Source organism: Electrona antarctica, assembly GCF_951216825.1.
Source record: "Electrona antarctica genome assembly, chromosome: 18".
Taxonomy (NCBI): domain Eukaryota; kingdom Metazoa; phylum Chordata; class Actinopteri; order Myctophiformes; family Myctophidae; genus Electrona; species Electrona antarctica.
Genome location: NC_136799.1, coordinates 45,050,447 through 45,194,625, shown reverse-complemented (window position 1 = coordinate 45,194,625; position 144,179 = coordinate 45,050,447). Strand labels below are relative to the sequence as shown.

The following is a 144,179-nucleotide window of genomic DNA, read 5'->3' as shown; positions in this document are numbered from 1 at the left end:
AGGGGTTGAGGTAGGTTGTCGGTCTAATGACAGTCGGACCAATAGGGGTTGAGGTAGGTTGTCGGTCTAATGCCGGTCGGACCAATAGGGGTTGAGGTAGGTTGTCGGTCTAATGGCGGTCGGACCAATAGGGTTCGAGGTAGGTTGTCGGTCTAATGACGGTCGGACCAATAGGGGTTGAGGTAGGTTGTCGGTCTAATGGCGGTCGGACCAATAGGGGTTGAGGTAGGTTGTCGGTCTAATGGCGGTCGGACCAATATGTCTAAACTAAAGCCTGTACTAGAGGGCAGCGCTGAAAATAGCCGATCTACAAGCGTTGCATGGTTAAGTACAGTTTGCACAGCACAATGCAGATTCAGAACAGAACTACATTTTCACGGACTTTCGTCTTATTATACTTATGTATGCTTATTTTCACCGTGACTGTGAAACACTGAAGATTTTCCCGTCTTCTGCATGTCGTAAGTAAGCAGTGAGTCACACTCACACTAGCAGCACCAACATTGTTACCGTCTGCGTCGACAATGACAACAAAACTGTCCCAGACATCTGACTTCCCTTTAGGAGATTGCGTGCTGTAATCGTTTGCTTGTAGTTTGCGTTTCACCGGTTTCACCTCGCTCAAGAAGGGGGCCGCCATGATGATGTTCGTGTTAGTGTTTGTGTTGTTACTGTGACTGCGCGCACACACTGTGGGCAAGTTCGAAAATAGCGCATTGAGCGCACTGTGCAATGCAAACTAATAGGCGAGTGTGCTCCGGTGCAGTATTTCCGAACGCGCCCTGTGACACAACCACCACCAGTGGATACGTTCCATTTCCAAATCCTCGAGGCGTGTATTTTAGAACATAATCATTACAACGCAGTTGAACGCACGCATAACCATAATATGTCTATTTTCAAAACCTATTTTTAAAGTTGAAAGGTTTAATATATAATAAAGCTCGGGTCCTGCACGGGCATTTCGGGTATTCTGCATTTCAGATGCCCGGAACGAGGCCCGCAGTTCCCGCCAGATCCCGCCGTTCCCCCGACGGCATGTCAATATTTTGCACCCGAACCGGCTCGGATCTCGGGTATTCGGGTCCGGGTGGACCCGTGCTGCCCTCTAGCCTGTACCCAATAGTCACACAACCAATAGTCAGACAACCAATAGTCTGACACCCCAACAGCACCACTCAGTTCAGACGGGTCTGATTTCCTTTTCTTTTTTATCATATCGTTGCTGTCGAACTCCATTTTTGAGGTTTTTGATTTATGAGGCATAAATCAGTGCTATTGAACACCCTTTACGTCTGTGTGTTGTTTCGAAAATATTGAACCAATGGAACGTAGTAAAAAGTGCTTTGGACAAAACCTCTTAACTCCATTGGACCCTCAAAATGTCCGCTAAAGCAACTAACTCCACCACCTCTCCCCCTCTCATGTAAGTAATTGACAATATATAAAGTTACAACACCAACTGTGATGAGGCTGTATTGCTTTGCTTTAAAAATATAAGGTTTTCTTAATTTCCTGAAATTTTTTTTTTTTTAATTTCCTGAAAAATAAACATTTTGGAGTTATGAGGTTTCCTTTTTAGACAAATTATAGGTTCTTGGTTTTCCTATGATCCTAGATAATTATGTCTCTGCATTTGATGTATTACTTGCACCTTGCTGACTCTACTCTGGATTGATGCCAAATGCCTAAATTGTAAATTGTAGACTGCAATCCACATTGCCGGTTGTTTTGTTGTTGTTGTTGTTGTTGTTATTGAACGTTGAACAGCATCCCTTCAAAAAATACACGTCTGTAATTTGGGAAATCGATTGGCCTGCATGCCCGCCACAGAGGAGACCGAATAAGCTTTAAAATCTCAATATGATCTAACAACACTTCAACGTTGTTGAAGATGAGTGTCAGGACAGCTTCTCCACTTAGGGCCCATTTTCTGAGCGGCTGCTGAATCTGTAACGTCGATTGCACTTATAACGGCTTACGTTATGGCTGAGGAAGCGTGCAACAAAGATGGAGAACACCAACGGGGGGGCCGATGATGGTCGACGAGGAGCTGATACGTTGCAGAGACTTTGAATTGTGCTCCTTGATGTGCGATAACGCAAGGTTTCAAATCAAATCAAAACGGAACTGCAATTTGCATGAAGACACAGATCAAAGGGTTATCTCTCCCTCAGACAGAGAGACTGCCTACTGTTCAGGAGTGGAGTCAAGAGTATACCCACCCCCCAAATATTTGAACTGCCTGGGGACCCCCCAATTGCCCTGACAAGCACTTGGAATTGTAGGAATTGTATAGACATTACGTTTAGTTTGACTCAGTTCCACACATAGGCTATACATGTTGTGAAAATAGCTGAACTACAAGCTCACAACGGCATTGTGAGCTAGCTGGTTTAATAGTTTACTGTTGAGTGAGAACACAATGTGTTGCACATTTAGCTAATTATCTGGGGGCCCGCCCCCCAAACCTTTCCGTGTCAAGGAACCCCAAATACACACTGAGGCCCCTTTTCCACCCGTTGGTTCCCAGTGGGAACCGGTTCAGTTCTTTTTGGTTCTTAGTCCATGAGCCAGAGCTCCAAAATTGGAACGTTAATTACGAATTGAGTGGGCAAAACCATATCTATATTAGATTGTTATCACCATGAAACTTCCCCAATTGAGTACTTACACAAAGACAATGATTTATTGTATTACAAATTTTACATTTTTAAATATGTAAATGAGGAAAATACACTCACCCCAGAGGGCCACTATAGTTCCACACTCACTCCAGAGGGCCACTATAGTTCCACACTCACCCCAGAGGGCCACTATAGTTCCACACTCACTCCAGAGGGCCACTATAGTTCCACACTCACTCCAGAGGGCCACTATAGTTCCACACTCACTCCAGAGGGCCACTATAGTTCCACACTCACCCCAGAGGGCCACTATAGTTCCACACTCACCCCAGAGGGCCACTATAGTTCCACACTCACTCCAGAGGGCCACTATAGTTCCACACTCACTCCAGAGGGCCACTATAGTTCCACACTCACCCCAGAGGGCCACTATAGTTCCACACTCACTCCAGAGGGCCACTATAGTTCCACACTCACTCCAGAGGGCCACTATAGTTCCACACTCACCCCAGAGGGCCACTATAGTTCCACACTCACCCCAGAGGGCCACTATAGTTCCACACTCACCCCAGAGGGCCACTATAGTTCCACACTCACTCCAGAGGGCCGCTATAGTTCCACACTCACCCCAGAGGGCCACTATAGTTCCACACTCACCCCAGAGGGCCACTATAGTTCCACACTCACTCCAGAGGGCCGCTATAGTTCCACACTCACCCCAGAGGGCCACTATAGTTCCACACTCACTCCAGAGGGCCACTATAGTTCCACACTCACCCCAGAGGGCCACTATAGTTCCACACTCACTCCAGAGGGCCACATTGCATATACTGTCGTATCAAAAATAGCAGCTCTACAAGCTCAAAACGCATTGCACTGCAACACGTTTTGAGCTTGTACTGTAGGGATCTGCTATGTTTGCTTTATTATTTGAATTGAAATCCTGTTTTGTTTTTATATATTTTTTTGTATATTGGAATCCTGAAAAACACTTTTATTTAATTTCAAATGCATTTAGTTATACTTACGTTAACATTGTGAACTTAATATATAAAAGCAAATACATTTGACATAAAAAATACATTTTAATACTAGTCAATAAGCTTCTAATGTAGACTGACATAATTAAATGAATCAGTGTTCCGATATTAACCTGAATCCAACATATTTATAGAAAAGACAAACAAACAAACAAACAAACAAACAAAACATGAATTTAACACCGACAACAGTGCTGTCAAATAAGTCGATGAAGCTATGACGATGTTTCATCCGCCACACAGTTGTATAGAATATGTAGTGGATGGGGCACGGTGGCACAGTCGGTAGTGCTGTCGCCTCACAGCTAGAAGGTCCTGGGTTCGATTCCCGCTCGGGACGCTGTGGGCGTTGGCGCCGTGTCCTCTCCTCCGCGTCATCAGTGCCCATACCAGAGGCGGGGTTGGCGAAAGTGTCCCCTAGGGTAGGTACCCTCACAAAAACATGCAGTAATCCTGGTCTCTAAACTGCCTCCCCCTGGTCAGCCGGGGCGCCTGATGGAGGGGAAAGGAACTGGTTGGAATAACGTGTTCCTTCCACGCGCTACGTCCAACCAGGGAAACTCCCCCCTGTCAGGTGTAAAGGAGCAACTTGGACACTCAGGCATGAAGGAAGCACGAGTTCAAGTCCGTTGCTCTCCCCATGTCCCCCCATATATGGGACTAGGTTGGCGGAGGGTGTGTAGAGCCCAGGATCACATTAGATAATTGACACAGGGGTGAAAAATGGGTTACAAAATCGTGGGATAAAATGTATAAAGGGAAAAAAAATAAGAATATGTAGTGGAGGTCACGTCTCCCTCAGCTAAGACCACTGCTCCATGGGGCAAAGAGACTAATGAATTACATTTACAACATGGTCCGCTCTCGGCTATAATGTTCCACCTCTCATCTTTCTATTTATACATACTAGACTTGTATGTACGTGCCCGTCGGCCACCGGCCTACTTGAGAACGATGCAACTTGGGAACCTAATAATACCCGTTGTCAACTTGTCATAGCACCCGTTTTAACTGTCTGTCTGTGTCCCACATGGAGATCTCTGTATCTGCCGTTCTGCCTGTGTCTGAAGAGTCCAAACTGACTGTGAAAAGTGGAGTGGTTAAGTAATCAATTTGCAGGTGTGGGGTTGCCATGGCAATCAATTGGCTGAGGCTGGAAATTGCACTGGTAATGGGACTTTGGCTCATTAGGCCCACTGGCAGAGCCTGACCAGAGACTTTTGTGGTGGTTCTGGAGAACCGTGGGTCCGACCGACTCGATACCTGGCACTGCACTCCCTGCGGGGGTGTGGAACGCGTGTGTCAAATGTGAAGTCAGTGGGGCGAACGGTTCTCGAGTTATGTACATTTCAACCGTACACGCACGCAGACAGAGACGTGGCGCATTTATAGTTAGACTAGACCTGTACGTGCCCGTCGCAGTCGCCCACCGGCCTACTTGGGAACGATGCAACTTGGGAACCTAATGATATACATTGTCATAGCACCCGTTTTAACTGTCAGCCGGTGTCCCACATGGAGATCTGTGTATGTGCCTGTCTGTGAGGACTGCAAACTGAAAAGAGTACTTGGCAATCAATTTGGCCCACTGTCATAGCCTGATTGGTTGAGCCTCAATTGGCTGAGGCAGAGGCTGGAAATTGCACAGGTGAAAGGAGTTGGCCTCATTAGGCCCACTGGCAGAGCCTGGCCCAGGTGAAAGGAGTTGGCCTCATTAGGCCCACTGGCAGAGCCTGGCCCAGGTGAAAGGAGTTGGCCTCATTAGGCCCACTGGCAGAGCCTGGCCCAGGTGAAAGGAGTTGGCCTCATTAGGCCCACTGGCAGAGCCTGGCCCAGGTGAAAGGAGTTGGCCTCATTAGGCCCACTGGCAGAGCCTGGCCCAGGTGAAAGGAGTTGGCCTCATTAGGCCCACTGCCAGAGCCTGACCAGAGCCTTTTGTGGTGGTTCTGGAGAACCGTGGGTCCGACCGACTCGATACCGGGCACTGCACTCCCTGTGGGGGGGGGGGGGGGGGGTGGAACGCGTGTGTCGAATGTGCAGTCGGTGGGTCAAACGGTTCTCGATTTATGTGCATTACAATCGTACACGCGCACGCGCACACACACACACACACACACACACACACACACACACACACACACACACACACTGAGACGTGGCACATTTATAGTAGGATTTGGAAAAACAACATGAAGTCCAATTGTCCGCGGCCAAACGTGTAGTCCTCTGCCTTCCTCACCTCAGCTCTGCACAGAAACAAGCCAAAGGCTGGATATAGCGTAACTAATTAAACACTCTAAAGTCACAACCTTAGGGAGCAGAAGTTTGCCACCCACCTACTGTACCCGCAGGTTCTATTCAAGGCTTTGTCTCGTTCAAGAATAGTTGTTCCTTATCACCGTTGCTAAGTGCTAGCAGATGTTGGTGTGTCTGGTCTTTCTTATAACCCATTCTGGGCGGGAACGCCTTTTGGTGTTGTAAGGCATTATGTTCTGTGTACAGATCTATGTACAGATCTACGTACAGATCTATGTACAGATCTACAAGCTTGTAGATCTGCTATTTTTGAAATATCGTGAAAATGTGGCGCAAATCTTTGAATATATTTTCTTTCAGAGCGAACGTTTTTAACTCAAATGGTTGCTTCTGGGTGGGGGGGGGGGGGTCGCTGCAGGAACTACATATTGTCAGATGGGGGTCGGCGGCCAATTACATATTATTTTTGGGGGTCCTTGACATGAAATAGTAGGGCTGACATAGAAACATAGGGTTTTTTCTGAAGACTGATTAAGAAGACATTTGTAGAATATCGTCCTCTGGTCTAAACGGCTTAACACCATCTTATATGAACTTTTCCCTGTGGGTTGATAAGTGGGCGGATGGTTGAGAGGGGCCTGCAAATCCACTATAAATAAAACATTGACTTGACTTGACAATGTGATCCTAAGCAACCAATTAGCCCATGTGGCCAGAAATAAGAAACAACTGTTATAATCAAACATTATATTTGATTATACGCAGGGTTGCCATGTCCGCGTATTATAAGCAACTTTGGGCTTCTTTTTCTGTAAAGTTGCTTGTAAATATTGCGCTTTTTTTTCCTCTTTTCTTCTTCTTTTTTTTAGTTGCTTACTTGGGCTTGCTTGCTATTTTAATTTAAACCGGTGGTTCTCAAATATCTTCATAATTATGAAAACCGTAATTATGAAAACCGTAATTATCCGTAATTATGAAAACCGTAATTATGAAAACCTGCTAAGCAGTGATAGAAGAAAGAAAGAAGGAACAGTACATGTGCTCAAGTACAGTATTTGAGCACATCATACTCGGGGAACATATTGATGACAGAGGTATAGCATTTCAAACCCTATAGCCAAGGCTAGTGGAACAGTATCTCACAAGGACCACAGAGCTGAATGTGAACCAGATAAGTGGGTAAGGATATGGATAAGGCCTTTTGCCTCAAGCAAGAGACTCTTCGCTGCTTTTATATTCAGGAGGCGTAGGACTCAAAGTATCCATCAACAGTGGATGGCTTTTCATTAATTTTTTAATCATGAATGCCCTGTCATTAAAAAGGGTATGCCGTCTACGCAGTCTATCGTATCCCCATAGTACTGTATCGTATCTGCATGCTCCATCCATTTCCCTACCCACAGACAAAATGCACTGTGCCCCATTTGCTCTATACCGTTAATTCCCAGAGAAAGCAACTTGACTTGGGGGCATATTCTGTATGTTCTTATCGATTTGTGCCGTTGTGTAATCGTGCCATGCATTAAGTAGGTTTGACGAGGTGTGTTCATATGAGGTCTTTACGTTGCGTATAGAATTATATAATTGACTCACTGTGTATCATGGTGTCATTTCAGAATTGTCAGTGGCAGTGTTACACTGTCTCTTTATCGTACTATGGAATTCATATCGTGTTTGTCGTCATAGTTATCTTTCACGGTAAATGGTAAATGGTGCATTTATATAGCGCCTTTATCCAAGGCGCTTTACATAGATTGTGCATTACATTCACCCATTCACACACACATTCATACACCGATTGTGGCGGAAGCCATGCAAGGTACCAACCAGCACATCGGGAGCAATTTGGGGTTCAGTGTCTTGCCCAAGGACACTTCGACATGTAGACAGGAGGAGCCGGGATTCAAACCGCCGACCCACGGATCTTTGGACGACCTGCTCTACCTCTTGAGCCACAGTCGCCATGCACAGCATACATACACACCTGTATTCATTTGAACTTGATCATGTAAGTATTCAAACGTAATGTCCTGTTGTCTTGACACAACGCTGAGGAAGAGACTAGGGACGTCCCGATCATGTTTTTTTGCTCCCGATCCGATTCCGATCATTTGATTTTGACCATCTGCCGATACCGATTTTTCCCGATCCGATATTTATATTTTTTAGAACACTTAATGCCATATCACAACAGTACAATATCCCATATAATATTGATACTAGGGATCACGTTTTTTTGGCTCCCGATCCGATTCCGATCATTTGAAAATGACGCGATCGGCCCCGATTTTCCGATCACCCGATCCGACCGCGACAACCCTAGTCAAAACCAGTCCGTTGCTTTTCTGAGTGAGGCAAATAAAATCAATGAAAAGGACACTTATGGCTGCTTCAACAGGGAGTCCAGGACTCCTAGGGGCTCCTCAGAGTTACTACAATAATCACTTGAACCCTAGCATCCCTATTTTAAGGAGAACTTAAGCCAAAAATAGCAGATCTACAAGCTCACAACGCCAAGCTCTGCGAGGTGTTGTGAGCTTGTAGATCGGCTATGTCTGGCAAAGAGGTTTGGTCTTTGGTGTAGCGTGGGAAAAAGAGGTGACCATGTCAAAGGTCATAAGTTTACTAAGTATCGTGGGTGCTGGTAAACAAGTCTATGAAGAGATCTATCTAGGGCGGCAGCGGCTTAGGGGTAGAGTGCCTGGATGGTAACCACAAGGTTGCCAGTTCGAACCCGGGCTCCCCCAGAGTTAGTGTCGAAGTGTCCTTGAGCAAGTCACTGAACCCCTAATTGCTCCTGATGTGCTGGTTGGTGCCTTGCATGGTTTCCGCTGCCATCGGTGTATGAATGTGTGTGTGAATGGGTGAATGTAATGCACAATCTCTGTAAAGCGCCTTGGATAAAGGCCATTTTTATGGAAAACGTTTTATCCGCAACTTAATTTCATACAATATGTCCCTGCTTCATCTCTCTCAGCTACAGCGTACATCCTTGGCCTGAAAAAAGGTTGAAGACCACGGCCTGATATAACGTTTAACCCATCTGCCGCCCCCTGCTGGACGCAGAGCCAACCGCAGACTGCCGAGCCGTTTGTAATGTAACACACGCTGGACTCGCATCCTGTTTGGGCGGCCATCTTAGATGCTATATAAATAGCGTCAATGCTAGCGAGCTAAAAATTAAGCCATCCTTGCTCTAGAAAGCGCCAATGTTCCCATCTAGACCACCGGATAATCAGCAAAGACCACTGAACATCGCATGTTTTATCCAAACCATGGAGAGCTCCGTAGATTTCGAGTTATAAAGGGAGGTGAACGGCAGCGTGGTTGCGCAATCCGGTCTAGGATCGCTAAAGAAGGAAAGGCCAAGCCAAAAACAAAAAATAAAAATAAATCAGCGATCCGGTTAAGCTTATCAGACGGAACGTTACGCCAGAAGCAGTTGCCGGTTGGATTCCAACTGGCGGAACCTTCCGTCAGAATTTGTTAACTATAGGCTCTCAGTGCGTTGTGTTGTGGTAATGCACAGATTTATAGAAAGCCGAAAGTTTTGCATCAATGACAGGTTATTATAACGCAGCAAATGAAAATATGAATGTTTAATAATAATGTTTACTCAGACTCAGAGTGAGCTGTGGCGTGGTAAAGCCAGTGGTCGGCGATTCATTCAACCTTGGTTGAATTGAATTGAGTATTTGTATTGGCATTTTTTTATCGAACGCCAAAATGGATATGAAAAACAGAAAAGACATAGCATTACTAAACACTCTCAACACTCACAACCTTAGCGGAGTAGAAAATGCCACCCACCTACTACAGCCAGTTTCAAGGTTTTGTCTTGACTGAAGAAGACAGTTTTTCCTCGTCATTGTGTTGCTAAGTGATCGCTCAGTTGTTTTGTATGTGGTCTTGACCTGCTCTCTGTGTTAAAGTGAGAGCAATGGTTCTAAACCTTTTAAATATCAGGGCCCAGTTCTTTCTGACAACAAGCACTAGGAAATTATGAATGTAGGTTTTGAGGCATTATCGTTATTTTGACTCGCGCACCACAGCTTAAAGGAGAGTTCCGCACTAGCCATATTTTACTGAATTATGTTGATAATGTGTATATTTAAAAAAAGAAAAAAATATATATACTGGATAATGGACCCTAACGGGTCCATTTGGTTCCATTTGTACACGCTCAGAGTTAAACTACAATGTGCACGTTTGCTGTGAATCCAAACCCCTTGTCAAGGACTTCTTAAACCTCACTGATTTCTTTAATCTAATTCAGTCTGTAACAAATCCCACCCATGAAAAGGGCCACATCCTGGACCTCATCCTATATCTAAAGGACTCGAAATAAGCATATCTGACATCTGTGCCCTCATGGGGGCCTTAGCTATGTTTCACCAGTTTCAATTATTGAAACGGGCCTCCACCCTCAGGGGGGCCTCCGAGCTACGACTGACCGCCAGACGTCATTCAAAACCCCCAACCACCCTTGGCCCTCTCTCTCTCTCGCTGCCTTGCTCTCTCCCACAATGTTAAAGTTACACCTATTTCCTGTTAGTAACCTGGGTAAAATGTGCAGCATCGGGAGGCAAATGGGAGACACTTTATTGTGAAGGGACGACAGGATGAGGAGAGGTGTTGTTGCTGCGTAATTGTCGAGAGTAATGGCTGCGAGCGATATTGAACGGTCAAAACTATGTGTCAATACGCCTGTATCAATTGTGACCAAATTTGACTGACGGACTGGATTTTTTTGAATTTTTGTTTTTTTCATGTCATATGAAAGCAGGGAATCATAGCTTCAAATTGACATATTGTTTGTTCAGTTTGATATGTCTTATAGAGTAATGTCTTGCAGAAAACAGCGAGTTGAGAAAACGGGCTTGAACGGTTCACTTCTGTGGACTCTAACATTACACCTAGCTACATGTTTAAGCATTTATTTCATATTTTCGTGTCGATTTCACCTCTGACACTTATTTCAGACATGCTCCAGTATGTGAAGAGTCTGCCTGTGCTATTAACTCATTTTGGAAAAAAGAAAAAAAGTTCTTGTCCTCGAAAAGCTGGAGCTTGCTCGATGGTAGGTTCTCAGTCAAATCTGGTCACAATTATGTCATAGGTATGCAGTATATGGGGGCCTCATTTGGTCATGAAACAGGCCTCCAGATTCCTAAGGCCGCCCCAATCTCCCTCTGATCATTTCCCCATTATATGCACTGCAACAATTCCTTGTCCATCACTATAAGACCCGGTGCGCCGCACGCGCACTATCAATCAGTCAACCGCATCTCAATTCTCCCATATATTCAGCGACACTGCCCCTAGCTCTGCCACAGATACTAATAACACTCCCACTTGCGGAGGCGCTCCTCGAGAATTTGAACTCAACATGCACTCACATTTTAGACGACATCGCTCCTCTCAGGCTAAAACGCACTTTCTGAGCCATGGCTGAACGACACCACTAGAGCTCTCAGGCGGCTCCTCCAGGCGCGCTGAGAGACGTTGAAATAACCTATAAGGACGATTCTACACATGTCTTCTTTGTCATGTCATGTTTTCTATGTCAGTGGTTCTCAAACTATTTCATGTCAAGGACCCCTGGAATTATATGTAATTGGCCGCCGACCCCCATCTGAAAATATGTTGTTCCAGGGACCCCCCTCAGAAGCAAAGATTTGAGTTAAAAAGATTTGCGCCACATTTTCACGATCTTTCAAAAATAGCAGACCTACAAGTTCGTAGCGCGCCACTCGGTGCCGCGCTATGAGCTTGTAGATCTGCTATTTTTCAACAGCTAAAGCATAACATAATGCTTAAAACACCAAAAGGGGTTCCCGCCCAGAATGGAATGAAGATAAACTCCATGTCAACCTGTAAATACTACGTGACTGCCTCGCCACATATTATCAAAGAGCCGTACAGGCTGCTAAATCAGCCTCTATATCCGCTACTGTCTCTAACAACAACAACAGCCACAAACCCCCAGGTGCTCTTTAACATTTTTAATTATCTTATTAATCCCCGTGATGTCTCTCCTCCCACCCCATCTCTCACCCTTTGCAATAATTTCCAAGCATTTTTTCTTTTGAGAGAGAAAATGTCTGATCTCAGGCAAAGTGCATATAGTGCATATCCCTTCACTGCCCCACCCCCTGCAGCTCTACCCTTCCCTGCTAACTCTCGACCATTTCACACAGGTATCTTTCTCCTCTCTCTCTGACATCATCTCTCATCTCCGGCCCACAAACTGACCCACAGACAGCAACGTTTAAAAGTTTTTAATTACCTAATTTTAACAGTTGATTCAGGTATATATATATATATATAACAGAAAAGTCCTATCTGATTGTATTAAACGTCAAACTCACCAACATTGCAGCTGTACGAAAATCCTCTTTCCACCTGCAAAGTGTTTGTTTCATATAAATCCACTGTATAGTAGACATGTTATGAGCTACTTTCCTTTATTGCAGTTGCAGTTTGCAGTTTGCAGTTTGGAAGTGCTCGTTAGATATCACTCAACTGCCCTTGAATTTTTGAATGTTAAGTATTTTCAAACAGGAAAAAAAAGTGCAATATTCACCGTTGAAATGAAGTGGTGTGTGAAAGTCATAAGCTTCCATAGGAAAACAAATACTCAAGTAAAGTACAGATATGCCACTACTGGGAAATCACACTAGTTCATACCTTATGTTCGGGAAAGTTTGCATCAATCATTTGTCCCGACTGATGTAGTAGACTGCTTTTTAAATGAAATCTGCCATCAGATAACGCGTCGTATGAAAGTTTTAAGCACTGCCTGTTTACAAAACATCACCCTTGCAGCCCTGCCGTCTTGTTATCTTCTGCGATTTAATGAGCATATCAGTGTGTGTACCTTGGCAGGGACACAGCCAGCTGAGGCTGTCCAGCAAACAGTACTACGTGATTAGGTTGTAAACCGCTTGTCCAAACGAAACATCTGTTCGGAGTCACCTCTTCTGTAATGAGTTTGCAAACTTTAATTGTGTACTAATTGTGAAAAAAACATTTGCCAATGCAAGTATAGTCTCAATGTATTTGCTTTGGGAGGCTGTCAGACGGTTTCTAAACTGCCCACAGCCGTCCTATGAGACACAGACTGAGTAGAAAAAAAACGTGCCATTTTATCATGAATTTTATATGAAGATAGGTTGAAAAGTGGTGAAGTGGTCCTTTAATAATTGATCAGACCGTTTTTTGCAATATTCATAGTGAAACAGAGCTATAGCATTGTTTCTGCAGTCATGAGGGGCCTGTCTTCACTCCGCTCCAGGTTTACTCCGCTCCAGGTTTACTCCGCTCCAGGTTTACTCCGCTCCGGGCCACTGACTAAGGCACCAAGCCAGAGATTAGTTGTCATCTGCGGGTAGACGAGTGAGGAGACTCGGTGGATGGATTATGGATCATGTCAAGGACCCCCGAAAATATATGTAATTGGCCGCCGACCCCCATCTGAAAACATGGTGTTCCAGTGACACCCTACAGAAGCAAAGATTTGAGTTAAAAACGTTCGCTCTGAAAGAATATATATTCAAAGATTTGCGCCACATTTTCACGATTTTTCAAAAATAGCAGATCTACAAGCTCGTAACGCGGCACTCGGTGTCGCGCTATGAACTTGTAGATCTGCTATTTTTCAATAGCTAAAGTATAACATGATGCTTTAGAACACCAAAAGAGGTTCCCGCCCAAAATGTTAACACTTTAATTGCCCGGAACTATTTAATCCATTACATTCATGCGCCCAGTCGATTTATAAACACGGACGCCTTTTCCGGACGGACCGGCCGGAAGTTCATGATGTTGTGTAGCAGCTAACAATAGCCACAGCACTTACCCTACCCCCCTTAGACAGCACTTCTTAGACTTATATAGCATTTGAAACAGACTTATAGCATGTCATGTAGACAGCACAATAAGTGCATTGTATGTAGTCATAGCACTTCATAGTATATAGTGTATAGTAGTCATAGCACTTCATAGTATATATGTACAGCATAGTATAGCATATATGTGTAGTTTATATGTATAGTGTCATTATATAGATATGTTCTAGTTATAGTTTATATGTATAGTGTCATTATATAGATATGTTCTAGTCACGTTCTTAGCTTACGCATGTTTCGCGATAAATGCTTTTTACATATGTGATGTATTCCCATGCTTTTGTTCTTGCTTATTGTAAGTCGCTCTGGATTAAGAGCGTCTGCTAAATGCCTAAATTGTAAATTGACAACAACGGGAGACAACAATAAATCTATCGAGACTAGCGACTGGACCGCGGAGCGCCGTCTAACACAGGATCTTTTTTCAGAAAAAGACGGGATGATTTAGATCGCGATTTATGAACGTTTTAAGATTTTCGTTTTCATCAGCTAAACAGAGGAGGGAGTTTTTTGATGACATCTCAGTCTTGCGCGTCACCGAGGAGAGCCCAGCAGGCGCGCCTGGGCTATACAGCCATGCGATCTGTTCTCGTATCAATAAACTTCGTCTTTAGGACAATACTTCGTCCTGAGCGTCGGGCGTTACTAATAGAAAGGACAAAGAACTTCGTCCTGGTCGATTAATCTGTTAATAGGGGACAGGAAGCATATTTGTGAAGGAAAGTTGATAATAATTGGAATAAAGAGTAAGACTTCATAAAACATTTAAACGAAAGTACTTTGGCCCCGAGGCTTTCGAGACATAAATGACACAGATTATGAGCAATTTTGAGTGTGCATAAATCCAGTAGGCTATTGTTGATTAATAAAGACATATCAGGGTTTCTGCTGGGCGTATTGGGCCCCAGGTCAAATAATATATTAATCAGACATACAGTATATTTAACGTGAATGTTAAGATACATGCGTTAATTACACCTCGTTACGTTAGCGCTGCACTTCTACTTTATTGGTTAAAGGACAACTTTAGTTTTTTTCAACCAAGGTTCATGTTTTAGGTTGTTGTTAGAGAAAGTAAAAGATGAGTGTTATTTCTTTTTCATTTGCTGCTTTCTTTCGTTTTACTGTATGCGCGTGACATCATCATCAAACCCGGAAGTTATGCAGGAACACCTAATGAGTGTCAAAAAGTACTTTCTGGCCTTGACAGCCCATACATCCAAACAGAAAAGTCCTATCTGATTCCATTAAACATTATTAAACAATGTTAAACTCACTTTGCCTGTTGCTTTGCCACTCGATTTGCCACTCGATGTGCCATTCACTTTAAGCATGCACATACCCTCTATTTTTGACAGGGGGGCTAAATATGTATTTGTTTTTTACACAATTTTATAGCGATTTTTTTATTATTATTTACTATAGTCCTAGACCCCAGGAAATTACATCTGGCCACAAAAGATCACAGGATCGACTGAACTGACATGTTGAGCCATACAACACAGTATGGCATCCCCCATTCACATTCATTAGATTAGAAATAACACTCATCTTTTACTTTCTCTAATAAAAACCTAAAACATGAACCTTGGTTGAAAAAAAACTAAAGTTGTCCTTTAAACCTGCTCCTGTTTTTATAGTTATTTGTGTCCAAAGTGGCCACTGATACCCCAAGCTATACATAGTGCTGCTTTGAGCCTTCTTTTCTCGTCAAAGCGCCCTGAGTTGCAACTGTAATTGGACTGCTATTTCCCCTGGACACCAAATCCCCCCCCCCCCCCCCCCCACAAGCTTGAAAGCTTGAAATGAGACATTCTGTACAACGAGCACTTTTACTTTTGGTATACTTTAAAACCCATTTTGGGCGGGAACCCCTTTTGGTGTTAGCATCATGTTATGCTTTAGCTATTGAAAAAATAGCAGATCTACAAGCTCATAGCGCGCCACCGAGTGGCGCGCTACGAGCTTGTAGGTCTGCTATTTTTGAAAAATCGTGGAAATATTTATTTCAGAAAACTGGAGGATTTTAGAAGATTTTTTTTAAATTTTTGAGGTCAGGCTTAAATGGGTTAAACCATTTTGATGCCAATACTTTTTTCACGTTTACTCAAGTATACATTTTGAACTCCAGACTTTTACCTGTAACGGAGTATAGTTCTACATGGCAATATTGATACGTTTTTCCCCACCACTGGTAGAAGACGACGTGGCTTGCATGTCAGGCGAAGGGAGATTGTGTACAGAGCTCATACTTCCCCCTGTCAGTCAGATGATCTTATTGCAAAGAACAGTGGGCAATATCCACTTCACAATCCACAGGTGTTATTTTCTTCTGAGCACAGCAGAACTGTGACTGACAAACAAACAAACAATGATAAACCCCACCTTTCGCACATACAGTAGAATGTATACTGTCTCAAAAGTGCTTTGGGTTATTCGAGTTCTCAAATTCTAGTCCAGTAGAGCCCAGTTATGGCCAGGCCTTAATAAAATAACTCTACTCCGGCTCAATGTAAAAAAAAAAAAAAACTCTTTTAAAAAAGAGAGAAGAAAGCTTAACTAACGACGTGTCACCAAGTAATATCAAAGGTAGTGTTTTGGCCTTCTGTACGCGTTGGCTTGGCCTTCTGTACGCGTCGGCTTGGCCTTCTGTACGCGTCGGCTTGGCCTTCTGTACGCGTCGGCTTGGCCTTCTGTACGCGTTGGCTTGGCCTTCTGTACGCATTGGCATGGCCTTCTGTACGCGTTGGCTTGGCCTTCTGTACGCGTTGGCTTGCCTTCTGTACGCGTTGGCTTGCCTTCTGTACGTGTTGGCTTGGCCTTCTGTACGCGTCGGCTTGGCCTTCTGTACGCGTTGGCTTGGCCTTCTGTACGCGTCGGCTTGGCCTTCTGTACGTGTTGGCTTGGCCTTCTGTACGCGTCGGCTTGGCCTTCTGTACGCGTTGGCATGGCCTTCTGTACGTGTCGGCTTGGCCTTCTGTATGCGTTGGCATGGCCTTATGTACGCGTTGGCATGGCCTTCTGTACGCGTTGGCATGGCCTTCTGTACGCGTTGGCATGGCCTTCTGTATGCGTTGGCTTGGCCTTCTGTACGCGTTGGCATGGCCTTCTGTACGCGTTGGCTTGGCCTTCTGTACGCGTTGGCTTGGCCTTCTGTACGCGTTGGCTTTGCCTTCTGTACGCGTTGGCTGGGCCTTCTGTACACGTTGGCATGGCCTTCTGTACGCGTTGGCATGGGCTTCTGTACGCGTTGGCTTGGCCTTCTGTACGCGTTGGCTTGGCCTTATGTACGTGTTGGCATGGGCTTCTGTACGCGTTGGCCAGACGGCTGATATGGATGGAAAAGCTCAAATAAATTATTAATAAGTCAGTGTGTGTCCAAAAAACATTGTTAATGCACTCTAGCTTTCTAGGGCAGTGCACACCTGTTGCTGAACCAGCTCACAAACCAGCAGCTCATTGCTTTAATCTGCGTCTACCGTAGCTAAACCCAGATCAGTATTCTACTCTGGGAAAAACATCTCCAGAACTAAGAAATAAATTGATTTATTATTTCCGCGCTACTAGTTAGGGGCTAGGTTTAAGTGATGCGTCTCTCTCTTTCCCCCCCACCCCACAACCGCCTCTTAGAAATGTACACAGAAGTCTGCCTCAAATATCTCTGGGCATGTTCCGTTTCATAGTTCCTGCACCGCATGAAGGCAAGAGTTCCCCCGGAGGGAATGTTCAGTAAACCCACGTACTGCGGAGGATTCCCTGATCACCCGAGTGCAACATTAAAAGGATTCCCAAAAGATAGGAGGATTTCTAGGAGGCCCATGCGATGATGCGATGCTTTAGAATTATTCTATTCTAAATTAAACTTGTTTATTAACGCATTTAGACCTGAGGACGATTCTACAAATGCCTTCTAAATCCAGTTCTCTGAATGTTTCTATGCCAGTGGTTCTCAAACATTTTCATGTCAAGGAAACCCCCAAAAATATATGAAATTGACCGCCGACCCCCCATCTGAAAATATGTTGTTGCACAGCGTGCGCGTGAAGCGCGGAAAGTTGTGGGTTCTCAAAATGCATTTTGTGCTCAAACACGAAGATGTATGTATATTTCTGCACAGTAATGAGCAGGATAATATGTCTATAGTACAGGTATGCTACCCCACACACACACACACACACACACACACACACACACACACACACACACACACACACACACACACACACACACACACACCCTCTGCAGCACTGCAGAGGGTGACTCTCCAAAAGCATTACAAGTATTACTGTCATTATGGTAATCTCACAATTCATATCGCACACACCATACCTGTAACTTTCATTACTTTTATTATTCCCAGAATTTTCAAATAATTCTTCCAGGGGCCACAAAGGGGCGCTTAGCAGAATTTAAAAAAATATATATTCCCAGGGCCACAAGGGGACGCTCCACAGGCCACACTTGGCCCTCGGGCTGCCAGTTGAATTCCACTGCCGTACAGAATGGGCTAAAGAGCTGGAAGCTGGAGAGACTGGATTCGAGCAGGGGTTCTCAACCCCCCTTGGGGGGGTGTCGCCAAATTATTTTGGGGGGTCCCCAAATTATTTTTTTAAAATGGAAATTAAGATTTTACATAGTACGTGTAAACCCCTGTATTAGAGGGTATGCGCATGCGCAAATCGAGTGGAAATTTGAGTAGCAAAGTCAGTTTAATGTCGTTTAACCCATTTTGGGCGGGAACCCCTTTTGGTGTTAGCATTATGTTATGCTTTAGCTATTGAAAAATAGCAGATATACAAGCTCATAGCGCGCGCTACAAGCTTGTAGGTCTGCTATTTTTGAAAAATCGAAGAACGACATAGAAACATAGCTTTTTCAGAAAACTGTCAGGATTTTTAGAATCTGATCTCAGGTAAAAATGGGTTAAGGGTAATTTAATGCAATCAGATAGGACTTTTCTGTCCGGATGTATGGGCTGTCGAGGACAGAAACGGAAAGTAGTTTTCTTTGCACACTCAGTAGGCGTTCCCGCATAACTTCCGGGTATGATGATGATGTCACATGCACACCCTTTACTGTATATACAGTAGGCATTCTTTGGAGGGGAAAAAAAGGATAGAACCTACGACAAATTGTAAGAGAAACTGTTTTAGTCTCATCGTCATCTCTCATGAAATAGGTGAGGTCTCAATGTCTCACCATTGATATTAGACCTGCAGGCCGCTTCTACAAATGTCTTCTAAGTCAGTAGTTTCACACTTAAAGGACCACTTCACCACTTTTCAACTTCTCTTCCTATAATTGGTCCTAACTAATGTTCACGATAAAATACCACAATTTTTTCCAACTCAGTCTGTGTCTCATAGGAGGGCTGTGGGCAGTTCAGAAACCCGTCCACCAGTGACATCATCGATGGTGAATCCAAGCTAATAGAAACGGCAGGCTTTCTTTTCCTGAAAAGTTGCAATGCAAAAGTTGAAGCCATCGTTCTCACGATAATACAAATCTAAATATATTTTAAAACAAATCTTGTTTAAAAAAATAACTGCCTAATGATGATGTCACTGGTGGACGGGTGTCCGAACTGCCCAAAGCCCTCCTATGAGACACAGACTGAGTAGGAAAAAATGGTGGGGTTTTATCATGAACATTAGTGAGGACCAATTATATGAAGAGATGTTGAAAAGTGGTGAAGTGGTCCTTTAAAAAAAGAAATCCCCAAAAAGCAGATGTATACGCACTCTGCACTCTGAGCTTGTACGTATATCTGCTACTTTTGAACAGGCAACGCACGGATGCTTTCCCGGTTTTAATGGCGCTTAAGCAATGATTTATGCACGTTTTCTTGTCTAATTTCCACACAGAAAGTTCAGTGCTGTCCACAATCAGACAGAAACTGTGTTGGATGCAATACAGCGCTTGTGCAAAAAAGCACCTTTCTATGTTATGTGATGTTATCTATCTTTTTATCTTATGCATTGCATGCACTGTTTTCATGTCTATTTGTATGTGACACGAAGACACGAAGATGTATGTATATTTCTGCACAGTAATGAGCAGGATAATATGTCTATAGTACAGGTATGCTACCCTACACACACACACACACACACACACACACACACACACACACACACACACACACACACACACACACACACACACACACACACACACACACACACACACACACACACACACACACACACACACAAAAAAGCATTACAAGTATTACTGTCATTATGGTAATCTCACAATTAATATCGCACACACCATACCTGTAACTTTAATTGCATGCACTGTTTTCATGTCTATTTGTATGTGACGCATGCCCTCTCTTTGATGCAAAGCACTTGGCATTTTCGGTTTGAATGTGAAATAGGTATTCCAAAAATATGGGAGGATGCTAAGAGGCCATTAAATGCTTTAGAAGCACATAGGAGGATTCAGTTGTAAATTACACTTAAAACCGGGGAACAGAGTAGCTAAAAACACTACTAGACTGGGTAATGGCAGCATTTTGGCAGTATTCGAGTCTGCTAGCGATAAAGACCTGGGCTAATTAGCCTTTACGCAACCTGCAGCATTATGAATACAGTGTTCTAAAATGCAATGTTCCTTTACATAAAAGAAACGTGATTTTTGTGCACATTAAAGGTTGAAGCAGCCGCAGCCGTTCAAAGGCGTTTCAGATCTGTGGCGACAAAAGCTCAAGGCTTTTTTGTTATTGTCATTCCATACAAGTATACAGAACGAAATGTGTTATCCAGGACCTGGTTGGGAAGAAATAAATAAAATAAAAATAAAAAAATAAACCAAAACATTTAATAAAGACTCTAAAATTCATAAAATTGAATATCACCGTTGCTGTACTAATTATCTTGACAGGAGTGAAATAAACATGTCAATGCTTCAACAGATTTACAAGAATACATTAGTTAATTTGAAGATGAAGTGTTTACAGATCATTAATAGCTTGGCATTCTGCCCATGCCACATTGAGAAGTGCTCTTTAGTGGGGTGTTAACGGCAATTTTGAGGTACTTTGACTTTACGTGACTTTTCACAATTTACTTTATTCTTCTACTCCAGTAGAAAAATACAGTGGGTACAAGTAGGTTTTTTCCCGAAGGTCAGACTGGTGCCTCTGGGTGGGCAATGCCTGTTTGTTTTACTCCACTACATTTATTGTGGCAGCTTTAGTTAGTAAATTAACCCATTTTGGACTGAGGTCGATTAAAAAAAAAGGCTTCTAAATCCTAACATTTTTCTGAAAAACCTATGATTCTATGTCAGTGGTGCTCAACCTTTATCATGTCAAGGATCCCCAGAATTATCTCTATTGGCCCACGGACCCCCATCTCAAAATATGTAGTTCCAGGGACCCCCCCAGAAGCAAATATTTTAGTTAAAAATGTTCGCTCTGAAATATATATTCAATGATTTGCGCCACATTTTAACGATTTTTCAAAAATAGCAGACCTACAAGCTCGTAGCGTGCCACTCGGTGGCGCGCTATGAGCTTGTAGATCTGCTATTTTTCAATAGCTAAAGCATAACATAATGCTAACACCAAAAGGGGTTCCCGCCCAAAATGGGTTAAGTTGCAGATAAGATTTAGATTATTAATAATTAATCAGATTATGAATCGATGCTCAAATGTTTCGATGTGACGCGTTGTGAGCTTGTGGATCAGCTATTTTCAGATAGATAAAGATATTAACGTTGAATATAGAGGAGAAGAAGCGCTGCCGTGGTCCTTGCGGGTGTGAACCGAAAACAGCTGCTCGTTGGCGAGGGTTCGACCACGAACAAATAAAAAGAGGTCCAAGGCCAGCGGATTCGTCCGTTATTATCACTGCATTAAATATACGAAATCAACCGTTATCAGGACAGTTGGAATATGGCCAATATGGCCATACTGGCATACTAGACATTGTGGTGTTTGGCTGTATTCCCCCCGACTGCACGCATGCAGGGTGGTGCAGACATAGCCTGGTCAAGGACTCCCCCTGCTGAACGTGTCATTTCCAACTCTATTGTCGGGGCATGGAAACTAGGGGCTACTAATATTTACTATTCGGCCTATAATATTTACTATATAGCCTATCGGGACGTAACTCGGACGGCGCTGAGTCGGCTCTGGTGGCCGTCGCAGCGCTCGGCACGGCGACTCGCTCGGCTAGCGCCTCGCTCGGCGGTGCCTCACGTGGCTCAAGGCCACCAGAGACGACGCTCCTCCGTCATGGACACAAAATGCAAACGTTCCCATATAGTTTCACTTCCGGATTTCCCAGTATGTTGATTTATCACATACTGGGGGTATTTCTAAGGTGATTATCACATACTGGGGGTATTTCTAAGGTGATTATCACATACTGGGGGTATTTCTAAGGTGATTATCACATACTGGGGGTATTTCTACGGTGATTATCACATACTGGGGGTATTTCTAAGGTGATTATCACATACTGGGGGTATTTCTAAGGTGCTGATCACGAACATTCTCTTGATTATCGGGTGATAACATCCGAGGCGGGTGCCAAGGCATGCTCCAGTCAAGTGAAAAAAAAGCCTTTATTATAACGGCATGGCAAAGATCATTAAAATACAGACCAACGCGTTTGGGCTCTACAAGCCTTCGTCAGGGACCCTAACGAACATGATACTGTACACCGTATATGATTTTGATATAGCAATATGCAATATGAGTCTTTTTTAGTCAAGGGGCAAAATAGCGCCCTTAATTAACCCATTTAAACCTGGGAATGATTCTATAAATGTCTTCTAAATCCTTCCAGTTTTCTGAAAAACCTCATGTTTCTATGTGAGTGGCTCTCAGGACTATTTCATGTCAAGGACCCCCAAATATATATGTGTAATTGGCCGCCGACCCCCATCTCAAAATATGTTGTTCCAGGGACTTCCTCCCCAGAAGCAAAGGTTTGAGTTAAAAACGTTGAAACGCTGAAAGAATATATATACAAAGATTTGCGCCACATTTCACGATTTTTCTAAAATAGCAGATCCACAAGCTCGTAGCGCGGCACTATGAGCTTGTAGATCTGCTATTTTTCATTAGCTCTTCAATCATCAAAAGAAGCAGATCCGCAAGCTCGAAACATTTTGAGCTTGTACAGTAGATCTGCTATTTTTTGCTGTTTTTGATAAGAAACGCGAAACAGGGAGTGAACAATACCGTCGATGTCGGTGTGGGGAAAACTTGTAGGTTAAAGCCATATCAGCTTTTCAGGAAATGGGGGGAAAAAATAACCGTAGTCACTTAACACAGCGAACGCTAACCGCGTATCCATACGTTATTAATTAATCAAACGTCCGGTGCTAACCACGTATCCATACGTTCTAATCACTTTTTTATAGCATACTTTCATTCATCTTTTTACCCACCCGGACAATGAAGAACCATCCCCCTGTCATTGCTGCTTAGTCCCGCTCACGTGATCAGAAAAAAAGAATACAACTGTTCTCTACAGTTGCACCGCGCAACTGTAGAGAACAGTTGCACCGCTCACTTCACAGGGGTGTGATTTTTATTATTACAGTAGAAGTTTACAGACCAAACTGTAAATAAAAGGTTTACATGTCTTTCTGCCTCAGTCCGTATATAGCGAGCTGTATTGAATAAGCAGAGAACAGAATATGGGACAGAGTTGCACCACTCACTTCACATGGGTGTGATTTTTATTATTACTACAGTAGAAGTTTTTTTCTTATGAAAGCAGAGAGTCTTCTGTTTCATACGGTATATAGCATTTATATGTCGCTATAGGCCTTATTTTGTGAATATTGAGGAGTTCACGTCCATGTCTTCTCTGAAGTTATCTGGTGGGCACAAGCTGCATTCAATAACCAATTACTGTCTAACTGTACATGGGATCAATGTTTACTCTTTTCCTCGTAAAAGTACACATTCAGGGCTTTCATTCGGTGTATAGGATGTATAGGATATTTATTGGGTTCAATTTTATATCTGCCTGTCAATGTCTCTGACTTTAAACCATCCATAACTCTGCTCGCTGTTCAAGATAACCACTTCCAGGCAAATGCAGGTGTTGCAAAAAGGTCAATATCTCCAGAATGGAACATGGTAAAATCAAAATGTATTTTTTAAATTGAAGTGGACAAGTTCAGCTTTCTTTTGATGTATGCGTGTGATTCTCACTATAAGAGAACATTTTGCTGTGGGCCCCCGAACAAGGCCTTTGTGCAATGTTAAACGGTAGCAACATCAAAATAGGCCTGCCGAGATCCTGTAGCAATCAAAGTGTTAAGAGCCACATTTCCCCCGCCGGCGGGGGCAGCGGCTGTCCACCTCTGAACAGCGCTCAGCGGGTCAATGGAGACCCAATTGGTCTCCGGTTCCAACTCCGATGTTGCCAATTTACCCCCTTCCAAATCACCCAAATCACTGAATGCTCCTTTTAAGCTCTTGTTAATCCTTTTCATTTGTTATTTTATTTTGTATCTTTTTAATAGGAAAAAGAATCCCAAATGCACAGTGCATTATGAGTTTCTAGAACGGGTGTTTTTTGCTGCTGTTGCTCTATTTTGTGTGACACTGTAGTAGGATGAAAAAATAAAATAAATAAATAAAACGTTATGGAGATACGAGGTGTCTGTCCGACAGCAACGTTAATGTTCTACACAGAGTTGAGTTTAAGCCAAAGGTGAGGTGTGTTCACTTAAACACTTGAAACCTTTTGTTGGAAGTGACATCGCCCGAGCACAATTCCGTGAGATAATCGCAGCTATTGTTCGAGCCGTTTCCATTCGTCTGTATAAAAAGCAAGGCTTTTGCACACCTACAGGCGACAGGTGCGTAGGAGAGGGTACGGTGCCCAAAAATGAAAAAGGAACAAACACCCGCACACTGTCTTCAAATGCAGTGACCAACTTTTATTTAGGGAAACAGCAACGTTTCGGCCTATGTGGCCTTCATCAGGCTATCTTAAAGATAAAAATCACACCCGTGTGAACTGAGTGGTGTAAGGTCTTATATAGCCTGTCTGACGTAATGAAATCATGTCTGACGTAATGAAATCACACCCGGGTGAACAGGGTGAACATAGCAACCATGCTCATTTTTTCTGCACAGACTAACAAAGCCAGGTAATGAAATCACACCCGGGTGAACAGGGTGAACATAGCAACCATGCTCGTTTTTTCTGCACTAACAAAGCCAGTTGTAGGAGTGGTTTACACCACTCAAAAATACAAATAAAAGGCTGGATGAAATGAGAATAAATGTCATTTTTTTCTCATCATTATGTCTATCATTGTCCTCTGGACGTGTGTAGACGTGCTGGGAATCAAAACCACGGGGTGCTAAGGACGTGTATCTACGCGTCCGTATAGGTCTTTTTCATTCATATAAAATATATTTTTTTATTTTTGGTTGGCCTTTCCTTCACCCGTCAACAGTGGTATGTGCAAAGTAACTAAGTACATTTACTCTTAAGTACTGTTGCTTGAGTACAGCTTTGAGGTGTTTTCTTTGACTTTACTGTAATATTTCCAATTTCCAGTACTTTTGCTTCTACTCCACTGCATCTCAGAGGCGAATACTGTCTACTTTTTACTCCACTACAATTATTCGTATAGGTATTATTACAAAACATACATTAACCACTTCAGCCCTATACATTTTAACACATTCTGCATAATGAGCATATACTGCCTATACTTTTTTTTATTTTTATACCAATAGTTTTGTAGTTTTATTCAAGTACATTTTGAATTCCGGACTTTTACTTGTAATAGAGTATCTTATTTCTACATTGCATTTCTACTATTGATACTTTTACTTAAGTAAAACAAAAATGAAGTACATTTTTTTCCCTCACCACTGGCACTTCATGCTATTGTTGCTCATGTGATTGAAGAATAATCCCAAACCGTCATGTTAACAGTAGAGATCCCATCACGTCCAGTCAGTCCCACATCTCAATGGCCTCGGCGAGCTATAATCTAGCATTTAGCATTAACCCATTTTTGGCGGGAACCCCATTTGGTGTTTTAAACGTTACGTTATACTTTAGCTATTGAAATATAGCAGACCTACAAGCTCGTAGCGCGGCACTCGGTGCCGCGCTACAAGCTTGTAGATCTGCTATTTTTTTTTAAACTCGAAAATGTGGCGCAAACCTTTGAACATATATTCTTTCAGCGCAAACGTTTTTAACTCAAATCGTTGCTTCTGGGGGGGGGGGGGGGGGGGGGGGTCCCTGGAACAACATATTTTCAGATGGGGGTCGGCGGCCAATTACATATAATTTTTGGGGTCCTTGACATGAAATATTGAGCACCACTGATACAGAAACATGAGGTATTTCAGAAAACTGTCAGGATTTAGAGGACATTTTTTTTTTTTCGATTTATTTCAGGTCAAAATGGGTTAATCTCCTTGGATTACAGACTGTACATATATAGATGAGTGATGTAAAGTGCTGCAAATCGCTTGCAAATCTTTCCCATGCGGACCGCTATCATGCGCTGTGTGTGTGTGTGTGTGTGTGTGTGTGTGTGTGTGTGTGTGTGTGTGTGTGTGTGTACTGTACATTGCATTTCCAACGAGACCAAAGTGGATGACATCATTGCTGTCAGGGGGGGGGGAAACCTCACATGTTGCTTTTTTACTAAACGTAGCAGATTTCACCCATTCTGGGTTTGTGCTTAAGCATTATGTTATACTTTAGCTATTAAAAAAATAGCAGATCTACAAGCTCGTAGCGCGGCACCGAGTGCCGCACTACGAGCTTGTAGGTCTGCTATTTTTGAAAAACCCGTCAAAATGTGGCGTAAATGTGGAATATATATATTCTTTCAGAGCGAACATTTTCAACTCAAATGTTTGCTTCTGGGGGCTCCCTGCCCCTGGAACAAGATATTTTCAGATGGGGGGTTGGCGGCCAATTACATATATTTTTGGGGGTCCTTGACATGAAAATGTTGGAGAACGACTGACATAGAAACATAGGGTTTTTCAGAAAACTGGCTCATTCATTCCAATGTAAATATCAGGGATTTTACACATTAAATACTGGTTCATTTTTGGAACCAGACCTTCAAAATCTCTTCCAAATCCGTCAACAAGGCCTGCCATATGCACTGGAAAAATATGCGCGTGGCATTTCTTTTTTAAAACAGTGTTTTATCATATAGGAAAACTATTGGTGGAGAGGTTTGTCTAACCCATGTTATGCTTAGCTGTGATTGGACCATAGCAGTTTGGGGAGGGGCTTAGCTATAGGTCAATTGGCAACGCAGTTTTATTTGATTAACACATTTCAACAACAAGGCAATTCAGTGTGCTTTACACAGAACATCAAGAAGCAAATAAGGAAACACAATTATGAAATTATAAAATGACAACAGCATGCATGAAACCAAATAAGTACATACAAAATATAGGTACAGTTACAACACAGAAGAGAAAATAAAAGGGATTTCTACAAATTCGAAGTTACTTAAATTTCCATACCCCAATATAAAGATCATGCACCAGTGTTGATTTCGTCGACTAAAACTAAGACGAAAAATGTTCGTCGACAACCTTTTTTCACTGAGGAAAACTAAATGGAAACTAAATGAAAACTAAGCTACGGGGACTAAAACTAAGACTAAATATATTGACAATTTCATCAACAAATTAAAACTAGACTAAAATGTTAGGAAGGGACTAGTGGACAAGAGATCCAGTATAAGTCATTTTACACATTGTTGCATGCTGAAAATAGCCGATCTACAAGTAGATCGGCTATTTTCAGCAAGTGTAAAATCAGTCTTTAAGACAGCATCAAGGCCCGCCAAAATGCATTTTAGTCGACTAAATCAACTGTAGATTCAGCCGACTAAAATCTTATTATATTTAGTCGACTAAAACTAGACTAACACTAAAACATTCCAGGTGACTAAAATGTGACTAAAACTAAATGAAAACTATTCAGGAGACTACGACTAAAACTAAAATCAAAATGTGCTGCCAAAAACAACACTGACATTGAGAGACTTGTCCACCAGGTCTGCCTACTGAAGAAGAATCAAACGAGTGATATATCAATTGATTTCCCTATAGGGAACGGCAGTAATATCACCAGCAGGCAGTCGTGGGAACGGGACTTACAAATTGCAATTACTGACCACCACTGGAAAAAAAAGAATATGCTAAATAGTACAAATATATGTTATAAGCCCCAGGAAATTCAATTCACAATTATTCATGAATTACAAACTACACCATATCAAAGGAGCAACTTATGATAAAGACTGTTCCGGTAAATGTCTAAAATGCAAGGTACGGTACAATAATGTGCATCTAATGTGGCTCTGTCCGGAACTTCAACAATTTTGGGTGGATTTTAAAAACCAAATATATCAATTATAACGGGGTGTAGGTTTGAACAGATCCCCTACAATGTATCCAGTGGTGGAAAGTAACTAAGTACTTTTACTTAAGTACAATTTTGAGGTATTTGTACTTTACTTGAGTATTTCCAATTTCCAGTACTTTTACTTCTACTCCGCTACATCTCAGAGCCAAAATTTGTACTTCTACTCCACTACATTTATTTGAAAACTTTAGTTACTAGTTACTTTGGTGATTTTAATTTTGATTAGAAAACATACATTAACCACGTCAACCCTATACATTTCGGCCATTTGAAAATAGCCGATCTACAAGCTCACAATGCGTCGGACTCGCAACGCGACGCATTGTGAGCTTGTAGATCTGCTATTTTCAATAGATTTTGTACACATTTCGAACTTGTGAAATGGCACATTCTGCACAATGAGTATACTTTTACTTGTAGTACTTTAAGTACATTTTGATGTCGATACTTTTTTTTTTTTTGGAAAATAATTTGGGGACCCCCTAAAATAATTTGGCGACCCCCCCGAGGGGTCGCGACCCACGGGTTGAGAACCCCTGGCTTAAAGTCCCTATTGTCCTGCACGGCTCACACATGTTTGGATGTTTCTTAGTTTGGGGAGCCCAGTTGTGGAAGGTATATGGGAGGAGAATACGAAGAAATACAAAAAATGTCTTATAAATCCTGTCAGTTTTCTGAAATACCTATATGTTTCTATATCAGTGGTGCTCAATATTTCATGTCAAGGAGCCCAGAAACCATATTTATTTGGCCACCGACCTAGCCTGGCTAATAAGCCAGACTAATATCACACAACACTGTCGCGGTATATCAGTCTGGGCTGGCTCCACTTGGATTTAATTTCCCGTCGAACATTTTCTCTTCGACGCAATTGGTCAGAGCTACTGTCAGTCAAAGGTCTCAAGCATTGAACGTCACTGTACCAAAGCCCGCCTATATTGCATACCGTGTCCCGATTGGTCCGACCTGTTCTCTGCTGTAGGAAAGAGGCGTGCTACTGAGCCTCGCCAGACCGTAATCCGCTGGTAGGCAACTTTTTTTTGCCAACGGCTGATTCGGTCTGGTTTATTAACCAGGCTACCACCGACCCCCATCTGAAAATATGTTGTTCCAGGGCATTACTGTCCGTATGTAGGGTTCAGAGGTCAGAGGGTCATTACTGTCCGTATGTAGGGGTCAGAGGGTCATTACTGTCCGTATGTAGGGGTCAGAGGTCAAGTATCACGTTTTAATAGCAGTGATGCTGAAGAGTGGCTTTTCTACAGATATAACAGGATTAACCCATTCAGGGTGGGAACCCCTTTTATTGGTGTTTTAAGCATTATGCTATATAGGCCTATACTACTTAAAATAGCAGATCTACAAGCTCGTAGCGAGGCACTATCTGCTATTTTTTTTAAATCGTGAAAATGTGGCGCGAATCTTTCAATATATTCTGTCACACATTTTGAGATTGGTGTCCATGGCCAAATACAGATCATTCTGGGGGTCCTTTACGTGAAAAAGGTTGCGCACCACATGACATAGAAACATGGGTTTTTCTGAGAACCTTTAGGATTTAGAATATATATATTTTTTAGAATCGGCCTGCAGTCCTAAATTGGTTAAAAGCAGCGACCGGACAAAGCCTACAGTTGGAGGCCATCGATATTGTCCTTTTCTTTTTGCTGAGGTTTGCGTGATCTGCGCAAAAGGACAGTTAACCCATTTTGGGCGGGAACCCCTTTTGGTGTTTTAAACATTATGTTATAATTTAGCTATTGAAAAATAGCAGATCTACAAGCTCATAGCGCGCCACCGAGTGGCGCGCTACGAGCTTGTAGGTCTGCTATTTTTGAAAAATCGTGAAAATATTTATTTCAGAAAACTGGAGGATTTAGAAGGATTTTTACAAATGTTGAGGTCAGGCCTAAATGGGTCAAATGATAAGGGACAATATCGGTGGCACCCAACTGTAGCTCCTCCGGTCGCTGTCGGTGGTCCGTGGCATTTGAGCCACGGACCACCGTTTGATGAGATTTAGCGGCCTCTCCGATCAAAAACTAAAGAATATGCTGTCAAAATAACAATTCTTCTACATGCTCTAATTGCGTAGACGTCTTGTAAATGAAGTAATGCAGGTGTTTAACAATAATTTAACTCTTGAGAGCGTAACATGGAACCAAATGGACCCGTATAAGGGTCCATTTGGTTTCAAGATCTACAAGGGTCCATTTGGTTACCAACTCTCCATCATTTAGGGGGGTTCCACCTGGAACCCCCTCAAGGACCACTGTTGGTCCCCGGACCACTGGTTGAAAACCACTGCTTAACCTTTTAACAGAAGAAACATTTTGTTATAACCACAAACTCACGACTATGTTCACATGGTCTGGAGCACAGATTTATAAATGGACTGTATTCAATACATACCAATATTCATACAGAAGTAGCAAAATGCATTATTTGAGGTATAAGTTTTTCCACAATATATCTGATTACAGTAATAAAATGTATTTCAACATAGATTGGTGACTTATACTGTATATAGTACTTTGGCAGATACGTTTGACCAACATTCATAATGCTATATGCTAATATTCTTGCACTCAAACAAAACGTAAAACTCGTTCCCAACTCGTTTGTCATTACATAAATCGCATGAACCTCCAGCCAGATATCTTTAAATCCATTCTGGGCGGGAACCCCTGTTGGTGTTTGAAGCATTATGTTATACTTTAGCTATTGAAAAACAAGCGAGGTTGCAGGTCTGCTATTTTTGAAAAATCGTGAAAATGTGGCGCAAATCTTCGAATAGATTATTTCAGAGCCAACGTTTTTAACTCAAATCTGTGCTTCTGGGGGGGGGGGGGGGGGGGGGTCCCTGGAACATCATATTTTGAGATGGGGGTCGGCGGCCAAATACATATAATTCTGGGAGTCCTTGAAAGGTTGAGTTCCACTGACAGAGAAACAGAGGTTTTTCAGAAAACCTTTAGGATTTAGAAGACATTTCTAGAATCGACCCTGTGGTCAAAATGGGTTAACCAAAAAAATAATAATAAAATAAAACACAACGTCTTTCTTTTTCTTTGTTCTAGGTCCAGCTATTCCCGTTGGAGTGGATGTCCAGGTGGAGAGCTTGGACAGCATTTCTGAAGTGGATATGGTACGTTCTCAGTCGCCATATGCCAACTAAATGACCACTACAGGCTAACAAGCAGTGTTGTTTTTGGCAGCAAATTTAGATTTTAGTTTTAGTCATAGTCTCTTGAATAGTTTTCACTTAGTTTTAGTCACATTTTAGTCACCTGGAATGTTTTAGTGTTTAGTGTGGTTTTAGTCGACTAAATGTCATACGATTTTAGTCCACTAAATCTACAGTTGATTTAGTCGACTAAAATGTATTTTGGCGGGCCTTGATGCTTTGGAGTTGCCCAAACTGCAAGTGCAGATTTGAGTGAGGAGTCTGCTATAAACACAACGCGAGACGTATAGCTAGATAGCTATAAACACTATTCCCAGTCGGTGGACTTCAAAATAAGATTTGTTTTCCTTTTTGTATTATAAATATTATTCTCTGCAGGTATTAGTATCGGCTAACACAGAAATTGTGAAAAAAAAGTGACATCCCTATAGTCAGAACTAAAGATATTGACAGTAACGGTGACAGACTATTCCAGAGACATATCACCAGGGTGTTGAGATGTCCCTGAGCTAGACACTTAGGTGACATTCACACCAGAAAGCTTTACTGCGATTAAAACGAATCCTGCTGCGCATTCTCCGAAAGTGCGCTTCGTTTGGCAGGTGTGAAGGCTCATTCGAATCCTAATGCGCATCAAAGAACCGCATTCTACTCCGACCAAAAACGGGGGTTTCGCTTCGCTTCCAATCACACTTGATTTCGATTCGGTGCAGGTGGGAATGCAATCCGCGGCAAATAAAGGAAATGAAGCAAACAATGTGGCGGGTGAGGAGCTGAACACGGTTGGAGACGGAGAAGGCATATTTTACGCAGCGCACAGATGTCCCGTTACCGTGGATAGATAGACTTGGTCGAATGAGAAGACCGAAGCCCTGGTCGAAATGAGGACGAGTACATTAATCAATTGCTTAAGAAAACACATAAAAACACTGCAGTGTAGCCTACAGAATATTCTGTCTGTCTGTCTGTGCGTGCCGTAAACATGGAGTGCTGTCACTGTGTGGGACTGGGGAGTAGGCCAGGGACTTTCTCTGTCAGTGCTCAGCGCTGTGCCTCTATGCCCAAAGGAACAGTGCGTGCGGAGAGAGAGAGAGAGAGAGAGAGAGAGAGAGAGAGAGAGAGAGAGATGTCCAGTCCCAGATGGTACGATACATGCATGTTATGAGTATAATTTTAACACCATAGATTTCACTGTGTAGGCTATAGTTTATGAATTGAACACATTGATAAAATTCCCTGCTGCGTTTCCTTGCTGCGCTTGACACAGCCAGTGTGAAGGCAAACCGCAGCAAATTAAATATGCAAGAATCCCAACTTGTCCGCCCATTCGCATCTCGAGTCTACCGAAGTATTAGGTGAGAATGTGACCTTAAACCATTTTGGGCAGGGAACCCCTTTTGGTGTTTTAAGCATTATGTAATACTTTAGCTATTAAATAATAGCAGATCTACAAGCTCATAGCGCGGCACCGAGTGCCGCGCTATGAGCTTGTAGGTCTGCTATTTTCTTTTAAATCGTGAAAATGTGGCGAAAATTTGGAATATATATTCTCTCAGAGCGAACATTTTTCACTCAAATATTTGCTTCTGGGGGGGTCCCTGGAACAACATATTTTCAGATTGGGGTGGAGGCCTATTTACATAATATATAATTTTTGGGGTCCTTGTTTGAGAACCACTGACATAGAAACGTGGGATTTTCTGAAAACTGTCAGGATTTAAAAGAAGACATTTTGTAGAATCGTCCTCAGGTCTAAATGGGTTAAACCATTAACACTTTGAGAGCTGCGCCCTCCAGTGGTCATAAACGGTACCTCTGCGCCATGCTTTCACATCAACATCAAGCCCTGATTCCGCGTGTGTCACACACGCTTCACAAAGACGAAACCCAAAAGCACATCGTAGTCTAGCAGCTGGCCATGTTGTTTAACTTTCGCTAGAAACGGTAATATGTCGGCCAGAATGGGATCAAAAATCCCTATTCTCATCTGAACGCCGGACGGATTTGACAAAAAGACGGATTTTGGAGTATTTTTCAGAGAAAACAGGCAGGAAAGAAATCATAATGAGTTGGATTCCAATGGGGTGCGCGTGCATTTGGCCTTGCGCCTGGAGGGACATAGCAACCTGCCTAGCAACCTGCGGGCGCAGTAGAGGTATGTGTTTGTGCTTCTGCTGGTGGATTTTGATATAAAGCGATGACCCACGTATTAATATGGCGACCGGGGTTCGGCTACTGCTTTAGCTTTTAACCACTTTTAACCATTATTTTAAACTTTTGCACGGTACCGAGTGCCGCGCTACAAGCTTGTAGATCTGCTATTTTTGAAAAATAGTGAAAACGTGTGCAAATATTGTTAAATGTGTCTATATACTGTACATACATTCATGAATCCACCTGTTGACCGGCTGTCAGCATCAATCTATTTTTTTTGTTATATGTGACCATCATACGTATACCTCTGTATTACAAAAATACACTTCTTAGGCTCAGAAATGTAGTTTTCTATAACTTTTATTATTGAACTGTAATCCATCCAGGCCTATTGTATGAAATATAAAATTGTGCAAAAAATATATATATATATGTTCATTTTCGTTTCGAGAAATGTGCATAATTATTGCCTATAAACGTTCAACGGGACAGAGTGGGATATCCGATTTCTGCATTTAGTTATTTATTATTTAGGGTATTTAGTTTTTGTAAAGGTGGTTGTGACGAAAAGAGAGTCACAACCGCAAAGCTCTCTGTCTACCGAGCAATCTTCGTTCCTACTCTCACCTATATGGTCATGAAGTGTGGGTCATGACAGAAAGAATAAGGTCGCAAATACAAGCGGCCAAAATGAGTTTTCTTCGACGGGTGGCTGGCATCTCCCTTAGAGATAGGGTGAGAAGTTCAGTCACACGAGAGAGACTCGGAGTAGAACCGCTGCTCCTTCGCCTGGAAAGGAGCCAGATTAGGTGGTTCGGGGCATCTGGTTAGGATGCCTCTCGGGCGTCTCCCTATAGGGAAGTCTTCGACGCACGTACCACTGGGAGGAGGCCCCGGGGCAGACCAAGGCGCAGTTGGAGGAAACACATCGACTCACTGGCCTTGGAACGTCTCGGGATCCCCCAGGAGGAAGTCACTAATGTTGCTCTGGAGAGGGAAGTCTGGAGCACTCTGGTGGAGCTGTTGCCCCCGCGACCCGACTACGGATAAGCGGTTGAAGATGGATGGATGGTTTTAGGTCTTTGAATATGCAATTGTAGTCCAACGTGCGTGACGGTTAGACATCAACGTCTGCCTCATCAGAAAGGCGTATCTATACTTTGCCTCAAGTAATGGGGTTTGAGTACCTTATCAACCACTTCTATATTCTATACTCACCCCTGCAAGTTGATCGCTGCTGCCATCTAGTCTGGAAAACGCTAGCAGAGCATTGGTTCTTGATCCAGCAGGTTCATAATAAAGTGTTTAACCCCATTTAGACCTGAGGACGATTCTACAAATGCCTTCTAAATCCTGACAGTTTTCTGACATCTGACATTTTCATGTCAAGGACCCCCGAATATGTATGTAATCGGCCGCCGACCCCCGTCTGAAAATATGTTGTTCCAGGGGACCTTCCAGAAGATATGAGATATGAGTTAAAAATGTTCGTTCTGAAAGAAAATATACTCAAAGGTCTGCGCCACATTTTCACGATTTTTCAAAAATAGCAGAACTACAAGCTCATAGCGCGGCACTCGGTGCCGCGCTATGAGCTTGTAGGTCTGCTATTTTTCAATAGCTGAAGTATAACATAGTGCTTAAAACACCAAATGGGTAAAATCCACGCTGCATAAACAGGCAGCATGAATAGAGTGTATTATTGTTAGAGAGCATTTCACTCAGATAACTTGGAATGAACATGGTTGACCTAGAGATCCATATATGATCATGGGGGGCTGACGCCTTATCAGGGGACAGGCGTCATGGACTGACTCATTTGAGACTGGCGTCATGAACCGACACCGATAGATACCCCATGTTTGGGCGTAGATATTGTGGAAACTCCATATACGTCCATATGAGGATCTGTCGATGATGTCGTAATGTCATCAGCAGCTCTTCGTCTCATCATCACGCGAGGCTATTTCTTAAATAATATCCATATATGTCCCGCCGAGATGTATACGATCAAAAGGACCGCAGACTTTGCTAAGTGTTAAAAGCATCTGAAAGGCGTTATTTTTTATGCACCAAAATAAGAATTGTGGGTTTTGCCGTTCTTCACGGTGCAGCCATCTAAAAAGAGTCAAAGCCTTGTCGTCATGGCCAAAGGAGATCAGGGAGAGGAGCGGAATTCCAACGTGAGTTCTTTGAACGCACACGCGCCGGTCGGCTCAAAAAATGAAGCCTGCGCGCCGGCTGGGAATAAGCGAGCTCCGCGGAGCGGCGGGCTGTCGGTCTGCGCCAAACTGTGCTACGCCGCCGGCGGGGCGCCTCGCCAGATGGCCGGCTGCGCCCTGGGCTTCTTCCTGCAGATCTACCTGCTGGACGTGGCGAGGCTGGACGCCCACCGCGCCTCCGTCGTCCTGTTCGCGGGCTGCCTGTGGGCCGCCGCGATGGACCCCGTCGTGGGCTTCCTGGTCTCCCGCAGCCCGCGGATGGGGCCGCGGGCGGGGCGCATGCTGCCCTGGATCGGGCTGGCCACTCCTCTCGCCGCGCTGTCGTACGTCCTGGTGTGGTACGTTCCCCCCTTCGTGCGCGGCGGCGGCGGCAGCCTCGCCTGGCACCTGGCCTCCTACTGCCTCTACCAGACGCTGCAGACCTGCGTCGACGTGCCCTACGCGGCCCTCACCATGTTCCTCAGCGCCGAGCAGGGGGAGAGAGACTCGGCCACCGCCTACAGGATGACCGTCGAGGTTCTGGCCGTCGTGGTCGGCGCGGCCGTCCAGGGGCAGATCGTGGGCATGGGCGACGCGCCGTGCCTCCTCCTCCCGGCGTCCGATAATAATAACGCCACCGAGGAACTCGGTTCTTTCTTCCCGCTCGCCGCCGCCAACGACACGCTCTCCTCGCCTTTCTCCTTGGATGGCACGGAAGCCGCCTACGTGATCGCCTCGGGCGCCATCTCCGCCGTCTACTTTCTCTGCGCCGCGGTTCTGTTCTTTGGAGTGAGAGAGGTGGAGGAATCCCGCCGCACCCGCTCAGCAGAGCCCAGGCGGCCTTCTTTCTTCCTGGGAATCAGGATGATCATGGGGCACGGACCCTACGTCAAACTGGTCGCGGGCTTCCTCTTCGCGTCGCTGGCGTACAAGCTCCTGAACGGGAACTTTGCGCTCTTTTGCAGCTACACGCTGGGCTTCGGAAAGGACTTCAAGAACATCGTGCTGGTCGTCATGCTCTCCGCCGCCCTGACCGTCCCCTTCTGGCAGTGGTTCCAGACTCGCTTCGGTAAGAAGACGGCGGTTTACGCCAGCGGCGCGTCCGTCGTTCCCTTCTTGGTCCTGGTGGCGTGCGCGGAGAGCAACCTGACGGTCACCTACGTCGTCTCCGTCGCCGCCGGAGCGAGCGTGGCGGCGGCCTACCTGTTGCCGTGGTCGATGCTTCCCGACGCGCTGGACGACTTCAAGGTGCACAACCCCGAGTCCAGTGGCCACGAGGCCATCTTCTACTCCTTCTACATCTTCTCTGCCAAGCTAGCCTCCGGGGTCGCCCAGGGCATTTCCACGCTGAGCTTAGATTTCGCGGGCTACGTTCCTCGTTGCTGCTCGCAACCGGAGGAGGTGAATTTAGCCCTGAAGCTTTTGGTCTCCGCCGCGCCTGTCGCCCTCATTCTACTCAGCTTTGCCGTGTTCTATACTTATCCGATCGACGAGGAAACGAGGCAAGCCAACCGCAAACGGCTCCAGCAGCTGCAGGACAATGAAGCACATATTTCGGAGGATTCTGTCTAATAGTAGCAACGCTGACTGATGTTTCGTCGACTAAAACTAAGACGAAAAATGTGCGTCGACTACCTTTTTCCACTGACGAAAACGAAATGTACTAACTACATGAAAATTAAATATACTGACGATTTCGTCAACAAACAAAAACTAGACTAAAATGTTAGGAAGGGACTAGTGGACAAGAGATCCAGAATAAGTCATTTTACACTAGGTTGCATGCTGAAAATAGCAGATCGGCTATTTTCAGCAAGTGAAAATACGACGGCATCAAGGCCCGCCAAAATCGACTAGATTTAGTCGACTAAAACCTCATGACATTACAACACTACACATTCCGGGTGACTAAAATGTGACTAAAACTAAATGAAAACTTTTCAAAAGACTAAAACGTGACTAAAACTAAAATCAAAATGTGCTGCCAAAAGCAACACTGTGGTCCAGTTACATTGGTGCTTGCCTTCAAATATCTGTGTAGTGATACAGTGTCATGATGGTGACAGCCTTTTTGTCTCCACCAGGCCGAAGGCATGGGGATAGAGTATGTTTTGCACTCCGTCCGTCCGTCCGTCTGTGTGTCCGTCCGTCCGTCCGTGTGTCCGTTGCACACACACTCCCTGGATGCCACCGATGAACCTCTGCCCCAAAATTTCCAGAACGGCCTGTTATAGCGCCACCAGGAGGCCGCTTTGTGCAAAACAAGTTTTTGGACAGTACACCTACAGATTTTGTCCAAACATCACGCAAATTGGTACACAGTCTCTCTAGAGCCATTCAACCAAACGGGTCTTTCAGATTTCCCAGACTCCATCCTGATTGGCTAAGATTGGCTTCCAAAGTTCGCAGGAGTGCTCAGTTTCAAACAAAATGCTGCAAATCATGAACACATCGTGTGATTTCCGTGAAATTGCGCACGCACATTCCCACTCGGCCGAGGAAGAAATGCCACGTGAACATTTTCAACTCAGCCTCATGGTGGCGCTATAACTGGCCGAAAAGTGTTTTTACCTCTAACTGCACGGATCTGTGGATAACTTTGTATGCCAACTCCCTAGAGGCCAAGGAAAAACCTTTGCCTGGAATTTTTCACATCTGCTCTTTATAGCGCCACCAGGAGACCGACATAATTATGTAAAACACATTTTCTAATATTACTCCTTCAAATTGCACGCAAATCGGTACACATGCTCTCCATAGTCATGTAATCCACCTTCATTGCCTACGATTGGCTTCTAAACTTTTCAGGAGTAGCCCGCTTGGTACCCGTTTTGTACAAATCGCCACAACTATTCAACGCAGCGTCCGATTTCGGTGAAACTGTGCATGCATATTCCCACTAGGCTGAGGAAAAAATGCCACTTGACAGTTTTCAAATCAGCCTCATGGTGGCGCTACAACAGGCCAAGCGGTGTCTCACACGCACACACACACACACACACACACACACACACACACACACACACACACACACACACACACACACACACACAAAACATGATTATATTACTCCTAAACATTTTGCCAAACATCACACACACTCCTATCCTCCTGGTAGAGACCTGTGCCAAGAAGGGCACTTTTTCTAGTTATAAATGATTTAAACAGTGGATCTATTGGGTTGGTAGTCTAAGCATTTCCATCTAATCTCATCTCATCCACAAGCTCTACTAACTTGTACATCTGCTATTTTTGCTTCTGGGGGGGTCACTGGAACAACATATTTTCAGATGGGGGTCGACGACCAATTACATATATTGTTGGGGGTCCTTGATATGAGATAGTTTGAGAACCACTGACATAGAAATGTCAGATTTAGAAGACATTTTGTAGACTATAGCACTGCCCTGGGAGACTCTGTTCAACAAAGTATAAAGATTTAACCCATTAAAGGACAACTAGTTTTTTTCAACCAAGGTTCATGTTTTAGGTTGTTATTAGATAAAGTAAAAGATGAGTGTTGTGTTTTCTTCATTTGCTGCTTTCTTTCATTTTAGGGACTTTAGCTGTTTTTGACAGGGGCATTCGAGCATGGGGCTAAATATGTATTTTTTTAATACAATTTTTTAGCGATTTCTTTTTTTTATTATTTACTATAGTCCTACTAGACCCCAATAAATTACACCTGGCCACAAAAGATCACGAGATCTACTGAATGTGTCAAACTGACATATTGAGCCTATGACACATAGTCATAGGCACGGTAGCTTCCCCCCAGTAGGCTACCTTCACATTCAATAGATCCTGTGATCCTCTGTGGCCAGATGTAATTTCCTGGGGTCTAGTAGGACCAAAAATTAGCCCCATGCTTGAATGCCCCCGCCCCCCTGTCAAAAACAGCTAAAATCTCTAAAACTAAAGAAAGCAGCAAATGAAAAAAAAAATGAACCCTCATCTTTTACTTTCTCTAATAACAACCTAAAACATGAACCTTGGTAGAAAAAAACTAAAGTTGTCCTTTGCCGGGAACCGGGAAACCATCAGTGTCATTTTAGATTTCAGCTACCATGTATATTAGGGGTGGGACGATATGGGTTCCTCACGATACGATATATATCGTGATATTAGGCCCTCGATAACGATAATATCACGATATTCGATATATTGCGATATATCGATATATTGTATGAAATTTCATCAACGATATATCACAATATCTGCAACTACAAAATACTTGGAACTGAAAAAATGCAGCATTTTGTATTCCCACAAAGCTGTTTGGAGACTTTGGACAAATCACCATCCAGTAATTCAGTACTTCTGGTTGCTGTGGAATCTGAGTGGGATTTGCTTTATTTTAGCTGTCATTTCCTCCTTTTCTTTTTTTCCCGATATCGATATTTTAATAATCAATATCGATTATTTATCGCGGGAGGACGTATCGATATATATCGCCATATCAATATTTCAGCACACCCCTAATGTATATATACAGTATATACTGTAGCAACATGGCAGATTGACAAGCTCACAGCGTGTCTCTTGGTGCCATGCTGCGTGCTTGTACAGCTGCCATTTAAATGGCATAAATGATCCCTGGCACTAAACATTTTCAGAGGGGAGGTCTGCGGCCAAATATAATGTACAGTTGGAGGCCATCGATATTGTCCTTTTCTTTTTGCTGAGGTTTGCGTGATCTGCGCAAAAGGACAGTTAACCCATTTTGGGCGGGAACCCCTTTTGGTGTTTTAAACATTATGTTATAATTTAGCTATTGAAAAATAGCAGATCTACAAGCTCATAGCGCGCCACCGAGTGGCGCGCTACGAGCTTGTAGGTCTGCTATTTTTGAAAAATCGTGAAAATATTTATTTCAGAAAACTGGAGGATTTAGAAGGATTTTTTAAAATTTTGAGGTCAGGCCTAAATGGGTCAAATGATAAGGGACAATATCGGTGGCACCCAACTGTATAGTTTTTGAGGTGCTTGGCATGAAAATGTGAGAACTTATGACTTACTAGAATCGGCATCAGGTCTTAAGAACAACAGGATCTGTCGAGGTGACTCTGTAACTGACAGTGTAGCCTTATAGTCTACTACAAATGGAACCAAAGGACCCTTTTATAACAATAAACTCCAATGGAAATACAAATGGACTGTTTGTATTTGTGACCGGGTCTGGCAAATAGGCCCTCATCTCGACCAGAGTAATTTTTCAGTTTTTTACAGATTATTAAAGTACAGAATGTAAGCTTTCATATGATGTATCATTCAATGAAATTGGAAAATATTTGAAGGAGATATGACAATTTTAAAATGATTGTGCCGTTTTACCCAAAGCTGAGAAAATCCCCTTTGAATGTTCACAACATTTCAACACCTAGAGCTGGCTAGCCTACTTTGACTTAATTTGCCCAAATCAATAATCTGTTGGAATGAAAACCTTCTTCAACATTCAAGCTGTGTTAATATGAAAAAAAACGAAAATCACAAAAAAAAAAAATCAAGTTTATTTTAGATTTTCTGCCTTTTCATTATAGGCGAGATGAGGACCATTTTGCTAGACCTGGTCACATTTGTGTTTGGTTGTGTTTGTGCACTCTCAGGTAGCATATTCTCCAAGCCATTATATGTCGCTCCTCACGCACAGCTGTCGGTGCTGTAGACATTGGCTTGGCAGGTACAGTACAAAGAACATCTCTCATGTGTCAAAATCGCGGGCGTCCGCGGAATCGGGGTTCCCCGCGGAGGCTGCGTGGGGGGTCCGACTGTGCTATACTGTTAAATCAGTGGGTGTGCTCCGGTGTGCTCTGCTCTGCTCGCGTTTCGACTTAAACGCGTCTGGTTGCGTCCCCCCCCTCTATGGGTTTCGTAGAAAGGCAGCCAATCAGAATTACGCGTCAGTAATGACGATATGTCAACTCTATGTCAAAGTTTTCATGGGTATTCATAGACCAGTGTTTTTCAAGCCACTGGTAAAATAATAATATAATAAAACTATTAAAGGGGCATTCCACTCATTTTCAACATTTTACTATGTCATTAATGTACCTTAGAGCTGTTGTGTGGAAATAATAAAAAAAGTTCCCCCATTCTGTGTTTCCTAGAACTAGAGGTCTGAAAAAAATCATTAACATGGTGAAACACATCTTGATGATGTCATCAAGATGCGTTTCACCATGTTAATGTTTTTTTTCATAATTACAGTTCTAGGAAACACAGAATGGGGGGACTTTTTTATTATTTCCACCCCAACAGCTCTAAGGTACATTAATGACATAGTAAAATGTTGAAAATGGGTGGTTTTCCCCTTTAAGGGCATTTTGTCTATAATTTCAGTTCGTTTTAATTAGTTTTGTAAATCAGTTTTTATTTCGTTTTCGTCATTTCGTCAGTTTTCGCCATTTTGTCAGTTTTCGTCATTTCGTCAGTTTTCGTCAACTCTAATAATAATAACCCTTTGCTCCGTACCCCCCCCCCCCCCCCCTTCAAGTTTCAAATGTACACACATATTTCGAAAACAGCCGATCTACAAGCTCACAATGCGTCGCATCGCGACGCATTGTGAGCTTGTAGATCGGCTGTTTTCAAATGGCCAAAATGTACGTCACCAGAGGCCCTCAAGGGGAAACGCTTAACCCTTTGCTCCGTACCGCCCCCTGGCTGCAGGACTTCACCATGACGCTGTACCTGAGACACTACTGGAAGGACGAGCGTCTGTCCTTCACCAGCTCCACCAACAAGAGCATGACGTTCGACGGCCGCTTGGTCAAGAAGATCTGGGTGCCCGACGTCTTCTTCGTCCACTCCAAGCGGAGCTTCATCCACGACACCACCACCGACAACATCATGATCCGCGTGTTCCCCGACGGCCACGTCCTCTACAGTCTGAGGTGAGTCGTCGGTTGGTGGAGAAAGTATACTCACATTTATGTTACTTAAAGTGTAAGACCACTTTTTTTTAGGTTTGGGTTCTAAAGTTACCTTGCCATATGATGTAACTCCAAATGTGGACAAGAAATTTAAAAAAAGAAATGTTCCAGTGATTAGAAATTGATAATTCAAAATATGCTCCTCATTGACTTCCATGAGGAAAAACAGCTCTCAAAGTCATTATTTTAGTACGCAAACAAACACAAACTAAGTTGATTCAGAGAATATAGAGCATCACCAAAACTCATGTGGTTTTATTTTTTGTGTCTATTTCTCGCTCAAATGTTTTCAAAACCTTTTTTGAGAGCAATGTTTAAATGTAAATGACATTGTGTGTCTCTTGTGTGTGTGTGTGTGTGTGCGTGCGTGCGCGTGCGTGTGTGTGTGTGTGCGTGCGTGCGTGCGTTTGTGTGTTTACACGGCTGTCATGTTGGAAACACCTGGTAAATCAAGCGGGGCGCAGCTGGTGCTCAGAGGGTTTGATTAGGCAGAGTTCTGTTATAGAGCGGAGCGGTCATTATCAAGACATAACTCACCGCTGAATTCAGCGATTGACCAATCAGAATCAAGCATTCAACCCAAGCCATGGAATAATTGTCGATACCGAATTGCAGCCAATGGGCAGTATTATGCGTGTCTTAAGTACCAGGTCTTAAAGGACCACTTCACCACTTTTCAACTTCTCTTCCTATAATTGGTCCTAACTAATGTTCATGATAAAATACCACCATTTTTTCCTACTCAGTCTGTGTCTCATAGGAAGGCTGTGGGCAGTCCAGAAACCCGTCCACCAGTGACATCATCGATGGTGAATCCAAGCTAATAGAAACGGCAGGCTTTCTTTTCCTGAAAAGTTGCAATGCAAAAGTTGAAGCCATCGTTCTCACGATGGCTGAATCTAAATATATTTAAAAACAAATCTTGTTTAAAAAAAAATCTGCCTAGTGATGATGTCACTGATGGACGGGTGTCCGAACTGCCCAAAGCCCTCCTATGAGACACAGACTGAGTAGGAAAGAATGGTGGTGTTTTATAATGAACATTAGTGAGGACCAATTATATGAGATGTTGAAAAGTGGTGAAGTGGTCCTTTAAGTTAAGTAATAAGACCTGGTACTTAAGACACGCATAATACTGCCCAGTGTCTCTAATAAGAAGGGTTTTCCATTTTGCCCTGTCAGGGGCTCGAGGGGTGTGGTACAGTATGTTGCCGTATACTGCTCTTTTTAATGCTCCCATCCTCTTCAATAAATTGTCTACACTTCACCCCGAGTGGAATATTAACCCATTTTGGGCGGGAACCCCTTTTGGTGTTAGCATTAAGTTATAGCTATTGAAAAATAGCAGATCTACAAGCTCATAGCGCGCCACCGAGTGGCGCGCTACGAGCTTGTAGGTCTGCTATTTTTGAAAAATCGTGAAAATATTCATTTCAGAAAACTGGAGGATTTAGGATTTTATTTCGAGGTCAGGCCTAAATGGGTTAATATTTCCCATTATACGGTAAACTAGAAAAAGTGTGCTTTACAGTCGGGCCGGGTTGCCTGCCCAGGGCCGACAAAGGTGGGTGGCAAATCAATTGGAATGGGATATGAAAAATCTGACTTGACAAAAATTAAATCAATACAACAGAGTTGCGTGGAGTGCAGTACTATTACACATACTGTATGTACTGTATGAGAGGCTGTTTGGGGCGTAGAGAACACAAATCTTGCTTTCCAACACATTAAAACCATTTGTTTTTTATAATACACAGCAAATATCCATAGAATCAATTTAACTAAGGGTCCATTTTTGCACACGCTCAGCAGTGTTTCCCCTAGCCAGAACGAGTGTGAGCTATTTGTTTTGTGCCCAGTATTTTTTGTGTCCAGCAACACTGCGCCAATAGCAGCACAAAAAAACGTAGTTCCATGTGACAGACGGGTCAAAGTTAAACAAAAGTTGCACTATATGGGAGAAATGGGTCAACAATACATATGACTTGTGGATTAATTTATGTTTAATGAGTGGCCCCCAGTGTCCCCCACCTAATGACCGGAACTATACTTAACACATTGTCTGCTGTTAACGTATATGTCTGTTTTCAGTGGCGTGCACAGATAGACACTAGGGGGTGCTAGAGCACCACCTGCCCTTGCACTCTGGACAGAAACTGTAGGCCTACAGTGTACAGTATGTGGACCATGGTGACATCAATCAATAAGGGCCTTTCTCTGCCCCACCTCTCTCCCTTTGTTTATATTGTGTTTTAGGATCCAAGATGGCCGCAGCACCAGGGGGGGGTGGGGCGGAGGTGAGCGGGCGGGGTCGACATATGCCCTTACTGGGCTGCGTTCACACATTCAAGACACTTGTCTTGTGTCTGTGTATAAATGGCCGCTCCAATGCATTTCCAATGGAAGCCCATATGGTTTGACCAAACATTTTGTTTGATGGGGGAGAGAGGGGGTAGAACACATCCATCAAAGCTGTGTTCAGACACAAGTCAGGTGTCAAACACAAGGCAAGTGTCTTGAATGCAGCCCATTAAGGTCATATGTCGACCCCGCCCGCTCACCTCCGCCCCACCCCCTCCTGGTGCTGCGGCCATCTTGGATCCTAAAACACAATATAAACAAAGGGAGAGAGGTGGGGCCGAGAAAGGCTTGATTTAAAAAAAAGCTTATAATATATTGTTTATGCCCCAAAATCTATAAATCTCCCACTATTAAGGCAACCGGCCGGTTCCACACGCTGCACAAGGTGCCCTTTTTTCACTTGAGCACCTGCCCCTCTAAATGTCTGTGCACGCCACTGTCTGTTTTATATTGCTTTATAGATCTGAAACGGCACGGTGAAAGACCAACTTTTAGCCCTGAGCCGGTTGCTTGGCAACACCTTGCGCACGGAACGTGCTCGCGCATGCATAGACTACTGTTAATGGTTAATGTGGTTAAACGCTAACGTGACATGGATGCGTTCCAGGTCTCAATGGGTGATCAGACGTCCGAGGTTCGGATCTGACTTCTGATTTTTCATCGCATCGCGATTGAAATATAAACATTTCTCGAGAACGATAGCTAGAGCTAACAAGTGTTAATATTGACCAAAACCAGAGCAGAACTCCCACCACGGGACTCATGCAGTCAATTAATACCATTGCAAACACTATATTAATGGCAAGTATTTCCAAAATTCTAAACTAACCCTTTAAGTGGAAAAACTGTCACGATAGGTTACAAAAAACACCCGCGATTAGTTGCAGATAAATAAAAAAAAAAGATAATATAATTTGTTGGCAACAAATTCATTACTGTGGCGGTCGGCAGGGCAGGTTTTTATGGCGGCCCGCCACAATGATGCATACAGGGGAAACAGAAGTAAAATTATATGTTTGATTTGCAAGCAGGGAGTGGGACCTTTAAATTCTAATGCTGGACGCCAAGCAGTTCAACTGCATTTTGCTTGTGCGCTTAATGACTGCAATCCTTCTCTCTGGAGTGGTTTGTTTGTGTGGAGCGGTCTCAGCATTATGGCTATAGATGTTGTGTTCTAATTAGAGGTGGTATATCGTTTCTATCGGGTGGAAACCTATTATGTCCCAAAACTGTTACTTGTCAGCGTTGAAATTCAAAAACAGCAAAAGTAAGCAGATCTGCAAGCTCAAAACGCAACGCTAAATGTGTTTTGATGCTTTTGTTTGACGCTGTAGTATGATCAAGTGGAGCGTTAATTTGCGACAAAAACAAAAACAAACGTGGTTTCTGCCCAACATCGATGATATGATCTTTGTCGTGGACTCGTGGGCAACACCAGCCGTGCTTTTCTGAATGCCGACCCTTTCCAAACTCAAAAGTATCGAGCCCTATAGCAGGTTTCATCCCACGAGGGAGTAATCAATCACGTATACAAAAGACTGCAAAAGACCAGTGGTGCAGGACAAAGTACTCAACTCCAGTACTTACAGTATATATGTAGTCAAATATTACTTCATGTGAAAGTTGCTTGGTCAAATTTGTGCTGGAGTTAAAGTACTGTCTGTAATAATACAAATGACAGATCTACAAGCTCACAACGTGGCTCATCTTACTGCATTGTGAGCTTGTAGATCTGCTATTTTCACTAGAGTGTATGTGAAATAGGGCCTAGAGTTAAAGGATTCTTACCGTAATATCTGATATATATTATTATCCAAAAACCAGTGGTAGAGGCCGTAGTCTGAAAACCCACCTTTTCAGACTCCATCATGGCCCGTAGCACTTACCCTACCCCCTTAGATAGCACTTTTTAGACTTAGATAGCATTTGAAACAGACTTATAGCATGTCATGTAGACAGCACAATGTAGACAGCACAATAATTGTGCTGTCTATCACTCCATTCTCATCTCACGCCTCAAATCCACCCTTGGAATCACTGACACTGCCCTCTCCTGGTTCCAATCATACCTCACTGACAGACACCATTTTATCACTCACATCACCTGTCACCCACGGCGTCCCCCAAGGCTCAGTACTTGGTCGCCTGCTCTTTATTCTCTACATGCTCCCCCTTGGTCAGATACTCCGCAGGCACGGCCTCCGCTTTCACTGTTATGCCGATGACACACAACTCTATCTCCTCTCCAAAACCATCGCCGCCATCACCCACTCCACCCTCACCTCCTGCCTGACTGACATTAAAACATGGATGCAAACAAACTTTCTAAAACTCAACTGCAATAAATCTGAAATCCTCATCATTGGCCCCGACTCACTCACCCGCTCCTCTCATGATTTCTCCCTCACTATTGATGGCTCCACTGTCACCCCCTCCACCCGAGTCCGTAACCTCGGTGTCATTCTTGACCCCACCCTCTCCTTCCAGCCCCATGTCAACCAGATCACCAAAACTGCCTTTTTTCACCTCCGCAACATTGCCGCCTTCGTCCCATGCTATCCCACACTGCCACTGAGACACTCATTCATTCCTTCATCACATCCAGACTCGACTACTGCAATAGCCTCCTGTACGGCGTCACCACCAAGGTTCTCAAAAAACGGCAGTATGTGCAAAACTCTGCCGCCCGCCTGCTCACCAGAACCCGATCTAGGGACCACATCACACCTGTCCTCCGTGAACTGCACTGGCTCCCAGTCAAATTCAGAATTGACTTCAAACTACTCACCATCACCTACAAAGCCCTCAACAACCAGGCCCCCCCCTCTACCTCTCTGAACTCATACAACGCCATGCCCCCACCCGCTCCCTCAGGTCAAGCACTGCCAACCTACTGGAACCCCACAAGTCCAACAAAATAACCTGGGGTGACAGGGCCTTCGCAGTGGCCGCCCCCTCACTGTGGAACTCACTCCCAGCCCACATCAGAGCTGCCCCCACCTTTGACATGTTCAAAAGCACACTCAAAACCCACCTTGTCAGACTGGCTTTCCTTTTTGATTTATTTTTCTAGTTTTAACCTTTTAACCTTTGAACTAGTTCTCTAATAAAATTGTTTTTACTTCTTTCTGTAAAGCGACTTTGGGTACCTTGAAAAGCGCTATATAAATCCTATATATTATTATTTATTATTAATTGCATTGTATGTAGTCATAGCACTTCATAGTACATATGTATAGAATAGTATAGGGGGTGCATACTTAGTTTAGACTAGTCATTGGTAGTATATAGGACAGTTAACCCATTTTGGGCAGGAACCCCTTTTGGTGTTTTAAACATTGTTATAATTTAGCTATTTTTGAAAAGTGGAGGATTTAGAAGGATTTTTTAAAAATGTTGAGGTCAGGCCTAAATGGGTCAAATGATAAGGGACAATATCGGTGGCACCCAACTGTATGTATAGTTTATATGTATAGTGTCATTATATAGATATGTTCTAGTTACAGTACGTTCTTAGCTTACGCATGTTTCATGATAAATGCTTTTTTATATATGTGATGTATTCCCATGCTTTTTGTTCTTGCTTAATGTAAGTCACTCTGGATTAAGAGCGTCTGCTAAATAGGGGTGGGACGATATGGGTTCCTCACGATACGATATATATCGCGATATTAGGCCCTCGATAACGATAATATCACGATATTCGATATATTGCGATATTTGCGATATATCGATATATTGTATGACATTTCATCAACGATATATCACAATATCTGCAACTACAAAATACTTGGAACTGAAAAAATGCAGCATTTTGTATTCCCACAAAGCTGTTTGGAGACTGGACAAATCACCATCCAGTAATTCAGTACTTGGTTGCTGTGGAATCTGAGTGGGATTTGCTTTATTTTAGCTGTCATTTCCTCCTTTTCTAAACATGTTGTTCATCACTTAATTATGAACAACATTTCAAAAAAAAGAAAAAGTTTTGTTTTTCCCGATATCGATATTTTATTAATCAATATCGATTATTTATCGCGGGAGGACGTATCGATATATATATCGCCATATCGATATTTCAGCACACCCCTACTGCTAAATGCCGCCTAAATTGTAATTGTAGAGGCGAAATAAGTGGTACCAGTCGTAGAGGCGGTAAAGTAAAAAACTGTACTTAAGTACAGTATACATGAGTAAATGTACTTAGTTAGCGTACACGGCTGACTGGATACAGCTCATTATTCAATTGGTCCTATAGAACTCCACAAAACAGATCCGTTGCTTTGTTCAGCGAAACACAATCAAAGACATTGTGTCCGTCTTTCCCAGACGCACAACTTTATGAAGCGATTGCTTTTTCCATCTCCCTTCCACCAAGACAATGTTCAATGACCATGAAAGAAACTGAGAAAGAGAGAAACAAAAGAGAAACAAAGGCTGTCACTTCATAAAGCTGTTCCAGGGAAAATGTCTGGAGTTCTGTGACGTACTGTATAAACGTCAAGAACGCTTTGATTGATTGATTGAATATTTTATTAGGCAACATATAAATGCAAACAGCACAATGTACAGTCAGGCATTTTTTTGTCCGAAAAAGGATTACACCGAAGAAAGACCTTGCGGCCTTGTTTCCATTCGGGTCCCATCCACTCACACATGACATGAATAATAATGTAACACACTAACAACAGTTGATATAACAGCATATCAATTTCCTCTAAACATGAAATATACAGTATGCATAGGTTGGGGCTGAAGTGAATCGGAAGGGGATTATTAGTATAAAGAGGCTGGGGCGATCACCTCCTCTCCCTTTGACCTGCTGATAGGTGAATTTTTAGGCCTGTCTTGAAGGAAGCCAGAGATTTGTTTGTTTTGAGAGATGGGGGGAGGGCATTCCACACCTGGGTAGCAGTGCTTTGAAAGGTGAATTTGCCCATATTTGTTTTATAAATGGGTGGCACCAGATCGTTGTTCACGCTCCCTCTAGTATTATGGCTGTGGGTATTGCTCACTTTTAATTACAAGTAATTAGTCAAGTAAGTGGGTACTGAGGGCATGGACCCAAAAGAAAAATGTCACGTTTGCCCGGGACCCAAACCAGTGAAAATTGCAGATCTACAAGCACACAACGTGTGGCTTCGCGCCACGTTGCGAGCTTGTAGATCGGCTATTTTCAGTCCTTCTCTTAAACCTTTGATTTATTTATGGAAATTATTCGATTTTCTTTTTAAATGTATTTTTCCAAATACTTGAAGGAATTGTTTTTAATTGATGAAAAGTTGTGATTGTTTTGTTTAAACTTTTTAAAATGTGTCTTTTAGATGTAGGAAACGGGAAAAAGGGGGATATTTACTCGCCACACGTAAAAATCGGTCCGCGACCCCCACATGTACAGTATACCGACCCACTGTTTGAGGTGCAAACGACACAGCACACAGAGTTTGAGAGATGGATCATATTATACACTATACAGTGAAATAGATTTTTCTGCCCTAGCGCTAAATCATGGTTAACTTATCGTATAGTGCACGGAGACCTGGAGAACATGAAAAATAAAGAGGGGTTGTCCAAATATTCATTCGTTCAGCTATTTTCGGGGCGCAACCCTGCACTCTATATCTACTGGAGATGTGTTGCATACGGCATGTACAGATAATTTTCAATAAATCATTCAAAAACGCGATTCTGCCATAGAGAACCCTATTTACTACATTGAAATGCCTTGAATCTGGCAAAGAGTTAACTAAGCATTATGTTATACTTTAGCTATTGAAAAATAGCAGATCTACAAGCTCATAGCGCGCCACCGAGTGGTGCGCTATGAGCTTGTAGATCTGCTATTTTTTTTAAATCCCGAAAATGCGGCACAAATCTTTGAATATATATTCTTTCAGAGCGAACGTTTTTTTTATTTCGATGTCAGGCCTAAATGGGTTAATTGGCAGGAAAAAGTTTGAGAACCAGTGTACTAGGAAACTAGGGTGTGTGCTGCTGTAGCTAGAAGAATTGACAATAAATAGATACATGCCATTTCTAATTCCTACAGAACATACAGGCCTGTGTCAGGCTGCAGCGCTGCACACACCTCCCCGACGATCCACACCGCCTCTTCACTCTCTCTCCTATCCATCACCTGAGCAATTTAACCCCTCTTGGGCGGGAACCCCTTTTGGTGTTTTAAGCATTATGTTGTACTTTAGCTGTTGAAAAATAGCAGATCTACAAGCTCGTAGCGCGGCAGGTCTGCTATTTTTGAGAAAATCGTGAAAATGTGGCCCAAATGTTTGAATATATTCTTTCAGAGCGAACGTTTTTAACTCAACTCTTTGCTTCTGGGGGGGGGGGGGGGGGGGGTCCCTGGAACAACATATTTTGAGATGGGGGTCGGCAGCCAATTAGATATGATTGTGGGGCTCCTTAACATGAACAAGTTTGAGAACGACTGACATGGGTTTTTCAGAAAACTGTCAGGATTTAGAAGGCATTTGTAGAATAAAGCTCATGTCTAAATGGGTTAAGCAGAAATGCTGATGAAAATACAACCTACCGCCTACCGTATTAAACCAAATATCCAAACTGCCTAATTGGCCACGGCGCACCGTAGCCCCCGCTAGGTTGTTACCTTAAGAGTTTTCAAAACGTGGTGTGTGTGTGTGTGTGTGTGCACGTGCGCGTGCATGTGCGCGCGTGTGCGTGTGGTGATGCGAGTGGGTTGTTGACATTATTTTAACGAGCGTCCTCGTTAGACTGGCATTCTTATAAATATTCATTGCTGCCATGACGGCAGGCCAAAGAGTCCAGCACAACATGGCGAGTTTCGTATATAAGCGTCAGTCACCGAAATGAGCTTAAAATATGAACGGAGAGAATGCAGAGGATGATTCCATCTTTTATTTATGAGCCAGAGATAAAGAGAGAGACATGCATGCGTTGGACTTAACCCATTAAGACCGGAAAAAAAACATTTGTGTGTCGTTTTAGATTTGAGCCAAAAGGCATTATTTTATACCGGTACTTTGGTTTTTCTACAATAGGAGATATACAAGCTCATAGCTTGTAGATCTGCTTTTTTTATTTTGTTTTTTGTGAAAACATGTGCATATTTTTTTAATGTAATGTATTATTTGTTTTTACCTCCAATATTTACTTCTGGGCGTCCCTGGAACAAAATATTCTCAGATGGGGGTCAGCGGCCAAATACAGTACATATAACATCTGGGGTCCTTGACTGGGTTCGAGAGCCACTCGGATGGACATTTTCAGAAAACTGATAGGATTTAACAGAGATTTTGTAGAATTGGCCTCAGGTCGTAATGGGTTAAAAACAGAAGTACAAACGGGTACCCAGACTTCATTCCCGCATGGCTCCTCATCCGGTTGTCCTCTTTGGTCCTGAGATAGAGACTGAATGTCCTCTTTGGTCCTGAGATAGAGACAGAATGTCCTATTTGGTCCTGAGATAGAGACTGAATGTCCTCTTTGGTCCTGAGATAGAGACAGAATGTCCTCTTTGGTCCTGAGATAGAGACTGAATGTCCTCTTTGGTCCTGAGATAGAGACTGAATGTCCTCTTTGGTCCTGAGATAGAGACTGAATGTCCTCTTTGGTCCTGAGATAGAGACTGATGTCCTCTTTGGTCCTGAGATAGAGACTGAATGTCCTCTTTGGTCCTGAGATAGAGACTGAATGTCCTCTTTGGTCCTGAGATAGAGACTGAATGTCCTCTTTGGTCCTGAGATAGAGACTAAATGTCCTCTTTGGTCCTGAGATATAGACTGAATGTCCTCTTTGGTCCTGAGATAGAGACTGAATGTCCTCTTTGGTCCTGCGATAGAGACAGAATGTCCTCTTTGGTCCTGAGATAGAGACTGAATGTCCTCTTTGGTCCTGAGATAGAGACTGAATGTCCTCTTTGGTCCTGAGATAGAGACTGAATGTCCTCTTTGGTCCTGAGATAGAGACTGAATGTCCTCTTTGGTCCTGAGATAGAGACTGAATGTCCTCTTTGGTCCTGAGATAGAGACGGAATGTGAAAAACAGGGATACAATTTGCAGGGTAGTGATATCATATTATGGCTACACTAAAACTAGAATAAAAGTGTGTGTTTAGGTTCCCCTGGTTGCAGAATCAGAGGTTCTCAAATGCGTCTTCTGTGACTAAAAAAACATTGCATGGATGCACCTGGGACGTATCCTCAGTGAGGTATCCTGAGGTCAACGGGGTTTCGGGTCTCTCAACATCATACCCCTCACTCAGGCGACCCAGCCGGGAGTGATCAAGTCCCGACTTACGTCCCAGTAGCCAGTGGTGGAAAAAGTACAAAAATATTTTACTTAAGTAAAAGTACTGATTCTCTACTTGAGAATTACTTAAGTAAAAGTACCCATTAAGAAAGTTATTTAAGTAAAAGTATAAAAGTACCTCAAATTAAATGTACTTAAGTACAAAAAGTACCCGGTGTAAAATGTACTTGAGTATAAAAGTAAAAAGTACAACATGGTTTTCAAAAGGCCTACAAAGAAATTAAGTCCAAAAGTGGCTTTATTTCAACACTCGTCTCGAAACTGGCCATTCATTATCAATGGCATTTAATGTATGTGATTGATTGATTGATTGATTGATTGATTGATTGATTGATTGATTGATTGATTGATTGATTGATTGATTGATTGATCGATTGATCGATTGATTGATTGATTGATTCTTTATTTAAGTGTCATGCTTCCGAAGAAGCCCAGCCCATATGGACTTACAGGACACTTTTTACAGTTTACATAAACAATTACAATAAACCGACATGACGGTTTGCAAACAATGATCAAGTGAATACCAAACTGACACTCCTGTTCCTTACGAGGCAGATTACATCATATACAACATAAAATAAAATACCATATTGTGTTGGGATAAACACTAGAAACTGGCCATTCATTATCAATGGCATTTAATGTTTGTGTTGGGATAAACACTAGAAACTGGCCATTCATTATCAATGGAATAATGTTTGTTAGGACAATGTTTGTGTTTACATACACGCACCCTCAGGGTGCAAGCAAGCGCACACAAAAATATATTTCAGATGGGGGTCCACAGTCAACAGTCCACAGTCATTTAGGGGAGAATGGGGAGAGCCCCATTTGCAATTTGCAAAACAGACATTATAATTGTGTGAATTCACGCATTTTAATTAGCCCTTCAATAATTAAGCCCCACCCACTCCACTCTGCGAGGGCAAACTGTCCTTCTGTCTCCCATTGAGATGCATGTTAAATGATTTTTCCATAAAAATAATCGATCATTTCAGTAGCAAGAGCTTGAAAATGTCTTCTAAATCTAGTCAAAAAAAGCCTGCAGTAGGCTATAGGCCTATGCACTGGACAAATGTGGATTACATTATTGGGGGAGAAAGTTGAAACCGAACCGATATCAACTTTAACGACCATCCCGTTCGACAGACGTTTACATACAACATGACGTCACGAGCCGCGGTGAAGAGCAAACCACCGCCACCGCTCCAGCCCTTCTCTCTGTTTTTACTCACCACTGCTCAACGTTATTTCAGCTCCGGTGGTCAGCTCACCACCGGAGCGGTGGTGAGCTGACCACCGAAAATCCAGACTATGAATAGGCCTTCAGACTACACATGTGATTGATTATTATTATTGCAATCACCTGGATGGGTGAGTCGTGTAACGTTCCTGACGTTAGCTGTGTATGTGTTCCACAACACAGCCATGCAAAATAACAGCTATGACGAAAACAGAACTGCAATAACCAGCAGCGCGTCAGACACACACACACACACACACACACACAGCGCGGCTCGCTGTTACTTATTCACCGCACCAGAGAGAGAGAGAGAGAGAGAGACGGGCGCTTCAGTCCAGCTTTTTCACCGCACCGCACCACCATGCTTCTGTGAATGTGAACGAATGAGTGAGGCGATGACTCAAGCATATTTCGCATATGTTGCGCGGAAATGTGTAGCGAGTAACGAAAGGTGTCCAATTTTAATGTAGCGGATTAAAAGTACGATTTTTTACTTGTAAAAGTAACGAAGTAAAAGTAAAAGTACAGGAAAATAAAAATAGTAAATAAAAGTACAAATTCTCAAAACGTGTACTTAAGTACAGTAACGAAGTAATTGTACTTCGTTATTTTCCACCACTGCCAGTAGCGACCCTCAATCAGTCCCCCATGTATTTGATGTATTACAAAAAACATGCACATGAGGGGGTGCATGCTGGGAGCTGTGTGAGCGTTTTGTTGCTGCTGTTTGTTTCAAACAAACTTGGAAAAACTTGTGAAATACTACTAAACCCGGGGTTTCATTCATCAAAATATCTTTATAAAACCCCGGAGTTAATTAAGCGGCTTGAAACGTCTCGCTTTGAACAATACGAGGCAACGCGCTGGCAGGAACAAAGAGGCGGAAGGAGGTGATAGCGGTGATTCTGCCGTACTGAATGAACTCAAAGCGCTTAATGCGAAAATGGACCGTATGCAGTCTGCAGTGGAAAAGCAAGTCAATAATAAAATTGACAGTTTGCAAAAGCTCATAACTGATGGCCAAGCTGCCCTGAAGAAGGATCTGGAGAAAGCTGTGAAGGACATGCATACGAATCTGGACCTGGAAGTGGGCATTATGGTCGCAAGAATGGAAAAGATTGAGGGGAATATAGAAAGTATGGAAAATAGGGCCATACCGAATAAAATTCGATTCGATCCAGATGTCTCACTTATAATAGGGGGATTGCCACAAGATGACGACGAGGATTTGACTGCCCGGGTGACAGACCTGTTGCGCACAGGCCTCGAGTGTGATCCAGTGCCTGAACTAATTGCTGTGGAGCGCCTTTCGTGCGAGAGGAAGCCGGCCAGGGCTGGTGAAGGTAGAGCTGCGGTCTACAGAGGAGAAGGTGGCTGTGCTCCGCAGAAAATCCAAGCTCAAAGACAGTGACATTGACACCTTCCAAAAGGTGTTTGTGTCGTCGGCGAAATCACACACGGAACGGCTAGTGGACCTACCACCTTTTGGTGGTGGGGTGACCACCGAACTACAACATGACGTCACAAGCCGCGGTGAAGAGCAAACCACCGCCACCGCTCCAGCCCTTCTCTCTGTTTTTACTCACCACCGTTCAACGTTATTTCAGCTCCGGTGGTCAGCTAACCACCGGAGCGGTGGTCACCTCACCACCGAAAAACCAGACTATGAATAGGCCTTCAGACTACACATGTGATTGATTATTCACACACGGAACGGCTAGTGGACCTAAACTTCAGAACCTTGCTGCGTGAAATACCGGCGGGGAAGAATTTCTACGTGGCTGCAAACGGGGCGGCTGGTGAAACGGACCGGCGAGAGCGCAAGCAGGCATGCTAGCAGGCGGGATAGCAGGCCTCCGTCTCCGGGTGTGGACTCGGAGACTATGCCCGACCCGTGAGTGCAGAACCGTTTCTGCTGGTCAGTTGGAATGTTAACGGGTGGACTGCAACAAACTGTGAGCTCAGAACCGTAATGCTCCATTCCCTAAATCCTGATTTAATTTCTTTGAACGAGACTCATTTATCCGAGGACTCTCTTGTTATAGAGGGATTTACCTGGTTCGGACATAATCGCAATGCGCACAGGAGAGCTGTCAAGGCCTCGGGTGGTGTCGGACTTTGTGTTAAGAATACTGTCTGCGATCAGTTCGCTGTTAATATTGTGGATAAAGTCCACGATGGAATTCTCTGCCTGCGTTTTAAACACAAGGAGACACAATATGCTTTTGTTATTATTTCTTGTTATTTATCTCCTGAAACATCAACATGGGGGCGGAACGCAGATACTTTCTTTAATCATTTATTGACATTGATATATACAGTTAATGTAGACGCCATCTACATCTGTGGTGACCTGAATAGTCCAATTACAGATTTAACAGATTATGTTGATGAAGATGATATTCCTTCTACGACTGTATTGGACACAGGGGTGAATAAACATGGGCAAACCTTTATTGAATTATTTTTGAAAGACTCAGTTGGGTGCCACCGATATTGTCATTATCATTTGACCCATTTAGGCCTGACCTCAAAATTTTAAAAAATCCTTCTAAATCCTCCAGTTTTCTGAAATAAATATTTTCACGATTTTTTAAAAATAGCAGACCTACAAGCTCGTAGCGCGCCACTCGGTGGCGCGCTATGAGCTTGTAGATCTGCTATTTTTCAATAGCTAAATTATAACATAATGTTTAAAACACCAAAAGAGGTTCCCGCCCAAAATGGGTTAACTGTCCTTTTGCGCAGATCACGCAAACCTCAGCAAAAAGAAAAGGACAATATCGATGGCCTCCAACTGTAAGTGTTGCGTGCTTAATGGAAGGCTAAACCCAGAAAATGATAATTACACGTCTATTTCTACACGGGGTAAAGCTGTGGTAGACTACATTGTAACCCCACATGCTGTTTTAAAAACATGCTGCGAATTTTGTGTTTACGCGCCCTCTGAGCTGGTAGAAAGATCTGGATATAATGCTGTTAGGCTATTGGATGAGCGCAGCAGACTGCCTGACCATTCGGTGCTCTGTGTGCGCTTTCAGGCAGGTGGGTTAGCTCACACTCAGAGTCGGACTATAGACCCGATGGCGCAGCCAGGTGGAAAGAGATGGAGTAGGCATATACCGGGACATTTTCTGTCTTCTGAGACGTGCCAAAATGCTCTCACTGAGATTGAAGATCAGCTGCAAAATGGTAGCACAACCCAAGAAAATGTAGATGTGTGTTATGGCCAGCTATGTAATCTTCTATATAAAGAATTAGATAAACATTGTGCCATTAAACATAATAAGAAGATTTATAGAACTAAACAACCTTACTGGAATGGTGAATTGAATGGCCTGTGGCTTAGCCTGCGCACAGCAGAGAGAGTGTTTTTGGAGTATAAAGATCAGGGCAGGAAGAGAACACTTCGGGATGAATTCAAACAATGCCAAACTATTTTTGATAGAAGGCTTAGGTTTTATAAAAGACGTTTTAAGAGAGGGCAAGCTTTAGAAATCGAACAAACACAGTTTAACAATCCACAATTATTTTGGAGAGAAATAAATAAATTGGGTCCTCAAAAGAGTAAGCTGCTACCAATGGAGATCCTAATGGAAAATGGTGAATCATCATTTGAAACCAATCAGACAGTAAAACGGTGGGGAAATGATTATAGGGATCTGTATGCTTGCTGTAATCTTCCTCTATTCAATGAGCAGTTCCTAAAAGAAACATGTACATTGAAATGTGAGCTGGAGGAGAGGATGTGCAATGAGCATACAACATACTACCAACAGCATATACTAAATAATGATATAACCATACAGGAGGTTCAGGATGCTATAGACAGAGCTAAATTAAAAAAGGCAGTAGGCGTGGAGGAACTCCCCAATGAAGTGCTTAAATCCCCTCAGATGCTGACTGTACTGCACTCCTTATGTCAAGTTTGTTTCAATACAGGCATCACACCCTCGGTGTGGGACAAATCAATAAGTATACCCATTCCAAAAGCACCAAAGTCCCTCTAAATTATAGAGGCATCAGTTTGCTCAGTACAGTCTATAAGCTTTATTCCAGTGTTTTAAATAAAATACATACAGTTGGAGGCCATCGATATTGTCCTTTTCTTTTTGCTGAGGTTTGCGTGATCTGCGCAAAAGGACAGTTAACCCATTTTGGGCGGGAACCCCTTTTGGTGTTTTAAACATTATGTTATAATTTAGCTATTGAAAAATAGCAGATCTACAAGCTCATAGCGCGCCACCGAGTGGCGCACTACGAGCTTGTAGGTCTGCTATTTTTGAAAATTCGTGAAAATATTTATTTCAGAAAACTGGAGGATTTAGAAGGATTTTTTAAAATTTTGAGGTCAGGCCTAAATGGGTCAAATGATAAGGGACAATATCGGTGGCACCCAACTGTACCCATTCCAAAATCACCAAAGGCCGATCCTAGAGTCCCTCTAAATTATAGAGGCATCAGTTTGCTCAGTACAGTCTATAAGTTTTATTCCAGTGTTTTAAATAAAATACTTACTGATTACCTGGAGCATAGTAACATGCTCAGTACAGTCTATAAGCTTTATTCCAGTGTTTTAAATAAAAGACTTACTGATTACCTGGAGCATAGTAACATGTTGGTGGATGAACAAAACGGCTTCAGAGAAAACAGGGCTTGTATTGACCATATTTTTGTTATATCATCTATAGTAAGAACTAGATTAGAGGAGGGTAAAATACATTTGTTTGTTTTATTGATTTTAAAAAAGCCTTTGATTGGATCAACAGAGACCTGTTAGAATATAAGTTACTTTGCTCTGGTATTAGTGGTACATTTTATAATGCCATCAAAGCTTTATACAAAGCCCCAGTCGCTTGCCTCCAGTTAAATGACATCAGGACTGGTTGGTTCCCCACACCATTTGGTGTGAAGCAAGGTGATGTGCTCTCCCCCACTTTGTTTGCCCTTTTTGTAAATGATTTAGCCCAGGAAATCAAGCAGGCCAATTTGGGTATAACAATGGAAAACATTAATTTGAGTAGTGGGCAGCGGTGGCCGAACGGTTTGCGGAGCGGTCTTGTTATCGGAAGGTCGCCAGTTCGTATCCCCGGACCGGCACGTTAAAATTACCACTGCTGAAGTGCCCTTGAGCAAGGCATTGAACCCCTACCATGAAATGTTCTATGAGCAGGGTCTGGCTGTAAACAAGTTCGTCGAGCTTAGTCCATTCACCCTGGGTAAACAAAGAACTTTGCTTTGCTTTGCTTTGAGTATTCTTTTATATGCTGATGATATTGCTCTGATGGCTGAAAATGAGTCAAATTTACAAAAAATGCTGAATATTGCATGTCTATGGTGCAGTAAATGGAGACTTGCGATTAACAAAGAGAAAACTCAGATTATACACTTCAGAAGGAAAGCCGTACAGCAAAGTACCCATAGTTTTATGTTCGGGTCAATGTCTTTGACTTATTCCCCCTCATACAAATACTTGTTTTTCATGAATTTATGAGTTTCTCTGAGGGCAGGAATGTATTAGCTGACTCAGCAGGTAGAGCATTAGGTGCCATATTAAGTAAAATTAAATTTTGCCCTGATTTAGGTTTTGCTACATTTACCAAGCTTTATGACACCATGGTTTCTTCCATTTTGTTTTATGCAGCAGGTGTGTGGGGCTTTGAGGAGGCCACCGAATGTAAAAACATTCAGAGTAGAGCTTTGAGGTGTTTTCTCGGGGTGCATAAGTATACCACTAAGTTGGCCATTGAAGGTGACACAGGTTGGGAAAGCTGCCTGACAAGACAGAGATGTGAAATGATCAGATTATGGAATCGCCTTATCCAACTGCCAGAAGAGAGGCTTACGGAAATTATATTTAATTGGAATAAAAGATGTAATCATCCATGGATAAGAGAGGTTTCCTCAATTTTCTCACTTTCTGACTTAAACATATATTTCTTAAATAACCTTCACTGTAACATTGATACAGTCAAATATATACATTGTGAAAAAAGTTAAATTAAGAAGTTATATTCAATTCAAAGAGGACTACATGACTGAACCTTATGTTGCATTCAATTTAAAAAGAGGACAGAGGTCCCTCTGTGCCCAGTTAAGATCTGGTGCTTTACCTCTGGCAGTTGAGGTTGGCAGATATACTGGCATTCCTGAGGAGCAGCGACTGTGTGCTCTTTGTGACCTGGGAGTTGTAGAGGATGAGTTTCATTTTGTTTTCTATTGTCCACTATATCATGATTTAAGGAACTTTTTATTTGAAAAAAATCAGGATAAGAACCCAGATCTGTTCTGGATGTCTGAGTGTTTTATGTTAAATTGGTTGTTCAGTAATGAAGTTTTTGTTTTTGGAAAATTCATAGAGAAGGCATGGCAGTTACGTTGGAGAACGATGTATCCATGAGTAACTGTCTATTTGTGTATATGTACAATTTTGTGAGTGTCTTGTAAGCCTGTGCGGGCTGGGCATCGTATGATGTAGGACACTTTAATAAAAGCTCTATCTATCTATCTATCTATCTACACTATCTACGCTCTGTGGGTTGTCTCCTGTCCGGGCCCCTCCTACGTCTCACCAGGTCCACTCCTGCTCTCACCAGGCTCAGGACCTGTGCGTTGCACCAGAGTCCCAGCACCAGACAGTTCATTCAGGAGAAATGGTTCCACAGGGACATGGTGCTGCGGTTCCGCTTGCTGCTTGCATGGCCCTCCCAAAGGCCTCACCGAGGGCTGTTGGGCTTCCTCCTCACGGAGGACACAGGCTGGGGCGCTAACCCATACTGCTCACCCGGGTGCCGTCTACATTCCGGCTGTCACCCGTCTCTCCGGTGGTCACCAGACTATACCTGGTTGTCACATAGTCTATTCCTATGAGTCACTATACATAGAAGAACTATAACTAAAAATCATTGCATGGATGCACCTGGGACGTATCCTCAGTGATGTATACCTGTACCCTTTATGCTACGAATGGCACTAGGTTATCGTATCAGAAATGTGGACCTCTATGGGGACCTACGGGACCTATGGGTCACAGACAAAGTCAGAGAGAGAAGGATGAGGCTGGCAGGGCACTGCGTCAGGCACCCAGAACTAGAGGCAAGTACTGTAGATTGACTCTATAGACACATTCAGAGACGGGTCCCCTGGTCGCAGCCAACGTATTTCCTGTAGGCGGAGACAAGATATCTGCGGTGTAAACTTGCAGGTCTTCTACTACATGGTAGAGTGACTGACGTTAGTCTGCTCAAACGTTACTCTTTTACCTGCTTTTTACCAACACTAACTTTACAAAGATGCCCAGAACATCGGGATGAACAGGTGTAGTTTATGGCTGCTCCAACAGTAGTGGCAAAATTCAAATATGAGTGCCCGATATGTCAAATAGTTGTCTGTGGATCCGAGTTGAACTAAATATACAGTAATGCAGGGTTCCCCAATTAATTTTCCTCAAGGGCCATATTTTGACTAGGGTACCAGGCTTATTCTAAGCTTAATTCATTGATTAAGCTTAGAATAAATAGATGTAGAACAGTGGTTCTCAACCAGTGGTCCGGGGACCACCAGTGGTCCTTGAGGGGGTTCCAGGTGGTCCCCAGCTAAATGATGGAGAGTTGGTAACCAAATGGACCCTTATAGATCTTTAACCTTTGAGGAGGGCAGGGCTCTAGCAGTGATACTCATCATTTTACTTTGAAGGATGCCCAGTTTGACATGCATATATAGGCTATGAACCCCATTGTATGCCATTTATATCTGGGACCTCAATTTATTGTAACTTCTATTTATTTTTATATCATAAAATCAATGTCAACTTAACTCTGAGAGAGTACAAATGGACCCGTTATGGTCCATTTGGTTCCATTTGTACACTCCATTTGTACACTGAGTGCCAATAAAAGCCCTTGGATACGATTAAGGATTACTGTCATTATGATAATATCACACCTCATATACCTGTAACTTTCATTAGCCATACAAAAATAAAAAAATAAAATGTGGGGCTAGACTACACTCCCGCATCATATTTGTACCCCTCATTGATTGTTGCGTCCTTTGATGAGGCCTTTCATCACGTCCGCTTAACTTCTAGATGTAGCCTTTTATTTCATAGTTTATTTCTTTCTCATCTTGCAGGCAGAAGGAGAAGTAGAAGGGGAGAAACAAACACAGTTACCGAGAATCCATTTAGGATGTGCATTTTCCCGAATGCTGTCTGTGGGATTTGTTTGTTATGAGCGGAAAGAGTATAGCAAAGCTGATAAAGCATATTGTTTGAAAGGAAGCATTCAACAGCAAGTTGGGAAAGTAATACAACTGGATAAAAGGCAATTTGAACAAAGCGAGATGATGTAACTCTATTTGAATCCTGACAGAAAAGTAAAGGCGCATTCATAGACATAGAGCGCCTTTCTCTAACGTGCTTTACGATGAATGGGACCTTCACACAGAGGAGGAAAACCATGCAAGGTATTGTTGTAATCTCTAAATACTGGACCCTCGTCTGGTTCGGACAGACAGGTAGTGTGTGCAGGCTGGGCGGTGTGTGACAATCCTGTTGAAGTATTCCTTTGGTACGGCGGCTGCGGCGGCGGGCCCGGGAGAACAATAACGCGACACGAGACAGTATCACGCTAAAGGTTCACAAAGTTTATTACACAAACAGGAACATATATAGTGCTGGATCATAATGACGTGACAATAAGATATGAGACAGAATAACGTGCCTACTGCAGCAAGGCTGAACTTGCTGCCGCTGAGATGTCTCTCGTAGCCTATCTATAAAGTATGCTACAGTACAGGCAGTACACAATACATATCAAGTACACTGCCTGCTCATCGGGAGCAGCTGGTGGTTCAGTGTCACTTTGACACGAAGCCTAAAAACAGAAAAACAATAAAAGTACAGGGAATTCAAATCACTATAATCAGAATCAGACAAAGGGCAACATGGTCATAACCAATAAACCAGTCAACCAGCCAGTGCAGCCACTCCGAGAACCAGTAATGTGTGTCCCTCCCTATGTATGTATGTATGTATGTATGTATGTATGTATGTATGTATGTATGTATGTATGTATGTATGTATGTATGTATGTATGTATGTATGTATGTATGTATGTATTTACATACGTGTGTGTGTGTGTGTACGCATGCCTGTCTGTCTGTCTGTCTGTCTGTCTGTCTGCCTGTCTGTCTGTCTGTCTGTCTGTCTGTCTGTCTGTCTGTCTGTCTGTCTGTCTGTCTGTCTGTACCAACAGGTGACTTCACACTGTGCACAGGTGCATGATGAGAAGCTGAGTTTTTAGCAGCCTTTACGTGATTTATTGTGACAGTACAGTACAGTACAGTGCAGTACAGTACAGTATAGGGCCCCGGGGGCCCCCAGGGACCCCCACATGGTAACTCTGTCATTTCTTGACCGTTACGGACGCGGGGCGGCTCGCCGGAACCGGGCCGGCACCCTGGGCACATTACTGTGGTCTGGAAGTTCCGGGGACTCCCACACGGAGTGTTTGTAGCATCAGGTCTTAATGGGTTGAAAGCTTTTCCATCCGTCTCTAGTTTTAGATCAGGGGGACAGAGAGTTCTTCTCTTTAAATCACTGAATGGTTTAGCACCTCAGTATCTCTCTGAACTCATTAATAATAACTTGACCTGTACGTGCCCGTCGGCCACCGGCCTACTTGAGAGCGATGCAACTTGGGAACCTAATAATACCCGCTGTCAACTTGTCATAGCACCCGTTTTAACCGTCTGTCTGTGTCCCACATGGAGATCTCTGTATTTGTCTTTCTGCCTGTGTGTGAAGAGTGCAAACTGACTGTGAAAAGTGGAGTGGTTAAGTAATCAATTTGCAGGTGTGGGGTTGCCATGGCAATCAATTGGCTGAGGCAGAGGCTGGAAATAGGCCTATCTCACAGCCCGCTTTCCACGCCCACTTCCGGTAAATAGTGGTGTCTTTAACATGAGCATTTACAGGTTTTTTTCTCGGGAGAATCTAAGTACATTTTCTAATGTAAAAATGTGACAGACCAATATTATTATGAAGCAAACAAGATGGTAAATCAGGTCGAACAGATAGAACAAACCTTACCTTGAGAAAACAAAAGTTGTAGACTTCTTAAATTACCTCGTTTAACATGTAGTGTCTATGGAGTGACGTCACGCTATCACCACTAACCCCGAAAGGGGGCGTATTTAGGGGGGCGGGAAATTCTGTGAGATAGGCTTATTGCACAGGTGAGGGGATTTAGGCTGATTAGGCCCACTGGCAGAGCTGACTTTTGTGGTGGTTCTGGAGAACCGTGGGTCCGACCGACTCGATACCGGGCACTGCACTCCCTGCGGGGGTGTGGAACGTGTGTGTCGAATGTGAAGTCGGTGGGGCGAACGGTTCTCGAGTTATGTGCATTGCAACCACACGCAGACACGCAGAGACGTGGCACATTTATAGTAGGATATTAATAATAATAATACATACATAGATACATACATACGATTTATATAGCACTTCTCAAGGTACTCAAAGTCCCTTTACAGAACAAAATAATAAAAACTATTTTATTATAAAAATAAACTACCGGTAAAAAACTAGAAACTAAGGTAGACAAACAAAAGGTGGTGGGTGGTGATTTATGTAGGGAAAGCAAGTCTGAAAAGGTGGGGTTTGAGTGTGCTTTTAAACGTGGCGAAGGTGGGGGGGCAGCTCTGTTGTGAGTTGGGAGTGAGTTCCACAGCGAAGGGGCGGTCACTGCGAAGGCCCTGTCACCCCAGGTTCGCTTGTTGTATTTGTGGGTGTCCAGTTGGTTGGCAGTGCTTAACCTGAGGGAGCGGGTGGGGACATGGCGTTCAATGAGTTCAGAGAGGTATAGCGGGAGGCCTGGTTGTATGTAATGGTGAGAAGTCGATGCTGTCCTTGACTGGTCTGGGAGCCAGTGGAGTTCACGGAGGATCACACAGTACAAAAGGATATTTTTTTGTACGCAATGGCCTCAAGTTGAAACTTGAGGTCACAAAGAAGACACGTTTAAAGACCAGAGGTGACCGAGCCTTTTCTGTCGTAGGCCCCAGATGAAAATGTGATATATAAATAAAGTGGATTGGATTGTTTTATTTTATTTATTTATTTTACCTTTATTTAACCAGTAAAAACACATTGAGACAGAGTCTGTTTTTCAAGTGGGAACTGGCCAAGGGGCAGATTGGATTGGAGTGTTGCCTGCTTTTACTGAGAAGGAAGACTGTCCAAATCAGAAGCAGTCACTAGTGAAAGATTCTCTTTTTTATAAAAATAAATACAATATTTAAGGTGTTTTTTTGGTTTTCTTTTAGTTATAGAGTGCAATTATAATGTATTAAGGCACATTTGTCTTATTAGCCAGGGATCCTTTTAACAACCAGTCGAGAAAACTGCGATGAAACATGCAAAAATATATAAAAAGCAATATATTTATTATGGTTTGGCGATTAATTGGATCTGCTTTTTAGGTACTCAGATCAAGCGCATCAGTCCCAGCCAGAGGGACTCCAAATCCCCCGTACCTAAACATCAGATCCAAAACAGACAGGTGGTAGCTGGGGTGGAGGAGGGTGAGCAGCAAGGTTTGCATACAGCAGCGCAGCAGAATTAGCAGCAGCGAGCAAGCAAGCAGGAGGAGGAGTGCAAACCCTTCCAGTTTAAATAGCCGGTATGAAGATGGAGTGAGTGTGTGATTGGCTGACTGAACCATGTGAGTGAGAATGTGATGCTGAGGCGGCCCAATTAACGCCCGGCAGCGACTGCACTGAGGTTTCCTGGCTGAACTTGCTCTGCGCATGTCTGTGACAGGTTGCGATGCTCATATATTCACACAATTTTCGTTGTGGTTTTCTCTTTGATGTTGGACAGGGTGACTGTGACGTCAGCGTGTAATATGGACTTCAGCCGCTTTCCATTGGACTCCCAGACCTGCTCGCTGGAGCTGGAGAGCTGTGAGTATCAGAACAATTATTATTGTCTCCACCAGGCCGAAGGCATGGGGAGAGAGTATGTTTTGCACTCCGTCCGTGTGTGTGTGTGTGTGTGTGTCCTTCCTTCCGTCCGTCCGTCCTTCCTTCCGTCCGTCCGTTATCAGCTAATCTCCGGTACCGTTGGCCCGATCCATGCCAAACTGTGCACACACACTCCATGGATGCCAACGATGAACCTCTGCCCCAAATATTCCTCAACGGCCTGTTATAGCGCCACCATGAGGCCGATTTAGGCAAAACACATTTCTGTAGATTACCCGTACACATTTTATCCATACATCACACAATTCGGTATACACTAGCTACATAGTCATGTGATCAACACGGATTTGCACCATTTCCCATCTTCCATCCTGATTGGCTAATATTGGCTTCCAAAGCTCACATGAATGGTCCGTTTCGAACAAAATGCCACAAATCACAAAAACAGTGTGCAATTTCCGTGAAATTATACACGCACATTTCCACTAGGCCAAGGACGACATGCCACTCATTATTTTCCAAATCAGCCTCATGGTGGCGCTATAACAGGCCAATTCCTGTTTTTAGCTATAACTGCATCAATCTGTATACTATACAACTTATGTATGCGCACTCCCTAGAGGCCATGGAAAAACATTTTCCCTGCATCCCTCCACATCTGCCGGTTATAGCGCCACCATGAGGCCGATTTCTGCTAAACACATTGCTTATGTTAGTCGCACAGATTTCATCCAAATCTCACGCAAATCGGTACACACGATCTCTGTAGTCATGTGATCAAGACGAGTCTGTTGGATTTCTCAGATTCTACACTGATTGGCTAACATTGCCTTCCAAAGTTTTCAGGAGTGGCCTGTTTCGTTCAAAATGCTGCACATGTCCTGCTCATCCAGAATTCTATCCTCAGAGATGCTATGAGTGATCTGGCTCTGCATTTCCTCAACAAAATGAAGAAAATTGTTGCAAAAAACAAACAAACAAAAAAACATGTTTATATTACTCCTAAACATTTTGCCAAACATCACACACAGTCCTATCCTCCTGGTGGAGACCTGTGCCCAGAAGGGCACTTTTTCTAGTTATTATTAGATTGTTCACCTATAGAGCGTCGCAGTCCCGCCCCCTTTCATGACCACGACAGACAGGCCCAGGAAATAATTCCCCATGCATTTTTCCCCATAAGACATTTAAAAAAGGAATTATTTAAAGATCTGTAAGCCTCAAACAAAGCCAACTAGGATCGTGACAAATCATGACAACAAACACAATTCTTTGGGCCGAACAAATATTACAAAGAAGAAAAACAAGAAAAAAAGTGTTGTAATAATAATAAAAAAAATAAAAAATAAGGGAAAGAAGTTTTGGGATAAGGGGTTTAGCGGTGACGAAAATGGAGCCCAATTATTGTCTTTTAACTTGAACAACGGGCTGTCTGGAGGTGTGAAGTCCACTCCCGTGGGGGTAGGAAGGGTGGCAGGGGTCATTATGACCGAAGACGCATAGGCAGAGATGGTATAAGTATGCCTAAATTAACACTTATACCGCCATTGCCGTAGATCTAGGTCAATTAAAGCCTATTATTTAATGCTACGCTTAACGCCATTGCCGTAGATCAATGGCAATTGCGCTTTTATAGCGCTTTCAATCGATCAAGCCATAATGCTACTTGTTGTCACAACACTGGGTCGGCCATCTTAGATCGTCGGCACCATAATAATCCATTCCATCTGTTTCTTTCAATCGCCCGTATCTCCTATTCCTTGTCCCAGATGGCATTTTTGGTCAAAACAACGTTTCTTTGGTGGCACAGAGCCGACGATGAGGCTCCGGTATAGATCCATCTTGTAAACAACAGTTGAACGGGACCCGTTTCATTTAGGCTACTAGTTTATGTTCACTTCTGGAAATGTGGCTTTTCAAAATAAGAGCTCAACTGGGAAAAATGCTGGCGTGAATTAGATCCTAATTTGTCAATAAATGCTAGTGTTAATATTTAGAAAATGTTTCAGATGAAGAAAACAAATGAGATGATTTGAATGAAATATTTAGAAAAAGTAATGTAAGGGGAACCTATAATGAGAGCTTCACGGGCAAAGATAATCAACTTCAAAATCACAAAATGCATCAGAAGGACCTCACAGATAAGACACTAGTGTTAAAACGGGGAAATCATCATTGTCATTTTAGATTTTTTGATCTTCATGATCCAACGTTTGTCATGAAAATGTGGTCTCACTTCATTCCTGGACTACAAAGTCACACCTCCACGCAGCCCCTCCCCTCTCCACAAGGAGGGCCATTGCACCAAAGCATTATGGTCATCAAACCCTAGTCAAACACACAGACTTCATTATTAGTCAAATCGTGCTACTGTTATCTACTACAAATATTACTATTTACATTGAGTGACTGTAGTTTCTTCCAGCTGTGAAATGTCCCTTTAAAGCATGGGTTCTCAACATGTGGGTCGCGACCCCTCGGGGGGTCCCGATAATATTTCACCGTAGTAAATGCTGCCTTCGTGGTCTGGAAAGGGCAGTTGTTTAGAGCAAAAAAAGGGCAGGGGCTGAAGCCCCCTTTGATGTCTATGTGTGCACGTCCCTGGTCGACAGACATTTCCGTCATAGTTCTTGTCGACAAACTTAAAGGAGCATTCAGTGATTTGGGTGATTTGGAAAACCACCCAGTCCGCCCCGGGGAAGTGCAACAGCATGTGCACCAAGGCCCGCCCCCACACATGATTGGAGGAAGGCCCCTCTCATCCTGATTGGATGAAGGCTTTGCCACCCGCCACCAAAACTGAAACTAGGGTTTTTTTTACCCCAGGGGCTCACTGGGGACAGGGAGGAACTCCTTATATGGTCAGCACACTTTATAGTAGGGAGGATTATCCAAAAAATAAGAAAAAATAAGTGATATTTGAATTAAGTGAAATCACTGAATATACCTTTAACACTAGACTGTGACAAACTATTGTCTCTTTCCTCTGGGCACACAGTATGCATGGGAGAAATGAATGTTCTCCATTAACAAATGGAAACAGTTTTATTCCCAGCAGCACAGACTTTTTGTAACCACATGAACCCCAGCCATGCAGCTTCCCTGTCCTGAGCTTGTCATAATAATAGGCAAAACGTACTGCAAAAATATAGACGACCATTCGGCAAAAATAGCACATCCGCTAGGCCGCACTACCTCAGCTGCTAGATCAGCAGGTTTTAGCTGTTAAGAGTGGTTAACTGTATCTTACTGTTGCCAGGCTCTGTTTGAGTGGTTAACTGCATCTTACTGTTGCCAGGCTCTGTTTGAGTGGTTAACTGTATCTTATTGTTGCCAGGTTCTGTTTGAGTGGTTAACTGTATCTTACTGTTGCCAGGCTCTGTTTGAGTGGTTAACTGTATCTTATTGTTGCCAGGCTCTGTTTGAGTGGTTAACTGTATCTTATTGTTGCCAGGTTCTGTTTGAGTGGTTAACTGCATCTTATTGTTGCCAGGCTCTGTTTGAGGTTAACTGTATCTTATTGTTGCCAGGCTCTGTTTGAGTGGTTAACTTTATCTTATTGTTGCCAGGTTCTGTTTGAGTGGTTAACTGCATCTTATTGTTGCCAGGTTCTGTTTGAGTGGTTAACTGCATCTTATTGTTGCCAGATTCTGTTTGAGTTGTTAACTGCATGTTATTGTTTGAGGTTAACTGTATCTTATTGTTGCCAGGCTCTGTTTGAGTGGTTAACTGTATCTTATTGTTGCCAGGTTCTGTTTGAGTGGTTAGCTGTATCTTATTGTTGCCAGGTTCTGTTTGAGGTTAACTGTATCTTATTGTTGCCAGGCTCTGTTTGAGTGGTTAACTGTATCTTATTGTTGCCAGGTTCTGTTTGAGTGGTTAACTGCATCTTATTGTTGCCAGGTTCTGTTTGAGTGGTTAGCTGTATCTTATTGTTGCCAGGTTCTGTTTGAGTGGTTAACTGCATCTTATTGTTGCCAGGTTCTGTTTGAGTGGTTAGCTGTATCTTATTGTTGCCAGGTTCTGTTTGAGTGGTTAGCTGTATCTTATTGTTGCCAGGTTCTGTTTGAGTGGTTAGCTGTATCTTATTGTTGCCAGGTTCTGTTTGAGTGGTTAACTGCATCTTATTGTTGCCAGGTTCTGTTTGAGTGGTTAACTGCATCTTATTGTTGCCAGGTTCTGTTTGAGTGGTTAGCTGTATCTTATTGTTGCCAGGTTCTGTTTGAGTGGTTAACTGCATCTTATTGTTGCCAGGTTCTGTTTGAGTGGTTAGCTGTATCTTATTGTTGCCAGGTTCTGTTTGAGTGGTTAACTGCATCTTATTGTTGCCAGGTTCTGTTTGAGTGGTTAGCTGTATCTTATTGTTGCTAGGTTCTGTTTGAGTGGTTAGCTGCATCTTATTGTTGCCAGGTTCTGTTTGAGTGGTTAGCTGTATCTTATTGTTGCCAGGTTCTGTTTGAGTGGTTAGCTGTATCTTATTGTTGCCAGGTTGTGTTTGAGTGGTTAACTGCATCTTATTGTTGCCAGGTTCTGTTTGAGTGGTTAGCTGTATCTTATTGTTGCCAGGTTCTGTTTGAGTGGTTAGCTGTATCTTATTGTTGCCAGGTTCTGATAATGAGGACATCGTCGCTGTTGGGCAGAAACCTGCTATACTGCAGTAGTTCCCAAACTTTTTCAGGTCAAGGACCCCCAAATTGACACTCATTACCCCGCGGACCCCCCATTTGAAAATATATGCCAAGGACTCCCCATAAGAGAAGATTTTCACGGTTCTAGCAGTGATTTTCAACCATTTATTTTTCAAGGACCCCCAGTTTGACCCGAATTAGGCTACGCTTCCCCATTTCTATCTCTGGGACCCCAATGCATATTGTAAAATAATTTAGCTGGGGACCCCCTGGAACTCCCTCAAGGACCCCTAGGGGTCCCCGGACCCCACTTTGGGAACCACTGTCCTACTGTATCTCTGTGTTTTAACTGTTTCATAACGGGTCGCTTCGCGCAGTGTTTTGGGCTTGTCGATCTGCTACTTTTGGACAGTTTTGGAGATATGAAGTTTCCCCCCCGACAGAGATGATATACAGTTGGAGGCCATCGATATTGTCCTTTTCTTTTTGCTGAGGTTTGCGTGATCTGCGCAAAAGGACAGTTAACCCATTTTGGGCGGGAACCCCTTTTGGTGTTTTAAACATGATGTTATAATTTAGCTATTGAAAAATAGCAGATCTACAAGCTCATAGCGCGCCACCGAGTGGCGCGCTACGAGCTTGTAGGTCTGCTATTTTTGAAAAATCGTGAAAATATTTATTTCAGAAAACTGGAGGATTTAGAAGGACTTTTTAAAATTTTGAGGTCAGGCCTAAATGGGTCAAATGATAAGGGACAATATCGGTTGCACCCAACTGTAGGCTAGACAGAAAAGGTATGTGAGTAGGAGGAAATACTTAAAAAATACCAGTGCCAACAGTGTAGAAACGCGCAATTACAAGTGAAAGTCCTTGTATTCCCAATTGTACTTGAGTCAAAGTACAAAAGTCAAACGAATCACGGCGCATTTGGATTGGTTGTTTTGTAATGATAATATATAAATCTTTAAAGTAGTAACTAAAACGGTCAAATAATTATAGTGGAGTAAAAAGTACAATATTTCCCTCTGAGATCTAGTGGATATCAAATATCAAAAAATGGAAATACTCAAGTAAAAAAAAAAAGCCAAACTAACTGTACTTAAGTACTCCACTACAGGTACTTACAGACAGTAGTTACTTATTTGTATTATTATTTATTATTAATTTAATGATCATTTCATATACATTTTAAATAAGTTTGACATAATACAGAAGAATCAAGGTTATTATAGTTTACTTAAACTAATAAAATAACACAATCTAGAACTTACATTAAAACATAATAGATAATAATTTACAAAAAAAAAAAGACTACTGAACTAAAAAAGAACATCGAAGGGAAAATGTCCCAATTGTTAGTATTTTCCAACATTTTATATATAATAAACCTAATACGTTTGGTGGACCTTTCAATATTCTTACCTGTACCCATTTTCAGCCCAGTTTGTTCACAATTTTGTAGATATGCTGTTTTTCGTCATTTTTCTGAGCTTACCCACTCAAATCAACACTAAATAGCAATTAAAGACTCAACTAAAGCTAATCCTTTTCAGAGAAATAAACAAATAAACTCAACTAGCAGACCCACTTTAAAAATGAGTTAATGTTTTGGAAAAACGCTAAAATGATAATAACCTTGTACAGAACGCGGTTGGCCTCAGTCTCGGCTCCCGGCTGTGACACATTATTGGATGAATACATATACTTTAAGGGGCAATTCACACTATGGTCCCGGGTTCGGACTCGGGACCACTTGTCAGATGTTGTGGTAATGTGAATGATGCGTACCGTTCCCGGGAGCGGATCTCCCAACCGTCCCCGAGACCGCATGGGGGGTCTCTGGACCGTTGAAGTGTATTCAGATACGGATCGTTCCAATGTGAATGCATGCGTACCTAAAGAAGGAAGTGGACTGTTTTTTTGTTGTTTTTTTTTTTTTTCTAAAGAAGAACGTGACATGATCTCTAGTCGACGAGCCAAGCGTCAACAAAAAAAAACACAGACGCTGCACGAAGCGTAACACCAGCTCATTTCTCAACGCCGCCCGTCGCCGATCTACAAGCTCACAACGCGTCGCAGCGCGACGCGTTGTGAGCTTGTAGATCTGCTATGTTGAATCTGCTCTACGCGCAGCACCGCAGTACGCGCTGATCTTGGACTACACGAACTTGGACTACAAAATAATAATAATGCTAAAGTAGAATCCATTAAACTAATATCAAACACGACACTGGAGCACAGAACTGACTGACACAGTGAATAGTAGGCAGGCTGACAGTGAAGTAGTATAACGGCAAAGAGCCAAAGAGGCAATGCAATGCAGTGTCTGTATTTATTGGAGACAATGTAGCAGAGTTGATGGTCAGTGTCCGTGCGCACCAGTCATCAAGCACACCACCATCTCGAGGATCAAAGTGTGTTATGCAAGTGTACCCGGGTGCGCTGTTGAATCTCGGGCAATGTGAATCATGGCCATCGGGGACCAGGCAACCGTATTCGGAAACGGTTCCAATGAAACGGATTCAGTCCCTCTGAGTGTGAATTGCCTATAAGTGTCCAGTACCTTTCAAACTTGGTTTGCACTCAAGGAAAAGCCTTTCAAACTCCAGACAGATTGGTTTGGAGGACCCAAAGTCAAAAGCATCCATCATGCAAAGTATTGCAAACATTTCTCTTAAGAGCCCGGGGTTATTTAATCCATTAATAAAATGTGCCCATCGTTTATAGCGCCCGGAGCACTTTTACCGACGGATCGGATGTTGTTGTGAATGTGTGTGTAGCAGCTAACAATAGCCACGACACTATCGATGCGTGAATTTGCCCGTGAATGCCACTTGTTGCACAAATGTAAACTGTGAGGACTCCTCCCATGGTGAAAGTCTATGCCTTATGTATGATGAAATAGTGAGAGCTCTTCATGATGCTAGCAGGTTTTTATTCACCCGCCCTAGAAAGGCCAAGAACATCAAGCCAGGGTGGAATACATTTGTAGCTAGCCACCATGCAGAGGCCAATGAGGCCCATAAGGCCTGGGTAATAGCTGGCAGACCCAGACAGGGACCTGTCCTTGAACATAAAAAGAAAACAAATGCAAAGTACAAATATGCATTACGGTTTATAAGCAAACAAGAGCAGGCCCTGAGTGCTCAGTCTATGGCTAATAATCTACTTGATAATGACATCACTAACTTTTGGAAAGAGATAAAGTCCCTTAACAGGGCTAAAGCAGCGCTCCCATGTAATGTAGAGGGGGTAACAGATCCAGTAGGCATCGCTGCCCTCTGGAGGCAGCATTATGCAACACTATTTAACTGTGTTAATGGTGAGCCTTACCATATAGGTGCTATAGAAGAGGATAGTATATTGTTTAACACCCATGAGGTTGTTAATGCCATACGGCAACTTGCTGACAGAAAATCCAGTGGTCTGGACAATATTACAGCAGAACACTTAAAGCTAGCTGGTCCCAGATTGGCAGTGTTGTTGTCTATCTGCTTCTCAGGGATGTTGACTCATGGCACTTTACCAGACTCCATGCTGTCTGTCGTTCTGGTTCCTATAATAAAAGACAAAGCTGGGAAAGTAGGAAGTATAGATAACTACAGACCCATAGCTCTTGCCAGTATTGTGTCTAAAGTACTAGAAAAACTACTCCTTGATAGATTAAGTATATACATTTCCACCACTGACAATCAGTTTGGCTTCAAGCCCAAACATAGTACAGACTTATGTATGTATGCTCTGAAAGAAGCAGTGGAGACCTATAGAAGGTCTTTGACAGAATTCATCACTACAAGCTTTTTATTAAGCTCAAGCTTAGGGGTGTGCCAAGCGGTTTAATACGCATTCTAGTTTACTGGTATGCTAACCAGAAAATGCAGGTAAAATGGGGGAGCACATTATCCACCCCTTTTCGGGTGGGTAATGGTGTCAGGCAGGGGGGGATTTTATCCCCAGCCCTCTTCAATTTATATATGGACGGCCTGTCAATGCAGATAGGGGGGTGCAGAACTGGTTGTATGATTGGTGATAGCCTAATTAATCATTTTATGTACGCGGATGACCTTGCCATACTTTCCCCTAGTAGCAGTGGGTTCCAACAGTTACTCAATATATGTACAAATTATGGTATTGACTTTGATATTCACTATAATGCTAAGAAGAGCATGGTACTGATATGCAGAACTAAAGAAGATCTGGAACTTAAGTTTCCTGCCTTTCATCTGGTCTGGTCAAATTATGGGTGTGTCCAAGATTACAAAATATCTTGGACATATCATAACAGATACCTTAGAGGATGATGAGGACATGTTTAGACAGAGGAGAATGCTATATGTACAAGCCAACATGTTGGTCCGTAAATTTCACCATTGTACTACGGATGTTAAGGTAAACCTCTTTAGAGCTTATTGCACCCCTCTCTACACAGCTCCACTGTGGGTGAAGTATAAGAAGGAGAGCTTACGCAAGCTGCAAGTAGCCTATAATGACTGTCTTCGAATCCTGTTAAAAAAACCCAGGAGCACTAGAGCCAGTGGGCTTTTCTGTTCATTGGGTCTCACTACATTCATGGCTAGGAACCTGACATTTAAATTCATGAGCAGGCTGGATTGCTCACTGAATGGACTCATTGGACAGATGACAGACCCAGGCCGTAGTTCTGTCAGGTACACTTCTACCATCAGAGGACACTGAATGGACTCATTGGACAGATGACAGACCCAGGCCGTAGTTCTGTAAGGTACACTTCTACCATCAGAGGACACTGAATGGACTCATTGGACAGATGACAGACCCAGGCCGTAGTTCTGTAAGGTACACTTCTACCATCAGAGGACACTGAATGGACTCATTGGACAGATGACAGACCCAGGCCGTAGTTCTGTAAGGTACACTTCTACCATCAGAGGACACTGAATGGACTCATTGGACAGATGACAGACCCAGGCCGTAGTTCTGTAAGGTACACTTCTACCATCAGAGGACACTGAATGGACTCATTGGACAGATGACAGACCCAGGCCGTAGTTCTGTAAGGTACACTTCTACCATCAGAGGACACTGAATGGACTCATTGGACAGATGACAGACCCAGGCCGTAGTTCTGTCAGGTACACTTCTACCATCAGAGGACACTGAATGGACTCATTGGACAGATGACAGACCCAGGCCGTAGTTCTGTAAGGTACACTTCTACCATCAGAGGACACTGAATGGACTCATTGGACAGATGACAGACCCAGGCCGTAGTTCTGTAAGGTACACTTCTACCATCAGAGGACACTGAATGGACTCATTGGACAGATGACAGACCCAGGCCGTAGTTCTGTAAGGTACACTTCTACCATCAGAGGACACTGAATGGACTCATTGGACAGATGACAGACCCAGGCCGTAGTTCTGTAAGGTACACTTCTACCATCAGAGGACACTGGCATGAGTGCCTCACCTAGAGTAGTAACCTGTGGGGCTGGGTAAATGTACTGTATTTTTATTTATTTTTATTCTCGTATATGTGATGTACTGTCTTACCTTGTGGGCCACGAGCCTGTAATAAAGTTTATATTCGATTTGATGTTTATGTTTGTAAACCTGGTTTTTAGTTTCTGACCGCAGCCTAGTTGGTTGTTTAGTAGCTTCCAAAGCTCCCGAAGATTGTTTTTGTTTTCCTCAGCTTTATCATTGATAAAGTTTATTTTTGCGGATTTGGTCATGGTATAGTTACAATGTTTCTTTCGTTGGGTTTTTAGGATGCCCAGTTGGGTTTGGAGATCACTGTCGAAGAGCTTGGCTAGCTTGGACTTGCATTTAAGAAGTTCAGAGCATTTTTTGTCTCTGGCTTTCATTGCAGTCAGTATGTCCGAAACCACTGAAACCCACTGAAATCAACACTAAATAGCAATTATGACTCAACTAAAGCTAATCCTTTTCAAAAAAATAAACAAATAAACTCAACTAGCCCAGGGGTTCTCAACGTTTTTGCCCGGGGACCCCCGGAAATGCTTTGGCAATGTCTCGGGACCCCCGCCCCGCCCCCTCCCGACCCCCAATATAAATTGACTGCTACAATAACCTTAACCCATTTTGGGTGGGAACCCCTTTTGGTGTTTTAAGCATTATATTATAATTTAGCTATTGAAAAATAGCAGATCTACAAGCTCATAGCGCGCCACCGAGTGGCGCGCTACGAGCTTGTAGGTCTGCTATTTTTGAAAAATCGTGAAAATAAAAAATAAAAAAAAAGCTAGCTGGTCCCAGATTGGCAGTGTTGTTGTCTATCTGCTTCTCAGGGATGTTGACTCATGGCACTTTACCAGACTCCATGCTGTCTGTCGTTCTGGTTCCTATAATAAAAGACAAAGCTGGGAAAGTAGGAAGTATAGATAACTACAGACCCATAGCTCTTGCCAGTATTGTGACTAAAGTACTAGAAAAACTACTCCTTGATAGATTAAGTATATACATTTCCACCACTGACAATCAGTTTGGCTTCAAGCCCAAACATAGTACAGACCCCCTAAAATAATTTGGCGACCCCCCGAGGGGTCGCGACCCACGGGTTGAGAACCCCTGAACTAGCAGACCACTTTAAAAACGAATTAATGTTTTGGAAAAACGCGGTTGGCCTCAGTCTCGGCTCCCGGCTGTGACACATTGGATGAATACATATACTTTAAGTGTTTAAGTACCTTTCAAACTTGGTTTGCACTCAAAAACAAAAGCCTTTCAAACTCCAGACAGATTGGTTTGGAGGACCCAAAGTCAAAAGGATCCATGAATTCATGCAAAATATTGCAAACATTTCTCTTAGCAGTTAGTCATCAAGGTTAAGCGTTTTGTGTATTGTGAATTGATTATGCCAAATGCTGCTCAAGGTGGTGAGCTTGTAGATCGACTGTTTTCCAAATATTGCGAACAATTTGCCACAATGTGAGATCATTTCGAGTGAAAGTAAAATACTTGGATCCGAGATTTAGTGGAGCAGAATAGTATAAAATTATATTATATAATCTTTCTACTTATATAATTTATATAATGTAGAAGTAAAAGTATGGGAAATTGGAAATGCTCAAGTAAAGTACAAATACCTCAAAATTGTACTAAAGTACAGCACACACATATTTAGTCATGTGGATGCTGTGCTCTCTCTCTCTCTCTCTCTCTCTCTCTCTCTCTCCAGACGCCTACACGGACGAGGACCTGATGCTGTACTGGAAGAGCGGCGACGAGTCGCTGAGCACGGACGACCGCATCTCCCTGTCCCAGTTCCTCATCCAGAAGTTCCACACCACGTCGCGCCTGGCCTTCTACAGCAGCACAGGTATACACAAGAACACAGCCCATACACAGTGGTGGAAAAAGTACTCTTGGGGTGCATCAGGGCTGGACTGGCCACAGGGCGTACCGGGCATATTCCCGGTGGGCCGCGACCGTATGACCATGATAAACAGGGACAGGCAGGCAGGCCAATAGGCGGCAGGCCACCAGGAAAGGTCCGGGCGTGCTACCATTCTGCCAGTGCCATCATGATAATTTCACTGTACCTGTATCAGTGAGTGACAAACCCTCTACAAAGGGTTGTGTAGTTGTCTGTTGGTTTGTATCATTTATGTTGTTCTGTAAAAGTGGTGGCATTAGGGCTTGTTTGTTTGTGTGTGCCTCGACGGAGTGGGCGGTAGAGTTTCTGCTATCTGCTCGCTGCAGTGGGCCGGTCTGGGCCAAATCCACACGAAAATGACCGGGCCGAATTTTTGTCCCAGTCCAGCCCTGGGGTGCATACTTAGTTTAGACTAGTCATTGGTTAGACATAAGGTTGGTGAGGGGTGTGTTAAGACGACCGGATTAAGGTTGGTGAGGGGTGCGTTAAAACGACCGGATTAAGGTTGGTGAGGAGTGCGTTAAGGGTTGGGAGAGGGTTAAGGTTTGGTTTAGGTGTGCTGCCCCGTGGGAGGTTATGGATGAGGGTTTGAGATAGGTTGTAGGACTAATGACTGGTCTAACCAATGATTTAGAACTACTTTGTTACAAGTAAAAGTACGGAATTGAAAATGTACTTGAATAAAAGTACAAAATTATCGGCATCAAAAGTACTCATTGTGCAGAATGTGCCAATTCACAAGTTCAAAATGTGTACAAAATCTGATAAAAAGAGAAGGATCCGGGCACACAAGGTTAAAAAATGAGGAACTGCCAACATGTTTCGACCTAACAGGTCTTCAGAAGACCTGTTGAAGACATGTTGGCAGCAACAGCTCCACCAGAGTGCTCCAGATATTCCTCTCCAGAGCAACATTAGTAACTTCCTCCTGGGGGGATCCCGAGGCGTTCCAAGGCCAGTGAGTCGATGTAATCCCTCCATCTGCGCCTCGGTCTGCCCAGAGGTCTCCTCCCAGTGGGACGTGCATCGAGGACCTACCTAGGGAGACGCTCGAGAGACATCATAACCAGATGCCCGAACCACTTAAGCTGGCTCCTTTCCAGGCGAAGAGGCAGCGGCTCGATCTACTCCGAGTATCCCCCGCGTGACTGAACTTCTCACCCTATCTCTAAGGGAGATGCGGATTCAGACCGAAAACTAAAATATTTGGTTGTCGTTGATTGTTGTTGTTGTTGTCGAAGATTTTTTTCCACAATTCCATTGATGTTGGTACCAGAGAGACTGCAGGCAAACGTTAATAAAAATAACAATTCTTCTACGTTCTCTAATTTTGTGTACTGGACTTGCAAATTAAGTGACGCAGATGTTTGACAATAATGTAACTCTAAGGGTCTTTTATGGTATTTGGTTACCAACTCCATCATTTAACTGGGGACCACCTGGAACCCACTCAAGGACCACTGGTGGACTCCGGACCACCGGTTGAAAAACCACTGCACTACAGCACTGTTTCCCACTTACGGGTCCATTTGGTTTAATTTTACGCTCTCAATAGTTAAGGATCTATAAGGCTCCATTTGGTTACCAACCTCATTTAGCTGGGTAAGCACTGTTTCCCACGAGATCGGGACCCATTTGTATGGGGCACGGTTTCCCACGAGATCGGGACCCATTTGTATGGGGCACGGTTTCCCACGAGATCGGGACCCATTTGTATGGGGCACAGTTTCCCACGAGATCGGGACCCATTTGTATGGGGCACGGTTTCCCACGAGATCGGGACCCATTTGTATGGGGCACGGTTTCCCACGAGATCGGGACCCATTTGTATGAGATCGGGACCCTTTTGTATGGGGCACGATTTCCCACGAGTTCGGGACCCATTTGTATGGGGCACAGTTTCCCACGAGATCAGGACCCATTTGTATGGGGCACGGTCACGGGTAAAACATCCCTTTTTTTGGTTTCCTACATTTTGCATTTAACATTGACTGCCAATTACGGGTTACAGAAGTTTATTTTTGAACGCTAGATGGCGCTGTTCGCTAACCTATGAGTCACCATTTGTTTCCGGGGTTCTCTGTGACACCATGCACCACGTGGATCACATGACCGGAGGAAAAATAAACAACAAAAAAACAGATGATACATCCTACCGGGCCGACAGAGAAACTGCATTCCAATAGGATGATGTCATTCACCCGCTCTATAGGCTGAGGCTCCCACTTGTATCTCCCCAAGAAGTAGTGATGTCACAACGCATCACATCTGCTAGCTCGGGTCTGGTAGCCTGACACTCTGAATCTGAATTTTCCTTTCGTTTCACTTCATTATTCAGACTGAAAGCCCTTCCCGTCAGTTTCTGGAACAGTCTTCAGCTATTGGTTCATACCAACCAATCAGAATAGTAGGAAAGCAGATGACGTTGTTGTCAATCATGTGGCTATGGCTAACCCGGTTGCTAAACAAACACCTTCAACGTTTTTGAGGCCAAGGAGCAGCCCCTTAGAGAGATTATGCCAGGAAGAACTTGTTCTGAATCAAAGCCCCACCACTGTGATTATAAAAGAAACCTGGTTTCCTTGAGAACAGCAGAGCAGCTGGACAGCAGAGCAGGTATATGGCTGGTTTGTGGTTTCCTTAATCCTCTGAGGACCCGACGTGAAATCTACTTGCTTCCACGCTAACGAAAAACAATCAAATGGACGTCTGCTCTGCTGTGAACTGGTAATGTGTGAAATGACTGTTTGACAGCTGTCACACAGTTAGGCACAGAGCATACTGCCACCATGCATGTTCAGTTCACACGTGTGTATGTGGCAGCTCTGCCCACAAAGGTTGTAGTGTTTAGGAAAACAATGACAATGAGGGGGAGGTGCGTGCGGGTGCGTGCGATAATTGTACGTCACACTACCAGTGTTTCATTGGCACGTTTGACTGTCAAGGGTTCAGCCTCCAGGAAGAAACCCTAAATACAAAGAGAAGACATCATTGCACAAAACAAGTAAGACGCGCGAACGCGGGAAGCGAATGCAGCTCGTAAATTGCAATAACAACAATTAGAATAAATTACGTACTTTTTAAAGGTTTTTTTTAAGTTCTGTTTTTTTTTAGGTGTTTTTTTAAGATTTCTTTTTAAGTTACGTTTTTGTAAGTTTTTTTTTAAAGTTTTTTTCTTTAAGTTACGTTTTTTTTAAGTTAAGTTTTTTTTTAAGTCCAGTTTTTTTAAGTTAAGTTATTATACAACAATTGTGGCACTCCATCTTTAACGCCCTACTTGATCACCGTCACACAAAAGCAGCCAAAATAGCAGATCTACAAAGCGACGGGCTTCGAGCTGCAGGGCGATGTGCTACTTTTGCTACTTTGGAATTTGAATCCTTGAAAAGTATAACCATTTTGGACATAATGAGGTTGGCACCTGACAGAGACGCTATTGAAGCCCTTTTGCGCGTGGCATGGATTCAGTGCGATTCCGTCATCACAAGATGCTGCATTCAAAGTCCAGGAGAGTTTGGATAAAAAAGGCGATTCTCTTGAATTCTGCCCACGGCGTGGACAGGAAAGCGGGGCGTTCGCATTCCTTTCACCATAAATGTTGAATTCATCTGGAGACAGACGGTAAAAATGGCAGGGGCTCAAGCCCCCTTTGAGGTCTATGTGTGCCTGCATACCCCCCCCCCCCCCCCCCCCCACACACACACACACACACACACAAATAATACTGAAATAATAATAATTATAACTAGAACTGTACTCTGTCGAGTGCCTACAGTTGGGTGCCACCGATATTGTCCCTTATCATTTGACCCATTTAGGCCTGACCTCAAAATTTAAAAAAAAATCCTTCTAAATCCTCCAGTTTTCTGAAATAAATATTTTCACGATTTTTCAAAAATAGCAGACCTACAAGCTCGTAGCGCGCCACTCGGTGGCGTGCTATGAGCTTGTAGATCTGCTATTTTTCAATAGCTAAATTATAACATGATGTTTAAAACACCAAAAGGGGTTTTGCGCAGATCACGCAAACCTCAGCAAAAAGAAAAGGACAATATCGATGGCCTCCAACTGTATGTGTGCCTGCATACCCCCCCCCCCCCCCCCCACACACACACACACACACACACACACACACACACACACACACACACACACACACACACACACACACACACACACACACACACACACACAAATAATAAAGAAATAATAATAATTATAACTAGAACTGTACTCTGTCGAGTGCCTATTTGCTTGTTGCACACAAGTAGGCCTACTAGTGCGCAAGCAGAGTGTGCAAGTACTGTAGACCGCTACAAACTTTCAAATCTCAGCCTCTCTGTGAAAGAACGTTTGCAATATTGAATTATTAGGTTTAGCTATTTGCTACGTACCTTGCTTTTGGAGGGAAAAAAGTAGTATTTTGAAGTATGGTAATGATTACTTATGCCTGTTATGGCAGTGGTGTCAGATTACATACATGTATACATAGGGGCATTACCTTTAGTCCACCCGACACTGAAACATGTCATCGTTATACGTCACCATCGATAACCAATTATACCCTGGCATTGGTACATATATTCATCACGTCATATGCTCATAATGTCTGTATATGTCTATATGTATGTATATGTCATTTCTGAGTTGGTTAGTGGTATAATGTGGTTACCCGGGTGGTTTGATGCGTATGTCCCTTTAATCCACCCGACACTGAAACATAACATCATTACGTCACCATCGTAAACCAATTAAACCTGGCATTGGTACATATCTTCATCACGTCATGGGACATACGCTTCGTAGCATGACGGAGAACATACCTGCACGGTCTGCTTCTGTATGTCCCGTGCCAGCATATGACGTCATATAATTTGCTGCTAAGGGACTTTGGTACATATCTTCATCATGTCATGGGACATACGCTTCGTAGCATGACGGAAAACATACCTGCGCGGTCTGCTTCGTGCCAGCATATGACGTCATACCATGTGCTGCTAAGGGACATACGCATCGTAGCACCTGACTGATAACATTACTTGCACGCTCTGCTTGCGCAAGTAACTAGAAATGCTGTCTGCCGAGGTGCCAACTTGCGCCAAGCAGAGCGTGCAAGTACTGCTACTAAGTAATGTCTATTACAACTGCTGTTCTAAATCATTTACACCCGTTATTGACCTTATACCAACCAAACGTACCTTAGTTACGTCACTATCAACGGCCAATAAGGGACCACCATTCTTACCCCGACATACATACATACATACATACATACATACATACATGCATACATGCATACATACTTATGGTAGGCTGGGATTTTACAAAAAAGCCCCCCTTTTAAATACATACATACATACAGACATACAGACATACAGACATACATACATACATACTTATAAGGTATGCCATCTGGTGGCTAATGAACCAAACACATTCTCAGAAGTTGAAGCAGTTTTAGAGGACCCACTTTTAGGCCAGTGCAACAGAGCATGCTTTTGCCTTTTTTTAAAACCTTATCCATTTTAACCAAATACATACATACATACATACATACATACATACATACATACATACATACATACATACATACATACATACATACATACATACATACATACATACATACATACATACGCTCTGCTTGCCCAAGTCGTTCTAATAATCATATTTCAACTGTTTATGTGACGCCCAACCGTGACAAGCACTTGGAATTGTAGCCATTCGTGCCATAGATACATATTCAAGGGCAATTTGAAAATAGCCGATCTACAAGTCCACCACAGCGTGTGTGTGTGGTGCGTGCGGATCGAGCTGGGTTGGGAAATCAAACGAGAGAGCTCAATGCATGATGTCACCTCATTGTAACACCTTATTAAAGGGGAATTTATCCCTAAACCTTTTTTTTACAAAAGTAAGTTGATAATTATGTATATTGACCAAAAAAATATAGGGGAGCTGGAGATGAAGCTGGGGCTGGAGGGGTCTAACGCTAGAACTCCTATTCAATCGCGCAGTTGGTTTTTGTTTTTTGTTCACATCTGTTCTAGATGATGTGACAGCAACACTCCATGCATTGTTGACACTGCACTCTTCCTGGTCTACGTGAGCTGATGTTAAACCCCCCCAGCAGCAGCCCCAGCTCCAGCCCCAGCCCCAGCTCCCCTATATCTTTATTTTTGTTTTAATATTTTTTTTTGGTCAATATACATAAAACTTACTTTTGTAAAAAAAGGTTTAGGGATAAATTCCCCTTTAAGTATAGATACCGGTAAGCATACTGTACCAGACAGGCCATCTCTTTACGTTAAAAGCCACTTCTATGCCAAATCTGAATGAGAACGCAGTGAATAAATAGATGAATCAATTGATGAATACAGCAGCTCCTCTTATCACCGATTTGGTTCCCACAATGATTCATAATGGAAGTGTTTAGACGGGCAGGTGCTCAAGTGAAAAAAGGGCACTTTGTGCAGCGCGTGGAACCGGCTGGTTGCCTTAATAGTGTGAGATTTATAGATTTTGGGGCATAAATAATATATTAGGAGCTTTTTTTTTATCAATGTCGCCATGGTCCACATACTGCAGGCTACACTGTACTTTGTTTGTTTTTTGTTTTTTTTTTCAAAATGGCACATTGCTGTCCAGAGGGCAAGGGCAGGTGGTGCTCTAGCACCCCCTAGTGTCTATCTGTGCACGGCCACTGCACAGTACAAGACTAGAAAAAGTGCCCTTCTGGGCACAGGTCTCCACCAGGAGGATAGGAGTGTGTGTGATGTTTGGCAAAATGTTTAGGAGTAATATAAACATGTTTTTTTGTTTGTTTGTTTCTTGCAACAATTGTCTTCATTTTGTTGAGGAAATGCAGAGCCAGATCACTCATAGCATCTCTGAGGATAGAATTCTGGATGAGAAGGACATGTGCAGCATTTTGTACAAAACGGGCTACTCCTGAGAACTTTGGAAGGCAATCTTAGCTAATCAGTGTAGAATCTGAGAAATCCAACAGGCTCGTCTTGATCACATGACTACAGAGATCATGTGTACCGATTTGCGTGAGATTTGGATGAAATCTGTGCGACTAACATAAACAATGTGTTTTGCAGAATTCGGCCTCATGGTGGCGCTATAACCGGCAGATGTGGAGGGATGCAGGGAAAATGTTTTTCCATGGCCTCTAGGGAGTGCACAATGCACATACATAAGTTGTCGATGCAGTTATAGGTAAAAACAGGAATTGGCCTGTTATAGCGCCACCATGAGGCTGATTTGGGAAAACAAATGTGGCATGTCGTCCTCGGCCTAGTGGAAATGTGCGTGTATAATTTCATGGAAATTGGACATTGTGTTTGTGATTTGTGGCATTTTGTTCGAAACGGACCAATAATGTGAGTTTTGGAAGCCAATCTTAGCCAATCAGGATGGAAGATGGGGAATTGTGCAGATCTGTGTTGATCACATGACTATGGAGATAGTGTATACCGAATTGTGTGATGTATGGATAAAATGTGTACGAGTTATCTACAGAAATGTGTTTTGCCTAAATCGGCCTCATGGTGGCGCTATAACAGGCCGTTGAGGAATATTTGGGGCAGAGGTTCGTCGTTGGCATCCAGGGAGTGTGTGTGCAAAGTTTGGCATAGATCGGGCCAACGGTGCCGGAGATTAGCTGATAACGGACGGACGGAAGGACACACACACACACACACACACACGGACGGAGTGCAAAACATACTCTCTCCCCATGCCTTCGGCCTGGTGGAGACAATAAGAAATACAAGTCCATACTTTTGATCGTAAGGCAGGAATAGCAGATCTACAAGCAGAATTGATTGAATACACACACACCATCAGGTCATTAAAGCCTACCTAAAAAAAACGAAAAAAAAAAAAACAGATAGATAGATGGTTATTGGCGGCATTGTTTCCTACTGCAACTCATTATAATATACAGGCATCGATCAGGCGTCACTTAGCCATCTGCACTGCAGCTGGTCCAGAAGACTGTTGATTTTGACAGCAAATTTAGATTTTCGTTTTAATCCTATAGTCTCTTGAATAGTTTACATTTTATTTTTTGTCACATTTTAGTCACCTGGAATGGTTTAGGTGGTAGTCTAGTCTAGTTTTGGTCGAGTAAATATCATACTATTTTAGTCGACTAAATCTACAGTTGATTTAGTCGACGGAAATGTATTTCGGCGGGCCTTGATGCCGTCCTAATGACTGATTTTACACTTACAAAATAGCAGTCTCTTCCTAACATTTTAGTCTAGTTTTTATTTGTCGACAAAATTGTCAATACATTTGTGGCCATATTTGACTGAGCGACTGCCATTGGATTTATTTGAATTTTCTTTTTGTTTTCTGACATTGTTTCATTTTCACCTTTCTGTTGAAAGGTGAAATTATTTTAAATTTAACCAATTATATTTACGATTATATTTAACCAATAAAAACATGAAAAGTGCTTAAATTGCATCCATTGGAACCATAGGCGGCGGGTATGTAAGGCTAGGCAAGGCTTAGCCTTCCCAAAAATGTTGCTGGGTATTTTTTAAATATATATAATATATGTGCGCAGCATTATATATAAAAGGCTATTTTGTGTGTGTGTGTGTGTGTGTGTGTGTGTGTGTGTGTGTGTGTGTGTGTGTGTGTGTGTGTGTGTGTGTGTGTGTGTGTGTGTGTGTGTGTGTGTGTGTGTGTGTGTGTGTTGTCGCTGCCCCCTGGTGATCGCTGATCGGGTCATATGATTGGCTACTTGGTAGGCTTTCTGTAAACCTCTTCCTTCCAGTCGCTTTGTAGCAAACAGTAGCGCGCGCTGGTTTGTTTTGGAAAACTTCATAATGGAAGTGTTTAGACGGGCAGGTGCTCAAGTGAAAAAAGGGCACCTTGTGCAGCGCGTGGAACCGGCCGGTTGCCTTAATAGTGTGAGATTTATAGATTTTGGGGCATAAATAATATATTAGGAGCTTTTTTTTATCAATCATGGTCCACATACTGCAGGCTACACTGTACTTTCTTTTTGTTTTTATTTTATTTTTTCAAAATGGCACATTGCTGTCCAGAGGGCAAGGGCAGGTGGTGCTCTAGCACCCCCTAGTGCAGGGTTCCCCAATAGGCGGCCCGCGGGCCATTTGCGGCCCGCGGAGCGCCCCCTTGCGGCCCGCAAGGGGGCCGCAAGGGGGGGGGTCCCAGATATAAATGGCATTAAATGGGGGTCAGTAGCCTGTGCATGTCAAACTGGGCATCCTTTTCAAATGGGGTCCTGCCCTGAAAAAGATTTTTCAGGGCAAGACCTCGACCTCACGCGTGCGGACTCGGCCCCCAGCCTGGTACCCTAGTCAAAATATGGAAAATTAATTGGGGAACCCTGCCCTAGTGTCTATCTGTGCACGGCCACTGCACAGTACAAGATAAGAAATACAAGTCCATACTTTTGATCGTAAGGCAGGAATAGCAGATCTACAAGCAGAATTGATTGAACACACACACACACCATCAGGCACGTGAAAGCAGGGAATCATAGCTTCAAATTGACATATTGGTTGTTCAGTTTGACCTACCAGTTTTGGAGATATGGCTTATAGAGTAATGTCTTGCAGAAAATAGCGAGTTGAGAAAACAGGCTTGAAAGGTTCACTTCTGTGGTCTCTAACATTACACACAGCTACATGTTTAAGCATTTATGTCTACATGTCAATTTCAGCTCTGACACTTATTTCAGACATGCTCTAGTATGTGAAGAGTCTGCCTGTGTTAACTCATTTTGGGGGGAAAAAAAAGGTTAAGCTGGAATTTGCGTGATGGCAGGCTCTCAGTCTCAGTCAAATCTGTTTTTTTTGTATTGCTTGATTTATTAACAGTTTTGTGCAGAATTACAGTACAACGCAATACAACAACTGTTAACAGGGAGTGGACGACACCATAAAGCATTACACTTGTTTACAATAGGGCCCACCATTTTCAATTCGTCAAAACATTTACACATTTAGTCTTAGTTTTAGTCATTATGGCTTCGTTTTGATTTAGTTTCCATTTAGTTTTCGTCAGTGAAAAAAGGTAGTCGACGAATTTTTTTTTGTCATAGCATTAGTCGACTACGCTAGTCAACACTGGTCCAGAACACAGGCGCCTGCCTCCTCACTGGGCCATATCTCACCCCAATTCTGGCTGCTCTTCAATGTCTCCCTGTTAAGTTTGGAATGGATTTTTAAGGTTCTTTCATTAGTTTGTAAAACCCTTCACGGCCTGTCACCCGCTAGCGTTGCGCGGGTCAGGGTTTTTCATGACCCGCAGGTCCCGCATGTGATAATAGTCTGACTCTGCCCAGCCCGCCCCGCAGCACCACATCAATCTTCACAACTCGACCTGGCCCGCAACCCGCCATCATTAAATGCACGTCAAATATGTCTTTGAACGCGGCTTTTATTTGTCAAAAACGGTGCTTCTAAACTGTCTTAAAGGCTAATAATATCACTGGCAAGCACGCATAGTCCCGGGTGTTCCGACCACCGCACATAGCATCGCATCGATGCCATTCATTTGTCACACACGTGTGCGACATGGCAGATTGAGAGGAGACGGAGAGGTTGAAGGGAGAGAAGAAAGACTAACCCGTGCGTCGCAGACATAGCCTACAGTATAACAACAGGACTGTCACTGCACAGACGCTGAAAGAAAACGCCACTAAAGACCTGAGCCCTGAGGTTACATTATTCAACGTTGGAGTGCCTCACTGGCCCCTTGGGCGCAATGCATGGCGGACCAACGCACTGCCGTGGAAGTGAGCGCCTAGATATTAGCTAAAACTAAAGGCTGTTTTTTTCCCCAGTTCGGTGTTTACTTTGTGAGACAGTCACTGGAGCGTGTCCTACATATATTATGTTGCAGGATTCCAATCCAGCAGAGATTTAAAAATACAGTGGCTCGGCAAGGCTACTTACTTTTTTAGTGTTTGTAAATGTGCTATACAAATCAAATTTGATTTGATCATTCATTTTGCATCGTAATGACGAACGTGACAAAGGACAAACGGCCATTTTCACTACTATAGCCTGACACTCTTGTACAGTATGATGAAGTACTGTAGGGCATTTTAATGATGACAAAACATTAACATTTGGAGATATACTGTAGTCATATATTTCCAAATGTGGGTCCGGGGTCCTTGTGGGGGACCCGCAGGTGTCCTTGTGGGGGTCAAACTGGCCAGGAAATCTGTTCTAAATCTTCTAAACGTCATTAACATGTATTTTTTAGCAAAAAGGGTGAAGTGTCCCTTTTAATATAGCATCACAATCATTTTAACCATTCCATTCATTTGTATCTGCTTATTTATTTGGGAAAAATAGAGCAGATCTAAAAGCTCACAGCGCGTCACTTTGTGCCACACTGCAAGCTTGTACATCTGCGGGGGTCCCTGGCACTGAAAATAGATATAAACATTTTAGATTTTTGCCTTGGCTATTCATAAAATAGCAGATATACTGTACAATCTCACAGCGTGCCTTGCTGCGAGCGTGTACGTCTTGTGCTATTTTTGAACATTTCTCCAAAATAGTTGCGGTACGGCTCATGTGGTTAATTAGAAAATAATTAGGATTAGGGTTATAGCATTAATAATGTTTTTTTATATTAACCCATTTAGACCTGAGGACGATTCTACAAATGTCTTCTAAATCATGACAGTTTCTATGTCAGTGGTTCTCAAGCTATTTCACGTCAAGGACCCCAAAAATGATATGTAATTGGCCGCCGACCCCCATCTGAAAATATGTTGTTCCAGGGACCCCCCCATAGCAAAGATTTCAGTTAAAAACGTTCACTCTGAAAGAATATATGTATTCAAAGATTTGCACCGCATTTTCACGATTTTTCAAAAATAGCAGATCTACAAGCTCATAGCGCGGCACTCGGTGCCGCGCTATGAGCTTGTAGATCTGCTATTTTTCAATAGCTAAAGTATAACATAATGCTTAAAACACCAACAGGGGTTCCCGTTGGGAATGGATTAAAGTGTATTTTGGTCTTGCTGTTAGCCTGGCTGTTTGTGACAGTAAAAAAAGCGTCCCAAGAAATGGAAATTCATCCAGGTCAAAAGGAAACGGGAACAAGGCCTGATTTGAAGTCATTAGTTGTCAAGCGCCGGTCTAAAAATGGCCTTGAGCGTGTGCAGAAGACTGCAATTCTTCCATGAAACCAGTGGCGTGCACAGATAGACACTAGGGGGTGCTAGAGCACCCCCTGCCCTTTTGGCAATGTGCCCTTTTGAAGAAAAAACCCCCCCCCTTTTTTTTTTTTTTTTTTTTTCATAGCAGACCTACAAGTTCATAGCGCGCCACTCGGTGGCGCGCTATGAGCTTGTAGATCTGCTATTTTTCAATAGCTAAAGCATAACATAATGCTAACACCAAAAGGGGTTCCCGCCCAAAATAGATTAAGGCAACCGGCCGGTTCCACGCGCTGCACAAGGTGCCCTTTTTTAACTTGAGCACCTGCCCCTCTAAATGTCTGTGCACGCCACTGTTGAGCGTGTGCAGAAGACTGCAATTCTTCCATGAAACTGTCAGTTCCCCTGCTGTTTGGATTCCCCTTGGAGAATGTTTTTTTTATTATTATTAAACTCTTTATATCCAGCGGCACATGCGGTTGTCACCTCTGCCGACGTGCGTAAATCTTGTATCTCCATTTTTAACCCAATTCAGGACGGGAACCCCTTTTGGTGTTTCTAAGCATGCATTATGTTATACTTTAGCTATTGAAAAAATAGCAGATCTACAAGCTCATAGCGCGGCACCGAGTGCCGCACTACGAGCTTGTAGATCTGCTATTTTGGAAAAATCGTGAAAAATGTGGCGCAAATCTTTGAATATATATTCTTTCAGAGCGAACGTTTTTCGCTCAAATCTTTGCTTCTGGGAGCTCCCCTGGAACAACGTATTTTCAGATGGGGGGTCGGTGGCCAAATACAGATCATTTTCGGGGTCCTTGACATGGAAATGTTTGGGAACGACTGACATAGAAACATAGGGTTTTCAGAAAGGATTTAGAAGACATTTGTAGAATCGTCAGGTCTAACTGGGTTAAAATGTTCTCTACACACACTGCACAGTAGGTCTTCTCTTCACGGGTCCAATGTGAAGGACCCGCGCACCGTAAAAGAACCGGAGATAATGAAGCCGACCTCCCAATACACCCACCGCTAGTATCTGTGCGTGTCAAACAAAAGTAGCAAAAATAGCAGAACTACGAGCTTGCAAATCTGCTAATTTTGCTAGTTCTGAAAAGATTGGAGAGTGAATGTTAGTAGTCACTGACTCACTGTATGCTATGTGTGTTTTATACTATTGAAACAATGAAAAATAAACTTATTTATTTGACTTCTACTGTATGCACTTATTCTCTGTGCATCACCATTGATGAGCCTGCACAATTAAGAATGTATTTCACAATTCCTTAATTCCCGACAAGTAAAAGCCTGGAAACAAGGCAAAAATGCCATTGCAACAAAATAGAAATAAAAGATGCCCTCGGCCCTTTTAGTTTCAGTCATAGAATAGTTTTCATTTAGTTTCAGTCACGTTTTAGTCACCTGGAATGTCTTAGTGTTAGTCTAGTTTGAGTCAACTGAATCTACAGTTTATTTAGTCGACTAAAATGTATTTTGGCGGGCCTTGGCGCCGTCGTAATGACTGTTTTTACACTTGCTGAAAATAGCCGATCTACAAGCTCACAACGCGTCGCAGTGTGACACGTTGTGAGCTTGTAGATCGGCTATTTTCAGCATGCAAAGCCAAGTGTAAAATGACTTATACTGGATCTCTTGTCCACTAGTCCCTTCCTAACATTCTAGTTTTTATTTGTCGACGAAATTGTCAGTATATTTAGTCTTAGTTTTAGTCATCATAGCTTAGTTTTCCATGTTGTTTTCGTCAGTGGAAAAAGGTAGTCGACGGACATTTTTCGTCTTAGTTTTAGTCGACGACATCAACACTGATCTACGCAATGACATTATAGTCTGGCCACGCTCTGGCTAGAAACAGGAACCGTTTTGGAGACATACAAGGTTTCCACCCGAGAGCGACAATATATATTGTTTTTAATGGAGGTATTAACTCACGGCTCACAGAGGAACACCATATTGTTCTCGCGCTAATACCCCCTGTAGACATTTTGGTGTTTAGTATTTTGTGGATGCACAGCCTTCCCGTGTGTTCTTCAGAAGCCCGCTGTGGACAGGTGTTGTAAAATTAGCATGTTGGTATACGAGCACTGAACAATGCCTAATGGTGGTATACAAAAATGTGTACAAAATAACCCATTTTGACCTGAGATCAGATTCTAAAAATGTCTTCTACATCCCGACAGTTTTCTGAAAAAGCCATGTTTCTATGTCAGTCGTTCTTCGATTTTTCAAAAATAGCAGACCTACAAGCTCGGTGGCGCGCTACGAGCTTGTAGATCTGCTATTTTTCAATAGCTGAAGCATAACATAATGCTAACACCAAAAGGGGTTCCCGCCCAAAATGGGATAAACACAAACTATCGTGCTGTGCCAACTGTCATACCTCCAGCTGTTATTATTATCTTAAAAAAATATAATTAATGAATAGAGCGGGCACCAAAGTGTTATTAAAAAACAATAAAACAGTGCTGGAAGGTTATACATTCAATACTTTATATTCCACCTACGACATTAAACCTCGGAAGCAAACTCTGTACTTTTTTGTTTCACTAGAGTTATTTGAAATGTTTAGTTACTTTGCAAATTTAATTTAATGTTACAAAACATACACACATACAAACATGCACACCACCTGAGCTCTGCTGTGTTGTACTTTGGTTATTTGGCTTGTATAGATTGTCTATATTCTAGATATGTTGCAAGTATTTGTGAAATGGGACATTCTGCATGCATAGGCTAATGAGTCATTTTACTTTTGGCACTTTAAGTACATTTAAAGTACAAGCAACGTTTGAATGCAGGACTTTCACTTGTAAGTAACTAGAATTTCGCGGGCCTTCGGCCCGCTCATCCCAGAGTTGCGTTGCCCCGCGTTGCGATACAGAAGTCCACAGATACAGAAGTGCACAGTGACACGCGTTGTATGCAGCTGTTTTGTGTTGCAGCGCGCGTGTAGTGTTGTTGTTGTTATCCATATATGCGCCTCGGTTCGTCCCGTTTGTTCCACGCCAGGTGTCGACGCAGTCGTTGGCGCAAATTTCTTATTATTTTAACTGTGTATGTAATGGCGGCTAGTAGCACACATTTTTTTTTATGAAAAGTTATCAAATAATGTGTTTGAGGGCCCTCCTATATACAGCTTTAGTCCCCACACGTCTCAATATTTGCCATTGACAAAGAACAGAGAAATTAGGTCGAAATGCCGCTAAATATGACGTAAATTAAAATGTATTATATATATATGTTTTTTTAATTGAATGTAAATACTTTACTTATAAAAAAACCTGGCAACCCGCACCCCGCGGTCATTTTCCGCTAACGGGAGCGGTGCTCCCTAGCCTGCTGGAGGGGTTCACATCATCCCATGCACCCTCGAGAGGAAAAAGAAGGAAAATAAATGCAGCCTTGAGCCTACCTACCAATGTGGTGTTGTGGAGCTTGATCACCTCCTCCTCCTCCTTTTCTCCCCAAATTGCCAATCCCAATAAATGCAAAAGTTGCCTAGTGTGAATACTTCCACAGCCTAATTACTCAAGGATAAACTCTCAGTGTTCTCCGAAATCGGTCAATGTTTGTCAACTCAGCACGTGTTGACAACGCATAGTAAACAGAAGCCGTGTGTCACACCAAAAGTGGTGACCTATAGAATCCTGTACATAGAAGCATCACGCAATCGTCTCCCTCCCTGTGTGGGTCACGTGGTGGGCTTTCAGCAAATGGGAGAGGGAGTGTAGTGTTGCCAGGTCCGCGTATTGTAAGCGAGTGGTAGTGTGTGTAAGTAGCGTGTTGAATGGCATTTTTTCTGTGCTTGTTTTCATAGACGTGGCAACAAATTAGGCGGGGGTGTCGGTGCTTGTGGCGTGTTTGTGTTTATTATTGATATTGATATTGTTTGCGAGTGTGGACGGGAGCCGGCTTTAGTGGCAGTGCGATGACAATGTTTACGCGGTTGGTGTTGAGTGTGGCCGTGCGGCGCGACATGAGGAGATAGGGAACGAACGACGCGGAGGGTAAGTGTGTGACGTGTTAGTGTGTTGTTGCAGTGTGTGTTGCAGCGTGTGTTGCAGCGTGTTGCAGCGTGTCAGTGACGTAGTAGCTGGTGACTTTCTTTTCGTGGTTTGGGCTTTGGGCACACCTTTTCAAATGTATAATAGATGTAAGAGACCATTTTCTACTAAGCCATTCTGGGCGGGAACCCCTTTTGGTGTTTTAAGCATTATGTTATACTTTAGCTATTGAAAAATAGCAGATCTACAAGCTCACGAGCTCAGCTTGGGTCTGCCGTTTTTGAAAAGTCTTGAAAATATGAAAAGTCTCGAGAATGTGGCACAAATCTTTGAATATATATATTCTTTCCGAGCAAACGTTTTAAGTCAAATATTTGCTTCTGGGGGGGTCCTTGGAACAACATATTTTCAGATGGGGGTCGGCGGCCAATTACATGAAAATGCTTGAGAAGCAACTGACATAGAAACATTTAGGTTTTCCAGAAAACTGTCATACTTTAGAAGGCATTTGTAGAATGGTTCTCAGGTCTAAATGGGTCAATGGCACTACTCTTTACTGGAGTGTAACACAGGGGTTCTCAACCCGTGGGTCGCGACCCCTCGGGGGGTCGCCAAATTATTTTAGGGGGTCCCCAAATTATTTTCAAAAAAAAAACCGATTTTTCAAAAATAGCAGACCTACAAGCTCATAGCGCGCCACCGAGTGGCGCGCTATGAGCTTGTAGATCTGCTATTTGCTAAATGGTTTTAAGGTTATTGTAGCAGTCAATTTATATTGGGGGTCGGGAGGGGGCGGGGCGGGGGTCCCGATACATTGCCAAAGCATTTCCGGGGGTCCCCGGCCAAAAACGTTGAGAACCCCTGGTGTAACACATCAATCAGAGTACTTTGTTTCTGTGTTTTTTTCTTTGCCAGGCTGGTACAACCGTCTGTACATCAACTTCACGCTGCGCCGCCACATCTTCTTCTTCCTGCTGCAGACGTACTTCCCCGCCACGCTCATGGTCATGCTGTCCTGGGTGTCCTTCTGGATCGACCGCAGGGCCGTCCCGGCCAGAGTCTCCCTGGGTAAGCCTTAAGCACGTGGCCTTAACACTTTGGACGCATATAGCCCACGTTCCACGACATTTATTTCCATCGTCTTTCCACGCATAGTGCGCTAAACCCGCTATTTGTTTAACCCATTTTTGGACTGAGGTCGATTAAAAAATGGCTTCCTACCATTTTTCGGAAAAACCCTTGTTTCTATGTCAGTGGTGCTCAACCATTTTCATGTCAAGGACCCCCAGAATTATCTCTATTGGGCCAAGTGCGGACCCCCATCTCAAAATATGTAGTTCCAGTTTTAATAGCCAAAGTATAAAAATACTGGTTAAAGTGGTTAAAATGATTGTGACGCTTTATATTAACACCCTTTGCTGCATGGGGACCCACTGGTACAGCCCCCCCCCCCCCCTCACCCCAAGGACCCCCACTTTAAGAACCAATGGCGTAGCCAATGTACGATTCTTCAAAAAGCGATTTGTCATGCACTCCAGAGGAGAGTTCTGTGTTAAGCGAGATAGGAACCTTGCACAGTAAAATCCTAAGTGTTCATGTCAAGCTGCTCTATGTAACTTTCCTCTTCTAACCCTTGTGGTAGGAGACGCGGGACTTGAACCCGCGTCTCCTACCACAAGTGCTGACATGTTTGACCGCCAAGCTATAATAGTGTGGCTTGTTATGGGGAGATATTTCAAATTGAACCAACCAAGTCGTGTCCAAATAGGGGACGAAGAGGAGTAACAAGTCGTGTCCAAAAGTATAAACACTGGATCTACAGTAAATCTCAATAGAAGAGCAAGGGGAGACCAAATATAAACACCACACCCAATTGTATAGTTTTAATTGTAAGTTGTATTAATTGTCTCCACCAGGCCGAAGGCATGGGGAGAGAGTATGTTTTGCACTCCGTCCGTCCGTCCGTCCGTGTGTCCGTCCTTCCTTCCGTCCGTCCGTTACCAGCTAATCTCCGGCACCGTTAACCCGGTCGATGCCAAACTTTGCACACACACTCCCTGGATGCCAACGATGAACCTCTGCCCCACATTTTCCAGAACGGCCTGTTATAGCGCCACCATGAGGCAGCTTTTCACATTTGTTACCTAAAACTGCACCGATCTGCGTGAAACGTTGCATGCACACTCCCTAGAGGCCAAGGACAAACCTTTGACCTGCAATTTCCGCATCTGCCTTTTATAGCGCCACCAGGAGGCCGACTTTTGTAAAACACATTTTTGGATATTACTCCTCCAGATTCTGTCCAAAAATCTCACAAATCGTTACACAGTATCTCTATGGTCATGTGCTCAAGTCGGATCTGTCCGATATTTCATATTCCACCCTAATTGGCTATAATTGGCTTTCACAGTTTGCAAGATTGCCCCGTTTTGAACAAAAGCCTCAAATCATGAACACAGCATGCAATTTATGTGAAATCTTTAACACATTTTCTTACTAGGCTGAGGAATATATCCCACCCTTTTCACATTGGCCTGTTATAGCGCCACCAACAGGTTGATTTTTGCAAAACCGGTTGATTGGAACAAAATGCCTCAAATCATCCAATTGCCATACAAGGCAAACATGTTTATATTACTCCTAAACATTTTGCCAAACATCTCACACAGTCCTATCCTCCTGGTGGAGACCTGTGCCCAGAAGGGCACTTTTTCTAGTTTTTTTTCATTTGCTGCTTTCTTTTGTTTTAGGGATTTTAGCTGTTTTTGACAGGGGGGCGGGGGCATTCGAGCATGGGGCTAAATATGTATTTCTTTACAACATTTTATAGCGATTTATTTTTGTATTATTTACTATAGTCCTACTAGACCCCAATAAATTACATCTGGCCACAGAAGATCACAGGATCTACTGAATGTGAAGGTAGCCTACTGGGGGGAAGCCACACTGTGTGTCATAGGCTCAATATGCCAGTTTGACACATTCCGTAGATCCCGTGATCTTCTGTGGCCAAATGTAATTTCTTGGGGTCTAGTAGGACTATAGTAAAGAATAAAAAAAGAAATTGCTATAACATTTTGTAAAGAAATACATATTTATCCCCGTGCTCGAATGCCCCCGCCCCCCTGTCAAAAACAGCTAAAATCCCTAAAACGAAAGAAAGCAGCAAATGAAAAAAGAATTACACTCACCTTTTACTTTCTCTAATAACAACCTAAAACATGAACCTTGGTTGAAAAAAACTAAAGTTGTCCTTTAAGCAACGACGGCTACGGCAGTCCACTCCGGCAACCGGAAATGGATCAGTGCTCGATACATAAACCTGCTTGCCGTCGCAGCCCTTTCTACTACGGCAGAACCCACGCGTCGTCTCTACGACGCCACGGAGTTAGCTATGGAGTGCCACAATTTTTTTATTTTTCCAGTTTTTCATGTGTCTATGAGGTGACAGTACTTCATTAGACACCCTGGAGTCGTTTTTATGTGCAATGGTGTATTAACTTTGTATTTAGGGTTTCTTCCTGGAGGATGAACCCTTGACAGTCAAACGGGCCAATGAAATAAACAGTAATCTAGTGACACCACACTATCAGCCCCTCCCCTAACCCCTCCCCCTTTATCATACAACTACAGCTGTGGGTGCGGCTTCAGTTCACCCATCACCACCCACCAGGCAAACCAGGCATACTTAATGAACTGGTGGGCGTGCCCACATAAAAACAACATTTTAACAAATACTGTACACTTTTTTGAAAAAAGTATACCTCCTTATATAACAATAAGAACTGATGATCATGTTTTAGGGTGGAAAAAAATCACGGCACTCCATCTTTAAAGCCAGGGGTAGGTCATTTACTATAAAACTATAGATATTAGGTCTGAGATGGAACGTGATTGTTAACATTTATAAGCCTATTTAATTTAATTTAAAATTAAGGGAGGGGGGACGCTGCCCCCGCGAGGCCTCGCTGGCGCGATGTGCCTGTTATGTGCGACGGCACTGCCCGCACCAAGGGGCCAGTGAGGCGCTCCAACGTTGAAGCACTGGGCCCTAGTGGTAAGAGGAAGGACTGCAGGCGGACCCGTGCTTTAACACGTAGGACCATCACTCCCTACGTCACCCATACGTCACCCCGGACCTCAAATTTGAGGTCCGGAGGAGGTACTTCCGGCAGTCTTCCGGGTGCTTCAAAACGCCACTGAGCAACTTCATCGAAATGAATAGCTTGGGGGCGGGGCTAGTGCTCCAGTTCGGTCTCTATCCTTTATATACTCTATGGTCCGCACCCCCCAAAAAGCGGCCCTTGATGAGTAACACCTGTGAAGCAAGTATAGGGATGGGGCCCGGAAGTAATCAGAGTTATTCTGTGTGCATATAGAGCCTATAGGAGTCTATAGGCTCTATAGACAAATAATTTGTTTACAAACATTGAGACTGGTCGTGCGGGTGCAGGTTCATGTAATCAATTCCCAACAGATCTCCAAACCCGTTGTGTTGGGGAGCGCTGCTTTCAGTTCATTCAACCTCCTCTTGTTGTGTTGGCTAGTGAGGCGGCGCACCCTAAGCAAGGAGACATTTATACTTCATTGCGCAACAGAGAACAGCTGATACACAAGCTCACATCGCGTCGTGGGTGTGACATGTTGAGAGCTCAGAGGTCTGCTGTTCCCGGCCGTTCTCTGCGCCGCGCGCACGATATATATACTTTCGAGGGACGGAGCATCAATCTGGCTTGATGGGCTGCAGCTGCGTGTGCACGTTCAGGCGCCATACACACTATCGAAACAAAATCGCTCTCTCTGTTTCGGAGGGGGGGGAGGGGGTGCAGAGCAGCTCGCAATTCATTTTCAACGGGAGTCACTGGGTTTCACAGAGCAGCTCTGCTCCATGGCTGTGACTCCCATTGAAAATGAATTGCGAGCTGCTCTGCCCCCCCCCCCCCCCCCCCCCCCTCTCCCCCCCTGGAAACAGAGAGAGCGATTTCGTTTCGATAGTGTGTACGGCGCCTGAACGTGCACACACAGCTGCAGCCCATCAAGCCAGATTTTTGCTCCGTCCCTCGAAAGTATATATCGTGCCTCAGGCTCTGCTGCCGTGATCATGAGCGCCCCCCCCCCCCCCCCCCCCCGTTCCTATATGACAGCGACTGGAGGTGTGGTTTTGAGGACAACTACTTTGTATTGGTATCATTGGTCTGCACACACAACAGAAACCAAGGATTGTATACTTCAAGGGGGCGAGAGATCACGATAAAAACCCTAATCATTCTTCCTCAACACTGGGGGAATTAAAAACAGCATCCTATGAAGCTTGATGATGCATTTTTTATTATTATTTTTTACACGTGAGCACAGTTAGAACTTTTCCATTGCATCTTATGGAGAGGTGGCGTTCATATGGTGCCGGCCGGCCTGCGCGCGCATGCTGGCGCTTATCAGTGTGACGTTGTCTGTTAAAAGGCGTCTAACCCTAACCAGGGGGCACGGTGGCACAGTTGGTAGTGCTGTCGCCTCACAGCTAGAAGGTCCTGGGTTCGATTCCCACTGGGGACGCTGTGGGTGCTGGCGGCGTGTCATCTCCTCCACGTCATCAGTGCCCATACCCGAGGCGGGGTTGGCGAAAGAGCCCTTCTTGGTGCAAAAAACATGCAGTAATCCTGGTCTCTAAACTGCCGCCCCCTGGCCAGCCGGGGTGCCTGATGGAGGGGAAAGGAACTGGTTGGAATAACGTGTTCCTTCCACGCGCTACGTCCAACCAGGGAAACTCTCCCCTGTCAAGTGTAAAGGAGCGATCTGGACACTCAGGCATGAAGGAAGCATGAGTTCAAGTCTGTTGCTCTCCCCAGGTTGGCGGAGGGTGTGTGGAGGGGATCACATTAGATAATTGACACAGGGGTGAAAAATGGGTTACAAAATCATCTGATAAAAATTATAAAAACATAAATAAAAGGCGTATATAGTTGACACCTTTGTTTGTGCCCTGTCTGTGCCCCCCCCCCCCCCCAGGCATCACCACCGTGCTGACCATGTCCACCATCATCACGGGCGTGAACGCGTCCATGCCCAGGGTGTCCTACATCAAGGCGGTGGACATCTACCTGTGGGTGAGCTTCGTCTTCGTCTTCCTCTCCGTGCTGGAGTACGCCGCCGTCAACTACCTGTCCACCGCGCAGGACCGCCGCGAGCGCAAGATGAGGGAGCGTGCCAGGTCACAGGTAGGGTTGTCCATGAAGAGCTGTCCCGTGTGTAGGCTGGCTTGTGATACGTCTTTGGTAGCCTGGGCAGCATTCCTTTTCGTTCGTTTATGATCCGGTCGGGAGTGGGTGATATCGCTACGTCATGTTGTAGTCATTGTTTGGTAGTCATCAGTCATCCGGAACTTCCTTTTCCCTCAAACCGATTGTTCTCAATAAAAGCCGCAGGCTACGAGAGCTTTTATTGTTATTCTTCCGGTTTGAGGGAGAAGGAAGTTCCGATTGATTGTCCTGCCTGATGACTACAAAACAATGACTACAACACGACGTAACGATATCATCCGCTCCCGACCGGTTCACAAGGCAATTACTAACACAGACCTGGCTTTCCTCTGAGGTGGAAAGCCTGGTAACGCGAGGTTACGTATTTGGTATATTTTTCTTTCTTTCTTTCTTTCTTTCTTTTCTTTCTCTGTTAATTTCTTTCTTTCACGTTATTTTCTTTCTTTCATTCTTATTTTTTCTTTCTTCTTACTTTGTTGACCAGGTTCCATCCAGTGGTTAAGAAAAATGTTAGCCCAAAAGCAGATCTACAAGCTCATAACTTAAGGCAAATTGATTGATTGACTCATTGAATGCCACCTGTAGACTTAATTAACGTGTATTCCATGACATCCCAGGTGGCCAGGGACACTCTTAACTCTATCTCTACCGCTAGCTGTTAGCATAAACCCCAGTTCCCAGTGCCAGCATACGCATTCACTTTAAAAGACGGAATTTGCCCCCCCCTACACACACACACACACACTCGCCACACACACTCTAGCACACACTCTTTACCTCTCGTCAGAAGCGTTTACATGGCGGCAGCGTCGCGGTACAAAGGCACAAATGAAATCCGAAATGTGGATGGCAGAAAATCCACCAAGGACAGCTCTCCTGGATTCCGATTTATAGAGGTTTGAAAATCCTCCTTTCAACTGCTTTGCACTGTGAATATATTTTCAATCCCATAGATCAGGGTTCCCCAATTAATTTTCCTCGAGGGCCATATTTTGACTAGGGTACCAGGCTGGGGGCCGAGTCTGCATGCGTGAGGTCGAGGTCTTGCCCTGAAAATTCATTTTCAGGCAGGACCCCATTTGAAAAGGATGCCCAGTTTGACATGCATAGGCTACTGACCCCCATTTAATGCCATTTATATCTGGGACCCCCCCCAAAAAAATATATATATTCTTCCGCGGGCCGCAAGGGGGCGCTCCGCGGGCCGCAAATGGCCCGCGGGCCGCCTATTGGGGAACCCTGCCATAGATGGAACGGTGGTGCGTTGCTATAGGAACCGGACCAATGTTAAAACCTTCCGTAGGCCTCATCCATTATATAGACGGACCTGGGATATGACGCCACCTAGCGTCGACGTATATATACGGACTTGAGCTTTGTAATAATTAAGAATCATCTTGCTGGTATTTACCGTAAAGCAGGGCTCCCGGTCGCTAGCCACCCCTCCCTGATGCTCACTGTGTTTTTCCTGTAGCAAGATGGCGGGCCTGCACACAATGCTGGGGCCGCTCCACCTTCATAGCCGTTTATCTCGGAATTACGGCTCAGATTGAGCTGGATTGAACAACGTGCCGATGTCAGCGGCTCAACACTAAATCCTGGTTACCGCACACAGTCATTTCTTTCAAAATAGAAGCTTGGGGTGCCGGGAAGATATGGCCGCTTTTACTTTGTAAAGTTGATAGCAATGAAAATGCGCTAGGACGTGTGTAGCAACCCGTCGGCTGGATTAGTTATGACGTTCCCACACGTCGTACGGTCTGAACTGGTTAAATAGACGATGATGACATTAGCTTTAGCGGATTTTCGCTAGCTGTTTTGGGTGGGGGGGGGGGGGGGGGGGGGGGGTGTTTCCACCATGGCAACCGTAGACTATGGGGGCAACCATAGACTATGGTGGCAACCATAGACTATGGGGGCAACCATAGACTATGGTGGAAACCAACAGCACCCAGGGTTTTAGTGGCAGCTTCTGAGTTAATTGACTACTTTATTAACAGTTTGTAAATAGTACAGTGGTACGATTATACAAAAGGTGCTAAAGGGATCACACACAAAAAGGCGAAATTAACGGCTTGTTTCCATTGTGGACTGTATTCAATTCATTGAGATTACATAGACATAATATTCCAAGACATCATCAACACAATAAAACATACTGTATATGTACCTTTAAAGGAGCATTCAGTGATTTGGGTGATTTGGAAAAAACCCCGGTCCACCCCTGTAACAAGATGTGCACATGCACACGCTCTACAGTGGGGGAAGTACAACAGACCAACAGCACGTGCACCAAGGCCCGCCCCACTCAATCATGATTGGAGGAAGGCCCCTCTCATCCTGATTGGATGAAGGCTTTGCCACCCAAAGCCCAAACCGAAACTAGGGTTTCTTGACCCCAGGGGCTCACTGGGGACAGGGAGGAACTCTTTATATGGTCAGCACACTTTATAGTAGGGAGGATTATCCAAAAAATAAGAAAGAATAAGTGATATTTGAATTAAGTGAAATCACTGAATATACCTTTAACAGTTTGATTTTGTAGGAGTAGTTACAAATTGATCTTTTATGGTGGTTAATGAGTCACAGTTGTTTATGTCTGTTGGTAGGGGATTGGCATCCACATTTTGGTGGCATATAGCAGCAGACTTAACCCCATGTTTGTGCCAAATCTGGGTTGAACAAGATCAGTGGAGCTCCCTTTGGTGGCGTGTCTTTTATGTTATGGAAGCATTGTGAGCTTGTGGATCAGCTTTTTGTTCTTGTTTATTTTTTTCAGAACGTCCGCCTCAGAATAGGGATGCTATAGGCATGCATGTGGTTAAAAGTATTGCACATTATGGCTGTCACTATTTCATCACTTATTATCCTGTTTAGATGCGATGCGATGATGCAACGCGAGAGTACGGACTAGCCAACGCCGACTCGGGACTCCTGAACCGCTTCCCTCCACACCCTCCCATCCAGCTTCAGGGTTTTGAGCTCTGCAGTGTCGTTAGCTCCGCTGTCGCGCCGCAGTGTGTCTACGTAGGTGGTGCACCGCCTCTCTCCCCTCCTAGCTGTGCCTTGTGTTGGCTCCCACGGGACTCCCTCTTTCTTCGACGTTTCGCCCAGGTCGGCCTAACCTTCAACCCTCAACCATAACCTCTGAAAAACTATGCGTATAGGAGCCAAACTATTTTGTATTTGGGCACTGATTGATGTGATGTATAGGCGCCCTATTGGTTGGTGGGAGTGTCCCTGTGGGTGGCCTCCAGTGCTTTTCAACCTTTTTTCATATAAAGGCAACAAATTATGTATTCGGCATTTGAGCCACAGACCACCATTTGATGAGATTGTGCCTCTCAGAACCCAAAACTTAGAATATGTTGTTGTCTTTCGTTTGGATACATTTTGTTCACAATTCCATGCTATGTGGTACCATAGGAGAGATAACAGGCAAACATTGATCAAAATAACAAGTCTTCTCTAATAGGCCTATCTCACAGCCCGTTTTTCACGCCCACTTCCGGTAAATAGTGGTGACTTTAACATGAGCATTTACACGTTTTTTTCTCTGGAGAATCTAAGTACATTTTCTAATGTAAAAATGTGACAGACCAATATTATTATGAAGCAAACAATATGGTAAATCAGCTCGAACAGATAGAACGAACCTTACCTTGAGAAAACAAAAGTTGTAGACTTCTTAAATTACCTCTGTTAACATAAAGCGTCTATGGAGTGACGTCACACTATCACCACTAACCCCGAAAGGGGGCGTATTAAGGGGGGCGGGGAAATTATGTGAGATAGGCTTATTGTGTGTAGACTTCTTGTAAATGTAGTAAACATCTGCATAACAACAATTGAACTCTTGAGAGCGTAAAATAAATGTTGTGCTCTGGAAGAGTTCAAGATCTACAAGGGTCCATATTTTACTAACTCTCCATCATTTAGCTGGGGACCACCTGGAACCTCCTCAAGGACTACTGGTGGTCCCCGGACCAATAGTTGAAAACCACTGGCACTCACTGCTCACCTCAATGCTGGTTTGACCATGGGGGGTAGGGTGAGCTGGGAGAGGTTTCTATTTTTTGCTCACGTATTTCTTTGCACATATTTATGATATATTTATTGGCAATGTACTGTAATATTTGGTGACGCCGAAGTAAAAGCATTTTAAACTTGAGCACTCGTTTGGACACGAGTCCTTTTAATGCTGCGCGTCATACATTTCCCATCTCCCAGGCTCCCAATGCATTGTGGGATTGCTATCAGCCGCAACACTAAGCCTAACCCTAACCTTAACTCCTAACCTCACAGAAAAAGCACACCCGTCTGGGCGAAATGCTGGGAAAAAGAGAGAGTCCGTGGCTTCCACACTTTCTGTTTGATCGCCACCACATTTCCCGGGTGCCTGACGCAGTGCCCAGCCAGCCTCATCCTTCTATCCCTGAGCTTGTCTGTGACCCGTGAGGTCCGCGCGTTCGACGTCAGGTCCACGCGTTCGACGTGGTCAAACGCGTTCGATGTGGTCAAACGCATTTGACGTGGTCAAACGCGTTTGTGACACAAAATTCTGTTGAGATTGGACAGACCTAGCCATGGTCCCAGTGAGAGACAGATAGTATCATCAGTATCATCGCTGTCGGCCAGAAACCTCTCATCTCCATGGTCTAACTTTTTTTGTATTTTAACGTCCTACTTGATGTGCAAGCTCGAAACTGCGAGCTTGTAGATCGGCTACTTTTCCATTTGAAAATTCCTGGACAGATGAGGTTTCCACCTGACAGAGACGATAGTATTTAACTTCCACAGACGAAAAAAAAGAAAATGTAAAATTGTACCTGAGTGTTAACTACAAATGCCACAGAGGGAGCAGATGTGTGTTTAGACATCTCGGGCCTGTTGTTTTGAACATTCTTCTCTGGGAATGATTTCATCTCATTTAGTTTATCTTTTCATATAAATAAAGGTTGCATGGTTAGTGCATGACCAAACTGTTGCCTATTGCATATCACAGCATCCCCAACATCTCATGATATCATGAGTTAAGTTATGTTGTTTCTTGGACAGTGCCCTTGGACACTGAACCCTACATTGCCTCCAATGAGTCGGTCGGTGTGAGCTCGCCACCATTGGTGTGTGAATGTGGGAAGTGAGGACGCTGGCGTCAACTGTTTGCCACTTCACATCCCAATGTATGAATGAATGAACCATTGTAAAGCGCTTTGAGCAGGGCCGGATCTACCATATGGGCACTTTGGGCACGTGCCCAGGGGCCCTTGGGCACCAGGGGCCCCTCAAAAAAAAGTTTTTTTTTTTTTTTTTTGCTCCACAGAAAATTTCCCTGCTAATAAATAAATGGTGTCTAAAAAGATTAGTGTTTTATTGTTGGTGAGAAGGGCAGCTGAAAAGTGCAATTGTGTGTAAAGCAGCAACAATGCGCTAGATTGGCTGTCACTCTGGGGGGGGTAGGCGACCGGAAATAGGCCAATATAACGGCATAAAACTGCCCCAAAACGGCTCCGAAACAGCAAAAATGTTGTGCGCGCGTGAAGGGGGACCCTTCGAGCTTCAGTGCCCAGGGGCCCTCAGAGGTGTTAATCCGGCCCTGGCTTTGAGCACTTGGAAAAGCGATATGAAAAATGCAATCCATTATAACTCATTAAGAATCAAGGTTTTTGATATTTAGTCGACTAAGACTAGACTAAACAATTTCAGAATACTGAATAGGTCTAAAGCCCTAACCACACCAAAGGGTCACCATGCAAATCATTGGGTCCAAACGGTTGCATGGTGCAGAGCTAAAACCTTCTTGACCCTTTGGTGTGGTCGTTTGGGCCATTGAATTCCATGCATTGAATCACTAGGGTCAACGTGGGTCAACGTGCAGCAGGACATATCACACCACAGGGACAACGCTAAAACTGTCTTAACCCTGTGTGAGTAGGGCTTAAAGCTGCTATTAGCAATAATATGTCAAAAATGTTATTACCTTTTTTTTCTTTTTCTTTTTTGATATTCAGAAAGCCAGCAATGGGTAGAACGCTCCCAAAACAATGTAGTCTCTGTGGCACATCTAGGGGCTGCAATCTGCATTCAAAGATTGTCCTAGAAGCTTTGTCATTGGTCGATTTGCCTGTCTGCTTCCTGATTGGTTAGTCATTGCGACCGGGTTTGGAAATGTTTGGAAATGTTTTTTGCCAGAGACCCCCCAGAAGAGAATAATTGTATTGTAACATTTTTGATATATATATATTTTTTAATTCTCAAACATAGCAGATATACAAGCTTGCATCATGGCACAAAGTGACGTCTGTCTGTCTGTCTGTCTGTCTGTCTGTCTGTCTGTCTGTCTGTCTGTCTGTCTGTCTGTCTGTCTGTCTCTCTCTCTCTCTCTCTCTCTCTCTCTCTCTCTCTCTCTCTCTCTCTCTCTCTCTCTCTCTCTCTCTGCAGTGCCAGACACAAAGACTGGAGCCTCTCATAATTAGCAACATTGTTATTTACCTTTAAGTGTGATAATTATAGTTTTCTGACCTTTGTCTGTTAAGGTAGCCCTATAGTGTTTCAGACTTTGAAATCCCCAGGGGCTAATTTGCATGTAAACAACTTTTGAATTTGAATTTTATTTGTATAGCACCTTTCCAAACATATAGTTACAAAGTGCTTTACAGACAGGTTATAAAACAGGAATCATAAAAACATCAAAACAACAAAACATCAGAAACAATAAAATATGAAGAAAATAGCAGGTCAATAAAACAGTTAAAAACAATATTAGGAAAAACACTTGGCATATAGATGTGTTTTTAAAAGCGTTTTAAAAGAAGACACTGAGACACTTGTCCGAATACACAGACACAGGGGATGTTGCTCGTCCAATCGCAATGTGTGGTCGGAACTAAATGACGTAAGAACTCAGCCAAAGATGGTTGATTCAGTAAGATGGACCATCCCAATTAGAGCCACGTACTATAGAGGCCAAAATGGTACACAAATCCTACGAATTGTATCCTAAAGGACTACTCCAGGTTTTAGGTGATAAGGTGACCACTCATTCTCTCTCACAGCGCATGCTGTCCAGAATTATTTTCCGGTAAACAGGTGGTTAGTAAAAAGAATCACACCCGTGTGAACTGAGTGGTGTAAGGTCTTATATAGCCTGATCAGCTGTGGTCTGGCGTAATGTCTGACGTAATGAAATCACACCCGGGTGAACTGGGTGACCGTAGCAACCATGCTCATTGTTTCTGCACAGACAGACAGACAGACAGACAGACAGACAGACAGACAGACTAACAAAGCCAGTTGTAGGAGTGGTTTACACCACTCAAAAAAATGTGTGTGTGTGTGTGTGTGTGTGTGTGTGTGTGTGTGTGTGTGTGTGTGTGTGTGTGTGTGTGTGTGTGTGTGTGTGTGTGTGTGTGTGTGTGTGTGTGTGTGTGTGTGTGTGTGTGTGTGTGTGTGTGTGTGTGTGTGTGTGTGTAGGGGGGTGGGGGGGCAATCACAATTTGTGTCCTCACCTTCGTCATCAATAATTGCGACCAGATTTGACTGAGGGGCTGCCATTGGATTTTTTTTCCATGTCGTATGAAAGCAGGGAATCATAACTTCAAAGATATTGGTTGTTCAGTTTGACCCACCAGTTTTGGAGGTATATGGCTTATAGAGTAATGTAACATTGAGTTGAGAAAGCAGGCTTCAAAGGTTCACTTCTGTGGACTCTAACATTACACGTAGCTACATGTTTGTCCTTCCTGGGTCAAAAGACTCACCAGTGACATTTAGACGGGCAGGTGCTCAAGTGAAAAAAGGGCACCTTGTGTGCAGCGCGCGGAACCGGCCGGTTGCCTTAATAGTGTGAGATTTATAGATTTTGGGGCATAAACAATATATTATAAGCTTTTTTTTGAGTGGTGCAACCACTCCAAGGAACAGCAATGTCCGTGTTAAACCACCTATGTGACTATGAGTAGCAGTAGGGGCAAAAGTGGCGCTGTTGTGCCAGAAACAGAGAGAGAGAGATAGTGCTGCACTGTTGCCTGCTAATGAAAGAGAGAGAGAGGTGGGGCGGGGGGCAGGGGGAGAGGGGAGGGGGGAGTTGCACCACTCAGTTCACACGGGTGTGATTTTTTTTATCAAGAATTGATCAATGTCACCATATGGTCCACACTGTACATTTTTTATTTTATTTTTTCAAAAGGGCACATTGCTGTCCAGAGGGCAAGGGCAGAGGTGGTGCTCTAGCACCCCCTAGTGTCTATCTGTGCACGGCCACTGAGACTCACACAGCTGCCATACTTTGGTTAATCTGCAGTCGGTCCGTGTATGATGTGTCATTTGAGGAGTGGCGTTATCGTCATGATAGTCGACAGGAGTGATGAGTGGTGAGATCTGTTGTTTGTGGCATGCCTTTTGCCAAATGGCTAAATATGTCCTCCCTGGTCCAATAAAGTCAAACCAATGTCTGGCAGTCTGACAGTTGATTAGCCTCTGTGCGCGGAAACTGGCCATTTAATGTGTGTGTGTGAGTGTGTGAGTGAGTGTGTGTGTGTGTGTGTGTGTGTGTGTGTGTGTGTGTGTGTGTGTGTGTGTGTGTGTGTGTGTGTGTGTGTGTGTGTGTGTGTGTGTGTGTGTGTGTGTGTGCGACTGTGCGCGCGCGCGCGCGCGCGCGTGTGTGTGTGTGTGTGCGCGTGTGTGCGTGTGCGTGCGAGAGACTTGCAGTCACTTCACGTAATTCATGCATTAATTTACTGTATTGGCTCAGTATGTCGATTACTTTGGTCTCACACAGGTGCAGATCATCAGCTGATGACAGGTGTAATCTGTGCAGTGTGTTTGGACCAGCTGCGTCATACATGAGACGTCTCATCTCCTCATCAGGACTTGTTTGGACAAGACTGGCCATTAGAGGCCTGATAACACCCATGACTCCAGTGTTGAATTGGTCGACTAAAACTAAGACGAAAAATGTTCGTCGACTACCTTTTTTCCACTGACGGAAACTAAATGGAAACTAAATGAAAACTATATGCTATGATGACTAAAACTAAGACTAAATATATTGACAATTTTGTCAACAGATAAAAACTAGACTAAAATGTTAGGAAGGGACTAAGGTGACCTTCACACCAGAAAGCTTGACTGCGATTAAAACGAATCCTGCTGCACATTGTCAGAAACTGTGCTTCGTTTGTCAGGTGTGAAGGCTCATTCGAATCCTAATGCGCATCAAAGAACCGCATTCTACTCTGAACAAAAACGGGGGTTTCGCTTCGCTTCCAATCGCACTTGATTTCGATTCGGTGCGGGTGTGAATGCAATCCGCAGCAAATAAAGGAAATGAAGCAAACAATGTGGCGGGTGAGGAGCTGAACACGGTTGGAGACGGAGAAGGCATATTTTACGCAGCGCAAAGATGTCCCGTTACCGTGGATAGACGTGGTCAAATGAGGAGACTGAAGCCCTGATCGAAATGAGGACGAGTACATTAATCAATTGCTTAAGAAAACACTGCAGTGTATAGCCTACATAATAGGCTGTCTGTCTGTGCGTGCCGTAAACATGGAGTGCTGTCACTGTGTGGGGACTGGGGAGTAGGGACTTTCATCTCGATAAACTTGTAAACATTTTGCGCTGCTGTCTGTTATATCAGTGCACTCAGCGCTGTGCCTCCATGCCCAAAAGAACAGTGCGTGGCTGCTTGCTTATAGTGAGAGAGAGAGAGAGGGGGGGGGGGGGGGGGGGATTAAGTCCCAGACGGCACGACACATGCACGCTATGAGTATAATTTTATCACCATAGATTTCACTGTGTAGGCTAGTTTATGAATGGAACACATTGATAAAGGTCCCCCCTGCTGCGTTTCCAATTGCTGCGGATGACAGTGTGAAGGCAAACCGCAGCAAATTAAATATGCAAGAATCCCAACTTCTCCGCCCATTCGCATCGAGTCTACCGAAGTATTAGGTGGGAATGTGACCTAAGAGATCCAGCATAAGTCATTTTACACTTGGTTGCATGCTGAAAATAGCAGATCTACAAGCTCACAACGCGTCACGCTGTGTCGCTATTTTCAGCAAGCGCAACATCAGCCTTTACGACGACATCAAGGCCCGCCAAAATACATTTGAGTCGACTAATTCAACTGTAGATTTAGTCGACTAAAATCTTATGATATTAAAGTCGACTAAAATCTTATGATATTAAAGTCGACTAAAACTAAGTAACACTATAACATTCCAGGCGACTAAAATTATGACTAAAACTAAATGAAAACTATTCAACAGACTATGACTAAAACCAAAACGTGCTGCCAAAAACAACACTGCATGACTCATGGCATTGGGCTTGACACAGGGTCTCTGGACACAGGGTCTCTGGACACAGGGTCTCTGGACACAGGGCTGGACACATAGGGCCTGAGGCCTGCCGTTTCCCTCGCTGGCCTGCATGTCTGCTCTGCAGAGAATATTAAAAGGGAATCAACGGTATTGTCACATCACTGGCCGGATATATATATTTTTTTGTGCTAGCTCCATCGCTCGTTATTTTCAGGACCAAAAAAAAGGGTGGGTGGGGGCTGGCGCAGAGAGAGGGAGAGCAAAAGGAAAACATTGGGAGGAAGAAAGGAAGATACAATTATTTACATTTGTGCACGTGGCATAAAATATAAAGCAGGCAAAGGTTAGCTGCCAAAAGTAGCAACATTTGCGTGTTGTTTTGAGCAGTGCAGCCACTCCTATGTACTGTCGTCTGTCCGTCCGTCTGTCCGTCTGACCGTATGTCTGTCTGTCTGTCCGTCCGTCCGTCCGTCCGTCCGTCCGTCCGTCCGAGCACGGAATGTGCTCATATGATTGGACATCATATTGTTGACATCATCATCATCAGGCGTCATCATTCTGATGAAAGGCACCGCTCACTTCACACGAGTGTGATTTTTTTCCTAGCTACTTCATCATACTACTATAGTCCGGCAGCCCCTGAGGTGGGGTGGCAAATTTGGTATATATAGTTTTAAATATATAGACCTAAAATAATAGCCTACATTACATTCATGAATCCAACTGCTGACCGGCTGTCAGCATTGGAGTCTGAAGAGGTGGGTTTTCAGACTAACCTGACTCCGCCAGATGGGGCAGCAGAGAGTACACTGGGTTCCCCCCTCCTGCTCCAGAGTTCCCAGATGGGAGCAGGAGGGGGGGACCCAGTGCACTCTCTGTTGCCCCATCTGGCGGAGTCAGGTTATTTTCAGACTACGGCCAAAAAGAAAATCCCAAAATGTTTACATAAGTCAAACCTGTTGACTGCAATTCGGAGGCTTGCAAAAGACCAATGCAAAGACGTTGATGTCAGCTCATCATAGGAAGTTTATCTGGAGAAGACAATATTTCATATATCCATCCAGTGTATAGGGAAACATACATCGTCTGTCACTTTCTGCATAATATAATAGTACGTCTCTGTTAAGCATCCAGTTTGACCGTAGCGTAAGCTTCTGATGTGTGTGTGTGTGTGTGTGTGTGTGTGTGTGTGTGTGTGTGTGTGTGTGTGTGTGTGTGTGTGCGTGTGCGTGTGCGTGTGCGTGAGAGAGAGAGAATTAATCTATTGTGAATTTGAATTTATTATAGAAAATCATAAAACATTTTCAATTGAAGACTAGATCAATAATTGAAGACTAGACTTAAAGACTGTGATTCCGTATTTCTTGTTAATTCCCTATTTTCATTCATCGGAAATGCAGAAAACATTTGTGCGACATGCCAATTGTTGCACTTTTATATTTATGTATCAACAATAAACATGGATATGATACTGTATGATTTTATTCAGAACAAATAGATATGTGAAAATCATGAAGCCAGCAGTGGTGGAAAAAGTACTCAATTGTTTTACTTAAGTAAAAGTACCAATACTACAATTTAGAACTACTTTGTTACAAGTAAAAGTGCGGAATTGAAAATGTACTTGAGTAAAAGTACAAAAGTATCTGCATCAAAATGTACTTAAAGTACTAAAAGTAAAAGTACTCATGTTGCAGAATGTCCCATTTCACAACGCAACGCATTGTGAGCTTGTAGATCGGCTATTTTCAAATGGCCGAAATGTATAGGGTTGAAGTGGTTAATGTATGTTTTCTATTCAAAATTTAAATCGCCAAAGTAACTAGTAACTAAAGTTTTCAAATAATTGTAGTGGAGTAAAAGTACAAATCGTGGCTCTGAGATGTAGAGGAGTAGAAGTAAAAGTGCTGGAAATTGGAAATACTCAAGTAAAGTACAAATACCTCAAAAATGTACTTAAAGGACAGCTTTAGTTTTTTTTCAACCAAGGTTCATGTTTTAGGTTGTTATTAGAGAAAGTAAAAGGTGAGTGTAATTCTTTTTTCATTTGCTGCTTTCTTTCGTTTTAGGGATTTTAGCTGTTTTTGACAGGGGGCGGGGGCATTCGAGCACGGGGATAAATATGTATTTCTTTACAAAATGTTATATTCTTTACTATAGTCCTACTAGACCCCAAGAAATTACATTTGGCCACAAAAGATCACGGGATCTACTGAATGTGTCAAACTGGCATATTGAGCCTATTAGACACACAGTGTGGCTTCCCCCCAGTAGGCTACCTTCACATTCAGTAGATCCTGTGATCTTCTGTGGCCAGATGTAATTTCTTGGGGTCTAGTAGGACTATAGTGAAGAATAAAAAAATAAATCGCTATAACATTTTGTAAAGAAATACATATTTAACAATTCTTCTACGTTCTCTAATATTGTTTAGACTTCTTGCAAATTAAGTAATGCAGATGTTTAACAATAATTTAACTCTTGAGCGAAAGATTTTGATGCTCTCCCTGCTGAGATCAAGATTATGTGGTCATCTCTCCATCATTTAGCTGGGGACCACCTCAAGGGGTATTCCAGGATTCCAGCCTGAGTAGTTAAGAAAGCAAAGCCATTTCTGCATGCAGGTTATTACTTCACAGTTTGTGTTTCCCTCAGATATAATAAACGTGTCTTTCCTATTACATTTTTTTTGCGGCAGAATGCCAAACATTTCATTTTCCCTCGAGTAGCCTATAGTGCAGGGGTGGGCAACTGGCGGCCCGGGGGCCACATGCGGCCCCCACATTCACTTAATGTGGCCCTCAGGTTAATGTCAGAATACTGATATATTATTGGTTTCAGCTGTTTACAATTCCACAACATGCAAACATGACTCGATTTAATTACTTCAGTCTTAATTAGTAGCTCATTGCTCAACACAAGTATATAAAGGCATTTGAAATTACGTACAAATTTTCATTTTCAGTATTCCAATTAAAAAATAGCAAAAATGTAAGATTTCAATTCGAATATAGCAAAAATAGCCGATCTACAAGCTCAAAACACGTATCGGCTATTTTTGCTATGACAGTAATATATATGTCGGTTTGCTACGACAGTAATATATGGCCCTAGGGAGTGAGTGTGGAAATATAGTGGCCCTCTCCATCGTCAAAGTTGCCCACCCCTGCTATAGTGGAAGATTAGTTCAGTGGTTGTGGGGTTCCATGGGGTCCTTGATGGGGTTCCATGGTGTCCCCAGACAAATGAGTAATTATAGCTCCAAAGGTTTAACCACTGCATTTAACAAAATCGATTACAACTAGCTTTGTGTTTTCACCGTTTGGCAGATCGAGCCGCAGTTTGGCGATGTTTTAAAACCGTTTATGTAATAGAAAATAGTGGGAGGTCTAAAGGTCTGAGGTCAAAAGTCAGAGCGAGACACAGACATTCGAACAATCTGAGAAGTAGGCTACGGTAAAAAAATATATATATATATATATTTTTTAAAGACTTCCTCTGAGATGTAGGTGAGCAGAAGTGTAATCATCTAAAAATGGACACACAAGTAAAGTAAAAGCACCTCAATATTGTACAATACGAGTACATTCACTCGGTTACTTTTACAGTTTACACCAACTGCTTGCACACCACGTCACTCTTTTGTGCTGCAGCAGGGAATCAGATCCCCCCCCCCCCCCGCAGTTCAAATCCAAAACACAAAAGTCGATTCCTGCACACACTTCTTACAGGGCTCAAGAACAGCCCTTGTGACCGGAACGTCTTCCACTGTTTTTAATAAATCAATGAAGAGGTGACATAAGTGTGCGTGTGTGGGAATGTACTTCTTTTTTTCCTTTCGGTCGAGGAGATTTAACCCATTCAGGCCTGACGTCGAAATTTAATTATTTATTTTTTCTAAATCATGACAATTTTCGGAAAGATTTGAGGCACATTTTAACGATTTTTCAAAAATAGCAGATCTACAAGTTCATAGCGCGCCACTCGGTGGCGCGCTATGAGCTTGTAGATCTGCTATTTTTCAATAGCTAAATTATAACATAATGTTTAAAACACCAAAAGGGGTTCCCACCCCAAAATGGGTTAATGGTTAATGTGGTTAAACGCTAACGTGACATAGATGCGTTCCAGGTCTCAATGGATTAAGCACATCTTTCCTGCCAGATATATTGTGTGGGCTGCATTCTCGTCTTTCTTGTTCTCCCCTCTTCGGCTGGAGCTTTTGAATTATGCATGAAGTTTGGAAGGACCGGCATTGTCGACTAAAATGTACAATACTGTTACCACACCAAGCGAGACGAGGCCTATGTATAAAATCGACTTATGCAGTTATAGAAGGACAAAACCTTCTGCCATTTGTTATTCAATTAACCCACTCTCCTCCAAAATGGTGTTAATGTGATTTCCAAGCTTATCCCACGCAAACGCGCTGGTGGTTTCACTGGTGGTAATATCGTCACCGTTGGGTAGAAAACGGGACAAAGGGGAAAACGCTCCACAGCACGTCCCGAACTCTTCTCCCGTCTGGCTCCAAAACTATGGAATGCATTTCCCATTGCAATCAGAACTGCAGACTCACTCCCAATCTTCCGCCATATAGTCTGAAAACTCACCTCTTGATTGATTGATTGATTGAAATATTTATTAACAGTTTGCAGAATTACAGTACATTTCAAGCACAAACTCAATACAAAGGCTGTTAACTGTGAGTGGACGACCCAATTAAGCATTACACTTGTTTCCAATAGGGTCCACCATGTTCAATTCATCAAAAACATTTAGAGACGTACAAATAGACACTTCTATATAGACAAAGAACAGAACAGGAATTCATCATAATGGAGGTAAAAAGGGAAAAGAAACATATACAGTGAGGGAAAAAAAAGGGGTGGGCGGTGGGGGGGGGATTCACGTTCAGCTCCGTTCATTTGTTTGTTTTCCTTGGAGGAGCTGCGTTGGGTCCCCAAGTCGGCTCCGTGGCCGTACCTTGAGTTGGCTGTGTGGCCGGTCTTCAGACTTCTTCAGACTCCATCTTGGCCCGTAGCACTTGCCGTAGCACTTGCACTACACTGCGTGAAAAGAGGAGTTAACGGGCAATTATGGGCACTAGATTTGCCCGTAAACCTCAAGTTTAGCGGGCATATACAGTTAATATACGGTAATATACAGGTGTGAAGGTACAATGCGGGGGTTTACCGGAGTTTGTTGGAAAGTTTAACGGGAGTTTCCTGTAATATACACATCCGTATTCCATGCTTTTTGAGCAGTGCTAGCCTCGATGACCTTACAAGCATTATGCAAAAGCTAAGCTTATGAAATTTAGATTTATATTTTAGCATTTTATTAGATTTATATTTTAGCATTTTATTAGATTTATATTTTAGCATTTTATTAGATTTATAATTTAGCATTTTATGTAGACGTAGCACGTACTGTAGCACTCTATAATGTATACTCATAGCCTCATACTCTAATCTACTGATATTAGGTTCTTAGCTTGCTTATGATTCTTGATGACTAGTTCAAAGTATTCGTCTTAATTATTCTTACTTAGCGTCTTATTACAGTTGGGTGCCACCGATATTGTCCCTTATCATTTGACCCATTTAGGCCTGACCTCAACATTTTAAAAAATCCTTCTAAATCCTCCAGTTTTCTGAAATAAATATTTTCACGATTTTTCAAAAATAACAGACCTACAAGCTCGTAGCGCGCCACTCGGTGGCGCGCTATGAGCTTGTAGATCTGCTATTTTTCAATAGCTAAATTATAACATAATGTTTAAAACACCAAAAGGGGTTTTGCGCAGATCACGCAAACCTCAGCAAAAAGAAAAGGACAATATCGATGGCCTCCAACTGTACCTAGTCACAGCTCTTCACCGAAGGGGAATCCAAGCTAATAGAAACTGCAGGCTTTCTAGTCCTGAAAAGTTGCAATGCGAAAATGGAAGCAAGTACATTTTTAATTCCAGACTTTTACCTGTAACGGAGAGTATACGACGTCTATATTGCAGTATTCATACTTTTTTTTTTTTTAAGAGAGAAAAACAAAATAGTACTTTTTCCACCACTGGGTGACCACTGGGTGATTCCCCATTTTGGTGGAGTAGTTGTAGAATGAGAACTTTCCTGTGTTTGTTCTGAATTTGGAGGGGGTACCAGACACTGTTGTATGATGATGAAGTATAGGGGTGGGCAACGATGGAGAGGGCCACTATATTTCCACTCTCACTCCAGGGGGCGACATTGCATATTACTGTTGTAGCAAAAACAATAGCCGATCTACAAGCTCAAGATCAGCTATTTTTTTGCTATTTTGAATTGAATTTGTTTTAATTATCCTGAAAATTTATATTTTTATTTCATTTCAAATGCCTTTATTTATGAACTAAATACAAATACATTGGACATGAAAAAATAGACAATAACATTTTAATAATACTCATTAATCTACTAATTTAGACTGACGTATTTAAATCATGTTTGCATGTTTGGAATTGTGACAGCTGAAATCAATAATCATTATTGTGAAACCATCAGTATTGTGAAATTAACATGAGGTCCACAGTGAAGGCGGGGGCCGCGTGTAGCCCCCGGGCCGCCAATTGCCCATGTATGAAGTAGTCTTCATACAAAGGTTTTTGTGAAACACATCTTGATGACATCATCAAGATGTGTTTCACCATGTTAATGATTATTTTCAGACCTCCAGTTCTAGGAAACACAGAATGGGGGAACTTTTTTTATTATTTCCACACAACAGCTCTAAGGTACATTAATGACATAGTAAAATGTTGAAAATGAGTGGAATGCCCCTTTAAGTGGATAACAAAACAATACAAAGAATAGGAGACAACAAGAGTTTAGTGGAACTGATGCGACACTGAACTTGAAAACAAAATACATAATAATGATGTGTGGGCGTGTTGGGAGGGTCATGCAGATGCCGTTTAACCCATTTTGACCTGGGAACGATTCTACAAATGTCTTCTAAATCCTGACAGTTTTCTGAAAAACCTGTTTCTAATGTCAGTTTCATGTCAAGGACCCCCAAAAATATATGTATTTGGCCGTTAAAAACGTTCACTCTGAAAGAATATATATTCAAAGATTTGCACCACATTTTTACGACTTTTCAAAAATAGCAGACCTACAAGCTCGTAGCGCGCCACTCGGTGGCGCGCTATGAGCTTGTAGATCTGCTATTTTTCAATAGCTAAATTATGACATAATGTTTAAAACACCAAAAGGGGTTCCCGCCCAAAATGGGTTAACCACTTGAAACCTATATCGTCTTTGTTCTGTCTTACAAAAAAGAACAGCAGATCTACAAGCTCACGCACGATTTTGGATCTGCTCTTTTCGGCAAAGACATTTAGCCCTATATCTTTCCCCTTATCCCTAAACGTATTAATTGGCAAAAGGGGTTCCCGCCCAGAATGGGTTAATCCCCTCGCGTACGTCTTTGTTCATAACTATACCTCTGAGGATTACACAGTGTGTTCTCACTTCTGTTCTGTCTGGTATATAGCTCAAATAACTTGAGCACGGACGTGAGGCTTCTCAGGAAACGTGGTGGGAATGATCAGTAGACTGCTCCGAAAAGGCCATTAAGGGCCTGATCAGACGGGATGTGTTTTAGCGGCTGGGGAGGTGTCATTTTATCATCTTAAATCAGAATGTGAAGTTTCTTTATTTTTTTACTGCTTTTACATTTTGCACTGTGCATGTGGGGAGTATACCCCTAGGAGGAGTATAAAGCTTCTAGGAACATCTCTGAATTCAGCTTGTGGCCCGGGGCGGCGGTGGCTCAGGGGTAGAGTTTCCGGATGGTAACCGCAAGGTCGCCAGTTCGAACCCGGGCTCCCCCAGAGTTAGTGTCGAAGTGTCCTTGAGCAAGACACTGAACCCCAAATTGCTCCTGATGTGCTGGTTGGTACCTCGCATGGTTTCTGCCGCCATCGGTGTATGAATGTGTGTGTGAATGGGTGAATGTAATGCACAATCTATGTAAAGCGCCTTGGATAAAGGCGCTATATAAATGCACCATTTACCCCTAGATGTGTCACATAGAATCTTTAGGTGGGCGTGTTTTACCCATTGCTGGCTGTCTGAATACAAAGAAATGTTTTGGCATGTTATTGCTTATAGCAGCTTTAAGTACTGTAATTAAGTGCATGTTTGAGGTATTTGACTTATTTAAAACAAATCTGATTCCAATCCGGATGTGGCACAGATCTGATACAGGCTGGATTTGGCTGGATTGGAGTTTATCTAAACAATATCTAAGCAGTTACTTTACTTGAGTATTTAGATTTTTCTCATCTGCCTATTTCAGAGGCATTTTACTTCGCTAAAATTATTTGATTTAGCTTTAGTTACTAGCTACTTTTGAGATTTAGACCTGCATGTTATTTTTCCCTACTTCGACATGCTACAGCGTCACGCAGAGATCTATACAAGCTCACAGCGCGTCATTTAACTGTTTGTTTTATATTAAACAATTATAAATATGTAACCAATGAAAAGCGTGAACTAAAGTTTGTGACTAAATAATAACTACATTGGATCCATTGCAATACCCAACTTCTTTCTTTATTTTATTTTATTTGTTTTTACATTTACTGAAAATTAACAGTTACAGTACAAGGTTTCTCCCTGACTCTGATGATACTACTGATGGTACTGCCTCCATTTCCAATCATATGTATCCAACTTATCCGTAAATGAATACGGTTTACCCGTGTCGTCATACTAAGATACTTTATGGAGAGAAACACTCTGGGCTGTCTGGATTTGTAATAATTGCGTGTAACTTTTATTAGACACATGAATAGTTGAGAATTAGATCATATTGTGCAGTCAGTGCTGTAGGCATGCTGTATAGCATAATATCATTTCACGGCTCATTTCGTCCCGCTCCTCGAATCTAACTAATTTTTAACCCATTCTGGGCGGGAACCCCTTTTGGTGTTTTAAGCATTCTGTTATACTTTAGCTATTGAAAAATCGTGAAAATTTGGTGCAAATCTTTGAATATATTATTTCATAGCGAACATTTTTAACTCAAATCTTTGCTTCTGGGGGTCCCTGGAACAAGAGATTGAGATTGGGGTCTGTGGCCAAATACAGATAATTCTGGGACTCCTTGACATGAACAAGTTTGAGCACCACTGACATAGAAACATAGGGTTTTTCAGCAAACTGTCAGGATTTAGAAGACATTTTTAGAATCGTCCTCAGGTCTAAATGGGTTAACTCACTCAGTGCCACAGGACGCCTAATGACGCCTCCCCCTTAATAACCAAGTCTTCATTTAATCAAATTAAGAGATTTGAACTTTACGCGTTAAAACCGGGAAAGAATGATCTGTCACTTTTTGATTTTTAGTGTTGGCTATTCAAGCTACAAAGAGCAGATCTACAAGCTTGCACATCTGCTATTGTTGAAATCTTCTGAAAGATATAAAAAATGGTTGAAAAAATGTTGAATAATTTAGAGGGTTTTTTAAGCATGTTTCAAGCATTATGTTATACTTTAGCTATGTTTCAAGCATTATGTTATACTTTAGCTATTGGAAAATAGCAGATCTACAAGCTCATAGCGCGGCACGTGCTACGAGCTTGTATAGGTCCCTGGACCCACATATTTTCAGATGGGGGTCGGCGGCCAATTACATATAATTCTGGGGGTCCTTGACATGAAATAGTTTGAGAACCACTGACATAGAAACATAGGTTTTTTCAGAAAACTGTGTAGGATTTAGAAGACATTTTTTAGAATCGTCCTCAGGCCTCAATGCGTTGATGACGTGATTGCCTTCGTATTGAACCGTTGCCCTCTCTCTCTCTCTCTCCCCCTATTCAGTCGCTGCCCTGCACGTGCGGCATCTCCCAGATGCGCACCTACAGTGAGGCCGACACCAACAGCCTGGCGGGCTACACCGTGGACCCCATGGTGCCCGAGGAGGACGAGGAGCCCGACGAGGACGCGCACCACCACCATCACCACCACCACCACCACGGAGGAGCCCCTCCCCACGCCACCACCACCACCAACACGGGGGGTGGTGGTGGCGGCACCGGCGGCGCCGTCCCCCCCGAGAAGCCCGAGCACATGGTGGTGCACCTGTCGGTGAGCAGCGAGTCCACCACCACCAAGAAGAAGCGGAGCATACCGAAGCTCAACATCATCCAGAACACGCACGCCATCGACAAGTACTCGCGCAGCATCTTCCCCGGCGCGTACATCTTCTTCAATCTCATCTACTGGTCCGTCTACTGCTGAGAAGTCTGGTCTGGTCTGATCTGGTCCGGATCGGATCTGGGTGGGATGGGATGGGGGAGAGGATGCCCTAGCTGCTGCTGCTGCTGCTGCTGCTGCTGCTACAACCCGTCCAAATGGTGACAACTTCTTCTTTATGGATTAATGGGTCAGAGAGAGAGCTGGCCGGCGGTGCTGATAGGACGATAACTATACAGCGGCCGAGGGAGGACGTGGCGGAACTAAGACCTTTGCGACGATCATGGTGGAGCTGCGGTTAATTTGGTTCTACGTGATCCAACAGACAGAAGCTCTTCCGTGTTGAGGAGGGGGAAAAAAAGAACAAACATCCTCAAGGGCATTCTTGTTTGCTTTGTTGCTTCTATTCGTCTTCTTCTCTCTCTCTATCTCTCTCTCTCTCTCTCTGTGTGTCTCTCATATGGCACTTTGATTTGCATTACTTCATTACTTTACTCTAATGGTGTCGAGACAAAAAGAAAACATAAAAAGGAAACCTGTAATAAAAGCCGGTTCGCCCACAGGCATGTGTCAGCGCCTCTGTCGTCGCTGAATTCCCTTTTCAGCTTTTGCCGTCGACAAACCCTGCAAAAAAACCTAAAAACTAAAACCTCTCTTCATCAACTGCTGTTTGAAAAAAGCTCTTTGTTCCTCATGACGACTATCTATACCCCCCCCCCCCCCTTCCCCCGAATTATGTGAGATGGAGTTCGCTTCTGCCGGGTGATATAAGAACAAACAAAAAAAATGCTCGCCGACTATCTTCAACTCAATTTGTGTTGTCGACAACGTGACAGTGCTTTCAGCGCACACTGAATGTATGAGGTATACACTTACTGATTTAAAAGTTGCTTTAAAAGGTGGCGTTTTGGGGCGTTGATGGAACATTGAGACGGCGCTGTCGCACGCACTTGTTTTCTATACGGGCGCTTCCCGGAGCAGCCAAACGATCCGGGGCAGTCGTCACGAGACTGACGTCGGTCTGTATAAACCAGCGGCTGCCAACATTTTCCGGATCAGGATCCACTTCTTGAAAATCTTGAAAGCGTCCGCCTCGGACCACCACGTCTGACCACTTAACGACGGCAGCTGTGCATTTTCAGAGCATGTTTATTTTAACGATCAAATCGATCGATTATGTGTTCCCGCTTTGATCAATGGAGCCCGCCGTAGTGTACTTCACATTCCTATCTATCGGTAATATCACTATGAACACACATTTTCTTTCCCAAGGTTTTAAAGAAAATATACCATTTTTAATATTAATGTTAATATCATTCAAATCGCAGTGTTTTCCTAATAAGGGCCTTTCTCGGCCCCACCCCTCTCCAATTGTTTATATTGTGTTTCGTTTCCAAGATGGCCGCAGCACCAGGAGGGGGTGGGGCGGAGGTGAGCGGGTGGGGTTGACATATGCCCTTGCTGGGCTGCGTTCACACATTCAAGACACCTGTCTTGTGTCTGTCTTGTGTCTGTGTTTAATGGCCGCTCCGATGCATTTCCAATGGAAGCCCGACCAAACATTTTGTTTGATGGGGGGGCAGAACACATCCATCAAATGTGTGTTCAGACACAAGTCAGGTGTCAGACACAAGGCAAGTATCTTGAATGCAGCCCAGTAAGGGCATATGTCGACCCCGCCCGCTCACCTCCACCCCACCCCCTCCTGGTGCTGCGGCCATCTTGGAAACTAAACACAATATAAACAGTGGGAGAGGGGTGGGGCAGAGAAAGGCCCCGGGGGGGGGGACCCACTTGCAATGTGAGCAGACTGGCTCACCAGTCTGCTCACAGGTCCAGGTCCACTGTTCTAAAGTATTCGCTCAACTAGGGAACGAGGACAAGCTTGTCTCCCAGCTTTCGTTGTTAAAACTAGGTGGAAACTGTTAATAAACTGTTAAAAAAACGATAAATCACATTACAGAACCAATCCAAAGTCCTTTATAGTTCGTTCATATCGAGGCAGTGACATGCGGTTTGTTTACCTAAGCAGTAGGCCTATAGGTTTGTCGCCGGCTGTACGCCCTGCCGTTCTAGCGACTACCTTGCGTTTAGCTCCCCCCGGGGATGATTGATGAATAAGGGCCTTGCCCGGCCCCATCCCTCTCACATTGTGTTTAGGATCCAAGATGGCCACAGCACCAGGAGGGGGTGGGGCGGAGGTGAGCGGGCGCATAGATATATATAAACACTAGATGGCTCAAGGCGGAGTTTCTGACGTCGTTCACCCGGCAGCCATCTTACTTCGGGGCTACAGTACAGTATGTTCAATGGCAGCTCAAACATAAACAGTCATAACTCGCTCAAATCTTGACGGATTTACAAACGGGTTGGTTTATTACAAACGTTGTCGCTTATCTGCTTAATTTATGTTTTTTATATGAACGTCGTATAAAAGCATATAAGTATGTGGACGTCTCTGACGTTTATAACAAACCAAACCGTTTGAAAATCGGTTGAAAATTGAGCAAGTTATGGTCATTTAAGAGTACATGCCCCATAGACACAATGTTATGTGTCCCGAGGTAAGATGGCCGCCACGTAACGACGTCGCTCTCCATTGGCCAACAGCGCGGGTGAGCTATCTAGAGTTTATATATATCTATGAGCGGGCGGGGTCGACATATGCCCTTACTGGGCTGCATTCAAGACACTTGCCTTGTGTCTGACACCTGACTTGTGTCTGAACACAGCTTTGATGGAGGTGTTCTGCCCCCCCCCCCCCCCCCCCATAAAGCAAAATGTTTGGTCAAACCTTATGGACTTCCATTGGAAATGCATTGGAGCGGCCACTATACACAGACACAAGACAGACACAAGACAGGTGTCTTGAATGTGTGAAGGCCACCCCCTCCTGGTGCTGCGGCCATCTTGGAAACTAAAACACAATATAAACAATGGGAAAGAGGTGGGGCCGAGAAAGACCCATATTGCTTTTTAAAAGGCAAAATCATGTTACGAAGCTGAACCCCAAGAGAAAAATACATTTAATTTGGTATTTACCTTAATCTTCTTTTCAGTTTTTCATCTGTGTAAGACGTTGGCCTTTTCGGGCTGGTGATTTTTGATTAAAAAAAAAAAAAAAAAAAAAAAAAAAAGGAATCAAAGTGGTGGCTACCTGTTTGAATGTTTATGAACTGTTTGCACTATAGACCTTTTTCACGCATCCATTATTAACTAAATGTAGGTGTTACCAATGACGATTCAACACCTATTTTTGGAACGTTTAGTAATTCATATTATTATTATTTTTTTTACAAAAACATTGCCCCAAAAAAGGATGCCAGGGTTACTGTGGTGTGGTACTGGTATAAAGGCTTTATTCCATTTAGTGTAGCAGAGTCTTTCCAGTTAGCCAACGTACGTACATGCACAATAACTGCTGACTCTGTTTGACTCGAAGGGAACACGGTCTTAATTAGTATCATTGGTAACACCCACAGGAAGTAACATCAGTGGTGGACAGTTATGAAGTATTTCAGTAGTAGTAATTTAATTGTGTAGATGTTTTTAGTATCTGCACTTTATTTATTTGTAGCCTATTTGTGGATACATTTCAAAGTCAAATATTGCGCTTTTGACGTTAACAATTACATATATGAAACCACGTTCACTATTATTGATATTGTATTAAACTTTCTGGAACATCCTTGCATTTTGTTTGAAAATGTTTAATTTCAACACAACAATGCATTCATATTAAAAGGACAATGCACTTTGTAGGCTAATTTGTAATGCATAGCGAATACTTAACTATTTTTAAAAGCATTTTGAATACATTTTTAAAGGAAGCACTCTAAGTACTCCGCTACTTTTAACCCAATACATGTCTGAGTAACTTTCACTTGTAGTTGAGTAATATTTTGAACTGGCATATCTAATACTTTGGCCATGTTCACACTGGCACCGGATCAAACCGGATTTGATCCAGATTTGTTTTTATCAAGTCTAAACAGCAAGTCTAAAAAGCAAAAACTAGGATACTAGTTCATACTCAAACCCAGTAGGCCTCAAGTATGCCTACTGGGTTTGAGTATGTTTGTGAGTATGGGTTTGAGTGGAATTTAGTCTAAATAAGAATAAAACACAGATACTTGTTTTTTGTAGCCTCAGTGAATGCTGGCTGCTTTATTGACTGAGGTAGTCAACTACCCAAGGCTGCCCATAGTAAATGCCTGTTCTAAAACAAAATATATGGGGGTACATCTATAAACAAGGACATTTATATTTGATCATCGCATGTGTGCTACTATCACAAGTACTTTGTCCGCCACTACTGCTGTTAATAAGGTCTATTGTAGAATGTAGCAGAAAGGAGAGTTGAGACTGATATTATAAGGTGCTACAAACTGTGAAGTCTTACGCCTAGTTTATGCGATGGCGCCGAGAGCGGCAGAGAATAGCAGACCTCCAAGCTCTCAACGCGGTGCAGCCGACCAGCCGTGACGCACCGAGAGCTTGGAGGTCCGCTATTCTCGGCGCGAGACACCGTCTTGCGGCAAAGTATGAATCAGGCTTTAATGAAACTGTTCCTGTACATTGTAAAGTGGTGTACCATTTTGTTCAAAGTGATATATTACAGTGACTTCATTTTAAGGCAAATTCCGGCACACTTTCAAGGACCATCAAGCACAACTGAGGGGGGAGTTAATTTGATTTTCCTTTTGTTGATGCATAGGCTATGATCGTCGATGTCGGGCGATGTCGAAACCTCGTATGTGCAAAACCGTAGCCTTTTCAGGGAATGGAAAATATTTTCAATCTATAGTTATTATTGTCACAAGCTGTTTGTACTTTTCAATATTTATAAAACCCACAGACACACTTAACCCATTTTGGGCGGGAACCCCTTTTGGTGTTTTAAACATTATGTTATAATTTAGCTATTGAAAAATAGCAGATCTACAAGCTCATAGCGCGCCACCGAGTGGCGCGCTACGAGATTTTAGGTCTGCTATTTTTGAAAAATCGTAAAAATGTGGCGCAAATCTTTGAATATATATTCTTTCAAAGTGAATGTTTTTAACTCAGGTCTAAATGGGTTACATTCAACCTGGCGCCCCTATGTTGGGCGATTATAGGCGATCATTTTAAATCAGGGGTGGGCAACTTTGACGATGGCGAGGGCCACTATATTTCCACATTCACTCCAGAGGGCCACATGTAGTGCATATTACTGTCCTATCTACAAGCTCATCTACAAGCTACAAGCTTGAAACGCTACAAGCTTGTAGCTAGATCGGCTATTTTTGCTATATTTGAATTGAAAACCTGAATATTTTTTTGCTATGTTTTAATTGGAATCCTGAAAAGTAACCTTTTTATTGAATTTCAAATGCATTTACCGGTACTTATAGTTATGTTAACTTTATGAAAAGACAATAACATTTTAATACTATAGTCATTAAGTACTTGTCATACTCATGAGGTAATTAAAGCGGGTTTGGAATTGTAACAGCTGAAATCAATACTATATCAGTATTCTGATATTAACATGCAGGCCGCATTAAGTGAAGGTGGGGGCCGCATGTGGCCCCCGGGCCGCCAGTTGCCCACCCCTGTTTTAAATGTTAACATTTCCCCCCCAAAAAGTGCAAATAGCAGCATGTCCGACGTACGCCGCGTCACATTGCAAAGCGTGACGTCACACTGAAGGAGGAAATACGGACATACAAGGTTTCCGCAGCCCGGCGGCGACGGTATAATATTGAAATATCGTTTGGAAAGTATACCGCTATAGTGTAAACAAATGCATTGCTAAACCATGCGCCATTGTAATGTTTGGAAAAATATATATGTTTTGTATATCCAGTAAGGAGGTCTCCACTGAAATCCTATAATTTTTTACGTATACTTCTACAACCCTTGAACCTATCCCGATTCCCTATTGATATCATGTATTTCATTTTACTAGATATACCCGCAGGACTCTTGCTGTGGAGACCCTATACACCTTATTTCTAAGACACAGGAACACCCAGGGTGTTATTGTAAGGCCTCACTCAGACCTTTGCAGCATTGCTGCATGCTTGTTGTATGAATGCTGTGAGTTTCATGGCCGCCCCAATGCATTTCCAATGGAAGTCACATGGTTTGAGGACTACATTTTGGACTACAAGCTGTTGTATGGCTTTCGGCTGTGTTTCGACTGCGCCCCTCCCCCTCATACAACACAAATGTTGTGTCAAACCATGTGACTCCCATTGGAAATGCATTGGAGCAAGCTGTGTCACACCCTTGGTATACAACAAGCATACAGCAATCTGTTGCGACCGTGTGAGTGAGGCCTAAGACACACAGGAACACCCAGGGTGTTATTGTAACTCTGAAAATGTACAAAAGGCAAGTTACTCAACACAAATACTCTGGTATACGGTATCTATTGTCTGTGCAGCGGCCTGCGGGTGAGATATGTTTTTGTATGATATGTATGCCTATCACTGTAAGACATTAATTGGTTGCTACTGACATTAAAGAATGTTACAAATTACAATGTATTTATTTATTAGGTGATATTAAATAAAAACCATCCTGAATGCTGTCAACACTCTTATTTCTTTCCCGGAGACATATACTTTGACTATACTAAGACGGCAAATATCACATTCCATACAACATAATGGTAATAACAATAATATTAATACATAGAAAGAGCTGTCTTAAACAGTTCTATAGTGGTTCTCAGAGTGGGGTCCGAGGAGGACCCCCTGCTGGGGTCCTTGAAGGTTTGAGAACCACTGATATAACGGACCGCCTGGACATCTTTGTCAACACTTTGGTTTCCCTCCTGCGGCTTCCGCACTCCCATCAAGGTCAAGGCCCTGCCGGCCTGCCTGCCTGCTGTGTCAGGCCCGACTCACACCTTTACATCTAGCATACAACATTGATGCATGCTTGTTGTATGAGATGTATAGCTGATGCAAGCTCGCAATGCATTTCCAATGGGAGTCACATGGTTTGACACAACATTTGTGTTGTATGGCTTTCGGCTGTGTTTCGACTGCCCCCCTCCCCCTCATACAACACAAATGTTGTGTCAAACCATGTGACTCCCATTGGAAATGCATTGCGAGCTTGCATCAGCTATACATCTCATACAACAAGCATACATCAATCTGTTGCGGAGGTGTGAGTCAGGCCTCAGATATCCTACTGTGGGCAGCGGTGGAAAAAGTACTCATTATTTTACTTAAGTAAAAGTACCAATACTGCAATTTAGAAGTACTTTGTTACAAGTAAAAGTATACGGAATTGAAAATGTACTCGAGTAAAAGTACAAAAGTATCGGCATCAAAATGTATTAAAGTACTAAAAGTAAAAGTATTCATATTGCAGTACAAAAATGACCAAAATCTATTGAAAATAGCCGATCTACAAGCTCACAATGCTTCGTGTTGCGACGCATTGTGAGCTTGTAGATCGGCTATTTTCAAATGGCCGAAATGTATAGGGTTGAAGTGGTTAATGTATGAAACTATAGTAACTATAAAGTTTTCAAATAATTGTAGTGGAGTAAAAGTAAAAAATTTGGCTCTGAGATGAAGTGGAGTAGAAGTAAAAGTACTGGAAATTGGAAATACTCAAGTACAAATACCTCAAAATTGTACTTAAGTACAGTACTTAAGTAAAAGTACTTAGTTACTTTCCACCACTGACTGTGGGACTCACCTGGAGCCAGGGACGTGCACACATAGACATCAAAGGGGGCTCCAGCCTCTGCCCTTTGACCTGCCTGTAAAACAACTGCCCTCTCCAGACCACGAGTGCAGCATACTGCAAGGTGAAAGAAATGCAAATGCCACTCATTTCTTTCCATGCCATGCCGGAAGGCAGCATTCAGGAGATTTTCCTTATTTCCCGAAGTCTCCTGAACTTGAACACAGTATTTTGCATTGAAGAAATTTGTTTAGAAATCCATGTCGTATACACACCACATCTCTATAGCTAAAGAGTGCTGGGTTGCCCCCCGAAAACAGCTGATCTATAAGCTCTCAACACGTCGCAGCCCGACGCGTTGTGAGCTTGTGGATCTGCTATGTTTGTCCAAAAGTGCCCTCTTACGGGATTTCAGACTCGCCGGTAACGCCACATCAATAATTAAACCCAGGAGTTTTAGCCTTTTGGGCAAAGGTAGCACTATTCCTGTCTGATATACTCGAGACAAACATACCGTGTTTACCACACATTCTGTTACTAAATGACGATTCATCTCTAAGCCTATCACTTCACACAGTGGCGTGCACAGATAGACACTAGGGGGTGCTATCTAAAGGGGCACATTGCCCTTTTGGCAATGTGCCCCTTTAAAAAGAAATACGTTTTATTTATTTTTTGTTTTTTTTTCTTATTTTGTAGTGTACACTGTACAGTATGTGGACCATGGTGACATTGATCAATTATTGATAAAAAGCTTCTAATATATTATTTAGGCCCCACAATCTATAAATCTCACACTATTAAGGCAACCGGCCGGTTCCACGCGCTACACAAGGTGCCCTTTTTTCACGTGAGCACCTGCCCCTCTAAATGTCTGTGCACGCCACTGACTTCACAAGAAGAGAGTACTATTTGCCGGTTATACAGCTGTAATGAGATGAGATGGAAACCGCCCCATAACCTCAGTATCCACCGTTGAAAGTTATCCTTCTATGACGTCTTGAGTTTAGAGGCTTCCAGTGCTCGAGCACAGGGAGCAAGGACAGATTCCATCCAAGCCCTACTTACAGCGGCACAGAAGGTTAAATCAGGACTCCGTTAGGTTGAATACTTGTACTCCTGTAAACAAAGTCTGATCCATCCATGTTTGTCTGTTCCAACATCATTGCCACGTTTTGTTTTGGTTTCCATTTTATTTGTCTTGTTAGAAAAAGAAACATGTATTATGTTGCATCATTGTTGTTTCCCTCTCCTGTAATGTCTGTGCTAACCTGGGGTTCTTTTAAAAAAACAAAATAAAAAGTTGGTCACAAAAACAAAAAAAAAATTAAACCCTGTAAAAGGAAAACATGTGGGGAATAGGCCTTAGAAGAAGCTCAGGTCAGGTTTTTCCACATTTGTTGAAAAAATGCTGGTCTACAATGTGTTGTTGATATAAAAATAAAAACAGAAAGCACAATTCAATTATATACTTTTATTAAATTGTAGGCTATACTTTTTTATACGTATTATTTTGAAGAGCATGTAGGCCTATAGGCTACTATTGAACTTTTCCTGTTAAAACTCAAGCCTACAATTTTACAATGATTGTTACAAGGATAACATGCAAAGCCCTATAGGGGCTTGTTTCCATTCATGGTCCTGTGTGTATTCAATTCATAAGAGAGCAACTTTTCCTTGTACTATTTTGACCACAGTAGCAAGTTGCTACTGTGGTCAAAAATAGTACAAGGAAAAGGTCAGCAACCTTTTTTCTTGATATAGTCACGACTCACGTGCCATGTCAACATTATGTTGAATTATGACACCACGTAAAACAATTCCAACTAATATTGATTGTCCATAAACAATTAACATTTATTTCTTCTTCTGGACTATTTTATCTCACATCAGGACATTGTAATGATCATTTGAAACGGTAGAATTATGTCCAGGATTTGCGTGCATTTGAGAGAGAGAGAGAGAGAGCTTTCTTGGGTACGGTCCCCTTAATTTAATTATTATTATTTATATTAATTATTATTTTAAAAGGAAAAATGTTCCTCTCTCTCATTACACATATGCCAGTGTTCCAGTGAATAGTGAACTTCACTGGCACAGTGAAGTTCACTGTGCCAATGTTGGCAGTTGGCAGGGGTTGGCAGTTGGCACCGGTTGGCACCCGTGCCCAAGGTTGCCTACCCCTCTAATCTACTGTATATTTGGACCTACTGGGGTTGGGTATCAGTCACATGACAGGAGGCGCCTTTTCCAGTTTGAATGGTGTGAGTGACGACGCTGCTGTGTGCTTCTTCAATCTGCCCCTCCCCTCCACACTAAACACTGCACATCCCATGCTCCAGAGGGACGGCCGCGCTCCCATTGGCTGCTAAGGGAGTTTCCCTGGCAACCGGCTGTCAGAATCAGAATCCTGTCTAATATATTATGTTGGTTTTGGACTGTCTGTCACACGAGGCGGTTTAGACGCTTTGTTGATTAACTTCTTTTTTTTTTTGCGCCGACGAAAATGAAAGCCTGGGGGTATACCGAGGCTAATTAACAATCAACAAACACAATTATTTCGAATATTTGCACGCACAAAAAAGAAAAAAAAATAGGTTTAACTGTAAATAGTATAAATACGATACAGTACTACAACAACAACAACAAACACTACGTATAGTCGCATATGAAAACAGTAAACGTGTGTGGGGCGAAGGGCTGAAGCACAGGATCAAATCCAGCGGTTGCCCCGGCAACCAACCAACTAACCAATCACGGCGAGGCGGTCCCTCCGGAGCATGGGGCGGTAGTGGCTATAGGGCCTGTGTTCACTTCCTGCGTTCTGTGATAACTTTACAGTACATTCAACAACCAACACGCCTCGCGTCAACTTCTGCTTCCACCACATGCACACATAAAGGTACGTTTTCACCCGCTACGGTCCGAATAGTCAATATTATACACGGTGGACTCGCATAGTAATTATGTTTTATATTATTTGTGTATTCATGCGGGGTATCTTCCCCCGTAGCCCTCTGTGTGTCCTTTAGAGTGTCTTTAATCTTAATCTTGGTAGGTTTATTGACATACTGGACCTTCCAGGTCTATTTTCTGCCGCAGCAGATTATAATAGAAGAGAGTCAGTCAGTCAGTCGGCTGGTAGTCTAGTCCAGATGTCTACGTGTCTTCAAGTATAAATAGGTCGTGGTGTCCTATTTCTGACGTTATTTGTCTTATAAATTATTACTAGGATGTGTGTGTGTGTGTGTGTGTGTGTGTGTGTGTGTGTGTGTGCGCGTGTGCGCGCGCGCGTGTGTGTGTGTGTGCGCGTGTGTGTGTGTATGCAAATGAGCATAGCTGTGTGTGTGTGTATACTTTGGGATCTGGAGAAAACGGCAGCTATACAGTGTCGTTGAGTCTCGCTGATTGATATGAATGTAAATTGATAACACGTGTGAATGTCATGCATGTGTAGCTGTCAAACAGATGGTGTGGAGGAGGAGAGGAGGGCCACTGATGCAAAGTTAATGTGATATTGTTGCAATTATGTCAACAAAATGACATCAATTAGTGGTTGTCTCATGTCATTTCAGGGACCCTCACATTAGCTGCAGACCCCCCCCCCCCCCCCCCCCCCCATCAGAACATTATGTTGTGACAGGGACCCCGCAGCCAATCCATAAAATGTTTTCAATACACATTCCACATGTGTCACATTTTATTCAAGATTTTTTAGCTTGTATGTAGACCGTAAAAAAAGAGGCGTATTGTCCGTATCAGCCGAGAACGTGGGAGTTTATCCCTAAGCCCCCTGTGAGTCTCTACACAGGGGTGCCCAAAAGGTAGATCACGATCTACCGGTAGATCACAAAGGCTGTGCAGGTAGATCACATGACATGCCCCTAAAGAGTATTTCATTTAAATATATTGAAGAAAAAACCCGAAAAAAATGTCCCATTCCAAGTGCATTTGTCTTATACTGTACAGAATGTAACACAAACTCTACTATTCCGAAGCCCCCTCAGGTACATATTTAAACTATTTTCAGCAATGGTATAATAATTGATTTGGTGGGTAGATCTTGCCGAGCTGGTCATTTTGAAAGTAGCTCTCAAGTCAAAAAGTGTGGGCACCCCTGCTCTACAGTGTCGAAGCACTCGGCCCTAGTGGTTGGAACGTGAACTGCAGGCGGACCTGTGGATTTATGACGAGGAAACCCTGTGCAGCTGGGGTTTAACATTGAGCGCTGGGTTGCACTTCCGCATTTGCCAACCAAAATTTGGTTGGCAAATGCGGAAGTAGAGCTTTCTTCCGGGTGCTTCCACTGAAATGAATAACGGGGGGGTGGGGCTATCGCTCTGGTTCAGTCTCTATCCTTTTATTCAGTGGTGTCATGGTGTTTTTTTTTTACTGGTACCACAGCGTTTTAACGATGTCACGTGCACGCACGCGTGTGCATGTGCGGATCACGGCATGCACACAGAACAGCTGATATAGCCTAAGCCTATTGTTAAATAGAGTGTGAAAGTCTTAGACACAAACACAAAAGTAGACTTAAAACAAACAAACATCTTTACTGCACACTAGCGAAACTAAAAAGTTTCCTTTGGACGAATGAATCTGTTCTTTGATGGAGGAGGAGGCATTCTTCTTGTGTACAGAACACCACACAGCAGCAGTAGCCTACTGGAGCCATAGCCTACTGCTGTAAGTGTGCATGCTTACCGTATAGGCTACGTGCGCTCAGGTAAACGGTTAAAGCTGTCCTGTTGTTATGCAAAGTTGTAGCCATTTGATTCGGAACGGTACTTGACAGGGTGTGAAAAAAGGGGGGCGCCAGTAAACCTAGACCACTGGGTACTTGGTGCGTCTTGGAAAGTCTGGTGATGCGAGGTTGATTAGGTGCGTCTTCTCTTGAATCTAGGGGGACGCGCACTAGCGTGCATGCACACGCACCGTTCCGTCCCTGTGTGCGTGCACGTCAAAAAATGACTGGTACCACCAGTCGAGCATGACACCAAGTGGGTGTCTCTATGGTTTATCCCCTTTACAATGCACTACTAGACCCCTGGATCTGGGGAGATGGAATGCTGACTTGGTGGAGCGCCACACCTACCATCAGCTCCCAGTACGTATGCACGACTCGGTGCATCCAAGCCGTGCCAATCATGCGCTGAGTTGGCGGTGCCTGCGATCTACCCACTACCAGATGCAACAGATGCATCTTATTAAACATATTGAAATAAAGCAATAAGCCACAAGAGGTCTCAGGTTATCGTGGATTTTATAATGGCTGAGAGGCGTAGGTAGACCCGACCGCGATAGCGGAGGGTTTTTCATGAACCCAAAATTGGTGTTTAGTATAAACATTTATGATATAAATGTTATCTATAGGCCTAAAGGATGCAATTCAGCTTGGTTGCTAAAAAGAAAATCATCATTCTTTAAGTAGCATGTGACGATTGTGACGTGTCAAATTAGGGGGTTTTCATGATTCTGAATCCATTCCAAGCATTAGTCCTGCACAAAAAACACTCCTTTGTCTAAAAGCGGCCATAGCCACTTGCCCAAATGTGATTTTTTTTTCTGCAAAACTAATGCTCGGAATGGATTCAGCATCATGTAAACCCCCTAGTTTGACATGCCACATGGTACTTAAAGCATAATGAAATTTAGATTTTTGTTTTGCCTTTATACAGGTTGTTAATGGTATGGTCACATTGTGCAAAAAATTGCTCAATGTTCAACTTTTAGCAACCTAGCTTAATCTCATCTTTCTAAGCCTATAGATGAGATTTGATACTAACCAATATTTCTGGGTCTAACATGGGACTTATGGGGGCTTCCAGTAGACTATTACTGCCTAGATTTCCTTATAGGTGCCATAATAATAATAATAATAATAATACAATCATACCCGTGTGAAGTGAGGGCGCTCTTATCGTCGTACATCATCTTATTCCTGGGACAAAAAATGGGTTACATACACTAAAAGCTGGACATAAAACCTGATATGTTTCATTTGATATGAATGTATATGCATGGGTTTGAGGAGATGTGTGGACCTTGATAACCCCAATATCAGAAGCGCATTTTGATGAAGAGTGTGTCACAGTTAAAATGTCTGAAGGCCTTCCGTACTCCTTTTTTTAATTTAACTCGTGAGCGTGTACATTTTGTAAGCGGCAGTTAGAGTTACAGACGGTTCCATTTAACACAGAGGATTTGATTCGCTTCTTTTAATACATCCGTGATCAGCTTTCTAGAGGGGAAACATTCCAGTAGTTTAAATGTGGAGAGAGAGAGAGAGAGAGAGAGACACCACAAGGAGAGTGTTGTGGTATGGGGAGGAATGAGTCACGCAGGAAAATGGCTCATTTTTGCCTACTGGGTTTGTCCTTTTTTCCTGAAGAAGGAGAAAATGGGGGGGGGGGGGGATGCCCTGTGCCACTATGCATTCATGCGTTGCCAACAAGGCCCCTCCCTCCCTCGTCCCTCCCACCTGACAGTTTTTATGTTGCATTTCTGAGCTCCAGTGAAGTCTTTTGTTTTCACTTGTTTTCAATGGTTTCTTCAGCTGTCTCCACACAGCAGTGGTTCTTAAACTTGTATTTGAAAGGCATAGAGTGTAACTTTGTCTTGTGTTTCGCTGTATTTTGGTACTTTGTTTTGGTACAATTAACAATATAGGCATTTAGCAGACACTTTGGCTTTTGACGGGTTGGCGAATTGGCATTTCTGTGTGGACTTTGCATGTCCCCTAGGCTAGGTAGGTAGGTACCCTCACATGTTCTCCCCGTGTCCCCCTAGGGACCCTCACATGTTCTCCCCGTGTCCCCTAGGGTAGGTACCCTCACATGTTCTCCCCGTGTCCTCCTAGGGTAGGTACCCTCACATGTTCTCCCTGTGTCCCCCTAGGGTAGGTACTCTCACATGTTCTCCTCCCCGTGTCCCCTAGGGTAGGTACTCTCACATGTTCTCCCCGTGTCCCCCTAGGGTAGGTACCCTCACATGTTCTCCCCGTGTCCCCCTAGGGACCCTCACATGTTCTCCCCGTGTCCCCTAGGGTAGGTACCCTCACATGTTCTCCCCGTGTCCCCTAGGGTAGGTACCCTCACAAAAAGCATGCAGTAATCCTGGTCTATAAACTACCTCCCCCTGGCCAGCCTGCCTGATGGAGGGTAAAGGAACTGGTCGGAATAACGTGTTCCTTCCACGCGCTACGTCCGGTTGAAAAGAAGCAGCTTGGACTCCTCATGCATAGAAGGAAGCATGAGGTCAATCCGCTGCTCTCCCCAGGTTGGCAGAGGAAGTGTAGCGCCCAGGATTACATTCGATAATTGACACTGGGTGACAAAAATGGGTTGGAAAAGAAAACTGCAACGATGTACAAGGACGACACTGCAGTGCATAAATATAACTCATAAATAACTCTGACAGTCAGAGGTTCCCATGATGTGTGTGGAACCCTGTGGCGTTCTTCATGTTGTCAGTTAACTTAAAATGATGTCACTCTCCTGCAAGTGTTCCTGTAACTAGTCGACTGCAAAACATGAGGGCGAAGTCGTCAGTGTGAGAAGAAAATTGCACCTGTGTTGTTTTGTTAGTCAGTCAAAACTCAGCCAAAAATAAATCCACTGGAAGCTTTTTCTTTTCCTTTTTTTTGGTAGTTTTTTGGTAGTTAAAAACCCCTTCTGGTGTTTTATGCATTATGTTCTACTTTAGCTATTGAAAAATAGGGCTTGTAGGTCTGCTATTTTTGAAAAATCGTGAAAATACGGCACAAATCTTTGAATATATATTCTTTCAGAGCGAACGTTTTCAACTCAAATCTTTGCTTCTGAGGGGTTCCTGGAATAACATATTTTCAGATGGGCATCGGTGGCCAATTACATATCACTTTTGGGGTCCTTGACATGAAATATTGAGCACCACTACTGATACAGAAACATGAGGTATTTCAGAAAACTGTCAGAATTTAGAAGACATTTTTTAAACGTCGACGTCAGGCCTAAATGGGTTAAGATATTGGGCTTTTTGCCTTTATTGATAGATTTACAGTAGCTTGACAGGAAAGGGGGATAGAGATGAGGGGGGGGGGACACACACGTAGAAAAGGTCGTCGGGACTCGAACCTGCGACACGCTGTCGGGCTGCATTACCAGCCTAGGTGCCAGCCTGGGATATTTAGATCGTGTCAAAGGTCACGAGCTCACTTAGACACAGGACACAGATTTTGACCAAGATTCAGTTTATCCCCTGAGCAAGCAGGCTGGCTCTATGACCGTAAATGACATATCATGTGATGTGATGTGAAATGACGTGGTATATCGGTACTCGTCCATACCAGCATTTTAAGCAGTATCTGCACTGCATCTTTTCCAATACTGGTATTCGTATCCGAATTCAGAAAGCCACGTTTAATGTCCTCCAACGTACTGTACTGCAGGGGTTCTCAACGTTTTTGGCCGGGGACCCCCGAAAATGCTTTGGCAACGTTTCGGGACCCCCGCCCCGCCCCCTCCCGCCCCCCAATATAAATTGACTGCTACAATAACCTTAAACCATTTTGGGCGGGAACCCCTTTTGGTGTTTTAAGCATTGTTATAATTTAGCTATTTAAAAATAGCAGATCTACAAGCTCATAGCGCGCCACCGAGTGGCGCGCTACGAGCTTGTAGGTCTGCTATTTTTGAAAAATCGTGAATTCTTTTTTTTAAAAGAAATCTTTTCTTTTTTTTTTTTTGAAAATAATTTGGGGACCCCCTAAAATAATTTGGCGACCCCCCGAGGGGTAGCTACCCACGGGTTGAGAACCCCTGCTGTACTGTACCCATAGTGAGACAGTAACTTCTCTTCACTGTCTGCATTGTGTGTGTGTGTGTGTGTGTGTGTGTGTGTGTGTGTGTTTTGTACACATTCCTTGTCGAGGGACAGAGGTTAGGTGTATGTAGGGCGGTATGTGTTTTTGTTCACACCTTCATACCTTCACGTCATTTCTCGGGGCTATACGGGGATGACTAGCCCATTTAGACCCCAGGACGATTCTACAAATCAAATGCCTTCTAAATCCTGACAGTTTGCTGAATGTTTCTATGTCAGTCGTTCTCAAACATGTCAAACACCCCCCCCCCCCCCCCCAAATATATATATATGTAATCGACCGCCGACGTCCATCTGAAAATATGTTGTTGTGTATGTGAATTGAGTTAAAAATGTTTGCCGTGAACGAATATATATTCAAAGTTTTGCACCACATGTTTGCGATTTTTCAAAAATAGCAGACCTGCAAGCTCGCTACGAGCTTGTAGATCTGCTATTTTTCAATAGCTAAAGTATATCATAATGCTTAAAACACCAAAAGGGGTTCCCGCCCAGAATGGGCTGGTCTACTCTATGCTACAATGCTGTGTGTTTACAACGGGCTTCCTTTGGCCTATAGAGCAGCGCTTCTCAAACATTCTCGTGTCAAGGACCGCAAAATGGATGGACGTACTGTATCTGGCTGTGGACTTCTCAAAAAAAAAAGCTTTGTGCCAGGGGACCGGTCCTGTTTGGTTAAAATGTTTAAAAAATATTCTGACATTTTCACAAATTTTCAAGAAGTCTTAAAGGTATATTCAGTGATTTCACTTAATTCCAATATCACTTATTTTTTCTTATTTTTTGGATAATCCTCCCTACTATAGAGTGTGCTGACCATATAAGGAGTTCCTCCCTGTCCCCAGTCAGCCCCTGGGGTCAAGAAACCCTAGTTTCGGTTTGGGCTTTGGGTGGCATACGACGAATTAGACCGTTCCTCACCCAGGAATCATCCCAGCTCCTAATCCAGACAACAGTCCTGTCAAAACTTGACTATTGTAACTCTCTCCTTACTGGCCTACCGGCATGTGCACTGAAGCCTCTCCAACTGATCCAAAATGCCGCAGCTCGCTTGGTCTTCAACCAGCCAAAATTCTCACATGTCTCCCCCCTGCTCCGCTCCCTGCACTGGCTCCCGGTCGCTGCCCGCACAGAATACAAAACTCTGATGTTGGCATTTAAAGCAACCAAAGGTATGGCTCCCCCATATCTTGCCAGCATGATTGAACCCTACAAACCCTCCCGCGCACTCAGATCAGCCAACGCAGGGAAGCTGGAAGTACCCTCACTAAAAACGCCGGGACAACGCTCCACACGTCCCAAACTCTTCTCCCTTCTGGCCCCAAAACTGTGGAATGCACTTCCCGTTGCAATCAGAACTGCAGCATCACTCCCGATCTTCCGCCGTAGTCTGAAAACCCACCTTTTCAGACTCCATCATGGCCCATAGCACTTACCCTACCCCCCTGACTCCATCATGGCCCATAGCACTTACCCTACCCCCCTTAGACAGCACTTCTTAGACTTATATAGCATTTGAAACAGACTTATAGCATGTCATGTAGACAGCACAATAAGTGCATTGTATGTAGTCATAGCACTTCATAGTATATAGTGTATAGTAGTCATAGCACTTCATAGTATATATGTACAGCATAGTATAGCATATATGTGTAGTTTATATGTATAGTGTCATTATATAGATATGTTCTAGTTATAGTTTATATGTATAGTGTCATTATATAGATATGTTCTAGTCACGTTCTTAGCTTACGCATGTTTCGCGATAAATGCTTTTTACATATGTGATGTATTCCCATGCTTTTGTTCTTGCTTATTGTAAGTCGCTCTGGATTAAGAGCGTCTGCTAAATGCCTAAATTGTAAATTGTAAATTGTGGCAAAGCCTTCATCCAATCAGGATGAGAGGGGCCTTCCTCCAATCATGATCGAGTGGGGCGGGCATTGGTGCACGTGCTGTTGGTCTGTTGTACTTCCCCCACTGTAGAGTGTGTGCATGTGCACATCTTGTTACCGGGTGGACCGGGTTTTTTTCCAAATCACCCAAATCACTGAATGCTCCTTTAAAACAAGATCTGCTATTTTTGAATAATATAAAATAGGGTTTAAGTGGCCAAACCCTGGGGGTCTCCGTTCGGAACCCACTTTTTGTTATTGCTTAATGTAAGTCGCTCTGGATTAAGAGCGTCTGCTAAATGCCTAAATTGTAAATTGTAAATTGACTAGCGGTGCCCACACTTTTTGGACTTGAGAGCTACTTTCAAATGACCAGCTCAACGAGATCTACCCACCAAAAGAATGATTTATTCCATTGCTGAAACCAGTTTAACAATGTACCTGAGGGGCTTTGGAATAGCAGCGCTGGCATGACATAGAAGACAAACACACTTGGAATGGGAAATATAGGGGGAAAATGGAATTGTTTTTTTTGTATATAACTTTGTAGTGCTATACTGACATTTGTGCTCAACATTCTTGAAAACAAAGTATTGCATTGATGGTTTGAGCTGACAGGCCCTTTTTGAAGTTAATGTTTTTTTCTTCTTCATATACTTAAAGGACCACTTCACCACTTTTCAACTTCTCTTCCTATAATTGGTCCTCACTAATGTTCATGATAAAATACCACCATTTTTTCCTACTCAGTCTGTGTCTCATAGGAAGGCTGTGGGCAGTTCAGAAACCCGTCCACCAGTGACATCATCGATGGTGAATCCAAGCTAATAGAAACGGCAGGCTTTCTTTTCCTGAAAAGTTGCAATGCAAAAGTTGAAGTCATCGTTCTCACGATAATACAAATCTAAATATATTTTAAAACAAATCTTGTTTAAAAATAAATCTGCCTAATGATGATTTCACTGGTGGACGGGTGTCCGAACTGCCCAAAGCCCTCCTATGAGACACAGACTGAGTAGGAAAAAATTGTGGTGTTTTATCATGAACATTAGTGAGGACCAATTATATGAAGAGATGTTGAAAAGTGGTGAAGTGGTCCTTTAAATTATATATATTTTTAGGGCCATGTCATCATTGTCATGTGGTCTACCTTTGTGTTCTACTGGTAGATCACAATCTACCTTTTGGGCACCCCTGCACTAGGGCCATGTCATCATTGTCATGTGGTCTACCTTTGTGGTCTACCTTTGTGATCTACTGGTAGATCACAATCTACCTTTTGGGCACCCCTGCACTAGGGCCATGTCTTCATTGTCATGTGGTCTACCTTTGTGATCTACTGGTAGATCACAATCTACCTTTTGGGCACCCCTGCACTAGAGAACCACTACATGTATTAAAAGTCATGCAGGGTTTCACACAGCCCGTAAAATCATCAATACTGTAGATAGGAAATGAGTATTGAAAATCATATTTTTGGGATCTTTGGGGGTGCAATTAACCACTTCAGCCCTATTGGGGCTACATTTTGGACATTTGAAAACTTAAAACGGGACATTCTGCAATTTCTGCATAATGAGTACTTTTTACTTTTGGCACTTTTAACCTTTTTCCCTTTTTTGGGGAAGCGACGCTGCCAAAATGCGTAGCCTACGTTAGTACGTTTATTCCGTTGTATAAATGCGTTTGATTCGATCTAGTGGAACGGCTACTCACATTAGCTTCGGATGACTATCTGTTGTTAGCGCCTTAGACCCTGGGCTGCGCCATCTTCATTAGTGCACGCTTTTAAGTCGCTTTAGTCTCCAAAAAAATGCCCCTCCTGGCCGGACATTTCTGGTCAAAACAACGCTTTTTGTACGGAGCCTGGTTGTCGTAGTAATGGCGCCGGCCAGTAGTTATCAAGCTCCAGGCAGACAATAACACACCATTATGGTTTTCTTGAAGGACCAGCAGTCCAGCACCCTATCTTTATCAACAGAATTTAGTAAAAAAAAACAGCTAGGGAGGAATTCTCCTTTAACACTTTCGGGGCTTTAAATTCATCCTCCTACCTAGGCTGCCCAGATTGTCTTATTACCTTTGGAACATAAGCTTTGATCCACGAAAATCCGGCGGAAAGTAGTCCCAAGGTTTGTTGTTAAAGAGAAAAACATGCCGCCATTACGATAATGAAACCAAAACAGCCTGCACAGCATGTTGTAGTCCAAACAAACCCCTGTTCACTTGCATTTAACTCATTTTCCCAGAAGCCCTAGCAGCCCAGAGCATGGCTTGATTTCCGGTTTCGCCGTCATGACGCGACGGCCTCGTCACCAGATCCGCGACAAATCCACCCTTTCTTTTTAACCCATTCTGGGCGGGAACCCCTTTTGTTGTTTTAAACATTATGTTTAGCTATTTAAAAATAGCAGATCTACAAGCTCATAGCATAGATGTTTTAAAATTTGAGGTCAGGCCTAAATGGGTTAATTATTAAAAAACAGCAAATTAAACACATTAAACAAATGGCGCGTTTAGCGTATTACGCAGCACCGACACATGGATTAGTTAGTGGGGAACACGGGTTACGCAGTAGTACTGTTAAGTAAAACATTCAAGTACTTTTTTTTTTAACCCCGTACACCTCCCCTTTACCAGGCCCACTGACGGTCGGTGAGGGCTCGTCATCATGACCCAGCGAGAGCGGCAGGAGTTCAGCGCCAGCTTGGCGGCGGCCCAGGCCTGGATGCAGGCCGTCCAGGAGCGCCTCCAGGCCAACGACAACACCCAGGGACCCCGGGACGCCCTGGAGGCCAGGCTGCGGGAGACCGAGGTGAGCGAGTGATCCTTCTGGCCTCTGTCCGTCCGTCATCAACCCGGCTGGCCCCAGCGTTATTCATAGTCTGGATTTTCGGGTGGTGAGGTGACCACCGAACTACAACATGACGTCACGAGCCGCGGTGAAGGGCGCTCTTCCGGCCCCAGCCCTTCTCTCGGTTTTTACTCACCACCGCTCAACGTTATTTCAGCTCCGGTGGTCACCTCACCACCGAAAATCCAGACTATGAATAACGCTCCAGTGTTCAGACAAATTGAGAGGGATACACGGATAGCTTAACCCAGTGGTTCCCAAACTTTTTCATGTCAAGTATACCCCCAAATTGACACTAATTAGCCCCGTGGACCCCCATTTGAAAAGATATGCCAGGCTCCCCCATAAGAGAAGAGTTTTACGGCTCTAGCAGTGATTCTCAACCCGTTTAATTTCAAGGACCCCCAGTTTGACATGCATATTAGTCTACAGACCCCCATTTAATGGCATATATCTCTGGGACCCCCAATTTATATTGGAAAATCAAAGTTAATTTAACTCAGTGTACAAATGGTTCCATTTGTACCCTCTCAGAGGTACAGACCTATAAGGGTCCATTTGGTTCCAAACTATCATTTAGCTGGGGACCCCCTGGAACTCCCTAAAGTACCCCTGGGGGTCCCCGGACCCCACTTTGGGAACCATTGGCTTAAACAAGAATGACACGTTGCAAGTTGCAGCCGTGGCGTTTTCTCGCCGCCTCTTGCCGCGACGGTGTGCTCTGACAGTACAGTACCCACAGAGTGGGAGGCCGTCACAGTCACACCAGTGTTGTTTTTGGCAGCAGATTTTGATTTCAGTTTCAGTCATAGGGCAGTATTATGCGTGTCTTAAGTACCAGGTCTTATTACTTAACTTAAGACCTGGAGGCGTGGTCAATGCTGTTTGGCCACTCAGAATAGCCAAATGGCATTGATCACGCCTCCAGGTCTTAAGTTAAGTAATAAGACCTGGTACTTAAGACACGCCTAATACTGCCCATAGTCTCTTAAATAGTTTTCATTTAGTTTCAGTCACATTTTAGTCACCTGGAATGTCTTAGTGTTGGTCTAGTTTTAGTCGACTAAATCTACAGTTGATTTAGTCGACTAAAATGTATTTTGGCGGGCCTTGATGCCGTCGTAATGACTGTTTTTGCCGTCTGTGTAATGACTGTTTTTACACAACGCGTCTCAGCGTTGTAGATCGGCTATTTTCAGCATGCAACCAACTTAT

The 144,179-nt window shown here is 43.3% G+C and overlaps 3 protein-coding genes across 3 annotated transcripts in view; all 3 read left to right on the top strand.

The window, feature by feature from the left end:
- Nucleotides 1-31,329: 31,329 nt before the first annotated feature.
- Nucleotides 31,330-121,700, top strand: gabrr2a (gamma-aminobutyric acid type A receptor subunit rho2a; the record flags this gene model as incomplete). Its single annotated transcript, XM_079529008.1, has 7 exons — nucleotides 31,330-31,392; nucleotides 42,456-42,679; nucleotides 66,520-66,602; nucleotides 78,432-78,572; nucleotides 95,742-95,894; nucleotides 100,833-101,041; nucleotides 121,281-121,700. Exons 1-7 carry the CDS (start codon nucleotides 31,390-31,392, stop codon nucleotides 121,698-121,700), a joined length of 1,233 nt encoding a protein of 410 aa, XP_079385134.1. The 5' UTR covers nucleotides 31,330-31,389.
- Nucleotides 35,730-37,358, top strand: LOC306942643 (sodium-dependent lysophosphatidylcholine symporter 1-B-like; the record flags this gene model as incomplete). The annotated part of the gene is made up of 1 exon (XM_079528651.1): nucleotides 35,730-37,358. One exon carries the CDS (start codon nucleotides 35,730-35,732, stop codon nucleotides 37,356-37,358), a length of 1,629 nt encoding a protein of 542 aa, XP_079384777.1.
- Nucleotides 121,701-132,197: 10,497 nt separating the features above from the next.
- Nucleotides 132,198-144,179, top strand: part of syne3 (spectrin repeat containing, nuclear envelope family member 3) — a 93,553-nt gene continuing 81,571 nt past the window's right edge. Inside the window, exons 1-2 of the mRNA XM_079527561.1 lie at nucleotides 132,198-132,252; nucleotides 142,751-142,925. Coding sequence (XP_079383687.1) covers nucleotides 142,782-142,925 — 144 coding nt within the window. The 5' untranslated portion in view covers nucleotides 132,198-132,252; nucleotides 142,751-142,781. The remainder of the gene's footprint in view (nucleotides 132,253-142,750; nucleotides 142,926-144,179) is intronic.